General features: G+C 35.1%; 2 protein-coding genes across 2 annotated transcripts; one reads left to right on the top strand and one right to left on the bottom strand.

Annotated features, from left to right (window-relative positions):
- Window positions 1–22,243: 22,243 nt before the first annotated feature.
- On the top strand, window positions 22,244–109,635 carry LOC136037409 (prostaglandin E synthase 2-like). The gene is made up of 7 exons (XM_065720163.1): window positions 22,244–22,463; window positions 30,120–30,250; window positions 33,528–33,737; window positions 42,141–42,340; window positions 75,761–75,872; window positions 85,334–85,434; window positions 109,256–109,635. The coding sequence occupies exons 1-7, from the start codon at window positions 22,262–22,264 to the stop codon at window positions 109,518–109,520; spliced, it is 1,221 nt and encodes a 406-aa protein (XP_065576235.1). The 5' UTR covers window positions 22,244–22,261; the 3' UTR covers window positions 109,521–109,635.
- Window positions 109,636–110,310: 675 nt separating this feature from the next.
- On the bottom strand, window positions 110,311–110,832 carry LOC136036835 (ATP-dependent DNA helicase pif1-like). Its single transcript, XM_065719168.1, has one exon. The coding sequence runs from the start codon at window positions 110,830–110,832 to the stop codon at window positions 110,311–110,313; it is 522 nt and encodes a 173-aa protein (XP_065575240.1).
- Window positions 110,833–128,772: the final 17,940 nt, after the last annotated feature.

The raw sequence follows: 128,772 nt of genomic DNA, 5'->3' as shown, positions 1-128,772 counted from the left end.
AAGATTCTATCTATTCTCTTTGACAGCTTGAATACGCTTACGCTCTTCTTTTTTTAATTTAAATTGTAAGAGCAGAACTGGTGATAATAATAGCCCCAATAGTTTCAACTTAACACCCCCAGTTGTTCCCAAAATATTTCTAAATTGTCTTATTGGCAACCCTAAGCACAAATGCCTTTTGATTTAGTTTTAAGCAACATTTAGTTTTAAAGCATAATGGGCGGATTGCATAACTATGGATGGTTTATTTTCCGAACATCCCAAAAGACATAGCTACTAGACCGTTTTACTATGCTGAACAGAATGGCTGTCTCAGAATTTTGACTGGATGCGCTTGAAAAAATGAATGGGCTTGAGACAAATGCTGCTTGTCCTCCAATCTATTAACACTCTTAGAAATGGCACTAGAACTTTTAACTTTCAATCGAATTAGCTCCTTTAAAAATTTTAATGCTATTTCAACCTATTAGCCTATACAGTGGTGCTGCCTATAATATTGCTTATGTGCCCTTTTGAAAGCCAGCATGCATACAGTTTTTTATTTCATTGAATCTCCTCCTAAGCATTCCCTAAAAGTTTCACATTAATACCCTGAGCGTCATTAGTTACAATAACTGTAGTGGTAGTATTAAAAGTGTACACATAGTGCCTTCTGGCTAGTTCAAAATCCCCCACAACTTACCCTTAAAGGTCTAACCTAATAGTATAAGTTAATATTCAGGTACTGCTTTGTCATCTTTTTGAAAGTCTATATGCTCAGAGTTTTTTTTTTTATTTAGTTCAACATCCGCATCAATATTCTTTAAAAGCTTCACCTTAATAGCCTTAGCTTGCGCAGTAGCAATAGTTGTAGCAGTATTAGTAGCAGTATGCGCATAGCCCCTTTGGTTTCTTAACATCCCCTTCAAAAAATGCTGTAGCTTTCAGCTGAGTACCATCAACCGTCTTAAAGCGTTTGTGATGCGTCCGCTTGACAACCTGTGTGGGCACCTGTGTGTTTTGAATTATTTCCACACAGTTTTATGCATCCCACAATTTTCGCCTTAATATCCTTAGTTGTAATAGCAGTAATAGTAGTTGTAGGAGTAGAATTAATTGTAGTAGCATAAACTTTAGTGGCAGTACTAGTAATAGAAATAGCAATAATGGTAACAGTAGACGTAGTATGAATAGAAGCAGTAGCATTACGATACAAATATTTCTTTTGGTTAGTTCAACATCCCTCACAACAAGCCCTGTTAGTTTCAACTTCACACACCAAACTGTTCCTGAGATATTACTGTTTCGCCCTTTTCACAACCTGCAGACAGAAGACATGGTTTGACTCAGTTCACGTTCCCCCTCAAAATTTTTTGAAAATTTCACCTTCATACACTTAGGCAAAGCTGTAGGCATAGTAGTCAATTAATAGTAAGGATATTACTAGCAATAGCATTAAATAGCGGTAGTACTACTAGCAGTTATATTAACATGTTGCCTTTTGGTCAGTAGAACATAAATCTCATGAAGTCCTGGAAGTTTCAATTTAATACAATTAGCCATTGCTATGACATTGTTGATTGCTATGTCCATTCAATAGCCTATATCTTCATACACTTCTTGAAACTTACAAGTAGTTGCAATAGAAATAGTGGTAGTAGCAACAGTAGTACATGTAGCTGTAACAGCAGTACTAGCAGCAGCGTGAACATTTTCCCTTTTGGGGAGATGATCTCCCCCTTTAAGCATTCTTCGAAAATTCCAACTTAATACCCAAATTAATTTTTGGAGATACACTATTTTGATAGTGTGCATGCACATAGTGTGTTTTTTCAATTAGTTCATATTTCCCCTTACTACTGGAAATGGAGTAGCGTGGTAGTAGTAGAGGTGGTAGCTGAAGTAGCAGTATTGCAAATATTGCCTTTTGATAATCTCCCTTATCATTTCGAAAATTTTACAAATTAATATGCTCAGTTATTCCTGTGTTAGACCGTATTGACAATCCGTATACATATAACGTATTCACGCGTTCAACAATCCTCTCAATATTCTCTGGAAGGCTCACCTGAATACCCTTCATTTTCTTGGGAAGTAAAGTTCAAACATACAAGCATTTCTCAAAAACATATACTATTTGTAAATAATAACAAATTGCCTAACTTAAATAATCCTTTGACCTTTCAACAATACTGAACAAAGTACCTCTCTTAAAATTTTTATCGGATATGTTTTGGGAAATGATAGGCTCGGGGAGGGGGCTGATTATCCTCCATTCACTTTTGACTCTTGAAAGAGACACTAAAACATCCGACTTCCAATCAAATGAGCTCCATCCGATCTAAAGTTTATACGACCACCCGTTCAATAAAAACCTCAAAGGCCCCTAGGGGATAACTTACAACCCTTACCCCCAGACTCTGAGGGATTCTGTCAACCCCAAGGGCTTTATTAAATGATCTATGGATTATTTTTGAACAAATGGCTATCTCAAGATTTCTATCACATGCATTTGTGGAAAATACGACCAGGGGTGGGCTGTCCCTGATCAATTTAATTCTTAAATATTTGATTTCTTAGTAGAATTCAGAATTGAATTCTAATCCAAAGAGCCCCCTTTGGAGTTTATACGAACACCCTTTCCCTAAAAACCTTATATGACCACACTGCATAACTTACATCCCTTGCGCTGAGGGTTGTGGGGGGTTGTCATCGTCGAAGACATAATTTCCAGATTTTTCAACTACGCTGAACGAAACTGCTATCTCAAAATTTTGATTAGACGTGTTGTGAGAATTGATGGGGGATGGGCTTGTCCAATCACTTTTGACTATTGAAAAGGACAGTAGCCCTTTCAATATCGAATTGAATGCTCCTTTTTTGAAGTTATTACGACAACAAATTGCCATCTCAAAATTTCTATCAGATACATTTTGGAAAAATACGAGGTATGGGAGGGGGTTGGCAGCCCATCGATCACTTTGAATTTTGAAAAGTGCACTGTAACTTCTGCTCACCAATCCAATGAGCCCCTTCCGAAGCTTATAGGCCACCCTTTCTATAAAAACCTTATATGCCCCCATGGCATAACTTATGTACCTTTCCCTGTTTTTTTTGGGGGGGTTCGTTCTTAAGGACATAATTTCCTGACCTTTAAACTATGCTGAACTAAATGGCCTTCTTGAAATTTTTATTGTATGTTTTTGGGGAAATGGATGGCGTGGGAGGTAGTTACCCTCATATCAATTTCGACTATTAAAAAGGGCACTAGCCTTTTCAATTTCCAATCGAAAAAGCCCTTTTCGAAGTTTTTATGGTACACTGTTTCTAATCTAAAAAAACATAAATATAAATAATAATAAATTGTGCCTGCATCGCTCTTTACTTAGGAAACGCTATTGTGCTGGCATTGATTTTCATCTTTTCTTCATTTTAGCTGCTAGTTTCAGTTAAGGGAAACCAAGAGATGTTTTGTTCCAAAATGCACAATTTATAATAAAGTTCTGGTTTTTCAACTGTTTTTAACAAAACATTAGTTATTTAAAGTGGTTTTTGGGGCATCCCAGATGCGAAAAAAAAATTGATGCCAAAAGTTGAATTTTCTAGAAATTGATTTTAAAAAAATGCTTCACAAAACAAGTTTTTCAAAGAAAAATAAACAGCTCTGTAAAGCCAAGAATGAGCAAAATAAAGTCAAATAATATTCCAAAGGATAATATTTCAATTTCAATGACCTGACAGTCCACGGTCATTTGTTTTTTTTTTTCTGTTTTTTTCAGCAACTTTTTTCATGTTAATTCTTGCTCGTTATGAGTTTGACTCGGCTATCTATTGTAATTTCTGTACTTTAGTTTCATTTATTTATTGATAGTTATTTGTGGTAGTTTTACACTTGTAAGATTTTTGCTCACTCTTGGTTTAATGGAGCTCTATACTTTTCTTTGAATAATTGGTTTTGTTGAAAAAGTTTTCACATTAATTCCTGTTTGTTGTTTGTTTTCATAGTTTTTTTTCATTAAAAAAAAATAATGTTGTATATCTTTTCAGTTTTTTCTATAAGAATCTATAGTATGAGTTACTATTTGTATGTTGGAGGAACTTTTTTAATACTTTTTAATCCTGAAGCAAGCAGTATTTTTAATTTTATTTTATAGCTTCTGAAGATGACCTAAAAATAAAACTTAATATCATTCCCAAAACATTCTATATATGCTCTTTGACAACCTGGATACAATTACATCCTTTTTAATTATTTAAGTTTTAAGAGTTTTAATTAAGTTTTTAATTATTTAAGTTTTATCCCCAAAAGTTTCAAATTAATATCCTCAGTCATTCTCGATAAATTGCTGAGATGTCTAATTTGCAACCATAAACAAAATACTTTTTGGGTACTTTTTCAAATTTTTTACGACAAAAAATGACCACCTCAAAATTCCTATCAGATGTACTTCGGTAAAAATAAGGGGTGCAGAGGGGTTTCCACCCTCCTATCACTCTATATCTAAAAATGACACAAATACTTCTGATTAGCAACCCAATGAGTCCCCTCCCAAGTTTATAGGATCACTCTTTTAAATAAACCTTGTATGCCCCTAAGGCATAACTTAAGGCCCTTGCCCTGAGAGCTGTAAGAGGGTTGTTATCCTTAAATACATAATTTCGAGATCTTTTAACTATGTTGAACAAAATGGTAATCTCAAAATTTTGATTGGATAGGTTTGGGGAAACGGTGGGCTTGTGAGGGGAGTTAGTTACCCTCCAATCACTTTTGACTAATAAAAATGGCATTAGCCTTTTCAATTTCCAATCGAACGAGCCTTTATCGAAGTTTTTACAATAACAACTGGCCATTTCTAATTCTCTATCAAGTGTATTTTAGAAAAGTATAAGGCGTAGGGGGGAGGGGATATACACTCTCCGATCACTCTGAATCTCAAGAAGGACACTGGAAATTCTTACTACCGAACCAAGAAGCCCCTTCTGAAGCTAATAGAACCACCTTTTCTATATAAACTTTATATGCCCACAGGGCGTAACTTACAACCCTTGCCCTAAAGGCTGCAAACGGTAGGGGGTGGGGTGCCACCCTCAAATAAATGATTTCCTGACCTTTGAATTACGTTGAACAAAATGGCTATTTTAAAATGTTGATTGGATGGGAAATTTTTGTTTGGGGAAATGGTGGGCGTTGGAGGGGGTTATTTTCCCTCCAATCGCTTTTGACCATTAAAAAGGGCACTAGCCTTTTCAATATCCAATCGAATGAGCTGTTTTCGAAGTTTCTACAACAACAAATGGCCATCTCAAAATTTCTATCAGAGGCATTTCGAGAATATACGAGGTGTGGAGGAGGGGTATCCACCCTCCGATCACTCTAAATCTTAGAAAGGACACTAAAATTTCTGATCAGAAACCCAATAAGCCAACTCCGAGGCTTTTACGATTACCTTTTCTATATAAACCTCATATACCCCAAGGGTAGAACTTAAAACTCTTGCCTTGAGGGCTGTTGGGGGGTTGTCATCCTCAAAGGCATAGTTTCCAACCCTTTCAACTAAGTTGAACAAATGGCTATATCCAAACTTTGATGGGAGGTGTTGTTTTGAAAATGGTGGCGTAGGGGGGGGGTTAGATGCCCTCCACTCACTTTTGACTATTAAAAAGGGACCTAGCTTTTTCAATTTTCAATCAAATGAACACCTGTCGAAGTTTTGACGATAACTCCTTCGATAAAAAACTGCCCTGGTCTAAAACCGAAAAAAATAAATAAATAATTCATTGTGCCCATATTACTCTTTACTTAGGCAGCGCTATTGCGCTGCTTTTGATTTCTAAAGTAAAAAAAAGCGATTTAGTGCGCTTTGGAATAAAAAATCGACTATCTTAAAAACCAAATAGATATGAGAAGATGGATTGAACTAACTGCTAAGAATTAATAAAACTGAGAAATGAACCAAGAGCCCCGTTAGTAGTGACAGCAAAATGACTTTAAGAGGGCATTATACCTTCTAATCCCGGTCCCGACACTTTTTTTAAAACTTCTTTAAGATTCACGTGCTTATTACGTAATAGGGAATGTTTACTTTTGCTTGTTACATATTAGAGAATGTTTTTTTTAAAGATGTGGGTGTTAATTCGTAATCTGGAAGGTTTTTGAAGAGATGCGCGTGTTAATTACTTAAAACCTAAGGGTGTAGGGAAAAATATTTAGGGACCTGCCAAGTCATGATTTCTTTGGTTTTACGTCATAGGGTTTTAGTAGTACGTGATAGCGAGTGTTTTTTCTTTAAAAACTTACAAAGGCCAAGAAAAAACCTTCAGGGCCCGCTAGTGGGGTACCTTTAAGACTTCAGACCCTAGCAACCAATTCGAACAGGAGCCCCAAGTGAGTAATTCCGAAGCAAGCCCTATCAATCAATTCCAACGGGCAAACCTAGCGAGTAATTCCAGCGGAGTCACTAGCAACCAATCCCAACGGGTCCCTAGCATCCCATTCCATAGAAAGGCCTAGTGAACAATTCCACCCAACAGGTGCTCATTGTTATGCAATGAGTTTTGTTTACTTTTGGTTGTTACGTAATATCAAACAGTTCGTGGTGACCAACTGTAGTAGGGAGTGACCCGGCTCAATAGTAATCAAAACTCTAAAAAATGGAATTTTGATACCAATAGCTACATCAAAAGAATAGCATTTTAATGCTGACTCTAAATATATAAGTTTCATCAAGTTTAGTCTTACCCATCAAAATTTACGAGCCAGAGAAAATTTGCCTTATTTTAGAAACCCTGCTGTAGAAGTTACAAGCTCCTATTTACAAAAATGTGGAATTTTGTATGTTTTGCCAGAAGGCAGATCACGGATGCGTGTTTATTTGTTTGTTTGTTTGTTTTTTTCCCAGGGGTGATCGTATCGACCCAGTGGTCCTAGAATCTTGCGAGAGGGCTAATTCTAACGGAAATGAAAAGTTCTAGTGACCTTTTTAAGTGACCAAAAAAATTGGAGGGCACCTAGGCCCCCTCCCACGCTAATTATTTTCCCAAAGTCAACGGATCAAAATTCTGAGATAGCCATTTTATTCAGCGTAGTCGAAAAACCTTATAACTATGTCTTTGGGGACGACTTACTCCCTCACAGTCCCCGTGGGAGGGGCTACAAGTTACAAACTTCGACCAGGGGTTGAAAAGAGGGGGATATTTTGGGGGAACTTTCCATCGAGGAATTGGTCATGCGGGAAGAAAGTTTCCATGAAGGGAGCGCAGGATTTTCTAACATTATTTAAAAAAAAAACAATAAAAAATAAATATGCAAAGTTTTTTCAACTGGAAGTAAGGAGCAGCATTAAAACTTAAAACGAACAGAAATTATTACGCATATGAGGGGCTCACCTCCTCCTAATACCTCGGTCTTTACGCTAAAGTATTTTTAGTGATTTCAACTATTTATTCTACGGCTTTTGTGATTCAGGGGTCATTCTTAAGGAATTGGGACAAAATTAATCTTTTCTTTAGTGCAAAGAGCGAGGTACTAACGAGGGGTTGAACCCCTCATATGTGTACTAAAAACATGAGATTACAGAAGTTCGTTGCGTAAGCTAATTTATAAGTTACGTTTACCTTTTACTAATAAAAACATTCGTAAAAAATTGAAAGTTCTAGTTGCCTGTTTAAGTAACCAAAAAATCGCACGGCAACTAGGCTGCCTCCACCGTTCCTTTTTTCTCAAAATCATTCGATCAAAACTATGAGAAAGCCATTTAGCAAAAAAAAAATAAACTTGCTAATTTCGTGTTAATTATTCCTCTGCGGAGAACCAAAATCAAAACATGCATTGATTCAAAAACGTTCAGAAATTAAGTAAAAAAAACAAGTTTTTTAGCTGAAAGTAAGGAGCGACATTAAAAACTTAAAACGAAAAGAAACTACTTCGTATATGAAAGGGGCTGCTTCCTCATCAACGCCCCGCTCTTTACGCTAAAGTTTTTTAGTGATTTCAACTATTTATTCTACGGCTTTTGTGATTCAGGGGTCATTCTTAAGGAACTGGGACAAAATTAATCTTTTCTTTAGTGCAAAGAACGAGGTACTGAAGAGGGGTTGAACCCCTCATATGTGTAATAAAAACATGAGATTACAAAAGTTCGTTACGTAAGCTAATTTATAAGTTACGTTTACCTTTTACTAATAAAAACATTCGTAAAAAAATGAAAGTTCTAGCTGCCTGTTTAAGTAACCAAAAAATCGCAGGGCAACTAGGCTTCCTCCACCGTTCCTTTTTTTCTCAAAATCATTTGATCAAAACTATGAGAAAGCCATTTAGCAAAAAAAAATAAACTTGCAAATTTCGTGTTAATTATTCCTCTGCGGAGAACCAAAATCAAAACATGCATTGATTCAAAAACGTTGAGAAATTAAAAGTAAAAAAAACAAGTTTTTTAGCTGAAATTAAGGAGCGACATTAAAAACTTAGAACGAACAGAAATTACTTCGTATATGAAAGGGGCTGCTTCCTCATCAACGCCCAGCTCTTTACACTAAAGTTTTTTACTGTTTTAAAAAGCAGTGTTGAGAGAAAGAGTCAAACTTTAGCGTAAAGAGTGGGGCGTTGATGAGGAAGCAGCCCCTTTCATATACGAAGTAATTTCTGTTCGCTTTAAGTTTTAGTGTTTTTTTAAGGTGTATTTTTTTCTTCGGGATTTCATTTTCTTTCAAGGTTTTTTTTCTTTCAAGGCATTTTTTTCAGGGATCCTTTATAATCTGAAGTTTTTCTGTTCACATTAGGACTCGAAAGGGATTTCCCCTCAATGGAATGTAGCAGTTGACAGGTGGACTATGAAAGCCTTTCTAATATTATTATTCGAAGAGTACTTTCCACGTCATAACCTATTCCATGCACAGGGGAATCCTTTATACGGAATCCTGTCTCACTTTATAGAGCCATTAAAGATTCGCATTTCTCCAACCATTTTGACATGAGAGCACAAGCTTCGTAAAACTGTTGGTTTCTTGCTTTCTTAGATGCACCTCTTGGCTGCAGCGTCATTAATTTTCTAAGATAATCTCGAAAGGTTAACTTAATTATTGAATCAGTGACATTTTACGTAGCATTAGCCTTAGATATTTCATTGGGTGAATGATTGCGTATTACAAATTTGTCATGGAGCAAGAAATCTAAAGGATTTAAACTTTTTTACATACAAATTTTATTAATAAAAAAAGTTACAAAATCCTGAAATTAAGAAAAAAGCAATCAAACCTTAACAAACGGAAAAACAAAACTTGACATGGGCTTAGAACAGACAAAAATATAAGCAAAAAGAACCATGAATTATAGAAAGGTGGAAACCGTAGCAAGCAATTTTAAGGCGGTGGAGAGTTGTTATAAGAGGTAAATTTGAGCCATATTAAGAGATGCATCAAAATGTCAAAATGAAATAAAAACGAAATGAATAAAAACAAAATGCATCGTTTTATTGCTCTATTTGACGCACCTGTGTAAAAAAGAGACACATTTTTGCATTCAGTTATTTCTGACAGGTTTTAATGAAATTATCGCGTTTCTTTGAGCCAAGAATATGCATAATCCATGCCATCGTGACAATATCTGGCTGTAATTTGTGTCATTGGACTGGTAGATTGTGTCATGCTGGCTTCACATGACAGGAGTCATCAGAAGAAACGTTGTTGGGTGTTTTTCATTAAGTTTAAACGATGGATTCTAGTGTAAGGGGATATTTTGAAAGAAAAATGCCATAGGTATAGTGATCCTAGCCAAAGGGTGACGTGTGTTAACCATTGAGTGTCACAGGCTGGGAATCATTTTTAGTTTATAAAGTTATTCTCGTGGCAAAAGAGGTTGAAAAACACTTAGGTATTATAATATGGGCAAGATGGTGTCGTGTGTCATCTGTAGTTTGCCACGGTGGCTTGATTTGCCTTAGGGGGTATTACTTAAGGCTTGCTAAAACACGAACTATTGGACTAAGCATAATTTATCATGACAATTTCTTAAAGATACCTTCGAAATAATGAGGGTGCCAGAGAGTGCTGTGTGCCATATATAGTTTGTCCATGGCTGTGTGAATCGTCTTGGACTAATATGGTCTACTGCTTAAAGTTAAGCTAGGAGGTAATAAGAGAATTTTTTCTATGGAGGAGGATTGAAATTAACCAAAGCAGAAATAAAACGTGTGAACTTCAAAATTTAATACCTTGGATGGAAAAATCTCAATTTCAGGTATCAAAACAGTCGACTTATCTCGTTACGTTAGAAACTTAAATAGACTTGTAAAACGTAGACTAAATCGTAAACAAAACATATGAACTACAAAAGATTAATATCTTAGATGGAAAAAGCTGAATTTCAGGTATCAAAACAGTCGTCTTACAATGATACATTAAAACCGTAAATAAATTTGTAAAACATGAAATAAAGCGTAAATAAAACATGCTCACTTCAAAAGTTGAAAACATTAGATAGAAAAAGCGAAATTTCGGGTAAAAAAAACATTCATCTTACGTTGATGCATTAAAATCGTAAACAAAATTGTAAAATGTGAACTAAAGCATAAATAAAAATTTTTGATCTTCAAAAATTTATTATCTTAGAAGGAAAAGGCTGAATTTCGGGTATTAACACAGTTGTCTTACGTTGATACACTACAACCGTAAATAAACTTGTAGAACGTGAGGTAAAGCGTAAATAAAACGTGTCAACCTCAAGATTTTAATACCTTAGATGGAAAAAAGCTGAATTGTAGGTATAAAAACAGTCGTTTTATGTTGATATATTAAAACCGTAAAACAAACTTGTAAAACGCGAACTAAAACGTAAATGAAAGGCGTGAACTCCAAAAATTTCATACATTAGATGGAAAAAACTGACTTTCAGGTATCGAAACAGTCGTCTTACGCTAATACATAAAACCGTCAATAAACTTGTAAAGCATATACTGAAACGTACGTAAAATGTGTGAACTTAAAAACGTAATATCTTAGATGAAAAAAACTGAATTTCAGGTATCAAAACAGTCGTCTTAGGTTGATGCGTTAAAATCGCAAATAAACTTGTAAGACGTTAAGTAAAGCGTAAATGAAACGTGTGAACGTTGAAATTCCACCTGAGATGGAAAAAGCTGAATTTCAGGTATCAAAACATTCTGTCTTACATTGATACATTGAAACCATAAATAAAGTTGTAAAGCGTGAACTAAAGTGTAAATAAAATGTGTGAACTTGAAAAAATTAATACTTTAGATTGGAAAAGCTGAATTTCGATTATCAAACCCGTCACCTAACGGTGATACAACAAAACAGTAAATAAACTTGCAAAACGTAAACTAAAGCGTAAATGAAACGTGTGGACTTCAAAACTTAAGGCCTTAGGTGGAAAAGTTGAATTTCATGTATCAAGACAGTCGTCTCATGTTGTTACATTAAAACCGTAAATTAACTCTTAAAACGTAAACTAAAGCGTAAATAAAACGTTAAAAAAAGTATACGTTAAAGCGTTAATTTTTCCGATTTTTATTTGTTTGTTGTAAGGTTGTCCCTCCCATTATAAACTGCCTTATTTTTGCGACTATGATTGGTTAAATAAGGCCTAGTACAAACCCAGATCAAAGGGTCAAAGGAGGTTAGCCTCAGTTTTGTCTCTAATGATTTGCCAGAGGTGTTTTCTAGCCAAGTAATCAGATCGTTTGAATTTTTTACACTCCTCCGAAATTCGTCTTAAGGCATTATGTCACGAGGGCAACACTTTCATTCCTTCCCTGATTTACCTTAGTCTGCCGATTTTAGCTTAGTCTACCTTTACCTTAGTCTACCTTTTTTCCTAATTCTACCGATTTCGGTTTATTGCCAGAGAGTAGTAAGCATCTAACCTCTACGATTCTTCTTGAAAGCTTAACGTCTGGCAGGATTGATGTCACATTTTGGAAAGCTGTGTTTCGTCTGGGGCCAAAAAGTATAGTTTTCGCTAGTCCAGTTTTGAATCGAAGTTGGGCTAAGTTGGTAAAAGCTTAAGGTACGGGTTGGTCACCTGGCCCCATTACCAAACAAATAGAGCTTTTTCCTTTTGCTCATTTCTAAGTAGTGACATAAAAAGTTGCCCCACAGCGAGAAAAAAAAACTTTTGAACAAAAACGGGTAGGTTTTTGTCAACAGTGATAAATTATCCTTAATACAGCAACAGCTTTTTCGTGCAATAATTAGTTCATGCTATATACCATCTTTTCGTCTGCTACGGAGAGGGACATGCATGCATGAACAGGCTGGTAGAGTTAGGTCTTTTTTTATTAAAGGGCTTAGAACTTCTGCGAGCTAGTTTACCTTGTATTTCAGCAAAAGAATTAGGAAAATAGAATCCAAGCACAAAGGAGGGAACTTCCACTAAGAATCGGTTATTAGACCATGGTTGTCTTCATGGATAAGGGGCTGCGTACTTTAAATGACTGATGTACTTTTCTGACTTTATTTTTCTGTTAATCTTAGCAATTTCTATGGTATTATGATCATATCAACAGAATAGCACTGCCTTCAGTCAAGAGTGAAGTGGTCTCTATGTATTAAATAAAAAAACAACTTTTTTTAAAACTGAAAGTAAGGAGCAACATTAAAACTTAAAACGAACAGAAATTACTCCGTATATGAAAGGGGCTTTTCCTCCTCAACGCCCCGCTATTTATGCTAAAGTTTCTTACTGTTTTAAAAAAAGAGTTAAGAGAAAGAGTCAAGTTTCTTACTGTTTTAAAAATAGAGTTAAGAGAAAGAGTCAAACTTTAGCGTAAAGAGCGGGGCGTTGAGGAGGAAAAGCCCCTTTCATATACGGAGTAATTTCTGTTCGTTTTAAGTTTTAATGTTGCTCCTTACTTTCATTTAAAAAACTTGTTTTTTTTATTTAATTTCTGGTCGTTTTTGAATTAATACATGTTTTGATCTTGGCTCTCCGCACATAAATAATTAAAACGAAATTTGCATATTCATTAATTGCAATTAATCGGAATATTTTCAGAAAAAAGGAGCGAGGGAGGAGGCCTAGTTGCCCTCCAAGTTTTTGATTAATTAAAAAGCAACTAGAAATTTTAATTTTTTACAAACGTTTTCATTGGTAAAAAAATATACGTAACTTACGAATTAACTAACGTAACGACCTTCTATATTCGTATGTTTTTATTACGTACTAGCTGTTGGGGTGGCGCTTCGCGCCACCCCAACACCTAGTTGGTGGGGGCGCTTCGCGCCCCCCCCAAGCCCCCCCGCGCGCGTAAGTCGTTACGCGCCATAATAGTTACGCGCCATTGTAGTTGTGTCCCTATGTCCCACCTGTGAATATAGATATATATATATATATATGGTTTTAACTACGTAAAACTTGCGAATATACAATATTCTTTGCTGTCCCATTGTCTTTGCATATAAATAGATTGTCAGGTTATCCCCCTGTTTCCCCCGGTGTCCCCGTTGTAGTTGTGTCCCTGTGTCCCGGTCGTCATTTATATTCCCTGTGTCCCGGGTCCCGGTCATCATTTGTATCCCGGTGTCCCGGTCTGTATATACATTCGTTTTTTAGTTTTGTTTTTCTCCTTTATTTTTTTTCCTTTTTTTTTCTTTTTTAGCTTATTTAGATTTTTAGATTTTTTAGTTTTTTTTATTAGTTTTTAGTTTTTATTTCTTTTTAGTTTTTTTGTCCCGGTCGTCATTTATATCCCCCTGTTTCCCCCGGTGTCCCCGTTGTAGTTGTGTCCCTGTGTCCCGGTCGTTATTTATATTCCCTGTGTCCCGGTCGTCATTTGTATCCCGGTGTACCGGTCTGTATATACATTCGTTTTTTAGTTTTGTTTTTCTCCTTTATTTTTTTCCTTTTTTTTTCTTTTTTAGTTTATTTAGATTTTTAGATTTTTAGTTTTTTTATTAGTTTTTAGTTTTTTTTTTCTTTTTAGTTTTTTTGTAGTTTTTACCTTCTTTTTAGTTTTGTTAATTTTTTTTTTTACTTGTGTCCTGGTCGTCATTTATACTCCCTGTGTCCCGGTGCTTTGTTGATTGCTAATCGAACATTCCTTTTGTCCTGGTCGCTTTCTCTTTGAGTGTCGTCATTTATTTTTTTCTTTTTTAGTTCTTTTAGTTTTTACCTTTTTTAGTTTTTTTTTAGTTTTTAGTTTTTTTAGTTTTTTACCTTTTTTTAGTTTTTTTAGTTTTTTAGCTTTTTTATTTTTTTTATTAGTTTTTAGTTTTTTTGTAGTTTTTGCCTTTTTTTTTAGTTTTTTGTCCTGGTCGCTTTCTCTTTGAGTGTCGTCATTTATTAGTTTTTTCCTTTTTTTTTTTAGTTTTTTATTGGTTTTTACCTTTATTTTAGCTTATTTTTCAGTTTTTTCCTTTTTTTTAGTTTTTTTTTATTTTTTATTTTTTTTAGTTTTTTACCTTTTTTTAGTTTTTTTAGTTTTTTTAGTTTTTTAGCTTTTTTACTTTTTTTATTAGTTTTTAGTTTTTTTTTGTAGTTTTTGCCTTTTTTTAGTTTTTTCAGTTTTTTTTTTAGTTTTTTATTGGTTTTTACCTTTATAGTTTTTTTAGTTTTTTAGCTTTTTTATTTTTTTTATTAGTTTTTAGTTTTTTTTGTAGTTTTTGCCTTTTTTTAGTTTTTTCAGTTTTGACGTCACCTAATCCAGTTTTTTCAGGTGACGTCACCTGACACATCCATCCACACATCCATCCACACATCCACAGACAGACAACTTATTTTTATATATATAGATGTGAGGGGTTTCGACCCCTCGTCAATACCTCGCTCTTTACACTAAAGCTTAGATTTTGTCCCAATTCCTTAAGAATGACCTCTGAATCACAAAGGCCGTAGAATAAATAGTTGAAATTACTAAAAATACGGTAGCGTAAAGAGTGGGGTATAACGAGGAGGTAAACCCCTCATATCCGTAATAATTGTTGTTCGTTTTAAGTTTTAATGCTGCTCCTTACTTTCAGTAGAAAAAACTTTTAATAGTTATTTTTTCATTGCTTTTTATGACACTTGGTATTAACCAAGTGACATATAGCAATCGCAAATTCTGTCGGTCTGTCGGTCTAACGGTCTCGGTTTTGCTACTTTAGGCACTTCCAGGTAAGCTAGGACGATGAAATTTGGCAGGCGTATCAGGGACCGGACCAGATTAAATTAGAAATAGTCGTTTCCCCAATTTGACCATCTTGGGGGGGGGGGGTGGAGTGGGGGGCAAGTTAATTCGGAAAAATACAAAAATAGAAGTATTTTTAACTTACGAACGGTCGATCAGATCTCAATGAAATTTGATGCTTGGAAGTATATCACGTCTTAGAGCTGTTATTTTAAATCCCGGCCGGATCTGATGACATTGGGGGGGGAGTTGAGAGGGGGAAACCTAAAATCTTGGAAAACACTTAGAGTGGAGGGATCGGGATGAAACTTGGTGGGAAAATAAGCACAAGTCCTAGATACACGATTGACATAACCGGAATGAATCTGCTCTCTTTGGGGTAATTGGGGGGGGGTAATTCTGAAAAATTAAAAAAAAATGAGGTATTTTTAACTTACGAACGGGTGATCAGATCTCAATGAAATTTGATATTTAGAAGGATATCGTGTCTCAGAGCTCTTATTTTAAATCCCGACCGGAGCTGGTGACATGGGGGGAGTTGGGAGGGGGAAACCTAAAAACTTGGAAAACACTTAGAGTGGAGGGATCGGGATGAAACTTGGTGGGGAAAATAAGCACAAGTCCTAGATACATGATTGACATAACCGGAATGGATCCGCTCTCTTTGGGGTAGTGGGGGGGTTAATTCTGAAAAATTAGAAAAAATTAGTTATTTTTAACTTACGAACGGGTGATCGGATCTCAATGAAATTTGATATTTAGAAGGATATCGTGTCTCAGAGCTCTTATTTTAAATCCCGACCGGAGCTGGTGACATGGGGGGAGTTGGGAGGGGGAAACCTAAAAACTTGGAAAACACTTAGAGTGGAGGGATCGGGATGAAACTTGGTGAGAAAAATAAGCACAAGTCCTAGATACATGATTGACATAACTGGAACGGACCCGCTCTCTTTGGGGTAGTTGGGGGGGGGGGGGGGTTAATTCTGAAAAATTAGAAAAAATGAGGTATTTTTAGCTTACGAACGGGCTATTGGATCTCAATGAAATTTGATATTTAGAAGGATATCGTGTCTCAGAGCTCTTATTTTAAGTCCCGACCGGATCTGGTGACATTGGGGGGAATTTGGGGTGGGGAAACCTAAAATCATGGAAAACGCTTAGATTGGAGGGACCGGGATGAAACTTGGTGGGAACAATAAGCAGAAGTCTTAGATACGTGATTTACACAATTGGAACGGATCCGCTCTATTGGGGGGGGGGGGGGCGTTAATTCTGAAATATTAGAAAAAATGACGTATTTTTAACTTACAAAGAAGTGATCGGATCTTCATTAAACTTCATATTTAGAAGGACCTCGTGACTCAGATCTCTTATTATAAATCTCAGCCGGACCCAGCGTTATTGGGGGGGGGCAGTTGAGGGGAACCGGAAATCTTAGAAAATACTTAAAGCGGTGAGATCAGGATGAAACTGGATGGGAAGAATAAAAACCTGTCTAAGACACGTGACTGACATGACACGTGACGTGACTGACACGTGACGGACCGGATTTGCTCTCTTTGGTGGAGTTGGGGGGGGGGTGTAATTTTGAAAGTTGAGGTATTTGTAACTTACGAAAGGGTGACCAGATCTTAATCGACCATATCCTGTGACATTGGGGAGAGTTGGAGGGGGAAACCGGAATTCTTGGAAAACGTGAAAATTTGGGTATTTTTATTTTACGAATAGGTGATCGGATCTTAATGAAATTTGATATTTAGAAGAAATTCATGTCTCAGAGCTCTTATTTCAAATCCCGACCAGATCTTTTGACATTGGGGGGAGTTGGAGGGGGAAATCTTGGAAAACACTTGGAGTGGAGGAATAGGAATGAAGCTTGGGGGATAGAATAAGCAAATGTCCTTGATACGTGATTGAAGGAACCGTACTGGATTCGCTCTCTTTGGGAGAGTTGCGGGGAGGGGTTCAGTGATTTGGCAAGTTTGGTGCTTCTGGACGTGCTAGGACGATGAAAATTGGTAGGCGTGTCAGGGAGCTGCACAAATTGACTTGATAAAGTCGTTTTCCCAGATTCGACCATTTGGGGGGGCTAAAGGGAGAGGAAAAATTAGAAAAAATTAGGTATTTATAACATACGAGTGGGTGATCGGATCTTGATAAATTTTGATATTTAGAAGGACATCGTGACTCAGAGCTCTTATTTTAAATCCTGAACGGTATTAAGCCTCTTATTTCCTTTTAAATCAATCTATTGATTCATAGAATTTTTCTAGAGCTCATACCATATGATCTCTTGGCTCTTAGCTCTTCTTGACTCGTCACAAGTGCCATATGAGCTCTTAGCTCTTGTTCAAGTAATGCTAGAAAATCCTGCACCCCTTCATTAAAATTCTCTTCCCCCATGAGAAGTTTCTCCATGGAAATATCCTCCCACGTAACCCCCCCAACTCTCCCCCCTAAACCAAAAAAATCTTCCTGAAAACGCCTGTACACTTCCCAGTAACCATTGTAATATGTAAACACAGGTCAAAGTTTGTACCTTGCAACCCCTCCCACTGGGACTGCGGGGGAGTAAGTCGTCCCTAAAGACATAGTTATTAGGTTTTTCAACTATGGTGAACAAAATGGCTATCTCAGAATTTTGATTCGGTGACTTTTGGGAAAAATTGAGCGTGGGAGGGGGCCTAGGTGCCCTCCAATTTTTTGGTCACTTAAAAAGGGCACTAGAACTTTTAATTTCCGTTATAATGATCCCTCTCAAGACATTCACTCTCTATCTACTCAGTCGATAAGATCACCCCTGAAAAAAAAAAACAAAAAAACAAACAAATAAACACTCATCCGTGATCTGTCTTCTGGCAAAAAATGCGGAATTCCACATTTTTGTAGATAGGAACATGAAACTTCTACAATAAGGTTCTCTGATACGCTGAATCTGATGGCGTGATTGTCCTTAAGATTGTATGACTTTTAGGGGGTGTTTCTCCCTATTTTCTAAAATGAGGCAAATTTTCTCAGGCTCGTAACTTTTGATAACTGATCTTGATGAAACTTATATATTTGAAATCAGCATTAAAATGTGATTCTTTTGATGTAACTATTGGTATCAAAATTCCATTTTTTAGAGTTTCGGTTACTATTGAGCCGGGTCACTCCTTACTACAGTTCGTTACTACGAACTGTTTGATTTATTTATTCACTGAGGCGTTTCGCATAGGAGGAATTGTCGTAAAACCTCAGAGGAAGCTCTTTCGATTGGAAATTCAAAGTTATGATACCTTCATAATGCAAAATGTACTAATTATTTATCTATTGAGCACGCGACATTCATGTAACTTGATAAAACGAAGCAGAGGAAAAAGAAAAGAAGGAAAAAGCAAACAAACAAAACAAAAACACATGAACAAGGAACAAATTACTGCACTGTCTCTTGTCATAGCAACGAGAAGAGTGATCCGAGGATAACTAGCTCCCTTGCCCTTTTTAGATACCCATCCTCAACACAGATAGAAATTTTGAATTTAAAAAGTTTTCAAAATAGTCAAAGTGTCTGACAATTATGTCTCTGGGGATGTTATAGCTTTTACCGCCCTCGCGGCAAGTAATTTAAATTATGCCGTTGACCAAATTTTTTGCGATAAGGCTTCACTGTATTATTATTATTTATTCGTTGTTTCTTTCCAGAGATAATTCATAGGGAATGGTTAGTTGTATAAACTTTGAAGTTTTAGCGCCCATATTAAGAGGCAAAAGCGATTGGAGGGCAACCCGCCTACCTCCTTCGCTTTATTTCCCCTAATACATCTAATGAAATCAAGATAACTATTTTGTTCAAAATAGTGCATATATAAAATAATTGTGCCTCCAGGTTTGACAATACCCCAATATCCCTGGGTCAAGAACTGTAAGTTATACAAGTTGCCCAATGAAAATATTTTAGGTTTTTCATTGGGAAAAGAGGACATGTTTGATCCTGGGTCTCAGAAAAGGCAAGGGTATTAAGGTAAAACTTTAAGAAAATGTCGAGAAAACTGCCGAATATAATCAAAACACACTATGTGCTTGCTGGTTGTCAAAAGAGAATATTGCACTATCTAAGTTATTGAGTTGAAACTTTCAAGGCATGTTGAGGGGATGTTGAAGAAGGTTTGTAGGGAAACTAGCCCCCCTACCCCCTTCTCCTTGTCCTTTATACGTTCCCCTCTTCCAAACACCGATCAAATTTAGATATTGTATTTTTTTTTCCAACTTGTCAAGAGTCTAATAGCTATGCCTCCAGGGATTCCATACCCCTCACGGCCTCGGTTTACATACAAGATTTATCAATAAAAAAGTAAATATTTGATTCTAGATGTACCAAAAAAGGCCAAGGGAAAGAAGGCGAGAAGGAAAGAGTTAAAGGAAAATGGGTAGAAGATTTTGAGAATGTGCTAAACCGTGACAGAGTTACAGGAAAAGATATAAACGATTGAATTGTCTATGACACTTGGATGTGAAGGAAAATTTATTTTGCGAGGAAAAATTAATAACATTATCAAAAGGATTAAAAATAATAAGGCTCCAGATGCAGATAGTGGGGTAAATGAGTTTTTTAAATATGGTGGTTAAGAATTTAGAAATAAATTACTAGAGATTATAGCTATGGTTTTTGATCAAGGGGAAGTACCCAGCCAAATAAGGAAAACTATAATTAAAGCCCTCCATGAGAAACGTGATAGAGTGAGTGTGGTAATTATCGAGACATTAGCCTTGTTCCTGTACATAGCAAATTAATTAGTATTATGATAATTTTTAGACTTAGAGACACCATATACAAAGTTTTAAGATAAGAACAGTGCGGCCTTAGGATGGGTGAAGAATGCGTCGAACAAATTTGTTCTCTTAGGTATCACCTAAGTCATCAAACACCTTTAGTCTGTTGTATAAAGAGTGTAAGAAAGTGTTTAATTCAGCTGGTAGAAGAACTTTAGCGAAGGTATTATCCTTGCACGGTATACCTGACAGATGCATTAAGGTGATTAGTGCTATGTACCAGAATAAATTCACTGCGGTTAAGGTAGAAAATGGGGTAAGTAGCTTGTTTAGTATTTAATCAGGAGTTAAGCAGGGTTTTCTTTCTATCCCTATTTATATAGACCATTTTGATGGACTCTGTCCTATGAAGCACAGCAAAGATAATGGAAGGACATGGAATCAAATAGGGAAGTAAAACTTTCGTGGACGTGGACGCTGATGATTTTAGCCTCCTATGTGAAAGTGTTAGCAAAATGAATGAACTATTAGTCGTTTTGCGTGTTCAGGGTAGAAGAATAGGCTTAAGAATTAATGTTAAGATGCCTGAGTCGCTAAGGCTATGAATATGTGAAGATGAAAAGAGTTGGGTAACAAAAAGATTTATCAGAAGGAAATCTTTTTGGTAATATTAATAGTAAAGACGGTGAAAGCACTGAAGATGTTAAAAGTAGAATAACCAAGGCTCGGTGTGTTTTTTCACTGTTGAAATTGTTTTCGAAGAATAGGAGCATAAACAAAACCAGAATATTGGAAGCTACAGTGATGACAAGAGTCAAGTATATAGTTCTGATACCTGGGCTCTCCAAAAAACGAGGAAGTTTTGCTTGAGTTTTCTAGAGAAATTGCCTACGACTGTTTTGGGTACCCAACCGACTGGTCATACTTCAAACAGTAGACTCTGGGAAAATGGAAGTCTAATCCCGCTCTCTATGGCTATAATAAGAGAAAGGTTGAAATAGCTAGGGCGCTTTCTGCGGATAAACGATAAAAGATTTCGAAAGATTATCTATTTCGGCCAACGGTCGAGGGCCAAACAAAAACAGGTTGTCCCTAGTTGGGATGGAAGGATATCACAAGGTAAGGTTTAAGGGAAATGGAAACTTTCTGGGTGGCTGTAAAGAGATAGGCTCTGAATTGATTAGGATGGAGGAGGAGCCTGTGTAACTCTGCTGGCCTCAGGTGGCAAGGAGTTGTAGTGAGTTGTTCCCGAAAAAATTGTGAACAAAATTTTCGAATAGACATATAGTCCAAAGTAGTTGAAAAGTCAAATAGCAATGCGTCGTTAGTGTCTAAGCTATATAAGTTGCCCATTTTTGAAATAAAAGGTTTGTTATTGGGAAAAGGGGACATGTTTGATCCTTAATCTCCAAAAATCCCATGGATAAAAAGGTTTAAATTTTAGAAAATGCTGAAGGGGATGTCAAGTAAAATAAAAAAAAAATTATTCAGGAGGGTTGTTAAAAGGGCAAAACAGCACTATCCAAGCAACGGCTAAGGGGATTGAGTTAAAAATTAAAAAGTATATTTTTAGGAATATTGAAAATGGAACGGAGGGCAAACAGCCCCTCCTCTTGCTTTTTCAGATACCCCACTAAACACTGAAAAAAATCTTAAAAAGTCATTTTATTCAAAATAGTCACAATGTATAATAACCATGGATTTGGGGATGCCATGCCTCCACAGCCCCTGGGGCAAGTAATGTAAATTGTGCACCTTGTCCTTTTTTACATGCACGATTTGTCATTGGAGAGAAGGAAATATTTTATCATCAATGTTTCCAAAAAGATTAAGCGTTTTGAGATGAAGCTTCCGGGAATTTTAAGGAATATTAAGAGCTAAATGAAAATAAACTATTTGCATCCTAGTTATCAAAAAGGCGTCTCTCCGATATTTTAGGAACGGGTAAGTGTATTATTTTAAATGTTTAAGGGCCACTACTACTGCTATATTTTTGGCTGAGTTCGAGAAATATTGACTTGGGAGTTGAAAATCAAAACAGACTTATTGCATGTTGATTGTCAAAAGGATTAATCAGTATTTTCTCAGGAATAGTTAAGGGCATTTATTTTCACGGCATGTTGAACTTTTCTTTGAAGGCAAAGAGCCTTTGACCTTTTTAGAAGCTCTTAACACTCGTCAAATTATAAAATAGCCACTTTTTCAAATCAGTCAAATAGTTCAATAGCTATGCCTGTGGGAGGGATGTTTCTATCAAAACCTCTTTTTTTCATATTTTTTTAAAATCAATCAACTAAAAAGCTTGGTTTTTCGTCAATTATTTATCTTTGTAATATTGAAGGATATGACAACATGTGAAAAATTTATAATTTGAAGGTAGCGCTGTTTTAAAGCAAAATTTTCAAATCATGGTCAGTGCTTCCATTACGAGAAATTTTATTTCTGTACTAAACAGTGCCAGCCTCAGCTGTAATAAGCAAAAGCTAGTTGTTTATTCAGGCTTAAGAAAACAAAGCAATACTTGGTTTGATCAGAAAGCATACTCGACAAAGGATGGGGACCAAAAGAAGAGTAGCCCTTTGAAAATTGGTTTTGCAACTTTGCTTGGTGGTAAAAAGAAGTTACTTGTATTCCATCCTTAAAATTGAATGTATGCTAATAAAAAAAAAACAATTATGGTAAAATTCTAGCTCAGCTAGTTTTCACTATCTTGGAAAGAGGTTAGGTCAGAACAACAAAACTTTCAATAGGCCTAATGAATACAGGTCCAAAAACGTAGCCTACTCTGGGAGAATATTGCCAAGCTTCTATATTAGGCCCTAACCTTCTTCTGATTTTGTACCCAGAGATTCTCCCTTCATCTAGAAATTTCTCAAATTTTGTCAAAACAACATTTTACCTTAATTTTTAGTTATTAGGCTAGTTTTTTTTCTGATTTTAGGCTAGTTTTGAAAATATGATTACTTTTACTTGAATAAAATTTAAGCCATATCAATGTTATTTTTTTTTTTAATTCAGGAAATGTATTTGTATAGCCTAATTAAAACTTACGAATTGGGATTAAGCTAACCTGGACAAGCTAGCTGAAACAGCTCTGTTGTACTTTATTTAAGCAGAAGATCTATTTTGCAAGGTTTCACTTTTACAACAAAAAGGTTTTTAAAGTCATTAAAAGCCAGGACCCTCTAGAGAGAGAGAGCAGGAATAGAAGCTGGGACTTCAAAATAGGCTACCTTCCCAGTCCCTGCTTTGGTCTGTAGACCCTTCCCTGAAAGTTTCATTTTCCTTACTTAACCTTTATCCAAGATTATGAAAAGTTGTTAAACTAGAATTTCACTTAGAGTAGACTATAGCTAGAGAGTTAAAACTTCCCTTAAGGAAACTTGCTAATAAAATATGAGTAGTAAGCTAGCCTAAGAATATGTTCTGTATTTTATATACCTGCCAAATATCACAGTCACTTTTATGACAATGCATCACATCTCCTAGTAGGCCCAGGTACATTGTTGCTCTTTAGGGTTTGATGCAGTAGGCTATGCATTTGTATCACTCAGTTGTTCTGTGCCTTCTATAGTCACTAGCTTGCTTGGGTGTCACTTCAGTCAATATTCACTAGACCAGAACAGCATCACTTAGCTAGTTACTAGACAGGGGTTATTCACTTGCAGCAACTACCTGTGTCGAGAAACAGGAATCAAAATACTGCAACTATGCATTGTCAAACAGCAATTAAAATATACAACATAATTATAATAATTAATATGATTTTACACATTATAACCATTCTTATACAACCAAATATAAAAATTTAACCAGATAAAATATATCTTATATGATAAATTGGATAACTCTGAATTAGATAAATTGGATCACTGTTATATAGGTGAAAAATAACTTACAGGGAATGAACCAAATCTGCCTAAAAGGTTTGTGCTTAGTCATCTAACCCAATGAAGAGACATGTGGTGTTCTAGAACAGAATGCATTGTGAATAAATTAAATGCCTTCTCATAGCAAATTTTTAGCACTTCCCACTTTTTTTTCATATTTTCTACAGTTAAAGATAATGTGATGTATGTCTTCATACTCTCCACATGTGTTGCAGTTGGGGATGGGGCCATTTTCTACTGGAATAGTGTTAATTTTGTCTTTGCATGGCCATATCTAAGACAAAATATTTAAGTAGATATATAATAGGATGCAAGATGTGAGGTACATTTCTTTTGAAGGCTGCTTACAATCATAGAGATCAAGGAGCTGAGTGTGGGAAGAATGGAGCCAAGCCTCTTCTTCTTCCAAAATTTTTAAACTGATTGAAGATAGAAATTCAGGACCAGTAAAAGGGGTTTGAGAAATTAGGCCTAGTTGGGAGGTTTGTTTTGCAGCCTGATCTGCTAATTTGTTTCCTGTTATACCACAGTGTGTTGGAACCTATATGAATAGAACAGATATACCCTTTTTGCAAGTTGTGTAACCAAATTTTAAATCTCAATGGCAACATTTCTTGCTTGGTGTTGTTGGTGTGAGAGGTAATCCAGAGCTGACAGTAAATCAGTGCAAACAATGTACTTCTGATGTTTGATCTCTGTTTAGCTTGAAGTGAAAACTTAATTGCCATAAGCTCTGCAGAGAAACTTGTCAGGTTGCAGGGTAAACAATAGGAAAGAGATAGGCTCTGGGAGGGTATAACCACTGTACATTTGCATTTTGTTTCTGTCTTTGAGCCATCTGTGTAAACTTGGATGTAATCATGATATTCTGCCATCTTTCCCAGGAATATGATTTTCATCAGTGTTTGGGGGAGGTCCTCCTTTTTTCCAATGCTGATCTTAGGAATAATCAGTTCCTCAGATCGTCTGGAGGCACTAAGCAAATCATCATCCAAATCAACAGTCAGCCTACCATTCTCCATGAACTTTTCCATGCCAGGAAGGCAAAGGAATCTCTGGAAAGAGGTCATCTCTGTTAGCTTAAAGTGGATATCAGGGTTGTGGAGGCTAATGATTTCTTTGTAGATAACCTGGTTTCTGAGTCTTATTTTCTTTGCAAAATATCTTGCAAGGAGATATTTTCTTCTGGAGTGAAGAGACTAGATCCCCACTTCACAATACATAGCTGCAATAGGAGTAGATTTTAGGCCACCAAGGGCTTGCCCAGGTATAGCCATAGGATATACAAAAGTCAAAAGAAAACTCTTATTTGAAAATTTTTCTTTTAAAGGATAGTAAGTGTCTAGATTAGGCTATTAATCAGATTTTCTTATCATGTTTCCTCCCAGTAAAAAAAATTCTTTGTACAATTCAAGATGTGTAATGAGTAAGTAATGAATTCAGTTCAAAAATGGTAAAATTCTAGTATGACTTTTTGCTATCTTTAAGACAAGTGAAGTTAACCAAACACTTGGAAAACTGTAATTTCTGTAACTATCTTAGTTTTATGACTATCCATCTTAGTTCTGCCCTAGGAATGATGCATAGGCAAATGATAGATAGACCTATCTTTCAACAAATGAACTGACATCCTTTTTATATTCCTAATAAGGGCTTATGCTAGATTTGCCTCTCACTCAATCAGACTATCTGTCTAGTTTTTCTACAATTAGCCATAGCTTGATGCCAACAACTACTTGATTTTAATTCAAAATCAAAGGAAAATTAAACTGTCAGTAATGAACCCAGGACCAAAAACATACTCTTGAAGGTACTGCCAAGCTTCTATTTTAACCCTCTTCTGATTTTTAAGTCTTAGAAATCTGAATACTTGACAGGTCTATGCCATTGAGATTTTGAAAAACAATATTTTACCTTAATTTTTAGTTATCAGTTTCTTCTTCTCTGGTTTTAGGTTTTAAAATGCAATTCCTGTTATTTAAATAGAATTTTAAGGCATATCAATGATTTTTTTTCTTCTAAATTTAGGAAATGTATTTACAGATTTTTGAAACCTCATAAATTGGGGCTGAGCAAAGTTGTGAAGCTGAAAAGAGTTTTCTTCAACTTAATTTATGCAGGAGATCTATTTTGCAAGGTTTCACTTTTATAACACAAAAATTTTTAAAGGTCAGTGCCCTCCAGAGGGAGAAGGAGTAGAGTTAAGTACTTCAAAGTACCTTCCCAAGACATACTTTTGTCTGTTGTCCCATCCCTGAAAGTTTCATATTTTTACCCTAACCTCTTTCCAAGATAACAAGAAGTAGCTAAACTAGAATTTCACCAAAAAATACCTTGGGAAGTTATTGCCAAGCTACTATGTTAACCCTCGTTTGATTTGTAAGTCTTAGAAAATTGCATACCTCACAGGTTAGGTTTTGACAGCCTGTTGAAATTTTGACAATGCAACATTATACCTTGACTTTCAATTTAAAATTTTTTTTCTCTGGTTTTAGATTTGAAAGTGCAATCTTTATTGCTTGAGTAGAATTTAAGGCCATATCAATTTTTTCTTCTAAGTTTAGGAAACGTATTTGTAGATCTTTGAATCATCATAATTAGAATTAACCAAAGTTGTGAAGCTGAAAGCACTTTCCTTGCACTTCATTTGAGAAGGAGATCTATTTTGCAAGGTTTCAGCTTTGCAACATATTATTTTTAAGGTCATCAAAGGTCAGTGCCCTCTAGAGGAAGGAGGAGTGGAGGTAGGCACTTCAAAATAACTTCCCAGGACATACTTTAGTCTGTAAGCCCATCCCTGAAAGTTTCGTTTTTCTAACCTAACCCCTTTCCAAAATAGCAAAAGTAGCTAGTCTTTTGCAATTGGATATAGATCTCCAGGGCACAGGTCACACAGAGACCTAGGTCACACAATTATGCTCCATATAATCCAATTTTATCCTAATACTTGAGGCAAAATTTTCAGTTTTTGTGAATAGTGCTTTATACATACACATTTAAAAAGGTTATAAAGAAATTAATAACAGAATCCACCAGGATCCAAACACAAGCATGTGTTGAATCGGGTTATGTCAAAACAGGTAACTTTTTTCTTCTATCGAATTTGTAGGTGAAAATGGTCCAGTTTCAGAAGATTGGAGTTTTGTACCCTTCTCTGATAAAATTTCAAACTCCTAATAAAACAGAGATTTGTAGATATGTTTACTACATACTAAAACCCTTTCCAAACCACAAGTCTTTAAATTAAGCCTTCTTCTAGCAAAAGTTTTTTTTTTACAAAATTCATTGTTACCTTTACCCTAGTTCATGGTAAAATCTATATCATACAACCTAGAAAATAGATTATTTCACTGTTGGATTTTTCAGAATTTTCTTATGCAATTAGTTTGATTAGTGTTATTATTGTCCAATTAGTGTAATTAGCATGCATATTTGAATCATATACAACAGTAGATGATAGAGAACAGTAGAGTTTATCACACGCACTCAAAGCTTGAATCTGTGTCAGTTTTTGCTTATAAACCAGTGTAAATTTAACCTCTATTGAAATTAATCTTTTTGGTCAGCACCTAACCACCAAATTGCCTAGCAATGAATTTCATCCCTTGGACTCAACAAACAAAAAAATAAGCTTTTTAACAAGTATTTTGACTCCAAATAAGTCTTATAGTGTTGAACTTATTGCTTGTAAGCCATATTTTGAAGTCTGTATATTATAGTTAAGGCAAACCCAAATGTCATTTTTATTATGTAAAAATATCACTTATTTTTTGTGTTCCACTATCATATTTTTTTACTTTCAAAGTCTGTTGAGGTATAACATGAGCAAAATTTTTTACTCAATAATATGTTTCTTTTACTGAGAGTATGTTTTTTATATGTTCAAAATTATTTGTACCTGCATTATGATTATGCATACACCCAGGGGTGAGGACTCCCAAGATAGAAAAGCTCCCCCCCCCGAGAAAATTTGAACAATAATGACATGAATACAGGCCTATTGTAATGTTGGGGCTTGGGGTACCTGCTTGCACAGGTAATGGAGGTATATATGGAGATCTTTTTTGAAGACAGAACTGGCCAAGCATAAGGAATCACTAAGCTCTAAGATTTTAAAAGCTAAAAAAATTGATAAATTTAATAACCTTAAAAGAAATAGTCAGTGTTTTGGACCAGTACTCATGGTTCATATTAGTAAAAAAAAGGGAGAAAACTTTGGATCAATATAGAAAAAACTCCAGAAAAAAATTAAGGTGAAATACTAAATCATCAAGACTAAAATCCAGGTAACCAAAAAATTGAAAGCAAGGAAATTTGCAGTTACTTGTTTTTACAGTTGAGACTATTCACACCTTAATTTTTAATTATCCCTCCAGGGTTTCAGCTAATTTTAATTTTCTCATCCTGGAGGCAGGGGGCCTCCAGGATGTCCTGGAGGCCCCCTACCTCCAGGACATCCAAAAGAAAACAAGTGAATAAAAATTGATCAGGTTTATAATGTAAATCAGGTTTGGGTAGGTCACCTAATTTTTCTTGTGGTGTCAGACAAGTTCCAACTGTTGTTCAATGCTTTTAATTTTCTTTCTATTTTTGCTACGTGACAAACTAACACTATAATACATGATACAACAGACAATAAAAATATTTACAGAGGGTGCCTACAAATTAATTTATACTCGAAAACGGGCACACTTTAGAAAAACGGCAGAAAATTAATGAAAAAAGAAATGATAATAGAAATATTCAAGATGAAAAGCAAATGAATTGCCATGTTTATTTCATAACTCACATTCCACATCAAATATTAATATTGATGAAAAACCAGCATTGGTTCTTATCCATGGCTTCATATTAATTAACAATTATCCATTAAATGTAGTTTTGATTTATTTTTAGAAAGCAAAACAGGAGAACGTGAATCAACTTAACTTTCACATATGTTCCAAAAGTTTTCGGGGAAAATCTAGATTTTTCAAAATGAGTTCTTGGACAAAACAATTTTCCTGGCTGTCTTTGTAAACTGCACCTAATATGAAACAAAAAATTGTGAAAACTTAATAGAATCATGAGCAAATGGTAATAATCAAAGGAGTGTTTTTAATGTACAAGTGCTATTCCTTCCATTTCTCTATTGAGCACAGAATCTAAACAGCCAAATGTTTAATTTCTGTTATTTCTCTAAGTTTTTCAATTAATCAAATGTTTATAGAAATTGAATTACAGTGGTTGGTTTGAAGTGGTTTGAATATTCACTTTGGTTGAAGTGGTTAGCCAAAACAGATGTAATAAGGCTAAAAAAAGATGAGACAACGGTTTTTTTTTCATTCTCCTGTACTGTATTGTAATTGTATTGCCTATTTTAGTCTTTTTTTTAGATTAATTATTAATTAACTTTACTGAATAGCAACGGTAAAATACAATATTTGTAATAGGGTGATCTTGGGTAAGTTTGGGTAATCTGAAGCTCTCTTTTCATGTCTCTTTAAAATCGAAATTATGCTAAAAAATTACAGCTTTAAAAAAAACTATGTAATTTTTTTAATCTTATAGTTTAGCATTATTTCACAGCTTTAAAGTTTCAAAGGGAGCAGATAATCAACTTACCTCTGCTACTAGGATTATAATATCCTAGCATCATAGGTCTATCTCATAGAAAGATAATCCTATCCAGCTTTATAAAAGAATTCTATCCCAAATAGTTCAGGAAAAGGGTTTTATAAAACCATAAGTTGGTTGAAATATCATCTCGTCAATTTTTTTTATAGTTTTAGTAGAACTATTTAAAATTTTAGTTTTAGTGGTACTTTATAGTTTTAGGAGCACTTTCCTCCCAGTTTCAGTCGCACTCCCTCCCCCTTCTATTCTATCAGAAATTATTATAATTCCAGAAACTACTCCTGAATCTAGCACTTATTTCAAAATCAGGACATGTGGTGCACATTTAGGATGTCTCAAAAATCTTTCCATGTAACATCAAAGTGGCTTATAACCACAGAATAAAGTTTTGAAACTGGTGCCAAATTTTTGGATAAAGAAGGTCAGTTTTTCCGGCCGACTTCACTGATGTGGCTTGTCTAGTTTTATCTTAGTAAATCTGCGTGTTATCCAGCCAATCTCAAGCTTAAATTGTACATTACCATATCTTTGCACATGTGAAGGGGTCCCAAGCCTCCCTGAGATTTTTTCCTTGGGGGAGGGGGAGAATACTCTTCTTCAATTCCACCCCCTCTCCCCCACATACACACACACACATTTCACAATAATATATTTACTGGAGTGCAACATAAAACCATTGTGTATAGTTTCAATTTTATTATTTATAGTTCACTCTGCACATTTTATAAGTTTAATTCTATTAACAAACTTGCTTTTACAGGCACAGTAATTGGTGGCTTCTTTGCCTACAATGAAATACAGAAGAAGAACAAGATTAAGGTAGCCAATCCAGGAAGTGGACTGCAAAGTCTATTTGTAGATGAACCACCAAAGGATAAAGTTGCCAGAAAGGTAGTATAGCCTAAGGCTTATTCTAAAGAGTGTGGGAACTTAAAGAGTGTAAACTTGCACTAGTGTTGAAAAAAAAATCCTTGCCATCTAGAGCTTGTTGGTTGTGTTCTTCTTTCAGTCTACCCTAAACTGCTGCATATTTGTCTTTTAAGGTATTTTGATATGTAGTGGAGGGGAGAGTAAAAAAAGGCAGAATTCTTTAAGCCAACTAGCTTAAAGTCAACTAAACTACCTAACATGCCAAAAATCTTGAAGCCAAGATTCGAACTTTTTGCAGCCTCAATGTTGACTTAAAGTAATTATAATAATTATAGTTAATTATAATTATAATAATATTTTATATAATTTATATAATTAATTTTGTAATAATATTTTATAATAATAATATTTTATAATAAATATTTATTTTATAATAATTTATTATTATATAATAATGTGAATGAGCATAAATAATGTGAATGAGCATAAATAATGTGAAATGAGCATAACTTATTGTGAATGAGCAACATATGCAATTTAGCCATTAGAAGAATCAATTTAAGAAACTTGACCCGCTAATCACTCAAGTAGTCTAAATTGATAAATATAGTCACGACAAAGTAACTAAAAACAATGATAACCGCTTAGGAAAATGGTAAACAAGGAATTCAAACGAACGAACCTTAGAATGAACGTTAAGTCTCACAACCCTTGAGCTCCGAAGTTTAGAACTCCGGTTGGGCAGCCTTATCCCGAAGTTTGGCAAAATGCTTCTGTCTAACCCTGCTCACCGCGAAATTTTCCCCTAGAAGCCCAGTCAAACAGTTGTGCGAGACATAAACTAAAACTTGTTCGCTACCAGAACTCTTTCTTGCCTTTTTCATCATTATATTGACATATTCAAGGTTCAAGGTTGTTTATTACAATAGCAATAAAATACAGAATTTTTCGAATTTTTCCTGTTGTTGGGGAGCAGAGTTCGTATACCAACGAGAAAAAAAAAACAAGCCTTATATTGTGAGTTTGCCACTTGAACTAACAATTTCTATGTCGACACAGAAAACAAGGGACCTTATTGTTCTCGTCAAAAATAACAAAATGTCGACATGATGGTATTATTTTACAAATCAAAATTATATTAGTACATATTCTTGGCTTTTGACAGGTAACCAATTAATCAGATTAACGACGCATCCTGGCTACTATGGTCTCTGTGTCGGCCATGCAGTCTGTTAATACAGTGAGGTTTGATCCCTGGATCTCGTATTACCAAGCTGAGATCAAATCTTGACATCTCGAATTTTGGCAAAGGGGTTAACAGACGAGGCCCAGATCGAGTGGAATGGACATTTTGGAACATAAAGTTCATTTGATAAAAATATTTAGGAAGATCTCTGCGGTCAAATTTAATTTTAAATAAAAATATAGATAGATAGATTTATTCACACGAAAAGCCCAATTGGGCCATGGTGACATACACAAAACAAGCGAAAAAAATATATATATACAGCGACAAACATAGACTGAAAAGACATTAAACTAATTATTTAAGAAAACATCACGATATAGAAGACTGGACACTAAGACTCACTGGGAGAATTATCATAATATTAAATAACGACTTCGTCGTAGATTTATTTGGCTAAGAGAAAGGAGACAGTAGAAATGACTAACATTAGACTGAAACGTATTTAGGTAAACCAATCCTGCATTATTGCATAATTATGGATCAGTCACACACCCACAACTCATTATGTAACCATTAGGAAAATAGTAGTGAATACCGTCTTTTTGTTCATGATTATCAGGTTAACCCATCTTGAATGAAGGTCAATTGTGAACTAGTTTGGCGATTCGTTGGACTGAGAAATCTACAAGACCCAAAATTACTGTTTGAAGCAGTGATAACGGATAACGGAGGCGATATAACGGATAACGGAGGCGAGGCGGATAACGGATAACGGAGCAGTGATAACGGATAACTTTGATAACGGAGGAACTCTTTGAAGCAGTGATGAACACGAAGGGGAATTTTGGGAGACCAAATGGGCAGGTGGCGATGGGAGATTGTGTGATTTTTCAGTTGAATATTTGAGATCAAATTTTATGGTGACAAAGCTTGTGGTTGTTATGATGAACGGAAGAGAGGGTGATGCTGTTGGTGGAGATGAGGGTGGAGGAGAGGGTAATGCTGTTGGTGGAGATGAGGGAGATGGCGTTAAGCAAAGGGATTGTGTAAGGGAACTGAAATTATTCATTTGTGGGAAGTTTGAAAGGATACACCAAATTTTTGGCAAGAAGTAAATAACGATATTAAAGCTCAAAAAGAGCAGAAATTAAAAGGAATAAAAGGCCAAGAAAAGAGGCAGAAATTTCTGTGAATGAGGAAATCAAACTTGTAACAAATGGACCAGTGAAACAAATATTAATTGAAAGGAAAAGAACAAGTAGATTGTTATAACCAATTGATGCTTTCAAAGTTTTATTCGTGCGTGAGTTTCCTGATGATTTGAATTTAATTGATTTAAAAGTAAGTTATCGCGACTACGTAGAAGAACTAATTAGATGGCCGTCAATATCTTTATATCCAGGAAAGTCCCTTCACCCGAGGCAAAAGGGATACAGGCAAGGCTCCCAGGATTTATTTTATGAATTTCGTTTTTTTATTTCTTTTTTTTACTTTTTTTTTAATTTCTTTTTTTATTCTTTTCTTTTGAATTTTTCTTTAAATCTCTTTCTTTTATTTCTTTTTTTTATTTTTTTATGAATTCCGTTTTTATTTCTTTTTTTTTATGATTTTTTTTAATTCTTTTTTTTTTATTTCATTTAGTTTCTTTTTTTATTTAATTGTTTCTCTTCTGATTTCATTCTCGTCTTCATAATCAGAGATTGACAATTAACTTGCATGCATTTTTGTGAAAAGTTTGAAATCATTTAGGAAAAGCTGTTTTGAAAAGAAAACTGGGAAATATTGTTACATCATTCATATATCAGTCTTATCACTGAACATTATTTTTAAGCAATGATCTATATATATTTTTTTAATATGTTTGTCGATTGATAAAATCTGTTTGAAATTAATTTTATATCAGTACTAGTTTTGTCCCTTTTGCGCCAAGGTTTCTATATTTTCTTGACTAATCAATATTTAAATTTTACAAATGTGTTCGCTGATTGATAAAACGGGTTGAAGTTAGGTTTGTATCTGTACCAGCCTTTTCCCTTTAGTACCAAGGATCGTGTATTTATCGACTAATTCTTGAATTATTTCTTAACTACTAAATATTATACTTTTTAGATATGTTCGCCGATTGATAAAACCGGTTTGAAGTTAGTTTTATATCAGTACCAGCCTTGCCCCTTTTGCACCAAAGTTCGGGCATTTCTTGACTACTACGGATTTGCTTATGAAGTTGTTGAAGTTAACCCAGTCATGAGAACCGAAGTCAAATGGTCAAATTATAAAAAAGTTCCAATCGTTATTGCTAAGGTGGCTGATGGATATCAGGTAGTTTACCTTCTTGCCAACAATGACTGCCAAGAGCCGGTTATTGTTATCCTTAAGTCTAAATCTGTTAGCATCTGTTCAAGCCTTTGTCAAGTTAAATGTAATTTAAATGTTAACTTTAAAAACTTTAAATATTAACAGCTTTTTTTGGTTCTTTGATTGAGAAATTAATTTTTTGTAATTTCCATTGAAAAATTGATTAAAGCTACCCCCTAGATCCTGAACGATATATCCTTCCAACAGACATCTATATATATAAAAATAAGTTGTTTGTTTGTATGTTGGTCTGTCTGTCCGCATATGACGTCTGAATTATTTCATCATATACCAATTCAAAAACGAATGTATTCAAGCCGAAGTAGCTGAGTTGGTAAAGCGTTATGTTCCAGGTTCTAGGTCCGAGAGGTTCCAGGTTCGAACCTTGGCTTTAGCATTAATACAAAAAAAGAAAAAAACTAAAAAAGGTAAAAACTACAAAAAAAACTAAAAAGAAAATACTAAAAAAGCTAAAAAACTAAAAAAAAGATAATAATTAAAAAAGAAAAAAACTAAAAAAAACAAAAAAACTAAAAAAAAGGTAAAAACTATAAAAAACTAAAAAGAAAAAAAAAGAAAAAAAAAAGAAAAAAAAGAAAAAAAAGAAAAAAAGGATAAAAAACTGAAAAATAAAGGAGAAAAAGAAAACTAAAAAAGAAAAATAACTAAAAAAAACTAAAAAAAGATAAAAACCGAAAAAAAACGTAAACCTGACAATCTATTTATATGCACAGACAATAGGACAGCGAAGAATGTTGTATATTCGCATGTTTTATGTAGTTAAAAACATATATATATATATATATATATATATATATATATATATATATATATATATATATATATATATACTAGCTGTTGGGGTGGCATACCCCAACGTATGCCACCCAAGTCGTATATATATATATATATATATATATATATATATATATATATATATATATATATATATATATATATATATATATATATATATATATATATATATATATATATATACTAGCTGTTGGGGTGGCGCTTAGCGCCACCCCAACACCTAGTTGGTGGGGGCGCTTCGCGCCCCCCCAACCCCCCCCCCCCCCCGCGCGCGTAAGTCGTTACGCGCCATATTAGTTACGCGCCATTGTAGTTGTGTCCCTATGTCCCACCTGTGAATATAGATATATATATATATATATATATATATATATATATATATATATATGATATTCTTAAATACCTGTGTCCTGGTCGTCATTTATATTGCCTGTGTCCCGGTCGTCATTTGTGTCCTGGTATCCCAGTCTGTAATTTCTCCTTGAGTGTCCCGGTCGTTATTTATATTCCCTCTGTCCCGGTCGTCATTTGTGTCCCGGTCTGTAATTTCTCTTTGAGTGTTTTTTCTTTTTAGTATTTTTTAGTTTTTTACATTTTTTCTTTTTTCAGTTTTCTTTTTCTTCTTTATTTTTCAGCTTCACTATGAAATACATATCGCCGAACCTTTGTTTTTTTTAACTAAAATCTGGTAGGCATTGATGACCTTATCCAAGTCAAGATCCCAAACCCAATCATCATCGCTATCATTTTCAGTTTGATATGTTTTGACTCTCGCTGTCCAGGTGGATCTTCATCTAACTGCGCGGTTTTGCGTTCTTTAGCCTCAAGCCTGTTTCTTTGCTGTTCTTTTGATTCCTCGGCACGCTTTCTTTTCTGACTTTCTCTATCAGCAGCAAGTTTTTTGGCATAGACTCTTTGAGCATCTTCATCGGATATATATATATATATATATATATATATATATATATATATATATATATATATATATATATATATATATATATATATATATATATATATATATATATATATATATATATATATATATATATATATATATATATATATATATATATATATATTTATATATATATATATATGTTTTTAACTACGTAAAACTTGCGAATATACAACATTCTTTGCTGTCCCATCGTCTGTGCATATAAATAGATTGTCAGGTTTACCGACTCTTGAACATGCAACGCATAATGGTCCATGGGAAAACAATCCGTATTCAGATCTATACCTCATGATTCTATTGATTGCCCTTGAGCTTTGTTGATGGTGATTGCTAATCGACCATTCCCTGTGTTGCCGTCGTCATTTATATATTCCCCTGTGCCCCCCGGGGTCCCCGTTGTAGTTGTGTCCCTGTGTCCGGGTCGTCATTTATATTCCCTGTGTCCCTGTCGTCATTTGTGTCCCGGTGTCCCAGTCTGTGATTTCTATTTGAGTGTCCCGGGCGTCATTTATATTCGTCAGGATATTGTAGGGCATCGTAGCATCGATGAGTTTAAGCAATTCTTGTCAACTGATTGTTTCGCCTATAAAGAATATTATCTCGAGGTAAGAACTGATCACCGACCACAACGATTGCCACTTTGTTGATAGTTGCGTATCAGGAGGCATCAATTCGATTGCTTTTTTTAAGCAGAAGCACTAAATTATTATTTTTGTGGAAAAGATGATATATATAAATATATATATATATTTTCTTTTTAGTTTTTTTGTAGTTTTTACCTTTTTTAGTTTTTTTCTTCTTTTGTATTAATGCTAAAGTCAATGTTCAAACCTGGAGCCTCTCGGACCTAGAACCTGAAACATAACGCTTTACCAACTCAGCTACTTCGGCGTGAATACATTCGTTTTGAGCAGCTTCCTCGGGTGTTGCCATTGTAGGTTCTTCAGTCATTTTACAATTAGAAATTTCTCTTTCAACGGTCTTCTTACAATTAAAAATTTGTCTTTGAACGATATTCTTAAATACCTGTGTCCTGGTCGTCATTTATATTGCCTGTGTCCCGGTCGTCATTTGTGTTCCGGTATCCCAGTCTGTAATTTCTCCTTGAGTGTCCCGGTCGTTATTTATATTCCCTCTGTCTCGGTCGTCATTTGTGTCCCGGTCTGTAATTTTTCTTTGAGTGTTTTTTCTTTTTAGTATTTTTTAGTTTTTTACATTTTTTCTTTTTTCAGTTTTCTTTTTCTTCTTTATTTTTCAGCTTCACTATGAAATACATATCGCCGAACCTTTGTTTTTTTAACTAAAATCTGGTAGGCATTGATGACCTTATCCAAGTCAAGATCCCAAACTTAATCATCATCGCTATCATTTTCAGTTTTGATATGTTTTGACTCTCGCTGTCCAGGTGGATCTTCATCTAACTGCGCGGTTTTGCGTTCTTTAGCCTCAAGCCTGTTTCCTTGCTGTTCTTTTGATTCCTCGGCACGCTTTCTTTTCTGACTTTCTCTATCAGCAGCAAGTTTTTTGGCATAGACTCTTTGAGCATCTTCATCGGCTTTTGCCATTGTAAGTTCATCAATCATTTTAAACTTAAACATTAATAGATTTCTACGTGAACATATATGTCTTAAATATCTTTAATGACGTCACCGTCATAGCAAAAATGACGACAACTAACTTCATGACGCCAGTCGACACAGAAACATGACGTCACCTGATCCACAGACAGACAACTTATTTTTATATATATAGATAGATATAATTCTAAAATTGTCAGGTAATTTTCTATTTTGAAATAAAAACTAAAAATTATTGCTCAGACAACATAAATATTTTTGATATTTACATAATAGCTTTATTGGTTCTGGACTGAAAACTAAATATGCTAATCAAATTGGGAATTGCAATCTTTTAGGTTGAAAAGGCAGATCCATTGGAATCATGAGAATGCGTGGAATAAGAAAAGCCTCACCCTCAAAAGGCCCTGTCAAGATTGTTGCCTCTATTACGTTATAACAGACATAACACGTCATTTGTGTCCCGGTGTCCCGGTCTGTAGTTTCGTTAGTCGACAAACATGACGTCAGACGACAAACAACTTCATGACGACATACAGCTCAATCCTTATAATGACGTCAGTCGACAAACATGACGTCAGTCGACACACAAACATGACGTCAGTCGACAGACAGACAAACAACTTATTTTTATATATATAGTTATATATATATATATATATATATATATATATATTCACAGGTGGGACACAGGGACACAACTACAATGGCGCGTAACGACTTACGCGCTCGGGGGGTTTGGGGGGGCGCGAAGCCCCCCCACCAACTAGGTGTTGGGGTGGCGCGAAGCGCCATCCCAGCAGCTAGTATTATATAAATAACTGATGCCTTGGAAACTCAACAATCTTATTTATGCTATTTATGGCATCATGTAGGAAAATGCGTATATTGATGTCATAAGAAATGCTTATATGATGTCATAAGAAATGCTTATATGGTGTACTACCATATTGCATTAAGTCATTTGCAAAAACCAAACTTAAGGCTTTATCAAGCAAACTTACTTGATACATGATGCAAGTCCCATCCTCTGTTTAAACAAGGGAGACCTCAGTGAACTCCTCTACTGGTGACAGCATCTCTTGCAGTTTGTACCCAGATCGGAAGAAAACTGAAGTCTTGTTTTTAAAGTCTGGGCATTCAGTAGAGGTATTTCCTGGGAATGAAAGGACATTTTGAGGAAATAATATTCCCAGAAATAAAAAAAAAAATAAATTTCAGTTTCTACATCCATCCCCCCTTCCATTGACCTTTGATCGGATGAATTTGGGATAGAAAGGGCATGGGGAGGGGTGGTTTCCCCTGGATAATCTTAAAATGGCTACTGGAACTTTCGATTTCCAATTGAATGAGCCCCCTCCAAAGTTTATACGGTAATTTTACCTTCGTACTATTTTTTTAAAAGTGGCTATCTCAAAGTTTTGATAGGGTATGTTTGGGGAAATACGGCGCAGGTTAAGACTGGTTGCCCTCCAATCACATTTGACTCTGAAAAAAGGCACTAAAATTTTTTACTTTGCAGTCGAATGAGCACCCTCTGAAGCTTATGCGACCAACCCTTCCACATGAATTCTGTCCGGGAAAAGAAATAAATATGTAAAAGATAATACATTGAAGCATTATGCCTGTTTATTACAGGCAGTTCTGTAGTAGTAGTAGTAGTAGTAGAACAATTTTGTTGAAAATAATAATTTTTTATATAATAGCACAACAAAAGCGGAGCTTGCGAGGATGTGCTAAAATAAAAAAAAAGAAAAGAGTATGGAGCATGAGACCATTTACCATTGCTTCTGACTCAAACAGCTTAGTAGAAATTTCAATTTCCTTTCTAATGAACATTCATCATTATCCATTGGGAATATGAGGGGAATTTACCCGGGAGGTTTTTCTGGGGGGGGGGGGACGCCTAGTACCAGTGAAAACTATTGGATAAAATTAAGGGCTATGATGGATTCTGGGGAAGTTCTAAAGGTGGGAAATGAGACAAGGATTGATACATAACTATCTTTTTTACTGGTTTACGATGATTGTGTCTGTTGTACAATGCGCACGGTAAACAAATATCGTGTTTGTTGCTCAACGATGTCGATTTTTCTTCGTTTTGTGACGGGTCTTATTGTCTTTAGGGCCAAAAAGATTATTGTTATTTTTATTTGTCTAAAAAGTTCATTTGAAAAAGTTATACAGTTCCAATCTTTTTCGATTTAGAAATAAAAATATAAAATTTTCAATCAGAAGTTTATTTTGAAGTTTCTTAAATTTTTCTTTCGACTTGGTTGTCTCTTGGAGACAATAAAAAGATTCCCTGTTTATTATTTTTGTGCTTACCACTCCAATGGAATTTGCTGTACAAATAATTTTTGTCCTTTTTGCAAAAGGCACTCTCTAATCTAAATTATTTCTGATGCTAATAAAAGGTGTATATTCTGAATAAACAAGAAATTAGACTTTATTCAGCAATTACAAACCAAAAAAATTAATGGTTTAATTAATTTTTGGTTTTACAGTATATTGATAAAATCAAGCTAATGAATAATCAATCATTTGAAACATTTGACTAGATAGCTGCACGAATATCATGCACTTTATAATCTTTCTTTTTATTTTAATTAATCGAGTGGTTAGTTTATTCAAAAATCAGTCGAATAAAGAATAATCATTTACGATAATCACTTGAATAAAATGAATTTTTAGTATCTTCTATCATTTCAGCAATTGATAGATAGTTTATTGATAATGTCAGTCTAATAAATAAATAATTAATTGGAAGAACTAACTGGAGAGATAATTACTTGAGTGAAATGAATTTTAACCCAGTCGATTACTTCATAAATAGACGAATAATACTTTGGAAATAGAATGTCATTGATTAAAGGAATAATTGGTTGTAGCGATCGGCTGAATAATTACTTGGATGAAATAGATTCTTAGTTATTTTTTTTTTCAAGGATGGTTCACTTTGTTAATATTAGTTGAGTGAATAAATAATCAGCTGGAATATTTAACTGAAATAGCACTGAATGAAATGTTACTTGAACGTGTCGATAACTAATTATTAATATGAGTTGAATGAATGAAAAATCTGTTGAAATATTTAACTGAAATGGTACTTAAATGGCATTTATTTCTATTTAGTTATTTTGTTTCGTCCAAGGTGGATGATGTACTTATGATATCAGTAAAACAAAATGAATAATTATTCAAAACGATGAGGTTGAATAATTACTTAAACGGAATGAATTTCTAGTTCATTGTTTTTTCAAGCAATATTATGATAGTATGTGGCTAATAGCTGTAGATTGAATGGATTATCTGTTGAAATATCTAATTTTGTATTCACTTGAATGAAAGTTAATTCTTTTATTTTAGTTATGGGTATATCTTACAGTGATTACATCAGTTAAATAAAACTGTAATCAGTTGAAACGATCGATTGCCTGACCGTTCAGATGAAATGATCTTTTTTTTATTGCAGAAACTGATGAACACACTACATTAATAATGACAAAATATCAGTTAAGGCTAAAATAAATGGCTAAAATGGCTAAAAATATGACTAAAATAATAAATAATAAATAAGTAATTATGATTCTTTTCAGATTAACGTAGATTCCTAAGGCATTCGAGAATTTTTATGGAAAGGTCTATACAAAATATCAAAGTTAAACATCAAAATATCAAAAGTTAAATATCAGTTATGCTATTTGTTTTTATTGCAGCAGCTGAATAAATTGACGAGTCATTAACATCAGATGCATTTTTAATTCGTTGTTCATTCCAGCCGCTGGTTGATAGTACATTGATGATGTCAGTGCTTCAACCACTTCTTTTTGACAAAATATCGAATTTGTCAACAATCAGTTGAATTAATAAGTTAATTAATCATTGAAATGAAATAATTTCTTGATTCATTCTTTATTCCATTTATTGATTGTCTATATATTGATAATGTCAGAACCTCTACCATTCTTTTTGACGAAATATATTTGTCAACAATCAGTTGAATTGATCAGTTGATTAGTTATTCAAAGGGAATGCGTTTTTATTCATTCTTTATTCCAGCAATTGGTTGATAATGTCAATGCTTCAACCACTTCTTTATGATTAAATATGGGATTTTGTCAACAATCAGTTGAATTGATCAATTAATTAATCATTGAAATGAAATGAATTTTTACTTCATTTTTTATTTCAGCAATTGGTTGATAATGTCAATACTTCAACCACTTCTTTATGATTAAATATGGGATTTTGTCAACAATCAGTTGAATTGATCAATTAATTAATCATTGAAATGAAATGAATTTTTACTTCATTTTTTATTTCAGCAATTGGTTGATAATGTCTGGGATTTTGTCAACAATCAGTTGAATTGATCAATTGATTAATCATTGAAATTAAATGAATTTTTAATTTATTTTTTATTTCAGCAATTTGTTGATAACGTATTGATAATGTCAGTTTTTCAACCACTTCTTTTTGATAAAATATCCAGTTTTTTAAAAATCGGTTGATTAATTATTCAAATAAAATGCATTTTTGATTCATTCTGTGTTCCATCGATTGATTAAAAAAACATTGACAATTTCTGAACTTCAACCTTTTGTTTTTGACAAAAAAAATTTGTCGACAATCAGTTAAATTGATCAGTTGATTAATCATTCAAATGAAATGAATTTTCTGTTTATTCATCATTCCAGCAGTTGGTTGATGGTACATCGATGAAATTGAAAATCAGTCGATTTTTTATACCAATAAAACGGAAATTTTGATTCATTTACGACAAAATATCAAATTTGTCATAATCAACTGAATTGATCATTTGATTAATCATTTAAATAAAATGAATTTTTGATTTATTCTTTTATTCCAGCAATTGATGATATTGCATTGATAATGTTAGTCGCATCTTTATGGTGAAAATATCAAATTGATCAGTAATTAGTTTAATAAATCAGTTGACTTATTATTCCAATAAAATACAAATTTTGATTCAATTTTTTATTATTCCAGCAATTAGTGGATAGTTCATTGATAATATCAGTCCTTCAATCTCTTCTATATGACAAAAATATGAAATTGGAAGATTTATTAAAGTTTTATCCAATGGTGGAGTTTGTTGAAGATGGCACGAAAAATACGGAAATAATGAACAAATATTTCTTAATGCTACAGGACTCGCTACCAAAGGGTAAAACTAAGGAAGATATTGTGTAAGTATAAATAGAGTCATATTTTAGTATTTACCCTGATGTCATGGACTGAATCTCGTTTGTTATCTTTGTGTTTTTTGGCCCATCACCCCTTCCACAAGAAGGGGAAATTCTTCGAGTAATTAAGTTCCTAGGGTTCGTATAACCTTTGGACGATGCAGGTACAAGATTCTCAGATGAGTTTAGCTATGGAAATTCGAAATCTCATATTAATTAAATTTCATCTTCGTTTATTCTCGTGGAATTTCGAGCCCCATTTACAAGAACTGTGTTTTTTATTTGTGTTAATCTGTGTTTGCATGCATGGATTGAAAAGTAATATTTTCGGTTCATAAAAAGACAAATTAAAAAATGTTTTGTATACTTTAAAACAATTTTTATTTCATATTGCATACGAAAAGACACGTACTTTACGGCTACATTCGGTATTCTGGTGACATAGACTTTGGGGCAGTTAAAAATCAAATGAAGATATCGTTTACAGAGAACCGTAAATTTTCGAGATATTCTGTGCGTGTACTTTACTAAGGTATATACTTATGGAATAATTTATAAAAATATGGGTTAAGATCCTTTTGATCATTTAGAAATGTATTTGTTTTGATAAATCAGTTTGATCGCATATTTCTAATAATTTGTGCTACCATTTTTCTGGTTTCTGTTGACTTGTCTCGAAATGCTCTCTATACCAAGGTAATCACGAGAAATTATCCTATCAGTGTGCCCCCTACCACTACCACGATAAATATACTTTTTTTGTGATTTATCTGATTTACTTCTTCTGGTGGATTTTTTTTTATTAACAATCCCTCACTTCTACAGACTTAACCACCAAGGCTTAGAACTTTTTTTTTATTATTGCAACTGAATTCATTCTTGAAACGCCAAGGGCAAAATTCGTGTATATTTCCGCTCTAGTTGTGGATACAGTCAAAATTTTCCGACCGGGAATTGGGATTAGGGCTGTAATGAAGGTAGACCGAAATTGCAAAGGTTCGAGTCTTAAAGGGTAACTTTTATCGCTCTACGGCCATGCCAATCAAAATGAAAAATTTAACCATAAGTAATTCACACTACCTAACCTATAAACATTACACAAATTCCAAAAATCTATTTCTCCATTCTATTGATAGCCTGAGAAATTTTCCTAACCCCATAAGACTTGCGAAATGTTCCTTGGTCACTATACCTGGTAGCTATCGTTCATCAAACCTTGTCTCTCCAATACACTTGGTTTCACTAATCTGAATTCTTTACAATCATATATCATGCGACCCCCACTCCCATCACTCCACACATGGAGCAAAAGGACAATGCTACCCTTGCCTCCTTCTTAACTATCCTATTCTTGCCGTACAAAAGTAGGAGCGAAATGACAGAGGCCCGACCCGAAAGGGGTGTAATGCAAGTTTCTATGCGGAAATTTATCCAGGTTTTTTTTTTCATTTAACTTAAGTAAGTAAAGTCAGTAATCCGATTAACTACGCTTCTTGACAGCTAAGGTCACTGCGTCGGCCCTGCAGTGTTCGATCTCCTGGCTCTATTCGATATACATATTCGATATTCTCTATTCGATATAAATTCTGCATTGTTCGATCTCCTGGCGTCGGCCCTGCAGTGTTCGATCTCCTGGCTCTATTCGATCTCCTATTCGATATACATATTCGATATTCTCAATTCGATATACACTCTGCAGTGTTCTATCTCCTGGCGTTTTCACTGCAGTGTTCGATCTCCTGGCTAACGATTTTCCTGAATAATAGATTTGATTCAAAAGGGTTCTGCTATTACTACCTTTGGAAAAATGTTGCCTTACACTATACAACCCAAAATCAAAACTACAAAAGATGAAAAGGAGGGAGTTGCATGTAATTTTTGGCTTCAAATTCCCAGAACCATTGTTATTCCGTATTGCATTTACTTGCATCATTTATTGCATCCTGTTGTGTTTTTTAGCTTTGCAGTGGCATCCTACCCATACCTTCCCTAGCTATACCCTTGTGAACCAATCCTTTTTTCGACTTTAAAATTTTCCAAATTTAACCTTTAATAAAAGTAATCGGATTAACGACGTTTCTTGACCACGACGGTCCTGTGTCGGTTCTGCATTATGTTGCTTCGGTAACGTTTGATCTCTTCGTCTCATATTACCAAGGTCAAACCCAATGAAAGGGCTCATTACGGATGCATCGTATCGAACCAATGGTCCTAGAATGTCTCGAAACGGCTCATTTGAACAGAAATCACAAATTCTAGTGCCCTTTTTAAGTGACCAAAAATTTTGGAGGGCATCTCCGATCTCCCAGGCCCCTCCAAAGTCGTTCGATCAAAATTTGAAATAGCCATATTGTTCAGCATAGTTGGAAAGCCCAATATCTGTGTCTTAACCTGACCCCCAAAAGCACCTGGGGAAAGGTCTTTAAGTTATTGCTCATTGTTTGGTTGTATTAGTGGTGTCGATAGCTTAGTGTTCTTTTATTTTGTGTATTTTGTTTTCTCTACCTCCGTCTCGCACAAGCTTTGCTTTTTAGGGGAGGTAATAACCATTTTTTGTTTATTATCTGTCTTATGGATAAATCCTTCTCTCTCTCTCATAGGGAAGGAAGTTTTCGGGAGGTGAACTTTTCAGCGGAAGTTACTGAGGGAATTTGCTAGAATTCCTAAGCGACATTCGTTTTATTTGTCTTACGTTCTCTTTGCCGACTTTAAATTTTCACCGAGATTGAATTATCTAGAGGACATTTCCATGGAGGAGGAGCCAAATTTTCTGGTATTATTAGAAAATGATCATAAATAAAATAAAATAAACCATTTATCGGCTTCGCTAAGCAAATCGTTGTGGGAAAAACGCTTCGATCAAGAATCCGAGGAAGGGATTTAGAAGTAATATATTCATTTGCGGTTAGTCCCCCATTAAAAAAAAGTTCCAAAAAAAGCATAATTTTTTTTTTATTTATTTATTTATTTTTTTTATTTCCCTCAAAAAATGAGGAGTAGGCTACAATATAATATAAAGAAAAGACAAATGATAACGCTTACAATAAAAAAATATCAAATATTGATCAAACACTTAAAAAGAGAAAAAAAGATGCAAAAACACTTGCTAAATAATTTAGCCTATAAATCATCAAGAACCAGAACTGTTACTAAAAAACGGAAATAAATTGTGGCCTAAAAGGATAATTTTCGCCTTGTCTTCAAATGTTTTATATTTTTTCTTTAAACAGACTACAGGATCCTTCACCTTAAGCTTTAAAACAATCTCAGTGTTACTAAAAGAAAGGGGGAAACCAATTAAAAATTGCAAAATTTAAAATAAGAAACTTTAATGGGTGAAAGATCAGAAGGTGTGAAATTACGGAAGAGGAGGGACGGGAACAATACGTGAGGCAGAGCAACAGCGCTATACATACGACCAAGGACGTCCCGACGGTAAAGACCCCGAAAACGAATTAAAAGACCAATTGCCTTGCGTAGTTTCATCTGAAGAGGCTGAACCAGGACTGGTTTAAAATCTCCTTTCGAAGCAGCATAAGGTAATTCCAAATAAGTGACTATTGGCGACGATTGGAAAATAACACCATTGCCGCAATCGAGAGTCGCCCTGACATTATCCTCTAAACAATTTTCAACAAAAAATTGATATTTTTCAAAACTGATAGAAAGGCCCAAACCTTTCAAACAATTCATTAAAATATTAAAATTAGAAACAAGACTAGACTTTGACCGGCTTAGAAGGATAATGCCATCAGCATATGCAATGTAAGACAGATTTTGTGATAATGAAACGGAAGAACAGGGAAGAGAATTAAGGGCAGTAGCTAAACATGAATTGAATATATAAGGAGAAATAATTCCTCCTTGTCTTATTCCTCTGCCCACTTGAATTAATTTGGACTGAGATGAAGACGAACTCGGATAAATAAGGATCTTTAATCGAGAATAACAAGAGCAAAGGACTCGAATGACAGCTAGGGGCAGTTCAATCTGGATTAAGGCGAGCAGTGCAGATGCATGAGAAATGTTATCAAAGGCCCCTTTGGTATCAACCAAGAGGGCGTATAGCGGTTGACCAGAAATTTTCGCTTCTTCAATAACTTCGCTGAAAGATGCATGGGCGTGGTCACATCCCAAACCTCTCTTGAAACCAACTTGATTAGAACCAACTTCAAGAATTTCAAGAAGATCCTTCAAACACAACTCAAACACTTTCCCAATCATAGAACCCCTAGTAATTGGCCTCCAGGAACTACAAGATGACAAGTATTTCTTCCCACTCTTAGGAATAGGCGTAACTATGCCAATATAGAATGACGATTGTACTAAACCAGTAATAAGTAAAAGGTTGAAAATGCCAGTAGAGTAATAAGAAAAGAAGAAGGAGCAAGTTTGACTAGATTAGCTAATACGCCATCATGATCCTTAGCCGACTGCGCCTTTAATGTTTTGATTGCTTTACATAATATATCCTCAGATATCCTGTAATCAGTTGAAAAATTCTCCAACCTTTCATCTAATTGCAACACAACACTGTTCTATTATGCGAATCATGTGAAGTCGAAAACTTAGAAAAATAATTTTCCCACTCTTTTAGCGATGCTGCGGAATTAGTATCAGGCATGTTAGTCTGCCTATTGCCTCGGAGAACTTTCCAAAGGAGATTGTTGTTTCTGTCGTTATCAATATTTGAAGAAGCTTCTTCCATGATCAGGTTATTATGACGGCGGAGGTCCGCTTGGAATTCGGCCTTTCTCTTTTTCATTAGCAAAAAAGCTGGATGCGAGTCTCTAGCTTTACCAAGAGCCCGCCATTCCCAATACGCTTGTTTTGCCCCCTTATTAGAATTTACCAAAAATTGGATTGAGGCTCCAAAAAGGTTTCTGCGCGCCCAATCATATTCTATTAGTAGGAAAACCTGCCGCAGCACCATACCTTAAGCAATGGATTAATTCAAAATAAAGACAATTAATAGTCAAAGATGGATTACTGTCCATTGAATCCAAGCTATTAGGAATAAAAACTTTATCAATTAAAGTCCCAACTCTTTCTTGGTAAAGCAGTTTAAAATTTGGATTCCAGTCAACCTGATCAAAAAATTTAGGAAGTTTTTTTACCTGAAAAACGAACTGGGGAAGGACGAGAAGGCAAAGGGGGTAAAAGGAACTGAAATGGCATGTGGTCACTAACGGGGAAATCTTCGATTACAATAACCACAGGCAAAGGATCACTTGGGTTAGAAGAAAAAACATGATTAATATTAATTGTACTACCACTCCAGTGAATATAAGTAAAATCCTGGGACTTCGGTAAAACAGAAAAATTAGGAAGACAAGATGATAAAATTGTACCCCTTTCATTCGCTATGTTTGGATCACAGTTAAAATCACCTAAAATATAAGTACGCAAATTCGGCTGTAAACTAGAGACAAAACGACTAAGATTAAAACAGCATTGAGTAAACGCATCAAAAGAAATATCATCATGGTAATCAGTCGAAAAATAACAATTAGTTAAAACTACGTTTGAAAAACTAGAAGCTTAAAAAATTGGTATCGATTGCTAGAATTGTTGCATTAAGAAACTTGGGTAAAATAGTAGCTAAACCACCGGAGGGACGCCCACCAGTCGGCGTAGCGGGAACAGCAAAAATATCATGCTGAGTAGACAAACTAGAAAGCAGATTCAACGAATGATCAAGGAGGTGCTCTGGCTCTAGCTCTTTTACTTCTCTGGCTCTGGCGTCTACTGAAGGCCACGCAGATCTAAAACTAAGGCCACAAAGTGGTCCATGTTATACGCGACCTAATGTACTTTCATATATCAAGGTTAAAGTGTTGATTGCCAGTTTGTAATTTTTTGAGCTTCGGTTTTTGGTTTTTGTAATTTTTGAACTTTCGGTTTTTGGAAAAGTCTTCGGTTTTTGGCACTAGGTGTCGAACTAGATTACCGCTAAGGTCTAAACTCTGGAATGGTGGGTTCCTTAATTTATTTTTCAATAATTATTTGTTATTATATTTGTTTCAAGTGACATAACAACAAATTTAGTCACTGAAATGATCGTAATACATAAAACGAGCTAACATTGTAGTCTAGTGTGCACTTATAATAATCGAATGTTTTTAGTTTATTTTGTGTTATCTGTAGTCTTGGATAAAATAATTATATTAATCATTATCGGTAATTGGTTTTTGGAATACATTCAAAGTTTAACTTGCACATTTACTATGTTATTTTACTAAGGCCTAATATATTATGTTGTCCAGCTAATTCCCTGTGTATTTGTGTTGCTCGGGAAATAAAGATTAAATAAATTTGTTCAGCATCACACGTACTCACTTATGATTTGTCCGGAGGGGGGGATATGTTTTAGGAGGGAGGTAATTCGGCATTGTATAGTGAGTCTTAATCTGAGGTTTTTAGGTTCACTTAAACAAATTGGACCTTAATTCTAAAACGAAACCCTACAATTCTTTTTTTTTAGAGTTGTTGGAAAAAATTAATATCAGTAATGTTTTTAGACATTACGCAACTGTCATTTATTTCAACACAATTAAATAAAAAAACAAGTTTTTTTAACGGAAAGTAAGGAGCGACATTAAAACTTAGAACGAACAGAAATTACTTTGTATATGAAAGGGGCTGCTTCCTCATCAACGCCACGCTCTTTACGCTAAAGTTTGACTCTTTCTCTTAACTCTATTTTTTAAAACAGCGAGAAACTTTAGCGTAAAGAGCGGGGCGATGATGAGGAAGCAGCCCCTTTCATATACGAAGTAATTTCTGTTCGTTTTAAGTTTTAATGTCGCTCCTTACTTTCCGTTAAAAAACTTGTTTTTTTTATTTAATTTCTGAACGTTTTTGAATCAATGCATGTTTTGATTTTGGCTCTCCGCAGATTTATAATTAAAACGAAATTTGCATATTTTTGGGGGGCTAAATGGCTTTCTCATAGTTTTGATCGAATAATTTTGAGAAAAAAGAGCGGAGGAGAAGACCTAGTTGCCCTCCGTTTTTTGGTTACTTAAAAAGGCAACTAGAACTTTAAATTTTTTATGAATGTTTTTATTAGTAAAAGATATACGTAATTTACAAAATAGCTTACGTAACGAACTTCTGTATTCTCATGTTTTTATTACGTATATGAAAGGGTTCACCCCCTCGTCAGTGCCTCGCTCATTACACTAAAGCTTAAATTTTTTTTCCCAATTTCTTAAGAATGACCCCTGAATCACAAAAGCCGTAGAATAAATAGTTGAAATTACTAAAAATACTTTAGTGTACAGAGCTAGGTATTAGGAGGAGGTGAGCCCATCATATGCATAATAATTCCTGTTCGTTTTTTAGTTTTAATGCTGCTCCTTACTTTCTGTTGAAAAAACTTTTTCATATTTATTTTTTCATTGTTTTTTTTTAATAATACTAGAAAATCCTGCGCTCTCTTTATGAAAATTTTCTCCCCATGACAAATTCCTCCAAGGAAAGTTCCCCCAACATATCCCCCCATCCTCAACCCCCCCCCCACCTAAAATCCCCCTGAAAACGTCTGTACACTTCCAAATAACCATTACTATATATAAGCACTGGTCAAAGTTTGTAACTTGTAGCCCCTCCCACGGGGACTGTGGAGGAGTAAGTCGTCCCCAAAGACATAGTTATTAGTTTTTTGACTACGCTGAATAAAATGGCTATCTCAGAATTTTGATCCGCTTACTTTGGGAAAGATAATTAGCGTGGGTCACTTAAAAAGGGCACTAGAACTTTTTATTTCCGTTAGAATGAGTTCTCTCGCATGATTCTAGGACCACTGGGTCGATACGATCACCCCTGGGAAAAAAAAAAACAAATAAACACGCACCCGTGATCTGCCTTCTGGCAAAAGACATAGAACCTAGACATAGGACATAGACATAGATATAGTTAGACATTAAAACGAAATTTGCATATTAATTTTTTTAGGTTAATGGCTTTCTCATAGTTTTAATCAGAAGATTTAGAGAAGAAGGAGGCCTAGTTGCCCTCCAATTTTTCGATTTCTTTAAAAGGCAACTAGAACTTTTAATTTTTTACGAACGTTTTCATTAGTAAAAAATATACTTAACTTACGAATTAACTTACGTAACGAACTTCTATATTCGTATGTTTTTCTTGCGTATATGAGGGGGTTCACCCCTCGTCGATACCTCGCTCTTTACACTAAAGCTTAAATTTTGTCTTAATTCCTTAAGAATGACCTCTGAATCACAAAGGCCGTAGAATAAATAGTTGAAACTACTAAAAATACTTTAGCGTAAAGAGTGAGGTGTTACGAGGAGGTAAACCCCTCATACGCGTAATAATTTCTGTTTGTTTCAAGTTTTGATGCTTCTCCTGACTTTCAGTAGACAAACTTTTATCATATTAATTTTTTCATTACTTTTTCAAATAATGCTAGAAATCCCGTGTCTCCTTCATCGAAATTCTGTTCCCCCATGAGAAGTTCCTCCGCGGAAATATCCTACCACATAACCCCCCCCCCCCCTCCCCCCCACCTCTCTCCCCTAAACCCAAAAAATCCCCCTGAAAACGTCTGTACACTTCCCAGGAACCATTACTATATGTAAACACAGGTCAAAGTTTGTAACTTGCAGCCCCTCCCACGGGGATTGCAGGGGAGGAAGTCGTCCCCAAAGACATGGTTTTTGTTAATAGATAAGTCTGTTTATTACCCGTCCATGCGTCATTCCTAGGGCAGTAGAACTAAGGTAGATAATCATAGAGCTAAGATAGTCATATAATCGATAGTTTTCCAAGTGTTTGGTTAAATGGCACAGGTAAACGGTGGGAGCAAGTATGCCTCTCTTATTGGACCAATACTTGTTTGTTAACTTTTAGCAAGGCATGCCCGCCTAGAGTTTCGAACTAAATTACTAAATTCGAACTGAAGATGTCGAACTAAATTACCGCTAAGGAATAGAGCTAAACTTCTACCAGATCACGATTATTTTCACTATATTTTTCGCTCATAAGATTTTTCTTTCTTTGATGTAACGTAGCCTACTCATAAATTTTTCGAAAATTCAATATTGACCTTGCCACCAGTATGGCCTTAAATGCAGTGCGCCCTCAAATGTGTTGAAAAAAAAACAAAGAGAGATAAGATTCAGTGAAAAGACAACTAACCAGACAAAAGACGAAAAGAGAAAAGATGAGAAAAGACGAAACTCTTCGAAAGAAAAAAACTCTTTATGCTAATGTGTGACTCTTTCTCTTAACTCTACTTCTTAAAACAGTAAAGAACGTTAGCGTCAAGAGCGGGGCGTTGAAGAGGAAAAGCCCCTCCCATAAACGTAGTAATTTCTGTTCGTTTTGAGTTTTAATGCCGCTCCTTACTTTTATTTAAAAAACTTGTTTTTTTTATTTAATTTCTGGACGTTTTTTAATTAATGCATGTTTTGGTCTTGGCTCTCCACACATAAATAATTAAAACGAAATTCGCATATTAATTTTTTTTTGGCTAAATGGCTTTCTCATAGTTTTAATCAGAAGATTTTGAGAAAAAAACAGCGAGGGAGGAAGCCTAGTTGCCCTCCAATTTTTTGATTACTTGAAAAGGCAACTAGAACTTTTAATTTTTTACGAACATTTTCATTAGTAAAAAATATACGTAATTTACGAATTAACTTACGTAACGAACTTCTATGTTCGTATGTTTTTCTTGCGTATATGAGGGGGTTCACCCCTCGTCGATACCTCGCTCTTTACACTAAAGCTTGAATTTTGTCTCAATTCCTTAAGAATGACCTCTGAATCACAAAGGCCGTAGAATAAATAGTTGAAATTACTAAAAATACTTTAGCGTAAAGAGCGAGGTATTACGAGGAGGTAAACCCCTCATATGTGTAATAATTTCTGCTCGTTTGAAGTTTTAATGCTGCTCCTCGCTTTCAGTAGAAAAAAACTTTTCATATTTATTTTTTCATTGTTTTCTTAAATAATGCTAGAAAATTCTGTGCCCCCTTCATTGAAAGTAACTTCCCCCATGAGGTTTTTCTTTGGAAATTTTCTCCCACGTAGCCCCTCCCCCCACCTCAACTCTCCCTTCCCAAACCAAAAAAATCCCCTCGAAGACGTTCGTACACTTCCCAGTAACCATTACTATATGTAAACACAGGTCAAACTTTGTAACTTGCAACCCCTACCACGGGGACTGCGGGGGAGTAAGTTGTCCCCAAAGACATTTTTATTAAATTTTTCGACTATGGTGAATAAAATGGCTATCTCGGAATTTTGATCTGGTGACTTTGGGGAAAAAATGAGCGTGGGAGGGGGCCTAGGTGCCCTAAAATATTTTGCTGACTTAAAAAGGGCACTAGAACTTTTAATTTCCGTTAGAATGAGCCCTCTCGCGACATTCTAGTGCCACTGGGCCGATACGATCATCCCTGGGAAAAAAACAATAAAAAAAACAAAAAAAAACAAATAAACACGCATCCGTGATTTGTCTTCTGGCAAAAAATGCCATATTTTTTGCCAGAAAAATTTCTGGCAAATTTTCTCAGGCTCGTAACTTTTGATAGGGTTGACTAATCTTGATGAAAGCTATATATTTAAAATCAGCATTAAAATACGATTTTTTTTTTATGTAACTATGGGTATCAAAATTCCATTTTTTAGAGTTTCGGTTACTATTGAGCCGGGTCGCTCCTGACTACAGTTCGTTACCACGAACTGTTTAATACATTTGTCGCAACTGATCCACGTTGATCACAGAAGCTATCAGAGTTACTTCGATGGGAATATCAAAGCAACTTTTGTTATTGCTTGCCAGTTCGCCCTAAGAACTTCCATTAAATGTGTTGGAAATAGATAAAATATTGGCAGTTTGGCACAAGTAAGTTTGGGGTGTCAGTATTTGGCTTTGGTAATGGTTCTTCGCTATTGGTTAATATCCGTTAAAATTGCAGAGGAATCCGAGGAAAGGATTTGTAAATATTACATTGGCTTTACAGCCAGTTGACTCTGTATTTTTTAACAACTCCTCATCTTCGAAAATGACGACGGTATAAGAAGGGATTTTAATAATATATATATATATATATATATATATATATATATATATATATATATATATATATATATATATATATATACTGACTTTATCGGTTGAACCTTGTCCTTTCCAATAGTTGGCATCGTTACGGATTAAAGCTTACAATATCGTTTGATAGAGCCTGATTAGTACTATGTATATATGTAGTCACTACGAAACTATGTCATTGGGGTGCAATTTATTTAAAATCACAGAGTAACCGCAGAGAGACAAACTTCCTTACCCTCAAATTTATTAGAAACAAAGAAAGTATCGACTAATTGATTGTCATAGCCTAAAATGCAAATTAGGAACCAATATAGGTACATCAAATCAAAAACTATCGAACCCCTTATCGACAAATGTGATAGCAGCTGAATGATACTTTTAGTTTTCTAACGTATCTTAGACGTTTAGTCCAAATTCCCTCTTTCAGTGTGTACATTTACCCCTCTGAACCCCTCAAAACTTTAACTAGGATATTTCATGAAAGAGCTCCTTACTTGCAATATAATCTTACCGAACCTAGTTGCTTCTATAAAGCTACCCGTCACTTTTCCTAATTACACTAATATAGCTAGACGTTGCTAAAATTAAAAAAAAGGTACAGTAGTCAGTAAAAGTACAAAACCCCTCGTCTTTGAAGACGGCTGGGGCTAACAACCAGTCCTTACTTAATACTCCCTTAATTATCATTAAATTCTGTTTCCCGAATGAATTGGGTCAAATAAAAGGTAAACTAATTTGATAAGTTTCTAACCTCCTAACCTAGAGGGTAACTGTCTTTGAACAACCAGTTGCTATGTGCGTATCCCTCTCCGTAGCGGACAGGAAACTAGATTTTTCGTACCCCCAAATGTATCGGAAGTAAATAATAGGTGCACCAACTAGTAGAAGATCCTAACCCCTCTTCGCAAAGATAACTATGGTATAATAGCCAATTAATACTTACAAGTCAGTTTAAACCAAATTTTCAGAAAGTTCAAACCATTTTTTTCTTTTTCTTATGTGTACAGCAACTCTGAAGTAATCAATCCCTCAAAGTTTTTAATGTGTTGTATCGGATGAACGAATTTTATACGAAAAAAACTAATATCATATACTTTGATCAGTCAAGGACCATTAATCAGCGTTGAAAAAAAAAATCTGTCTGTCTTGGCTCCAGAATTGATTTTCTTGTCACGGCACAACTTTCTAATAGCACCACTTTAGGGGTAGCTCCAATTTGTTTCATTAATAAGGCGGGGTGTACTAGGTATATTCCCTCGGAAAATTCCCCGCCCCCGCAGAAAATTCCTCCCTGAAAGTTCACCCTTGGAAAGTTCTTTTTCCCTCTCAGAGAACCCCTCCTAGAAAAATTCATCTACGACCTAATTGGGCAGCCACTGAGAAAGCATGGCAGATAGAAATAATGAAGAAAGGAAGGAATTTTGGGATATTCTACTTATAGTCCAAAGCATAGGCAGAATATATGGTAAAGAATATCCTATAGTATATATTTTTACATTTTATTTTAATTCCTTTGTTGTAGGCCTACTTGGGGGGTTGAGGTATCATAGATAAATATGATAGGTGAGAAAAGGGTTAAAGAAAATTATTTGAAAATTTCAAATGAGTGACAATTGTAGAATAGTTGTCCTAAGGTGGAAGCTGATAGAGATAACAGGCTGGGAATAAGAAGTACGAGTAATTATTTCCTGTGAACTTGATCCGGTACTGAACAGAGACGTCACTTGCCAAAATGTGGGGGAGGGAGGTATTAATATATTTTAATAACTGACTTGTTATTTTTAACGAATGATTTGGATAATATTACTAGTAAAATTACTTCATTTTTTGTTCTTTATAGACTAAGACTGATCGTTTTTTTACTGATTTTACTTCGTGTATTTCCATTGGCCTATTTACCCTAATAAAAATAAATAACCAGATAAATACTGGTGCTCTGTGCAGCTATTTTACCGAGGGGAATCTTTATCCGACTGTCTGAGAACATTGTGGAGAGGGATCCTGATCCCCCTATACGTGATGTCCCTGCCAGTAACTATAGCATACGATACCAGTTTACCCCTTGTAACCGAGAAAGCGTCCACTGGAGTGTATCAGAAGCTAATCCTGTCTGAAGTACATTTAAGGTTTATATATATATATATATATATATATATATATATATATATATATATATATATATATATATATATATATATATATATATATATATATATATATATATATACTAGCTGTTGGGGTGGCGCTTCGCGCCGCCCCAACACCTAGTTGGTGGGGGCGCTTCGCGCCCCCCCCCCCAAGCCCCCCCGCGCGCGTAAGTCGTTACGCGCCATATTAGTTACGCGCCATTGTAGTTGTGTCCCTATGTCCCACCTGTGAATATAGATAGATATATATATATATATATATATATATATATATATATATATATATATATATATATATATATATATATATATACATATATATATATATGTTTTTAACTACGTAAAACTTGCGAATATACAACATTCTTTGCTGTCCCATTGTCTGTGCATATAAATAGATTGTCAGGTTTACCGACTCTTGAACATGCAACATATAATGGTCCATGGGAAAACAATCCGTATTCAGATCTATACCTCATGATTCTAATGATTGCCCTTGAGCTTTGTTGATGGTGATTGCTAATCGACCATTCCCTGAGTCGCCATCGTCATTTATATATCCCCCTGTGCACCCCGGCGTCCCCTTTGCAGTTATGTCCCTGTGTCCCGGTCGTCATTTATATTCCCTGTGTTCCGGTCGTCATTTGTGTCCCGGTGTTCCAGTCTGTGATTTCTCTTTGAGTGTCCCGGGCGTCATTTATATTCCTTGTGTCCCGGTGTCCCGGTCGTCATTTATATCCCCCTGTGCCCCCCGGCGTCCCCATTGTAGTTGTGTCCCTGTGTCCCGGTCGTCATTTATATTCCCTGTGTCCGGGTCGTCATTTGTATCCCGGTGTCCCGGTCTGTATATACATTCGTTTTTTAGTTTTGTTTTTCTCCTTTATTTTTTTCCTTTTTTCTTTTTTAGTTTATTTAGATTTTTAGATTTTTTAGTTTTTTTTATTAGTTTTTAGTTTTTTTGTAGTTTTTACCATTTTTTTAGTTTTTTTAGTTTTTTTTTTTACTTATGTCCTGGTCGTCATTTATACTCCCTGTGTCCCGGTCGTCATTTGTGTCTCGGTGCTTTGTTGATTGCTAATTTATATTATATTTATATTTATATTTTTTATATTTATTAATATTTTTTTAGTTTTCTTTTTCTCTTATTTTTCAGTTTTTTCCTTTTTTTTAGTTTTTTCTTTTTTAGTTTTTAGTTTTTTTTTGTTTTTTACCTTTTTTTAGTTTTTTTAGTTTTTTTAGTTTTTTAGCTTTTTTAGTTTTTTTATTAGTTTTTAGTTTTTTTTTAGTTTTTGCCTTTTTTTAGTTTTTTTAGTTTTTTTTTAGTTTTTAGTTTTTTACCTTTTTTTAGTTTTTTTTTAGTTTTTTAGCTTTTTTAGTTTTTTTTTCTTTTTAGTTTTTTTGTAGTTTTTACCTTTTTTAGTTTTTTTTCTTCTTTTGTATTAGTGTGAAATAATTCAGACGTCATATGCGGACAAACACGACGTCACTCGACAGACAGACAGACAGACATAACCCACAAACAACTTATTTTTATATATATTTATTCATATTTTTTTAGTTTTCTTTTTCTCTTTTATTTTTCAGTTTTTTCCTTTTTTTTAGTTTTTTTCTTTTTTAGTTTTTAGTTTTTTTTAGTTTTTACCTTTTTTTATTTTTTTTTAGTTTTTTTAGTTTTTTAGCTTTTTTAGTTTTTTTATTAGTTTTTATTTTTTTTTGTAGTTTTTGCCTTTTTTTATTTTTTTCAGTTTTTTTTAGTTATTAGATTTTTACCTTTTTTTTAGTTTTTTTTAGTTTTTTAGCTTTTTTAGTTTTTTTTTCTTTTTAGTTTTTTTTTGTAGTTTTTACCTTTTTTAGTTTTTTTCTTCTTTTGTATTAGTGTGAAATAATTCAGACGTCATATGCGAACAAACATGACGTCACCTGATCCACAGATCCACACACAGACAACTTATTTTTATATATATAGATATAATTAATTTAAGTTCAGTAACATGGAGTCAAGTTCCAAGTCAGAATCAGGAAAATGTAAGATGAATAGAACTATTTTCAATAAGCAAGCAGATTAATCTCTTTGATCTGAATATTACCCTGCTATGATCACTCAGCCCCCAGCCCCCCTTCCCTCTAAAAAACAAAAAAAAACACGAAAACAGGAATCAAAGACAATAAAATATGTAAATTAGACCTATAAGATCAATTTAAAATAAAAAAAACTTTTTAAAGTGAAAGTAAGGACCAGTATTAAAACTTAAAAATAAACAGAAATTACTTTATATACAAAGGAAGCTGCTCCCTCCTCAACACCTCGGTTGTTATGCTAAAGCTGTTTAGTTTTATCAAAAAGCTTTTTATTGCATCATATGTTTAAATATATTGCATATAAATAGGAAATAGGAAATATTGCCACGTAAAATTGCTGAAAACAAAGCTCCTGGTAGCACTTGCTACCCCGCCCAAGGAATTTCCTTGCGGACACATAATGCCTCGTCTTGTCTCTCTGTGCCAATAGACCCGTAAATTAATATTTTATGCTTTATAGAAAAATATTAGCGTAATAGGAGGAGCAGTAGTACCTCCTCCCACCCTAGCGCCAATAATAAAGGCGTAGACGAGAAAAATTCCCGATAATCAAGAGGAAATAGATGTTGATTTCCACCTCCTCTCCTTCCCTAGAACTCATTCTATATTTATCCGATACCTGGATGAGAGTTAGGATAATTGGACATTAGAATAAACTCTTTGAGGTACCTCCCCCTCATTTAGAAAATAGCCCACTGCCCTTCCTACATAATAGCTGGAGGAATTTCACTAGTATAGGGGCTTTGTATAGAATTTTATGGAATATGAAACAAATCAGTTCAGTTAAATAAAGCCTTAAAATAAGTGTCAGAAACATTTTCCTGCAATAAGAAGGGAGGTATCACCCCACATCACCCTTATTTATGCTTGGTATAAACAAATGGAGATGAGGGATTAATTTCTAAGTCACTATCCCCCATACCCTTTCCTGTATTTATCTGAAAGATAATGGAGATTTAGATAATTTTCCCATTGAAATGCGCTGTTTTAGGTATCTGGCACCCCCACCCTGCCTATACAATAACCCACCGCCCCTCCTTCATAATAGCTGATATGTAATCGTACTTTTTTTCTTCATCGTTCGCTTTATTTGTCTTATTTTGCCTTTGGCTACTCCATTTTACATTTGGCAAGGATTTTCCAAGGGTTTTTTAGGGGGAGTTTTCTGGAGGGGGGGATATGCTGGAACCTTGGCCAGGTAACCTCGCATATCTTAAGTGTTTCTCGATTTTTAGTTCAACTTTGGTTTTGGAACTGCTGCCAGCCTGCTTTCCACCCTCCCTAAACAATACCCACCACCTCTCCTTCATAATAGCTGATGTGTAATAGTACTCTTTTCTTCATCGTTCGTTTTATTTGTCTTATTTTGCCTTTGGCTACTCGATTTTACATTTGGCAATGTTTCTCCAGGGGGAATTTTTGGGGAGAATCTTCTGGGTGGGAATACGCTGGAACCTTAGCCAGGTAACCTCGTACATCTTGAGTATTTCCCGATTTTTAGCTCAACTTTGAATTGGGACTGTTGCCAGTCTGCTATAATGGAGCTTTCCACCCTTTCTAAACAATAACCCACCGCTCCTCCTTCATAATAGCTGATGTGCAATCATACTCTTTTCTTCATCATTCTTTTTATTTGTCTGATTTTTCCTTTGGCTACTCCATTTCACATTTGGTGATGATTTTCTAAAGGGAATTTTTTTGGGGGAATCTTCTGGGTGGGGAAACGCCGGAACCTTGGGTAGGCAACCTTGCACATCTTAGGTATTCCCCTGTTTTAGTTCTACTTTGGTTTTGGAACTGCTTCCAGCCTGCTATAACGGAGCTTTCCAGTCGAAAAGAGACGAATGGCTTGATTGGAATAAAGCTCGGCTGTATAACTTCAGATAGTCCTCTCCAGCAAGGACTATAAAACTCCAAGACTATAAAACTCGGCCTGAGGTCCAAGTTTTCGATAAAGAATCAGACTTTTAGACCCTTGCCACTTTCTAGTAATAAGCCACAACCCGCGAAAAAAAAGGACACAACCTAAGTGGGTCTCCCGCAACACAGTTAGAAGAAACTCTTGCCACGATAATATTGTAACAAAAAAACTATCTTGTAAGAGATATGAATTAGTCAACGCTATGATATTTCAAGCTGCTTTACAGTTAGTACATTTTACTTAACTGCAGCTGAAATTTTCATCTAATTCATCTTGTCTTGTAATGTATGAAGTCATTTTGATTTTTTAAAATCTTAATTTATTCCGTTTAGCTGCAAGTTTCTCTATTGCATCTCAAAATGTTGCTGATTTCAGTTTCCTTGCAAGACGACTCCCTTTCTCTCTTTTTTTTCTTTCCCTTTTTATTATGTCTGAGTGGGTGAGAGATGGGGTCTTAGGAAAAATTTTTCCAAAGCGGGAGCCCAATATCTTCTACCTTCGTGCAAGCTCGCCATCCATATTGATCTTGAGCACTTCCTTGGTATGACCTCGGGAAGTTCCTGAGTCAACCTAAAACTTAATCTGATTCCTCTTATGTATTTATAAAATCTTTTGTCTTTTTTCCCGGTTTTAATTCACTCTATTTTGATGCAAGTTCCTCGATGACAATTCTAACTGTTATAGATTTTGGCTCTTTCTCTCTTTTCTGTTTTTCATTCCCTCTTTTTTTGTTTATTAAGATTGAAGGTGGGGAATCTAAAAAAAAAATCAGAGAAGGTTTTCGGGCAAATTGCTCCTAAGGGAAGCCCTGCCTCATTCTCCCACTTTTACGCAAGCTCCCCGTCCATAATAATCTCGATCATCTCTCTTGGAATGACCTGGAAAGTCCCCGTATCAACTGAAAATTTCAACCAATTCTTCTAGTTGTGTATTTTCTGAAAGCTTTTCTGTTGCTGACTTCGGTTCCCTTGTAATTCTCTTTCACTCCCTTCCGTATCTATTTCCCTTTTTCACTAATTAATTCTGAAGGGGGACTAGGAAATACTGAGGGGGTCTTTGGACAAGCTTGTTTTAGGGGTACCGCTTCCTCCTACCTCAGTGAAAGCTCCCAGCCATATTAACCTCAAGCACCTCTCTTTGAATAACCTTGTAAGTTTCTCGGGTCAACTAGGACTTTCATGTGAGTCTTCTTATTTGGGTTTCTCTGAAATAATTTAGCTTTTTTAGAATCTTGGTTATCTCTCCTCTTTCAAGTTTCTCTATCAAACAGTTCGTGGTAACGAACTGTAGTAAGGAGCGATCCGGCTCAATAGTAACCAAAACTCTAAAAAAATTGAATTTTGATATCAATAGCTACATAAAAAGAATCACATTTTAATGCTGATTTTAAATATATAAGTTTCATCAAGTTTAGTCTTAGCCATCAAAAGTTACGAGCCTGAGAAAATTTGCCTTATTTAGGAAAATAGGGGGAAACACCCCCTAAAAGTCGTAGGATCTTAACGAAAATGACACCATCAGATTCAACGTATCAGAGAACTCTACTGTAGAAGTTTCAAGCTCCTATCTACAAAAATGTGGAATTTTGCATTTTTTGCCAGAAGACAAATTACGGGTGCGTGTTTTTTTTTGTGTTTTTTTTTTTTTTTTTCCAGGGGTCATCGTATCGACCAAGTAGTCCTAGAATGTCGCAAGAGGGCTCATTCTAACGGAAATGAAAAGTTCTAGTGCCCTTTTTAAGTGACCAAAAAAATTGGAGGGCATCTAGGCCCCCTCCCACGCTCATTTTTTTCCCAAAGTCAACGGATCAAAATTTTGAGATAGGCATTTTGTTTAGCATAGTCGAAAATCATAATAACTATGTATTTGGGGATGACGTACTCCCCCACAGTCCCTGGGGGAGGGGCTGCAAGTTACAAATTTCAAACAGTGTTTACATATAATAATGGTTATTGGGAAGTGTACAGACGTTTTCATGGGAATTTTTTTGGTTTTGGGGGTAGGGTTGAGGGAGGGGGCTATGTGGGAGGATCTTTCCTTGGAGAAATATGCCATGGGGGAAAAAAATTCAATGAAAAGGGCGCAGGACGAATCTGGTCACGTTAGAAAAAAACGTCAAATTAAGAGCTTAATATACAATGCTGGGTGTTCGGAGCCTCTCTATTATGGAGTATAATTTGAAAATAACACAACTATACGAGCGATAAAACATATATACCACAACCATAACTCAACTAACGAAAGAACTGCTAAGAGATAACACAACTATAAAGCGAAAACAGGTGAAAACTAACGGGAAAATAAACGAACTAAGAGGTGGAAGGGGCCCAGAGAAAAAATATAATCCTTTTTCAATTTTGAGCCTAACTTCCGCAAAGGAGTAATAATGTCAGAAGCCCCGAAATACCGAATTATTTTCTTTTCAAACAGTTCGTGGTAAGGAACTGTAGTAAGGGGCGACCCGGCTCAATAGTAAACGGAACTCTAAAAAACGGAATTTTGATGCTAAAAGATACATCAAAAGAATCGAATTTTTACGCTTATTCTAAATATATAAGTTTCAATTAATTTAGTCTTTGTCATCAAAAGTTACGAGCCTGAGAAAATTTGCCCTATTTTGGAAAAAAGGGGAAACATCCCCTAAAAGTCATAGAATCTTAACGAAAATCACACTATCGCATTCGGTATATCAGAGAACTCTATAGCAAAAATTTCAAGCTCCTATCTAAAAAAATGTGGAATTTTGTATTTTTTGCCAGAAGACAAATCATGGGTGCGTGTTTATTTGTTTGTTTGTGTTTTTTTGTTTTTTTCCCAGGGGTCATCTTATCGACCAAGTGGTCCTAGAATGTCGCGAGAGGGCTCATTATAACGGAAATGAAAAGTTCTAGTGCCCTTTTTAAGTTACCAAAAAAATTGAAGGGCAAATAGGCCCCCTCCCACGCTCATTTTTTCCAAAAGTCAACAGATTAAAATTTTAAGATAGCCATTTTGTTCAGCATAGTCGAAAACCATAATAACTATGTCTTTGGGAATGACTTACTCCCCCACAATCCCTGAGGGAGGGGCTGCAAGTTACAAATTTTGACCAGTGTTTACATATAGTAATGGTTATTGGGAAGTGTACAGACGTTTTCATGGGGATTTTTTGGTTTGGGGGGTGGGGTTGATGGGAGAGGGCTTTGTGGGAGGATCTTTCCTTTGAGGAATTTGTCATGGGGGAATAAAAATTCAATGAAAAGGGCGCAGGATTTTCTAGCATTACTATAAAAAAAAACTATGAAAAAATAAACATGAAAACGTTTTTTCAAATGAAAGTAAGGAATAGCTTTGAAATTTAAAACGAACAGAGATTATTACGCATATGAGGGGTTCTAAAAATACTTTAGCATAAAGAGCGAGGTATTTAGGAGGAGATAAATGCCTCGCTCTTTATGCTAAAATATTTTTTAGTGATTTCAACTATTTATTCTACGGCCTTTTTGATTCAGGGGTCATTCTTAAAGAATTGGGACAAAACTATAAAAATATAAGAATATAAAAGTTTGTTACGTAAGTTAATTCTTAATTTACGTATATTTTTTACTAATAAAAACGTTCGTTGAAAATTAAAAGTTCTAGTAGCCTTTTTAAGTAACCGAAAAATTGGAGGGCAGCTAGGCCTCCTTCCCCACCCCTTATTTCTCAAAATCGTCTGATCAAAACTAAGAGAAAGCCATTTAGCCAAAAAAAAAAAAAAAAAATTAATATACTAATTTCATTTCAAAAATTTATGTGCAGAGAGCCAAAATCAAACATGCATTAATTCAAAAACGTTCAGAAATTAAATAAAAAAAAACTAGTTTTTTTAACTGAAAGTAAGGAGCGACATTAAAACTTAAAACGAACAGAAATTACTCCGTATATGAAATGGGTTGTCCCCTCCGCAGTCCCTCGCTCTTTACGCTAAAGTTTGACTCTTTGCTACAATTCTACTTTTTAAAACAATTAAAAACTTTAGCGTAAAGAGCGAGGGATTGCGGAGTGGACAACCCATTTCATATACGGAGTAATTTCTGTTCGTTTTAAGTTTTAATGTCACTCCTTACTTTCGGTTAGAAAAACTAGTTTTTTTTTATGTAATTTCTGAACGTTTTTGAATTAATGCTCGAGGGTAATAGCTACGTCTCTGGAAAAAATGAAGATATTAGACTGTTTTATGATTGCTCATGGTAAAGAATGTGATTAAAGCCTCTTTTCCTATTTCAAAAGTAAACTAGTTAAAAGCTTACGCTCCTTACTTTCAGTTAAAAAAACTAGTTTTTTTTTATTTAATTACATCTAAAATCGTTGCTGACTTCGGTTCCCTTGTAAGGCAATTCCTTTTCTTTCGGTTCTATTTTTCTTTCTTTTGGGCTTATTAAATGTTTTTCTCTCTTTTTTGCTCATTAAAATACCTTAGCTTCACAAGGTTCGTTGGCCTCCATAAATCCCCCAAAAAGTGTTACCACATTACATTGCCAAAATAAATCAAATAATTTCAATAGCCCCAGTCGTTTATAAAAAAGTGTCTTGAGGTTATTATTCCGGTTTTTCATTAAGCTATATAAATGATGAGGACTATAAGATAATGTTAGCTTTCTGGGTGAATGACTTTTTTTTTGTCAATGACTTAGTTTTTGTTTTATCTTGGTTTAAAATTGCAATTTTTTACTTTGTATTGTTGCGGTTTTTAGCACATGATTAAATAAAAAGACAAGTTATTTTAACTGAAAGTAAGGAACGACGTTAAAACTTAAAACGAACAGTAATTATTCCGTATATGAAAGGGGCTGTCCCCTCCTCAATGTCCCCCTCTTGAGGCTAAAGTTTTTTATTGTTTTGAAAAGTAGAGTTGTAAGAAAGAGTCAAATTTTAGCGTGAAGAGCGCGGCGTTGAGGAGGGGACAGCCCCTTTCATATACGCAATAATTTCTGTTCGTTTTAAGTTTTAGTGTCGCTCCTTACTTTCAGTTGAAAAGCTTGTTTTTTTATTTAATTTCTGAAAGTTTTTGAATTAATGCAGAATTTGATTTTGGTTCACCGTACATGAATAATTAAAACGAATTTTGCTTTTTTTTTTGCTAAATGGCTTTCTCAAAATTTTGATCTTACGATCTGGAGAAAAAGGAGCGGGGGAGGGGGCCTAGTTGCCCTCCAATTTTTTGGCTACTTAAATAGGCCACTAGAACTTTTTAATTTTATTTACGAATGTTTTTATTAGTAATAAATATACGTAACTTACGAATTAAATTCCGTAACGAACTTCTGCATTCGTATATTTTTATTACATGTATGAGGGGGTTTGCCCCCTTTCAGTACCTCGATCTTTACGTTGAAGTTTGAATTTTGTTCAAATTCCTTAAGAATGACCCCCGAATCACAGAGGCCGTTTAATTAGAATAAATAGCCCTTTTGAAATTACTAATAATACTTTAGCGTAAAAAGCGAGGTATTGAGGACCCCCTCAAATACGTAACAATTCCTAATTTTTTTTAGTTTTATTGTTGCTCCTTACTTTCAGTTGTGAAAAACTTTTTTTTAATTTAATTTCTCATTGTTTTTTTAGGTAATGCTGGAAAATCCAGCCCCCCTTCATGAAAATTCTCTTCTCCTATGATAAATTTCTCCATGGAAAGATCCTCACACGAAACCCTCTCCCCCCGGCCCCCCAGAAAACGTCTATATGCTTCCCAATAATCAATACTCTATGTAAACAATGGGCAAAGTTCATAACTTGCAGCCCTTCCCCGGGGACTATGGGAGATTAAGTCGTCCTCAAAGACATATTAATTCGATTTTTCGACCATGCTGAACAGAATGGTTGTTTCAAAACTTTGATCTAGCGACTTTGGGAACAAAAATAGCGTGGGAGGGAGCCTAGCTGTCCTCCAATTTTCTTGGTCGCCTAAAAAGAGCACAAGAACTTTTAATTTCTGTTAGGATGAGCCCTCTCGTGACATTCTAGGACCACGGAGTTGATGCGATCACCCCTGAAAAAAAAAAATAAATAAAAACGCATCCATGATCTTTCTTCTGACGAAATTCCACATTTTCAAACAGTTCATGGTAATAGTGGCTCAATAGTAACCGAAACTCTAAAAAAAGGAATTTTGATACCAATAGTTACATCAAAAGAATCGCATTTTAATGCTGATTTTAAATATATAAGTTTCATCAAGATCAGTTATACCCATCAAAAGTTACGAGCATGAGAGAATTTGCCTCATTTTAGGAAATAGGGGGAAACACCCCCTAAAAGTCATACAATCTTAACGAAAATCACACCATCAGATTCAGCATATCAGAGAACCTTGTTGTAGAAGTTTCAAGCTCCTATCTACAAAAATGCGTAATTTTCGCCCCGCTCTTTACGCTATCTTACTGTTTTAAAAATAGAGTTAAGACAAAGAGTCAAACTTTAGCGTAAAGAGCGGGGCGTTGAGGTGAAAAGCTCCTTCCAAATACGGAGTAATTTCTGCTAGTTTTTAGTTTTAATGTTGCTTTTTACTTTCATTTAAAAAAACTTGTTTTTTTTTTAATTTATTCCTGATAGGAGTGAACTCCAATTATATGTCCATTCCTATTATATTCATTATATTCTTTTATATTCAATTTTCATTTTATTCAATTATATTCTTTAATTCCAATTATGTGCCACAAACATTTGCCTTAGTCACATTCGTGGCGTAAAAACCGAAATGACAAAACAAGTTCAGTTTTGAATAATTAAATAGCAAACTTGTTGATGTTCAGTTTAGCTGCAGTATTGCTGTTGCAACACTGCAGCCGGCCATAGAGCCTTTCAGGTGAATATGATAAAGCATTCATCTTTTATTGTTTAAATATATTTTTGAATGAATTATTGAGTAAATCTACCAATCTATATGTACGTAATATACAATTTATATGTAAAAGTATGTAACTTTAAACCTGTTCTCGGCAGAACTTTTTGATTATATTAATTATATGCTCCAATTACAGAATGAAAATTATGCGAACCCCTTTATATACGTAATAATTTCTGTTATTTTTAGGTTTTAATGCTGCTCCTTACTTCCAGCTAAAATTTTCTAATTATTTATTTTCTCATTGTTTTTTTTTTTTTAATAATGCTAGAAAATCCCACATGATTCTCTTCCCTCATGGATATTCTCTTCCCTCATGACAAATTCCTCCATAGAAAGATCCTCCCACATACCCCCTCGCCCGACACACCCCCCCAACACGAAAAAGTCCCCCTGAAGACGTCCGTACACTTTCCAATAGCCCCTACTATATGAAAACAATGGTCAAAGTTTGTAACTTGTAGCCCCTCCCCGGGGACTGTGGGGTATAAAGTCGTTCCGAAAGACATAATTATTAGGTTCTTCGACTGTGTTGAACAAAATGACTATCTCAGTATTATGATCTGTTGCCCTTGGGAAAAATGAGCATGGGAGGGGGCCTAGGTGCCCTCCAATTTCTTTGGTCACTTAAAGAGGGCACTAAAATTTTTAATTTCCGTTAGAATGAGCCCTATCGCGACATTTTAGGACCACTGGGTCGATACGATCACCCCTGGGAAAAACAACAAAAAAACAAACAAATAAACACGTATCCGTGATCTTTCTTCTGACAAAAGTGCAAAATTCCACATTTTGCAGATTGGAGCTTGAAACATCTACAGCAGGGTTCTCTTATCCGCTGAATCTTATGGTATGGTTTTCAAGTTTATATGACCTTTAGGGGGTGTTTTCCCCTTTTTTTCGAAAATAAGGCAATTTTCTCTGACTCGTAACTTTTGATGGGTAAGACTAAACTTGACGAAACTTATATATTTAAAATCAGCATAAAAATCCAATTCTTTGGGTGTATCTATTGGCATCAAAATCCTTTTTTAGAGTTTCGGTTACTATTGAGTGGGGTCGCTCCTTGCTTACAGTTCATTACCACAAACTGTTTGAAAGAGAACTGTTAGAATGGCGCTATCCAGGAGTGGTGCCAGTTCATGACAGAATAGGGGAAGGGGGAAGGATTTTTTAAAATGAAAATACAACTAAAGGTATGGATATGTACTACATCTCGCAAAAATAATAAACTTCCTCCCGAGTAATGCAGTGTTTAGCTTCGGGTATGTCTTCCCCCCTGCAAGAAATTTACTATCCCCAACAGAGCATATGCAACTAAGCCATACTTTTTAACTGTTGGTAATATACAGTCTATATGGTTAATTTTGATTAACCATATGGTTAATCATATATGGTTAATTATGGTTTATGGTGTAATTATATGGTTAATTTTGAGGAGCAGTAAGTAAGGAGTGAATCAAAATTTTTTGATAGCCATTTTGTTCAACGTTGTTGAAAAGTCCTGAAATGATGTCTTTGAGGATGACCCCCCCCCCAGATCCCCCAGGGCAAGGGTTGTAAACTATAACCTTGGGGCATATAAGGTATGTATAAAAAGGGAGATCATATAAACATCGGATGGTTCTCGTTGGATTTGTAATAAGTACCCTTGGTGCCCTTTTTTGAGATTCAGAGTGATCAGAGGGTACATAGCCTCCCCCCCCCGACCACTCGTATTATCCTGAAATACATCTAATAAAAATTCTCAGATGACCATTTGTTGTCGTAGAAACTTTAGAAAAGGCTCGTTCGGTTGGAAATTGAAAGGAAAATTTTAATAGTCGAAAGTGATTGGAGGCCAACGATTCTCCCTCCCACGAACACCATTTTACCAAACACATTAAATCAAAATTTTGAGGTAGCCATTTTGTTCAACGTAAATGAAAGGTCCAAAAATTATGTCTTTGAGGATGACATCCCCCCTCCAGACCTTTCAGGGCAAGGATTGTAACTTATGCCCTGGGGCATGTAAGGTATATATATAGAAAGTGTGATCGTATAAACTTCAGAGGGGGCTCATTGGATTGATAATCAGACGTTCTAGTGCCCTGTTTAAGATTCAGAGTGATCGGTGGGCGGAAACCCCCTACACCTCCTCGTATTTTACCGAAATACATCTGATAGAAATTTTGAGATGGTCAGTTGTTATCGGAGAAACTTCGAATAGAGCTCATTTGAATAGAAACTGAAAGAACTAGTGCCCTTTTTAATAGGCGAAAGTGATTGGAGAGGGAGACTAACCCCTCATCCTACGTCCACCATTTCCCCGAGCACATTCAATCAAAATTTTAAGATAGGTATTTTGTTCAACTTAATTTAAAGGTCCGGAAATTAATTCTTTAAGGATGACAACCCAACACAGCCCTCAGGGCAAGGGCTATAAGTTGTGCCCTGGGGTATATAATGTGTATATAGAAAGGGTGATCGTGTAAAATTTGGGGGGGGGGGGGCTTATTGGATTGGTAATCAGAAATTCTAGTGCCCTTTCTTAGATTGAGAGTGATCGGAGGGTGGATACCCCCCCCCCCTCACACACACACACACACACCTCGTACTTTGCTGAAATGCATCTGAATAGAAGTTGTGAGAAAATAAAACAGTTCAAAATAGGGATGATACCTTTTTATTGACAGTGAATAAATATAAAATTATTTAACTGGATATTTCGAACACCTATACAGTGTTCATCATCAGCAGTAAAACTAAAAGACATGAATAAAAATAAACAAAATTTATACCTAATAAACTAATAAACTTTCATTTCAACAGCGGAGGCAAATCTCTTTGACCTTTTCGGTTCCGGTTCATTAGATTTATTTGACACATTAGTTGGACAGAGGTCATAGCTCTTAGGTGAGGTGATATTTACTTTATTTGACCTCAGTAAATTATCATAAATTGAATTCAATCCAAATTCACCTGTATCTCTGTTTATGGAATTAGTCTTGAATAGAATTTTTTTAATTTCGATTGTTTCCCTGAAAATTTGCTTTAAACCTTGGTCCCTAGAAATCAAGAAACATTTTCAAACAAAATAAAATGATTTGGAAAATTAAAAATATGTTCCGAGAGGGCCGACGTGAAATCTTCAGGTTTGGTATTTTGCTTTAAAGACGATGAAATAGAATTATGATGTTGTAGCTATCTCGTTTTTAAATTCTGGTTAGTACGCTCCACATAAGAGCTTCCACAAGTACAAGTACCGAAAAGGTCAAAGAGATTTGCCTCCGCTGTTGCATTGAAAAAAATAAGAGCAATAAACTATATGTAATTAGTTAATTAGGTATAAATTTTGTCTATTTTTATTCATGTCTTTTAGTTTTACTGCTGATGATGAACACCGTATATGTGTTCGAAATATCCAGTTAAATAATTTTATATATATTCACTGTCAATAAAAAGGTATCATTCCTATTTTGAACTGTTTTACTTTTGTCATGGAAAGGCAGTGTGGTCTTCGAAGTTATCTACGTAGAAGTTGTGAGATGGCTATTTGTTGTCATAAAAACTTCGAAAAGAGCTCGTTTAATTGGAAATTGAAAGGGCCAATGCCCTTTTCAATAGTAGAAAATGTTTGGAGGGCAACTAACCCTTCTCCCGCGCTCATCATTTCTCCGAACATATCCAATCAAAATTTTGAGATAGCCATTTTTTCAGCTGTAATTGAAAGGTCCATAAATTGTCTTTAAGGATGACAACTTCCCCCCCCCCTCCATAGTCCCCAGGGCAAGAGTTGTAAGTTATGCTCTGGGACCATATAAGGTTTGTATAAAAAGGGTGGCCGTATAAACTTTGGAGGGAGGCTCATTGGATTGGTAATCAGTTCTAGTCTCCTTTTCAAGATTGATGGTGATCGAAGGGTGGATAACCCCCAAACCTCGTATTTTCCCGAAATGCATCTGACGGAAATTTTAAGTTGGCCATTTGTCGTCGCAGAAACTTCAAAAAAGGCTCATTCGATCGGAAGTTGAAAGGGCTAGTGCCCTTTTTATCAGTCAAAAGTGATTGGAGGGCAACAACAGCCCCCTACACCTATCAATTCCCAAAACACATCAAATCAAAATTTTGAGATAGCCATTGCGTTCAGCGTAGTTAAAACATATGGAAATTATGTCTTTGACATCCCCCCTACCTTCTCAAGACCAGAAAATAATTTGCACTTTACTGAAAGAAAATAGCAATGGATTGTCAGTTTAGTATGCACATACTGATACATATCTATTAAAGTTTTAATAATTTTTGTTTGTTAAATTTAAAATAGTTGAAACATTTTAAACGTATTTTTTCGTTCAATGCCTTTTGAGTTTTCAACGGGAGAGTGAACGTAAAACAGATATTTTGTTTAAAAAAACACAAGACAAAATAAGTTTGTTCTAAGATTAGTAACTGATAATTATATATTATAGCTATTAAGGTATTATATTAAGAAATTTATGTTTTCTGAAGTACAATATTACTGATATTTTTAAATAGCCATTTGTTCAAAAGCAGTTCAAAGATCAATAGCATGGCGTTTGGGATTGACACAACCCCCCAGAGTCTGGGGGCCAGGGTTGTAAGTTATATCTCCGGGGCATATAAGGTTTTATAGAAGGCGTGGTTGTTTGAACTTTAGGGGAAGCTCATTTGACTGGAAATGTATAGTTCTAGTTCTTTTTAAGAGCCAAAATTGTAGGTCAGCTAGCCCCCCTCCCTGGCAACCTGTTTTCACCCAAATACATCCAATCAACATGGCGAGATAGCCATTTTGTTCACAATAGTCCAAAGAGCATATAACAATGGCTTCAAGGTGGACACAGCCCTACAGAGCTCAGGTGCAAGTCAGGTTCCAATCGAAATTATGTTCTGGTCTTGAGAAGGTATGGGCGTTATCAGCCACTTATTTATTGATTGTGATTTGTGGTAGTTTTACGCTTGGAAGATTATTCGACTTTATTTTTCCTCATTCTTGGCTTAATGGAGCTCTTTACTTTTCTTCTAAAAACTTGTTTTATGAAAAAGTTTTTAAATCAATTACATGGAAAAGGGAGGTGGATTTTCCGGCATTATTGGAAAACCAATAAGAAATTAAATAAAAAAAAAGTTTTCTAAACTAAAAGTAAGAAGCAACATTAAAACTTAAAACGAACAGAAACTATTCCGTATATGACGGAGGATCCCCTCTCCTCCGTACCTCACTCTTTACAGCAAAGTTTAACTTTTTATCTCAATTCTTTAAGAACGGTTCTTGAAACACAAGGGCGGATTAATTAAGATAAGATTGGACCCCTTTTCTATAACTAAAAACTTTTGCGTGAAGCGCGAGGGATTGAGGAGAGGGTAGGCCCCCTCAATTTTTGAAAAAATTCTGTTCGTTTTAATTTTAATGCTGCTCCTTACTTTCAGTTTTTTTTTTCATTATTTAATATCTTTAGAGGTGCTTGCGCCAGGATTTCCTTTGATGCACCAGCACTTTATAATTTCTCAATATTTCTACACCAATTGGCTATGTCAAATCCCTCCCCCCCCTCTGCAAGAAATATACTGCTTTGCCATCCCCGATCGACGCTATGCCATTGAACCATACTATTGAATGCGTCAGGTTTTTATAATTTCTCGTTTTTCCTGCACCGAATGCCTCTATCAGATTTTAGCTCGATGACATTTTGGTCGATGACATCCCCGACCGACGCTATGCCATTGAGTCATACTGTTGAATGTGTCGAATTTTTATAAATTGTCATTTTTCCCACACCGAGTACCTATCTCATATTTTAGCTCGATGACATTTTGCCATAAAAGTTTGTCTTCCGTTTATATGTTAAAATCGTTTGAGACCAGAAAAAAATTGCACAGGAAAGAGGGCACTAGAAATTTGGATTTCCGTTTTGAGTGAGCCCTCTTTCGATATCTGACGATCACTTGTTTGATTGAGTCATCTCTGGGAAAAAGAATACAAACAGAGAAGCACACATTCGTGACCAACCTTCTCGACAAATCGAAAATTTCCTGTTGACTCGAATTTGTCATCGGGTATAGGGGCATGATGAATTTCATAGTGTAGTTTTCGTCAAGAGTGTCTTTTTTTAAAATAATTTTCCCCCTATTTGAAGATGTTTTTCTCATTTTTGTAGAATTATGCGAAAGGCTTTACGCTAAATGTTCGAGTCCTGGTTATTTAGTTTAGGACGAGATCAGTAGCGTGACTCTGTAAGCTTAGCCAGAGTCGACCCAGCTCTGAATGGGTACTTGAAGAATTATTAGGAAGGTTACCAGGAAGGGTGTGCGAAAGCACAGGATGGCTGGTCCCCAACCCCCTCAATTCCTGGCTGAGGGACCATGAAACGGAAATCATCCCGCCGGTAGGGACTGTAAGATCCAAGTGTGTTTTGTTTTTATTTACGCCAATAATTTATTTGGGGTAAGTATAAACTTAATGAATTAGACTTATTTGGAACAATCTCATGTACAGGGTGGCTCAAAAGTAGATTTATTAAAAAATAGCCGTTTGCATGGTTGAAGTTACTTACTTAGTAAACAATCCTCAGAGAATAAAAAAAGGTAAAGGATACGGCATTAGACTTTACAGTCCGTACCGGCGGTGCTGATCTCCGTTTCTTGGCCCTTCAGCCAGGAAGTGCAATGGGGAGTTGGGAGCCAGCCATCCTGTGCTTTCGCACACCCTTCCTGTTTACCTTCCCCAGATTTCTCCAGGTACCCATTTAGAGCTGGGTCGACTCTGGCTAAGCTTACAGAGTCACGCCACTGACCCCACGTCCCAAACTGAAGAATTGGGTACACTGGGATTCGAATCCGCGTCCTCTCAGACAAGGGATCCCGAATCCAGCGCACCAACCCACTCGGCCAGGACGGCTCTGGGGTATAAATCTAAAGTGAGGCTAACCGTAAAGCTAGCTTCAAGAAAAATCTGAACTAACTGAAATAGCTAAAAATCATTCTTAATTTTTATTTAGTTTTTCATAAACTGTACGAAACTCTGGAAGTACAATGGATTGATGCTTTGTTTGACAATACTGTTTCAGGGTTCGATTCCGGCTGCCCATCAGGCTGGGTAACAGACTTGCTGCCTTTCCCTGTTGGTTGGATATGTATCCTATCTTTAGCAAGTTCTAGGGATCTAATAAGTTGTTTTGTTTTGTTTTTTGTTTTTTAGGAAAAGGGATCAATTTGCAAGGTCCTTTTATCATCCCCAAATAACTAATTAATAAATTTAGAATTCTTAAAATTGTCAGTTATAATTTTAAGTCTACTTGATAACTGTAGACTGACTTTTGGACCACCCTGTATCTTGTAACCGTGGTACCTATTGTATAGTTTTAGCTACTATTGGCACGTATTGTTCATTACTTACAATTTATTATTACAAACTGTTTAAAAGTCCAGTCTGTCTTACGTTGGTAAACGTAGCATGTATTTTCGCCCCAGTAAATTATCGATTTTTGTTCGGGTAGGTTTTTGGATTTTGGTTCAAGCACTGAACGTTTAGACCTAATATTTTCCTGTATCTCTATTAAGGATCGAATTTGTAGGTAATCCAGACTTTCACACGGACGAGGAATCTCCTTATTTCCTCAAAAAAATAGTTTATCAAAAATTCCCTGAAAAACATCATAAATACAAAATGCTTGATAAAAAAAACTCCCAAATTAAAAAAAAAAAAATCCGTCGACTTCAGGCATGGCCAACTTAGCCTAGCTTTCAGATGTATGAGGTTTCGAATTACTATCATCGTGAAGTAACTTATTGATTCTGAAAATTTGTAGGCCCCTGCATCATCTATAGGGGGGGGGGTACATTTTTTTGTCTTCATTCCCTAGTTATACCTTGCTGTGGTAAATTGTTTTCGTTTGTAGTATGTTTCCTCTTTAGCAAAATTAAACTTCTTCCTTCTATTTTTCTCTTTATATTTTATTTTATCTTTTATTCTCTCCTCATTTTCATTTTTCATATTTTCCCTTCCTTTTTTAATCCTCAAAAAATTTATGGCTGGTCTTAGCCTACGTCAATTTCAGCCTGTTTAACGAGGTGAATATAATAAAAAAAAAAATCGTCCGTCTGAGAAAAAATGGGTTTTACAGTACTCTTTGTCGCGTGGTGGGGAGTTGCGAATGATTAATTTAGTTTTAATTTTTTATTGATTTATATTTACCCTGGAATGGCCTTTGCTCTTTTTTTCTCCGCTCTTTCTTTATTTTCGGCGTCTACTGCTTGTTCTTTCGTCTTATCTTATTTCTGTCTGAAGGTGTTTGTGCTGCTTTACTGTTACTTCTGAATTCAGCTAGCACATTGAGCTCTTCTCTTCGTTGGCCAGAATTGCGATTTTATTGTAATTATTTATCTGAAGAAAGATTTACCTTACCTTAAAGTTTTGAAAACCAAGTCTTTTTACGTGTTTGGGTTGTGCTGGAAAAAATATCGCACCGCCTCTCAGCTGACGAATTCCTAAACAGTATTAATCGCAACTGCTCAGAAGAGGTCAAGGGAAAGGCTGGGTTTAAAATTAACTCTTGCAAGGGTCCATTTAGAATTATATCTTTCGGAAACTTCGCGAAGCACGCTCGAAGATACGCACTAATCTGGAGGTTTCGGCTAAAAATATACAATTTTGTTAAAGTGCTAATGGTCCTTCTCTTTGACAAGTTATCAGATAGAAAATACGGACTGTACCTCCCTCCACAGCAAAAGGCTTTGAGTAACAATCTTGAATTTGACATAACAATCAAGATACAACTTAGATGAGGGTTTCTTTGCTGTCTTGGAAAATAGTTGAGCTAGGAGACTGAACCTTTGAAGGAAGAGTTCAGAGCATTATTCCCTGGAAAAATGCTTTCCCATTTCTAAGGCTTAGAAAATAGCTTAGAGGACTGGTCTAAAACTGTCATAACGCTGGAGAATAAAATGATTTGAGTTGGGTTTTAAGCTATACTAGTTTGTTTTTATCATTAAAGACACATTACTCTTAATTCTATAAAACCTTATCATTCAGTATTTAGTAAAGTTTCTCTGGACCTCCTTTGTGCTATAAATGTATTTATCGAAGATTCCCTTTTATACCACACAGTTTATCTAAGCTCATCAAAGGCTAATACTTTTTAGAGGGGAGAGGATAGTGGTAGATACTTCAAAAGATTTCTTCAGAGTATAAAAGAAGGTCTAGAGCTATACCTAAAAGTTCTCTCGCCTAACTTTATTATTTTCCAAATAGCTAAAAGCTCGGCATCTAGTACTCTATCATGATTAATTATCATTTATCACCCTTTTTAAAATTAATTTATATTTATGATTATAGGGAGGAGAGGAAGTGGCGACGGTGGGCAGACTCCACCTTAGTTCATCAATTGTCGCCAAATGTGTATCGCACTTGGGAAGAAGCACTTCAAGCATTTAAATATTTTTCTATGGTAAGTTGTTGACGATTTGCCTGCGTTGCTAACTTACTATAGACACTTCCTTTCAACATTAACAGTATATTTAAACACTAACAGTATTTTCTTTCCGCAGTAAAACATGTCAGCAATAACAATAACACTGTATTTCAACAGTAACAACAGTAACAGTATATCTCAACAGTAAGAGTAACAACAATAACATTATTTTCTTTCGACAGTGAATATATGTCGAAAATAACAGTTACAGTATTTTTCAAGAATAACTGTAATAACAGTAACAGTATATTTTAACAATAACAGTATTTCCTTTCAACAGTAAATATATGTCAACAGTAACAGTAGATCTCAACAGCAACAATAACAACCTTTTTTCAACAGTGACTACATGTCAGCAATAACAGTAACAGTATATTTCAACTGCAACAACATTAACAATATATTTCAACAGTAACAATATGTTTCAACAGTAACAACAGTAAAAGTAACAATAGTAAAAGCGTTTTCTTTCAACAGTAACAGTAACAGCATTTTCTTTAAACATTAACTATATGTCAGCAATCAGTAACAATATATTTTAACATTAACGATAACTGTAGTTACAGTCTGTTTCAGCAGTAACAGTATTTCTTTTCAACAGTAACAATAACAATTGTAACAGTATTTTCTTTAAACAGTAACTACATGTCAGCCATAACAGTAACAGTACATTTCATCAGTAGGAGTAACAACAGTAAAAAAGGTAAAGAAGAGAGAGGTAAAGAATACGGCATTGTGGCCGTATTGCGACTTTACAGTCGCGTGTGCTGTTAACTTACTATAGACACTTTCTTTCAACAGTAACAGTATATTTGAACAGTAACAGTATTTTCTTTCAACAGTAAAACATGTCATCAATAGCAGTAACATTATATTTCAACAGCAAAGGTAACAATTGTAACAGTATATCTCGGGAGTACCAGCAACAACGATAACATTATTATCTTTCAACATTGAATATATGTCGAAAATAACAGTTACAGTGTTTTTCAACACTAATTGTAGTAACAGTATGTTTATAATAGTAACAGTGTTTCCTTTCAACAGTAAATATATGTCAATAGTAACAGTAGGTTTCAACTGCAACAGTAACACTATTTTTTTTTCAACAGTAACTACATGTTAGGAATAAGGGTAGCAGTATATTTCAACAGCCACAACATTGACAGTATATTTCAACAGTTACAACAGTAACAGTATGTTTCAACAGTAACAACAGTAAAAGTAACAATAGTAATAGCGTTTTATTTCAACACTGACAGTAAGAACAGTAACAGTATTTTCTTTAATCATTCATTATACGTCAGTAATCAGTAACAATGTATTTTGACAGTAACGGTAACAGCAGTTACAGTATATTTCAACAGTAGCAGTGTTTTCTTTCAACAGTAAAGCATGTCATCAATATCAGTAACATTATATTTCAACAGCAAAGGTAACAATTGTAACAGTATATCTCAGGAGTACCAGCAACAACGATAACATTATTTTCTTTCAACATTGAATATATGTCGAAAATAACAGTTACAGTATTTTTCAACACTAATTGTAGTAACAGTATATTTATAATAGTAACAGTGTTTCCTTTCAACAGTAAATATATGTCAATAGTAACAGTAGATTTCAACTGCAACAGTAACACTATTTTTTTTTTTTTCAACAGTAACTACATGTTAGGAATAAGGGTAGCAGTATATTTCAACAGCCACAACATTAACAGTATATTTCAACAGTTACAACAGTAACAGTATGTTTCAACAGTAACAACAGTAAAAGCAACAATAGTAATAGCGTTTTATTTCAACACTGACAGTAAGAACAGTAACAGTATTTTCTTTAATCATTCATTATACGTCAGTAATCAGTAACAATGTATATTAACAGTAACGGTAACGGCAGTTACAGTATATTTCAACAGTAACAGTGTTTTCTTTCAACAGTAAAACATGTCATCAATAGCAGTAACATTATATTTCAACAGCAAAGGTAACAATTGTAACAGTATATCTCAGGAGTACCAGCAACAACGATAACATTATTTTCTTTCAACATTGAATATATGTCAAAAATAACAGTTACAGTATTTTTCAACACTAATTGTAGTAACAGTATGTTTATAATAGTAACAGTGTTTCCTTTCAACAGTAAATATATGTCAATAGTAACAGTAGATTTCAACTGCAACAGTAACACTATTTTTTTTTCAACAGTAACTACATGTTAGGAATAAGGGTAGCAGTATATTCCAACAGCCACAACATTAACAGTATATTTCAACAGTTACAACAGTAACAGTATGTTTCAACAGTAACAACAGTAAAAGCAACAATAGTAATAGCGTTTTATTTCAACACTGACAGTAAGAACAGTAACAGTATTTTCTTTAAACATTCATTATACGTCAGTAATCAGTAACAATGTATTTTAACAGTAACGGTAACAGCAGTTACAGTATATTTCAACAGTAACTGTATTTTCTTTCAACAGTAACAGTAACAACAGTAACAGTATTTTCTTTAAACAATAACTACATGTCAGCCATAACAGTAAAAGTATATTTCATCAGTAGTAGTAACAACAGTAACAGTACTTTCTTTCAACAGTAAATATTTGTCAGCAATGACAGTAACAGTATATTTCAACAGCAACAGAAACACAGTAACAACATTAACAGTGTTTTCTTTCAACAGTAACAGTAGCAGCATTTTCCTTAAACAATAACTACATGTCAGCCATAACAGTAACAGTATATTTCATCAGTAGTAGTAACAACAGTAACAGTACTTTCTTTCAACAGTAAATATTTGTCAGCAATAACAGCATCGATATATTTCAACTGCAACAGCAACAGCATTAACAGTAGTTTTTTTTCAATAGTAACAAACCACCACTGAAATTTGAAACATTGACGCCTTGAACGCTAGAATTGTATTTCAACCAATTCGTTTATGACATAGAACTTTGGTGTCTCACCTTGCTATCAGGTATCTAGTCCCCACACATACAGGCTTTAGATAAAACATTTATTCGCCCTGTTTTTTACGTTGTACCCAATTGTTTGTCAATAAATAAGAAAGATGTTTGATTTTCCCAAATTGGTAGAGGGCAAAGTGGTTATTTTTTCGCCTTTGAATAAAAAAAACAATCCATCAGTCATACTTTATCTGTAAATAAAGTTATGGTAACATTTAATTGAATAATTTCAAAACAATGAAGATAATAATTGAAAAAACAATATTTCCTCAAAGATTTGACCCTAATATCCCCATTTTGCTCCATTCGTCTCATTTTCAAGGTAAGAGCATGGTCGATGTCATCCTACCTGGATGAAATGGTAGGGACTTGTAAGGGTGATATTGATGGTAGGGGCCATGGTTGTATCGAGGAGTGGAGGGAGATCCATAGGGCGTAATAAGCTTTGAGGTGATAAGGGACTCAGCATGCATTTTTGCATAGAGAAGAGAGATTATGTATGTTATGAGTGTTATATTTTTATTAAACTCGAGCGAACTGAAATGCTTATGATCCTATGAAGAAGGATTTGGGTATCTCACCTCACTATCTGATGCATATACCTTGTAGGTACAGGCTACTAATAAGCCTTTTTTCGAGAAAAAGAAGATAAGAACAGACAAAATGGAAATATTATTTGTACTGAAGAGCGTAACCACCAAAAGCGTAACCTGCACGTAAAAGGTTTTTTTTTTAACGAGGGTCAAACTGTACAATTTACTTGTCAAAAATAGACGTTTGATTGGCCCAAATTGGTGAGGGAAGAGGGATTATTTTTTTAGTTTTTGAATTGAAAAGACAGTCCATAAATCACATTTTAACTGTAAACAAATTTGTGGTAAGGTATAATTAAATAATTTCAAAACGAGAAAAGAATTAACGAAATAGTGTTTCCTCAAAGATTTAACCTTGATGGCTCTATTTTGCTCCATTCGTCTCCTTTTCAAGGGCAAGACCCTGATCGCTTATGACCCTATGAAAAAGGATTTGGGTATCTCACCTTACCATCTGGTACATATACCCTGTACGTATAGCCTTCTAATAAAAAATTGTTTTTTCGTCCTCTTTATTAGGTTGTACCTTGTTATGCGATTTGTTGTAAAAAAAAATCAGTTTGGCCAAACTGGCAAAGGGACTATTTTTTCGCTTTTGAATTAAAAAACAGTCCGTTATTCATGCTTTAACTGTAAACAAAGTTATGGTTAGATGTAATTGAGTAATTTCAAAGAAATGAAGATAAAAATTTAAGAAACAATATTTCCTCAAAGATTTAACCTGAATGTCTCCATTTTGCTCCATTCGTCGTCTTTTCCAAGGGTAAGCCCTTGGTCGCTTGTGACCCTATGAAAAAGGATTTAGGTATCTCTCCTTACTGTATAATGTATATATCCTTTACGTACAGGTCTCTAATAAAACATTATTTGTTCTAGAAAAAGAAGATAAGAATGGATAAATAGTATTTTGTCTGTGTTTTAACTTTATTTTCATTTTTTTCCCATTCGTTCAATTTTGAACGGAATGTCGCTATGCTAAAATAACAATTTTAATTTAATTCAAGTTGTGGTTGTGGTTGCGGTTAGAACCAAATATGAATGGAGAGTGGACAGCAATTGCCTCAGTGCATTATTACACTTAACTAGAATGTCGTATATTATACTAAATCATTTCTTCAAAGTAAAGTGTATATTCGGTAAAGTGTATAGTGATGTACCCATAAACTTGATGTAGGCTGCTTGATGCTGCGTATTAAGTTATAAAAGATAAATAAAGTATTTTTTTGTGTTTTTTATTTGCTTCTCTCCTACCTGAGGTGCTGCAACCCCCACCCTGAAATGCTGCATTCCCCACCCTGAAATAAATTATTAGGCTTTATTGGGGTCTAATTACTTTGATTTTGAATACTTAAATTCAATTTTTTTTTCTTTTTACTGCTCTTGCGTCATAAATAAATTATTCCTAAGTTGTCGACAGTTGCACGTTTTGGCTCCAGAAATTCGACACCAGAATAAATAGAATTCAAGTTTTTAAAGCATCAGTTTTTGTTTTCATCTATAGCAGCAAGAAAGGGTTATTGGACCCTGGAACGTCGAATAAAAAAGAATGGTATTTTATTTCGCCGGAATAGTGACTAATACAATCAAGAAGAAATGTCAATATTTCCCTTAACATTTAGTCAAGTCTAATCTTCAGTCAATTCTTTCAACTCAAGTCTAATCCATGTGTATGTACATGTATAAATGAAGTGCCTAGAATTATGGGTCTCCCTCCCCCTTTTCATATATAGCATCTACAAATCTAAAAAAAATAGTTTTAAACAGGGGCGATTTTGCTATAAGGCAGGGAGCAACTACCCTCTCGGACATTGGTTTACCCCCCGCCTAGACCCCATTTTACCCCCAGCTGAAATTTAGTTGCTTCAAAAATCTTGTCAAAACTAAGATAGGCCTGCATAATTCAAGCATCCACAGAAACAGTTCAGTTTTCTTTAGTATGCCTTTACCTTTATGGTACTATATGGCTCATTTTCAGTTTCATGATAATTTTCATTTGATTTGGGAAAACCGGCTCCAACTTTCCCCCCTCCCCAGGACTTTGACAAAATTACGCCACTGGTTTTAAATAGAATATCTCTCCAAAATTCATTATTTTTTGTTCCTTGAAAAATAATACCGTTGATTTTTTCCACTCATCCATCTTCTCTGTACTAAGAAGGCTTAAAATAAATGGATAAAGAAGATAGAGAGAAAAAAATGAAATGAGAAGCATAAGTAAACAAATATAAGAAAAACTAAAAAGCCAATCTGTGGAGTTGAAAACCATAAGGAAACTTAGACCATTCTCCATTCTTTTGGGGTTTCAACAAAATTTCTATTTCAGTATATTTAGAACATATACGTTTCTTACACTTCTGTAGTCGCTTCCAGTTTAAATGCATCCCAGTAACCTTTTCTTAATACCTGGATATAACCCTAGTTTATATAAAAAATTTGCTGGTTTTTCAATTTGTTATTTGACATTATTTGATACTATGGCCCAACTGCTGATGAGAAATAATTATAAAAAATAATTCAAAATCAGAAAACTTTTTTAGGATTCTTTTCGAGTGCGGTGGCAAAATTTTAAGGGGACACAAGTTTTATTGAAAACAAAAAATGTTCAATTGATATGAAAAGTAAAAGATATAAGGGGGTCTTGGGGAGGGCTGGGGCTAAAAATCAAGAGATATCGATTGAAGCCGAAACTTGGGGTGGATACATGCAAATCATGGGTTTTATGTCTAGTTTCATGCCTAGCTTACATTTCCATGTCAATATTTCAAATTTTATTGCTTTTATTAGTGTAATTTTTTTTAAGCAAAATTAGAAGCCGTATTTAGTGATTTTTCAGACTCAGCGAGGTAAATCCCAATCTTGATTTGGGTGTTTACTTTCAATTATTTTCACATCATGCAAAAAAGCTTGCGATTATGTCAAAAAAAAATTCCTCTTAGGTCTCTGCCTGGGCCTTCACAGAACTCTCTTCCCTGTTTTTCGCCATCCCCCCTCTGTTAGCGGAATGGACACTTGGTCCATTTCCTGGATGCTGAGAATCACAATATTTAAGTTTTAAACAAAATTAAATAAAAAAAACAAGTTTTTTCAAGCTCAAGTCCAATGGGTCATTAACAAATCAAAACATAAATCTAAACAAAACCATAATAAATATAATCAAAAACATAAATAAAACATAACAAACATAATCAAAACCATAAATAAAAACATAATCAAAAACAGAAACATAAATAAACATAAACAAAAACATCATCAAAAATATAAATAAACATAAACAAAAACCTAGTGAAAACACTCGGTCCATTTCTGGAAGCTTAAACTTAATTAGACATAGTTTTAAACATAATTAAATAAGAAAAAGAAGTTTTTTTAACTCAAAGTAAGGAGCAACATTAAAACTTAAAACGAATAGAAATGATTCCATATAAAAGGGGGTTGCCCCTGGTAGGGGAGGGGGGCTGCTCTTTACGTTAAAGCCTGAGTTTTGGTCATAATTCTTTAAGAACTGCTGCTCAAACACAAAGGACGTTAAATTTGAATGGGAAGTATCTTTAAAGAACCTTAAGACTTAAGCGCAAAGAGCGAGGTTTTGACCGTTTTTCAAAACATACCCGGAAATCCCGTCACTCGCTGAAAAATTTTCCCCGAAATTTTCTCTCCCCACTGAAAAGTCTCCCAGGGAAAAATCCCCCCGCCCCCCGCAAAAAAATTATTCCCAAAAAATATCCGTATATTTGCCAACAGCAAGTATAATATGTGAGGAATGGACAAATTACGTAACTTACAGCCCTTTCTTCAGGGACTATTAGGGTCATGTACAGCCCTTACAGCCCTTCTTCAGGGACGTCACTTACAGCCCTTTCTTCAGGGACTATTGGGGTCATGTCATCCTCAAAGGCATATTTGTCGAACCTTTCCTCTATACTGAATCAATTGCGTATCCTTCCCCCTTCAATTGATGTCACAGATTATATCATTACCAAACAAAAAAGTACATTTTGTACTCTTTGTCCTCAAGACCTAGCTCGTTGCCGTACAGAACTTTAGCTCTGTAATATACAGTTATATTATTATAAATAATTATATTATATTTATATTATTATAATTATATTATATAATATATGTAATTATAATTATATTAATTTATTATATATAATTATAGTTATATTATTATAAATAAAATACAGTTATAGTAAACGTGCACTATAAAAAAAAATCACTACATTTCTCTTAATGCATAATTTTCTAAAATCAATCTTTAATCAATCACTCTTTAAAAATTAATTTCTCTCAATGCATGATAAAGCGGTGTTTCATAAATTTGAAAATTGGAGATCATGTCATCCCCTAAGGCATATTTGTCGAACGTTTCCACTATACTGAATCAATTGCATCTCTCAAAATTTGGTCGGAAATCTTTGCGGAAAAAAGGGGCATGGAAACGGGGCTAGCTATCCTCAAACTCTTATGGTCACTTAGAAAGGGAATTAGAGCTTTTGATTGCTTTTCAATTGATCCCTCTACAAATATTCTTGGACCATTGGTTCGATACGATCACCCCTGAGGAAAAAAAAATAGAAATGCATCCGTTATGTTTCTTCTGTCAAAAAGTGCAAAATTCCACTTCTTTGCAGGTATCAGCTTGAAACCTCTACAACAGGGTTCTCTGATATACTGAATTTTATGATGCTATTTTCATTACGATCGCATAACTTTTAGAGGTGTTTCCCGCTTTTTCTGAAAATCAAGCAAATTTTCTCAGATTCGTAGCTTTAGATGAGTAAACTTCAACATGATAAATGAATCTGATAAATTTCGGAATCAGCCTAAAATATCCATTCTTTTTTTGTATCTATTGTTATCAATTTCATTTTTTAGAGTTTTGGTTACTATTGGTCCGAGTCGTTCCTTGTTTACAGTTCGTTACCACGAACTATTTGATACGCAGATTGCTCACTAGTCCTACTCGCCGAGGAAACTTTAACTTTCATTTTCGAACAAAAACTAACCAAATACCTTCCTGCTCCTAGCCTGGGGGAAACCACCCAAATAAAAAGAATAATAAATTAATATAAACTAATTCAGTCTAATTTCAAATTGCACATAATTCTTTATAACTTAGTTATATTATTTAAATAGTGACGAAGACCACACTGCCTTTCCATCACAAACGAGGGATTAAAAGTAAAAACAATAAGGACATTTTTTCTAAAGAAGTGGAATTTCAAACTCTAAATAATATTTCAGTCCTAACTGTATTTAGTTTTAAAGTTCGTATTTTAATGTAAATTTATCTTTTATATTTTCGTTTGCTTTGTGCTGAGAACGGCCCTTGGGCCGAAATATTCATTTAGGGTTTGGAGTTCCACTGTATATAGAAGAAATCTCCCTATTCTTCTATTTGTAATTGGTTGTTTAGTTCTATTATTATTAAATTAATCTCAAACTAGTTGGAATTAAGAGTTAGAATTAATGTGCTTTCGTTTGGGACTTTTTACTTTTTAGGGGGGGGTGTCACATTTCGGATTGAACTGAAACAAAACGCTGAAAATGGATCTATTGTGAGAAAAGCATGGGAAATGAAAGAAAATTTTTAACGTCTCAAATTTTCAAAGTGGCAAGGGCCCAAAGCCGTCCTCCCACAATAACAACATCATTAACAAAGCAATACTTAACCATAATGCTCCCTTGGGTACACCATCTGCAATCAGATAATATTGAAAGCTGAGGAGAAATTTTCAATTAAGAATGTCATTTATGTGACTGTCATTCACAGAGAAATCGTTCAAATCTTCTTTCAATCTTTTCACCTTGCTGAGCCCCCCACGAGATTATCTTTTGAAGCGTTTGTAATAAGTAATTTTCGTTTTCTAGGCTGGAGATTGGGAAAATATTTTTCCGGATTGGCAGAGGCAAATAGTCATTTATGTGGGAGCATTGGCTATGTATTTTGTCGGTAAAAGACTTAAGAAAAGGTGAGACGTTTTTTCCTTTAAGAACATATCAGGTTATTTAAAAAGCACAATTTAAAAAGTAATTAAATGACTATAAGTAATTAAAATCAGGTAATTTAAAAAGGACATGCTGGGTTATATCCCTCCCAGTTGTTATGCCTCTTATAATCAAAAACGGCTCTTAAATCGGGGCTTATTCTAAATTCTTGTTTAGACCCACCTTGTCAGTTTTACTTAGTCACCATCGGACTCCACCAAATTCGCTATATCAAGGAAAAAATTAAAAATTATTGGTAATAACAATTCTATAATTAAACAACGGTTCTGTATTTAAAATTGAAGGAATCTAAAGTCACGAGAAAAATGAAAAATGAACCCAACAGTCAACCTTTTTATTATGTTATCTTTATTTTAAATTCTTTCTTTTTAATTATTATTGTTGAATATCTTTCGCTTTTTCGACGAAGAGAAGATATTGTTGTGATACTAAAAACAATAGTTAAATTTTTGGGTCATTAACAAATCAAAACATAAACCTAAACAAAAACATAATAAAAACATAATAAACATAATCAAAAACATAAATAAAACATAATAAACATAATCAAAACCTAATTAAAAACAGAAACATAAATAGACATAAACAAAAAAATCATCAAATATATAAATTAACATAAACCAAAGCCTAGTGAAAACACTCGACCCATTCCTGGATGCTGAGAAGCACAGCATTTAAGTTTTAAACATAATTAAATAAAAAAAACAATTTTCTTCAACTAAAAGTAAAAAGCAACATTAAAACTTAAATCGAACAGAAACTATGGCCAACCTGTTTATTATGTTTTCTTTATTTTAAATTCCTTCCATTTAATTATTATTGTTGAATTTCTTTTGATTTTTCGACGAAGAGAAGATATTGCTGTGATACTAAAATAAATAGTTTATTTTTTCTTTTTCTACTTTTTCTTCTTGCATACCATATATTCGCTGTTCTCGAAATTTATTTCTTTGGTCTTGTCACGGTAGATCTGTTGATCTTCAATAATCAAGTGTGGCCCTTATATTAAGAACGCTTCTAAATTATCATGCTTAGAATATGCACAGGCCTTTGCCTTGTGAGCGCTACTTGGTCGCCATTGGACTCCGCCCACTTCAACTAATCAAATCTATCATCTCTTCCAATTATCTCACTAAAGAACTGAAGAAAAGATGAACTTTTTTTCTTCAAGGAAATTTCAGCATTAATGCATTAAGGCAGAATTGGTTGACCTGTACTTCTTTGTTCAGTATTCTATCTCTTCAAATCAGCTATGGCCTTTATATTAGGGCCGCTCCTACATTCTCATGTTTTGAGTATCTATATGCCTCCCAGGTGGTACATAGCCACCATTGGACTCCACCCGTTTCAACTAATCTAATGGCTTGGAAATCTAGCATGCCTTACGATATTGTCGGTGAAGGATTTCAGAAAAGATGAGTGGTTTTCCCTTAAGGAAATATCGGTGTTGATGAATTAAAGAAGAATACCGTGGCCTGTATCTTCCATTTTAAGCACTGCGTCTCGAATCGTAAATTCTGGCTCTTATATTAGGACTACCTCCGCATTCTCATACCTGGAGTATGTATATGGATTGCGGGTTTGTTTAGTCATCATTGGACTCCGTCCGCTTTAACTAATCAAGTGGTTTGAAAGTCTAGCGTCTCTTGCAATTTTCAAACTATACTGCAGCGCCTGCACTTGATTTATTTGAGGGAGGAAAGATGAGATGGGCTGTATTTCTCCTGTTAAACATTTCATGTCTAATAATCAAGGGTAGCAGGGTCGTATCCAGAATTTTTTTTTGGGGGGAGAGGGGTTACAAAAGGATTTTTTCTAGGGGGGTTGCAAAAAAAAAAATTAAAAACGCTTCAACAATTTGTTTATATTCATTTTTCTTACGTCCTAATGAGTCGGACAAACATTTCGAGGGGGGACTTCAAACACTCTAACCCCCTTGGATATACCCTTGAATGCTGGTCCTTCTATTCGAACCTATTGTAGATTCTATAACCTATAACTTGCATTCCAAGCAGGGTTTACTGAGTCGCCATTGGACTCTGCTGGGTTTTACTCCCCCCCCATCAACTAATCATATTGTTTAGAAATCTAGCATCCGTTGGAATTTTCAAATTAAAGGCACCATTTGCGTTAAATTTATCAACATTGACAACACAACATAGACAATATTTCATTGATATCGTCAGGTCTGTGCCAGATTTACACTTTTATTTTTAAGTAAACCTTTTTCGCAGAAGGACTTTATTAATATTCCACGAAATATATAGGCTAAGTGAAAAGGATACCTTTTTTGGAACTAGTTCCAGAACTGACTTGGCTTCTGAGACTTGTTGGAAGAAGCTTGTTTCTGTCAGTTTAGTTTTTTAGATTTTCTAGAAACTAGATCTTAAAAATAGAAACAGACTAAAAAGGCTAGATGTCCCCAAGACAGCTCCTTAGATGTCAAGCTTTGTATCTCTGATTTTTCGAGAGATATTGGAACATGTTGTTAAGCTAGAATCCCTAGAATAAAACGGTTATGGAATCTTGAAACTGTCTTAAAACAAGTTTTGGAAAAGAGAAAAATTCATTGAACAAATGGCATTTAGAAGATATCCCCTTTTCATATCAAATGTGTAGTACATGAGCCAAGATAATATATAATGCGATGATCACCTGGAATCAACAATCTGAAATAATCCATCTGATCCCTTTTGAAATGTCTTCCACGACAGCTCCAAGGGTGTCCGGGGATCAAGGATCCCTGACGTCTCCAGGGATATTGAATCATATCTTTCAGCTAGTGTCTCTAAAAAATTTACAGTTCTTCAAACTTGAAAATTTCCTGGAACGAGTCGGGAAAAGACGCATTAAATGGATGGCGTTTAGAATATATCTTCTTTTCATATCAAATGCACAGTACTTGTCAAAATATTATATATAATAAAATGGTCAATTGAAATGGAAAATTCAATAACATCCTCCATGACAGGTCCTAAGGTGTCAAAAATTAGATTCTCGATTTTTCAAGGATATCGAGTCAAATCTTTAAGCTATTGTCTCGAAAACTCAGTCCAATATCTCGGAAGCTAACTCTAAAATATTCAAGCCGACACGGGGTAGACTTTATTTATCTTGATGCTCTAAGGAAAGTTCGACATAATTACTCAGGAGCTTCTCAAGGTTACGATCAAAAACCAGCCCTAATTTTACCAAGGAAATCTTTTCATCTTTCTTATAAGTTTTTCGGCCTTTTTTTAAACAATTGGCATATCTGTTTTTGCTTGACAATAATGGCCATCTTTTGACAGGTTGATCCAAACAAAATTATTATGCTAAACAGGAAGTTTATACTCTTGTGAAAGAATCCTAAAATGCTAAATTACCACTTGGCTGATTCTCAGTGTCAACGGAAACTGGAAAAATCAGACTTTTTTTTATAGTTTACATTAAAAATCAAGGCTTTAAAGGTTATACAGAAAGTCATCTTTGAGTAATGAACAAATAAAAGCCTCTAATTGTACAAGCCTCCATTGTTGTCAAAATCATCGTTGTAACTGCCAACAATGTAGATTGGGACTTCAAGAAATAGAAGAAAAAACAGGTAATCTACCTATATAATTGTCGGTTACTTTCAACCAATCATTGATCTTAAGTTCTGAAAACAATCGCGTGATGTTATGCAACAGGTGCATGAATCTGTGTGGGTATTTTTTTGGGAGGAACAATAAAATGGTGATAAATTTAGCCCATAGTTTTTACAGGTCTAGCCCGATTGCTTGTCCTATGATGGAAAAATGGGGGAATAGATGCGAGGGATCAAGTTCGCTGTTTTTAGAAGTTCTGAAAACAATCGTGTGATGTTATACAACAGGTACATGAATCTGTGTGGGTATTTTTTTGGGAGGAACAATAAAACGGTGACAAATTTAGCCCATAGTTTTTGCAGGTCTAGCCCGATTGCTTGTCCTATGATGGAAAAATGGGGGAACTGATGGGGGGGAGATAAGAAGACACTGGGTTTTGTGTTAGGGGAAAGGAGACAGAGTATACGCTGTGCACGCACATAGGTGAGGCCTACGCTCCCTCGAGAATATTTCTTATTTACGTGACTGACGCTATGGTTATCCTGTTAACCGGCAAATTCTGCTGGTTAGTCAATTATAAACAAAATGAACAGTTCGGCTGCAATAATTCAAAGGTGTACTTAAAAATTTTTTGAGTCATAAAATTTACCTGATTCCTCGGCACGCTTTCTTTTGGCATTATCTCTTTGAGCCGCAAGTCTGTTTTCACGTTGTTCTTGTGATTCCTCGGAATGGTTTTTTACGGTAATTTCTCTTTGAGCCGCAAGCCTGTTTTCACGCTGCTCTTGTGATTCCTCGACACGCTTTCTTTTGGTAATTTATCTTTGAGTCGCAAGCCTGTCTTCGCTTACTCTTGTGATTCCTCGGCACGATTTTTTTGGTAATTTCTCTTTGAGCCGCAAGCCTGTTTGCACGTTTTTCTTGTGATTCCTCGGCGCGCTTTCTTTTGTTACTTTCTCTTTTAGCCGCAAACCTTTTGGCATTAACTCTTTGAGCAGCTTCCTCGGCTGTTTCTTCTGCCATTGTAGGATTTATACTAAAATTTCTCTTTGAATCGCCCCCTTATATACTTATAATGACGTCATATATAAAGCCGTATATACTTATAATGACGTCATTTGCGTACAAACAAACATACAACTTATTTTTTTATATATAGATTTGGTTCCTAAAATTATTAGAGGTTTGTTTTTTCGCAAGTGTCTCATTTCTTATTCTCTTGCTTACAGAAATAGCTGCAAATTGAAATTTTGATACGCATGTAGTTTTTGCCATGAAAATTCTACAAAAAAGCATTTCGTAATGATAACAATGATAATAATGAAGAAAACAAAAACCACATATTTATGTTTTTATCATACCCGTTTTTCTGCTCCCATATGGAATTTGCGCTATGATCTTTCAACCATACAATTTTTTCAGCAAATAAATATCCAAAAAGGGATGATTGCCCTCCACATCCACCTGTCGAACCGAGGCATTGGTAATAAGATGTTAGGTTGCTTAGGGTATTCATACTACCCTCCCCTTGAGACGCGGAAAGCTGTATAAAAAAATGCACCTTCTGACTACCTAAACGAGTGATTTAATGTAAGCCATACGAGATCGTATAACATATAATTTGTAGTTGCAACGGCCCCTTGCCTGCGTATATTCTTAATTGGCTATAAGCCAAAAAATAAATTTCAAAAACACAACTTCCGAAAAAAAATCAAAAATATTAAAGGTTCATTTTAAAATATAAAATGGGCAGAAATAAAGCCATATAATGAATGATTTAAACTTAAACTACTAGGGATTACTAAGAAGGAATTAAAGTAACCCTTAGCAAGTAAGAAATTAAAGTGAATAATTACATCAACCATAAAGATAACAAATACAACTCTAAATGAGTACATGAATCCCAAAACGAACATAAATTAAAAGAAAAAAGCCAATAAGACTTAAAACAATTAGAAATTACCGCAAATAATAATAGGGTTGACGCCCCTCTTTACCCTATGAAGGCCAACATCTGCGCTTTTCTGAAAACGCTATTTATTTTGAATAGTGTGGTTTTGTTTGTCAAGACAACAACAACTTAAAAAAACATCGTGACAGTAACCAAGATTACAGAAAAAAAAAAATCCTAGAATAAAACTTGTGACATACAGTTTAATTTTACTGTTTTGAAAGGATGATTTATTTGTTTTTGTATTGTCGAAGTTTTTCCTTTGATCCTATTTTACTTAAACATATAAAAAACTAACGCCTAAATAGAACTTTTAAAACGAAAACCAATAATTTTTTAGGCCATACATTTAGTTTGTTGAGACAATAATTTTGAACTAACGATTCTGGAAAAGGTTTAATGATAGTACAGCTACCGCCCTCCCTACTTGATTTAAAGGCCAAAGTGTCATTTGCGCTTTAATGAAAACGTTATGGGCTTCAAAGTGTTCTGTAAGTATTCCCTGTAAGTTACGAACCGATGGAAGACCAAAAAATTATGAGCCCATTTTCAGGGTCCATGAGCTTTTACTGACAAAATTTAGTTTTAAATTTGTTTTCCATATAGGGGTTCACTGGGATAAAAAATATGTGTCTTTCATATCAGTTGGAGAGATGAAATTGAGTGTCCGTTTTGAGTGTCCCGATTGTTCTAATCTTCTGCTCTGGAATGATAAAAAACGCTCAAAGTCATGAAACTGGGCTGAGCAAAAATACTAGGTTTTTGGTCCCTTGTGGGGCGAAAAAAAGCTTTTTTAAATTATATTCTGTGTATATTAAAGCGCATAAGTATTAATAGAGATTCCTTCTTCAACACCTATTTGTCAGTTGGGCAATGAGTATTAACAGTAATTGATAACTTTGCTGTTTAACGATCGCCTTTGTTGCTTATTACTTAGAAGACCTAGACTTGTAAGTCTGACATATGTCTGACTTATGATCAGATTTATAAGTCTGATCACTGCTCGAACGACCCTTCTCCTGGTATTTAAATTTTATAGTGTAATTTCTTCTCTTTTTGGAGGTGTTTATCCCGACACAGAATGCTCTCATCAATGGGAGTATCTTTTCTTGAGATTTTCCAATTCTGCAGTAAGTCTTCAATTTCTTCAAAAATAGTAAAGCACGATAAATCATCTGATTCGACGCAAAATTTTCAAAAGCAACCCGGTACAGAACAGATATAGCCATGAGAACTAAGGTATGAGCAGCGAGGGCCTGATAGTATAGCTTTCCGCTAATCAGTGTCTTTGTGGTTCCTTCTAGTAGAATTCCAGCCTCGTAAGTCATCTCTTCTAAACCAGAGCACCTCATTATATGACTAGTTGTGCGTGCTATTTCATATTGTTTTGCAGTTGTTTTATTGTTTACTTTCTTTACGATAACTTCGATTACAGTAGCTTGAACCAGCTGAGATTCCATACCCCCCCCCCTCTTCCTTTCTTCTTCTGGAATGGTTTTTCGAACCATTATGCCCTAAAATAAGTAAGAATACTGAAAGCCAGAGAAGTTTTTTTAGTTTTATTTTTAACAGTGCTCTTTAAGGGCCTCCCCCAGGCATGGACCAATGGGAGACCTTGTCCTGGGGGTCCATAATAGAAACTGGGGGACCCTCGCCCTAGCCGTAAATACAGGTGGAGGGTTGAGAAGGACCCTCAAATGTACACTCAGCAGGGCCCACCGGCATGTCCACACATCCCATGAGTTACAAATTTTCGCCCAGTAATGGGTTAAATTGCATGGTGACGCAGAACACCATCGTGGGAGGATCCTCTATAGGAGGACAACTGCGGCAGGGCGTAAGATCCAGATCTATGGACAACAACCTCTACAAAGGGCTGCCTCGACCCTTTCGGGGTACCTGCAAGACTGGGGACCTCGCGGTCAACTCTATTCGCACTTGAGGAATGGTGCCCCTTGAGGACATTATAGCCTAGTAAAGGACACAGCATTCGCACGGGATTCCGATTAATGAATAATTCTTCTGAGCTTGGTCTGTTTTGGCGGGCATTTTCGGGCTGAAAAATCTATTCCTAGCAAATTTATCTACTATGGGTTGCCTTCCCGTAGTAGTATAATTTTTGTAGGCATGAATATATAATGAGTCGGAGGTATTAGGCTTGGGACTGTCTGTGCAGGATTTTGACTCTTGCTGATAGAAGAGCATCGCCAAGTACTGAAACCCATGTTCTGACCAAGATGGGCTTAGGATTGCACAAAGCCTCCATTCATACGGGAAATCCCAGGGACTTCTTGTTGTCCGGTTCTAAGCCGGCTTAAGCACTTCGGTGTAAACTTGGGAAGATATATTGATCCCCGTCCTGCACCGATATACGGGATCATTGCTTTTTCTGAGGCCAAAATAATTTTAATGATTTATAGAATATGAAAATCGGAACTTGGAATGTTACAACGTTAAAAAACAGACAGGGATACATAGACAGGGAGTAGGGCTGACGATGAATAAGGAAGCTGCTAAGTCTTGTTTAGGCTGGAAAGGTATTAATAATAGAATACTAACTGTCCATTTTATGACTAAAAAGCTCAGGGTATGAATTATAGCGGTATATGCTCCTGTTGAACCAACTGACGGAGATACTAGTAACTCAGATGAATTTTACTTATAGTTACAGGAGAAAATAGACAGGGTCCCATGTAGAAATATAATGGTTTTCCTAGGAAATTTTGACACCTGGTTTGGTAGAAATAGGGATAGATGGTATCCTAGCCTGGGGTCCTAGCAGCGTGGGGCCTGCCAGGGTCCTATCCTAGCAGTGTGGTCTCAGAAATTATTCACGGTAACCTGGCGAAACGTAGTGTCTTTGGCTTTACCTTGTTACTTAGCCTACCGTAAATAGATTCAAAGTTCGACAGCGGCTAATCCCTCGAAACATTTGGGTTGACCATAGACACCCCCCCCCCCCCCCCAAAAAAAGAACATACAAACTTTTAACTCAGCAATTGATTGACTTTTCAACGGTTCAACGTAAATTTACTATGCAGAGTTTGAGTTTATTTAGCACTGCATACCTTACGAAAAAATTCGCTCCGCAAGATGCCGTAACGGTACATGAAGTCTTAGATTGTGCCAATGTGAAAGGTTTTTCGGCGTGGTGTGAAACAACCATTAGTTACAATTTACGACAAAATTACTACAGTGATTAACTGATATTACATTTCCTTTTTTCTTCGTTCTTTTAGTACTGAATGTTAAGTGGTAAGTAATGGCTTGACAGAAGTCATCACCAAAATTCAGGTACTATTTCTCCCATTTTTTTCCAATTTCAATCAGCGAGTCTGGTCAATTAATTTCCTTTCTTAATGGCTTTAATTCTCTAGTCCTTTGTATCGTCTTGGATCGAGTCCAGTTTAGTCGTAATTTGTACTTTTTTAAATCAAGGTCTAATATACCTTTAGTTAACTGTCATTTGGCAGATGAACAATAATTGTTTGAATTAAGCCATTTGTTGTATTAAACATATACATGGTGCTATTAAAATGTATCTATTAATTTTATTGGGAGGGGTTAGAGAGAAAGCACTTTCTAATCGTTTTTTAGCTGTTATTCAGAGGGCTAAATGGTTATAATCAAAAACTAAACTGTTATCATGCAAACCAGATATGCATGGGAGGAGTTGGCATTTGACTACCTCTCTTTGAAACCTTAAGTTTTTTTTCCATTTCCTGATAATTCTGTACATTTTCCATTTTATTCATCGTTTTTTCAAGTACCCCACACCCTGACAAACAGCCAACTTCCCTCCTTGTCGCAAATTAAACCCCCTGTGCTGAGTAAATTTACCTTTTTTTTCTGTCTTAATTGGAAATTCTAATTTAAGTGGAGGGTTCTTATCGACCTTCTTGTGTCAACACTGATGTGTATAAAAATGAGGTCACTCACATAATTTTTTTCTTCTAAAATATACCGAATTTTCTTAAACTTTTGACCTATCTAGATCGTTTTTTAATGTGAGAATATCCCAAAATACCAAATTTCCCGAAAAATATGGAGCCGTTTTCGAGAAAAAATAAATAAATACATACACAAATACATACATAAATAATACACATATTACTCACTTATAAAGATATAATACGCAATTGATTGACCGAAAATTTAACGAGCCAAGTTTGATTGAAATAAACCTTATAAACATTAAACAGTTGTATTTTTTTTCAAAAAATTGCATAAAAGCTATAGATGCTAAGAAACCCCATTGTTAAAAATTAGTAGTTCTTAACCATTCCCTGCCTGAAAAAAGTTGCAGTTCAAAGTCAACTATTGATTCGTCCGAACTAAGGTTTGAGATGCCTAGCGGTATAACGGGCAATCCTGATGCTAGAAAATAGGGCCTTGGCCTTGAAAAATGTGCCGTATGAAAACAAAGAAAGGAAATAATAAATGAAAAGAGAAAAAACAAATAGGTGAAAAACGAGGATTTTATCAGCCAGTAGCAAAATATGAAAAACAAGCAAATATTTCGACAAGGACCTCCGCCAAGTCGTCCTCAGTGCTCAAAAAAAAAGAAAGAGAAAAAAAAGAAAAAAAGAAGAAACAACAGCAAAATCTAACCCTTTTAAGTGTATTGCACTAGAAGAAAAAAGAGGAAAAAGAGAACGTATTTATGAAAAATGTGTGAAGATATTGTTTTTTTTTACCACTCTGGTTTTATTTGGCCACTAGGCAAAAGACTGGATTCGCCGTCTTTTCGTTGCCATTCAACTTTTAGGACCTTTGGGCCTCGCATGCTTGCCATCTTTATCCAACATTATCTTTTGTTTTCTACCTTTTTTTTATGGTAATTTTCTTTTGACTTTGGCGCAAGTGGCTCAGACATGTCCTCAGAAAGGATAAAGGCAGTAGTTGTGTTACACTGTTACCACAGAGAAATTCAGAGATATTTTTTAAATGGTGTAACATTCGTTCTACTGGTTTAATATCGGGGTTGTAGCAATAGCTTCAATCTAATAAATAGCGAATTCAAGCCCATAGTAACCGAAAGTTCGAAAAAACGCGCTTGAAAAAAAAGTGTGAAGTTAGAAAAAAATTGTTATTTAAAGCTGATTTGGGAATGGTAACTATTACTTCAGTTTATAGTAAAAGTTTAGTGTGAAAACAAATTCGTGGCAATTTTGGAAAAGATATAATATATAGCGGTGAAATATCCCATCTTTTCTGCCTGATTAAACAAATTCTATATCACCTAACTTCATGCTTCCTACCCCTAGGATATGAGTTTCTGAAACTCCTAATAAGTTCAGTTCGAATCTTCGGAATTTTTCAGTCAAAATGTCAATACGGTACTCGTTTTTTAACGTTGTAACATTCCAAGTTCCGATTTTCATATTCTATAAATCATTAAAATTATTTTGGCCTCAGAAAAAGCAATGATCCCGTATATCGGTACAGGACGGGGATCAACATATCTTCCCAGGTCTACACCGAAGTGCTTAAGCCGGCTTGGAACCCAACAGCAAGAAGTTCCTGGGATTTCCCGTGTTAATGGAGGAATTGTGCAATCCTGGGCCCATCTTGGGTCAGAACATGGGTTTCAGTACTTGGCGATGCTGTTCTATCAGCAAGAGTCAAAATCCTGCACAGACAGCCCCAAGCCTAATACCCCCGACTCATTATATATTCATGCCTACAAAAATTATACTACTACGGGAAGGCAACCCATCGTAGATAAATTAGCTAGGAATATGTTTTTCAGCCCGAAAACGCCCACCAAAACAGACCAAGCTCAGAAGAATTATCCATTAATCGGAATCCCGTGCGAATGCTGTGTCCTTTACTAGGCTATAATGTCCTCAAGGGGCACCATTCCTCAAGTGCGAATAGAGTTGATCGCGAGGTCCCCAGTCTTGCAGGTACCCCGAAAGGGTCGAGGCAGCCCTTTGTAGAGGTTGTTGTCCATAGATCTGGATCTTACGCCCTGCCGCAGTTGTCCTCCTACAGAGGATCCTCCCACGATGGTGCTCTGCGTCACCATGCAATTTAACCCATTACTGGAAGAAAATTTGTAACTCATGGGATGTGTGGACATGCCGGTGGGCCCTGTTGAGTGTAAATTTGAGGGTAATTCTCAACCCTTCACCTGTATTTACGGCTAGGGCGAGGGTCCCCCAGTTTCTGTTATGGACCCCCAGGACAAGGTCTCCCCTTGGTCCATGCCTCCTATGGAGGTACCCTACAAATCTATAGGGTGTTCCCCTATCCCCACCTACGGACATGCTGAGTGGCCTGGGGGATGCCCTTAAAGAGCACTGTTAAAAATAAAACTAAAAAAACTTCTCTGGCTTTCAGTATTCTTACTTATTTTAGGGCATAATGGTTCGAAAACCATTCCAGCAGAAGAAAGGAAGAGGGGGGGTATGGAACCTCAGCTGGTCCAAGCTACTGTAATCGAAGTTATTGTAAAGAAAGAAAACAATAAAACAACTGCAAAACAATATGAAATATCACGTACAACTAGTCATATAATGAGGTGCTCTGGTTTAGAAGAGATGACTTATGAGGCTGGAATTCTACTAGAAGGAACCACAAAGACACTGATTAGTGGAAAGCTATACTATCAGGCCCTCGCTGCTCATACCTTACTTCTCATGGCTATATCTGTTCTGTACCGGGTTGCTTTTGAAAATTTTGCGTCGAATCAGATGATTTATCGTGCTTTACTATTTTTGAAGAAATTGAAGACTTACTGCAGAATTGGAAAATCTCAAGAAAAGATACTCCCATTGATGAGAGCATTCTGTGTCTAGGATAAAAAGGATAAACACCTCCAAAAAGAGAAGAAATTACACTATAAAATTTAAATACCAGGAGAAGGGTCGTTCGAGCAGCGATCAGACTTATAAATCTGATCATAAGTCAGATATATGTCAGACTTACAAGTCTAGGTCTTCTAAGTAATTAGATAAAAAAAAAATTATTTTTTTTTGCTGAAAGTAAGGAGCGACATTAGGACTTAAAACGAACAGAAATTACTCCGTATATGAAATGGGTTGTCCCCTCCGCAATCCCTCGCTCTTTACGCTAAAGCTTTTAATTGTTTTAAAAAGTAGAATTGTGGCAAAGAGTCAAACTTTAGCGTAAAGAGCGAGGGATTGCGGAGGGGACAACCCATTTCATATACGGAGTAATTTCTGTTCGTTTTAAGTTTTAATGTCGCTCCTTACTTTCAGCTAAAAAAATTAGTTTTTTTTTATTTAATTTCTGAACGTTTTTGAATTAATGCATGTTTGGTTTTGGCTCTCCGCACATAAATTATTAAAATGAAATTTGTATATTAATTCTTTTTTTGGCTAAATGGCTTTCTCTTAGTTTTGATCAGACAATTTTGAGAAATAAGGGGTGGAGAAGGAGGCCTAGTTGCCCTCCAACTTTTCGGTTACTTAAAAAGGCAACTAGAACTTTTAATTTTTAACGAACGTTTTTATTAGTAAAAAATATACGTAACTTAAGAATTAACTTACGTAACAAACTTTCATAATCTTATATTTTTATTATGTATACGAGGGGGTTTGTACCCTCGTTAATACCTCGCTCTTTACACTAAATCGTAAGTTTTGTCCCAATTCTTTAAGAATGACCCCTGAATCAGAAAGGCCGTAGAATAAAGAGAAATTACTAAAAATACTTTAGCATATAGAGCGAGGTATTTATCTCCTCCTAAATACCTCGCTCTTTATGCTAAAGTATTTTTAGAACCCCTCATATGCGTAATAATCTCTGTTCGTTTTAAGTTTCAATGCTACTCGTTCCTTTCATCTGAAAAAACGTTTTCATGTTTATTTTTCATTGTTTTCTTATAGTAATGCTAGAAAATCCTATGCCCTTTTCATTGAATTTTTCTTCCCCCATGACAGATTCCTCCAAGGAAAGATCCTCCAACATAGCCCCCTCCCCTCAGCCCCACCCCCAAACAAAATAAAATCCCCCTGAAAACGTCTGTACACTTCCCAATTACCATTACTATATGTAAACACTGGTAAAAGTTTGTAACATGCAGCCCCTCCCCCAGGGATTGTGGGGGAGTAAGTCATCCCCAAAGACATAGTTATTATGGTTTTCGACTATGCTGAACAAAATGACTATCTCAAAATTTTGATCCGTTGACTTTGGGAAAAAATGAGCGTGGGAGGGGGCCTAGATGCCCTCCAATTTTTTGGTCACTTAAAAAGGGCACTAGAACTTTTCATTTCCGTTAGAATGAGCCCTCTTGTGACATTCTAGGGCCACTTGGTCGATACGATGACCCCTGATGATGATGATGATTTTATTAAGTGATTAAACCTTTACAAGTATTTCACTGCTAAATGTCTACAAACTAACACTACATAGAAAAAAAAACAACAGACAATAGAATAAGAGAAACTAATAAACGCTACAATCAAAGGCAACAATCAGGTATAAATATCAAATATTAACATCAAACCAGTCTTCTAGTTGAGTACAAAAATCTATTCAAGCATGACCCCTGGGGAAAAAAAACAAAACAAAACAAATAAACACGCACCCGTGATTTGTCTTCTGGCAAAAAATACAAAATTCCTCATTTTTGTAGATAGGAGCTTGAAACTTCTACAGTAGGGTTCTCTGATACGCTGAATCTGATGGTGTCATTTTCGTTAAGATTCTAGCTCCTATCTACAAAACTTTTGATGGGTAAGACTAAACTTGATGAAACTTATATATTTAAAATCAGCATTAAAATGCGATTCTTTCGATGTAGCTATTGATATCAAAATTAAATTTTTTAGAGTTTTGGTACCATTGAGCCAGGTCGCTCCTTACTACAGTTCGTTACCACGAACTGTTTGATAAGCAACAAAGGCGATCGTTAAACAGCAAAGTTATCAATTACTGTTAATACTCATTGCCCAACTGACAAATAGGTGTTGAAGAAGGAATCTCTATTAATACTTATGTGCTTTAATATACACAGAAAAAAATTTAAAAAAGCTTTTTTTTCGCCCCACAAGGGACCAAAAACCTAGTACTTTTGCTCAGCCCAGTTTCATGACTTTGAACGTTTTTTATCATTCCAGAGCAGAAGATTAGAACAATCGGGACACTCATAAACGGACTCAAAAACGGACACTCAATTTCATCTCTCCAACTGATATGAAAGACACATATTTCTTGTCCCAGTGAACCCCTATATGGAAAACAAATTTAACACTAAATTTTGTCAGTAAAAGCTCATGGACCCTGAAAATGGGCTCAGAATTTTTTGGTCTTCCTTAGGTTCGTAACTTACAGGGAATACTTACAGAACACTTTGAAGCCCATAACGTTTTCAGTAAAGCGCAAATGACACTCTGGCCTTTAAATCAAGTAGGGAGGGCGGTAGCTGTACTATCATTAAACCTTTTCCAGAATCGTTAGTTCAAAATTATTGTCTCAACAAACTAAATGTATGGCCTAAAAAATTATTGGTTTTCGTTTTAAACGTTCTATTTAGGCGTTAGTTTTTTATATGTTTAAGTAAAATAGGATAAAAAGAAAAACTTCGACAATACAAAAACAAATAAACAATCCTTTCAAAACAGTAAAATTAAACTGTATGTCACAAGTTTTATTCTAGGATTTTTTTTTCGCTGATCTTGGTTACTGTCACGATTTTTTTTAAGTTGTCGTAGTCTTGACAAACAAAACCACACTATTCAAAATAAATAGCGTTTTCAGTAAAGCGCAGATGTTGGCTTTCATAGGGTAAAGAGGGGCGTCAACCCTATTATTATTTGCGGTAATTTCTAATTGTTTTAAGTCTTATTGGCTTTTGTCTTTTAATCTATGTTCATTTTGGGATTCATGTACTCATTCAGAGTTGTATTTGTTATCTTTATAGTTGATGTAATTATTCACTTTAATTTACTACTTGCTAAGGGTTACTTTAATTCCTTCTTAGTAATCCCTAGTAGTTTCAATTTAAGTCATTCATTATATGGCTTATTTCTGCCCATTTTATGTTTTAAAATGAACCTTTAGTATTTTTTTTTTTTTCGGAAGTTGTGTTTTTGAAATTTATTTTTGGCTTATAGCCAATTAAGAATATATGCAGGCAAGGGGTCGTTGCAAATATAAATTATATGTTATACGATCTCGTATGGCTTATATTAAATCACTCGTTTAGGTAGTCAGAAAGTGCATTTTTTTATACAGCTTTCCGCGTCTCAAGGGGAGGGTAGTATGAATACCCTAAGCAACCTAACATCTTATTACCATTGCCTCGGTTCGACAGGTGGATGTGGAGGGCAATCATCCCTTTTTGGATATTTATTTGCTGAAAAAATTGTATGGTTAAAAGATCATAGCGCAAATTCCATATGGGAGCAGAAAAACGGGTATGATAAAAACATAAATATGTGGTTTTTCTTTTCTTCATAATTATCATTGTTATCATTACGAAATGCTTGTTTTGTTGGATTTTCATGGCAAAAACTACATGCGTATCAAAATTTCAATTTGCAGCTATTTCTGTAAGCAAGAGAATAAGAAATGAGACACTTGCGAAAAAACAAACCTCTAATAATTTTAGGAACCAAATCTATATATAAAAAAATAAGTTGTATGTTTGTTTGTACGCAAATGACGTCATTATAAGTATATAAGGGGGCGATTCAAAAAGAAATTTTAGTATAAATCCTACAATGGCAGACGAAACAGCCGAGGAAGCTGCTCAAAGAGTTAATGTCAAAAGGTTTGCGGCTAAAAGAGAAAGTAACAAAAGAAAGCGCGCCGAGGAATCACAAGAAAAACGTGAAAACAGGCTTGCGGCTCAAAGAGAAATTACCAAAAAAATCGTGCCGAGGAATCACAAGAGCAACGCGAAAACAGGCTTGCGACTCAAAGATAAATTACCAAAAGAAAGCGTGTCGAGGAATCACAAGAGCAGCGTGAAAACAGGCTTGCGGCTCAAAGAGAAATTACCGTAAAAAACCATTCCGAGGAATCACAAGAACAACGTGAACATAGGCTTGCGGCTCAAAGAGATAATGCCAAAAGAAAGCGTGCCGAGGAATCAGGTAAATTTTATGATTCAAAAATTTTTTAAGTACACCTTTGAATTATTGCAGCCGAACTGTTCATTTTGTTTATAATTCACTAACCAGCATAATTTGCCGGTTAACAGGATAACCATAGCGTCAGTCACGTAAATAAGAAATCTTCCCGAGGGAGTGAAGGCCTCACCTATGTGCGTGCACAGCGTATACTCTGTCTCCTTTCCCCTAACACAAAACCCAGTGTCTTCTTATCTCTCCCCATCAGTTCCCCCATTTTTCCATCATAGGACAAGCAATCGGGCTAGACCTGCAAAAACTATGGGCTAAATTTGTCACCGTTTTATTGTTCCTCCCAAAAAAATACCCACACAGATTCATGTACCTGTTGTATAACATCACACGATTGTTTTCAGAACTTCTAAAAACTGCGAACTTGATCCCTCGCATCTATTCCCCCATTTTCCATCATAGGACAAGCAATCGGGCTAGACCTGCAAAAACTATGGGCTAAGTTTGTCACCGTTTTATTGTTCCTCCCAAAAAAATACCCACACAGATTTATGTACCTGTTGTATAACATCACACGATTGTTTTCAGAACTTCTAAAAACTGCGAACTTGATCCCTCGCATCTATTCCCCCATTTTCCATCATAGGACAAGCAATCGGGCTAGACCTGCAAAAACTATGGGCTAAATTTGTCACCATTTTATTGTTCCTCCCAAAAAAATACCCACACAGATTCATGTACATGTTGTATAACATCACACGATTGTTGTCAGAACTTCTAAAAACTGCGAACTTGATCCCTCGCATCTATTCCCCCATTTTCCATCATAGGACAAGCAATCGGGCTAGACCTGCAAAAACTATGGGCTAAATTTGTCACTATTTTATTGTTCCTCCCAAAAAAATACCCACACAGATTCATGTACCTGTTGCATAACATCACGCGATTGTTTTCAGAACTTAAGATCAATGATTGGTTGAAAGTAACTGACACTTATATAGGTAGATTACCTGTTTTTTCTTCTATTTCTTGAAGTCCCAATCTACATTGTTGGCAGTTACAACGATGATTTTGACAACAATGGAGGCTTGTACAATTAGAGGCTTTTATTTGTGCATTACTCAAAGAATAATTTGAATTCATGAATAAATTCGACAAACGAAACATGCACCAAATAATAAATAAATGAAATTATTAGTAAAGAATGAACTCTAGCAAATAGTATCCAAAAATTTTAAAATGTGTTAAAAACTGAGTAGTGAGTAATAGTCACCATTGGAAGTTGATTTAGAAACGGGAACAACTATTACTAATAAACTTAATGGTAAAGCTCGTTGCTAAAACACAATTTGTGGGAATATTTTTACTGTAACTAGCATAAGGTCATACAACACAGTATTTTTAGAACACATCATAATATCAAGTCACCAAAAAATCGCGTCTCTCTTCCCCCCTAAACAGCAACACAGAAAAAAAAAACTCAAATTACTCCCCTTTCTTTATCACCTCATTAGCATTTTATAAAACCTGAAAGATGGAAAGATATTTTTGAAAGTTGTGGAGCTCAAGGCTATCACCCTCAAAAAAAATTGATCTTTAAATGAGGATGCTACTAGCACCCAGCTAGAATGTGTTTCACATTCTAGATAATTTGCTTGAATACGAAACCAGTCCCCTAATATCTCGGACGTACAAATATCAGGACGGTACAGAGATAGTATGGGAAAGTAACTTTTCTTTTTCGCTTTGGATTTACTAAATAACTCACTGGGAGTAAGAGAAAGATATACCACTGAGATTAGGGTGAGATAACGTATAAAAAGTTAAAATACTTGTATAAAAAATACGTATAAAAATACGTATAACGTATAAAAAATACTAATATACCCCTCGAAAATAGCGGTGGATCTAAATAAAAAGAAAAGCATCGGAATCATCATGGTCGGCTACCCTCTACCCGGAGGTTTTTCAGCTTGTAAAAAGCCGGTGAACCGGCGATTACGCTAGTTGTCGAATACACATAAAATTTCCCATTCGCTCAGTAGCCAACACAGCCTATATGGACACCCATAAACAGACTTGCGCATAAAAGGATTTAAACATACATCATGTAGACTATGCCTTAACCTCCGGCGCTCCCACAGCCAATCAGCGCGGAAAGATCTTGGCTCTGTTCCGGGAGTGAAAACAGAAAGGTTTAAACTTTGTCCACCCCTCCCCCTGCGATCAAAAATTAATGCCTACGCTAAATATAAAAGTTTGCCAATTTTGTGGGTTTGCTATTATTTTTTGTGCTTGTTTCTCATTACAGTTGCTTCGTAATATAGAGAGAGAGATTCAGCAAACTATTATAAATAGCCTAAGGCTATATTTGGCATTATATGGAGGGGGACCTAGGACACAATTTTGAAGGTATTAATTATCAAATTTGAAAAGAGCATTGGACGGGGTATCGAATGATGTTTTTTTCCTACCAGATTGCTATAAGTAACATAAATCCTTTTTGATTGTTACATCCTCCTCTCCTTAAGGAGTTTGACCCTCCCAAAATGACAATCTGAATGCTACTGCTTCCATCTCCCGTATAAAGCTCAACTTAGCTTCGGGAATTAAATCAAGTCAACTGTAATTTTTTTCACAGAGCTAAATTAATTACCCAATAAAACAATGTTTTAACACTTTGCGAAAATCAGAAAAGTTAATTGGTAGCTATTTTCCTGTCTGAACTAGTCATTGCACCCATGTCTAAAGGCGCATAAAAACACCTTTTTCTTCTCGGATGGCTACGCTTTGAGGTAACCCACTTGTTTTGTCATTAAACACGTGGAATTTTGTGGTCATTTATCAAAATAATTCTATGCAAGGCTTTCACTAAGTTAATATTATAATCAATAATGTATCCATGATTTTTTTCGGGGGAGGGGGACAAAGAATTAAAAAAAATTCATGGTCATTTATCGGAATAATGATATGCAAGGCTTTCACTAAGTTAATAGAATAATGTATCCAGGATTTTTTTTCGGGGAGGACATAAAAAATGTTTTTTTGTATTCATTTTTGTTACCTTTAAGTCGGACAAACATTTCGGGGAAGGAGGGTTCAAACCTCCTAACCCTCCTCCCCCTGGATACGGCTTTGACAATTATTTATTTCATAATTTGATGCAAGTCAGTCGAACCGCATCACATTCGCACAAAAGACAAACTTCCACTCAGCCTTCCTAAAGCTTTCCGTCACATGAAGTCCCCAAGTATTTTAACTTTTTATACGTTATCTCACCCTAATCTCAGTGGTATATCTTTCTCTTACCCTCCTCCCAGTGGGTTATTTAGTAAATCCAAAGAGAAAAAGAAAAGTTACTTTCCCATACTATCTCTGTACCGTCCTCATATTTGTACGTCCGAGATATTAGGGGACTGGTTTCGTATTCAAGCAAATTATCTACCATTGAAATTAGAAATCAAGTGTCTGATAAAAAAAAAGCTCGTCTCGGTTACGGATAACCCCCCCCCCCTTGATCTTCTAGGAGTGGAGTGTGATCACTCCGAATCTAGGAGTGGAGAATGTGAAACACATTCTAGCTGGGTGGTAGCAGCTTCCTCATTTAAAGATCAAATTTTTTGAGGGTGAGGGTGAGGGTGATAGCCTTGAGCTCCACAACTTTAAAAAATACCATCTTTTAGGCTTTATAAAATGCTAATGAGGTGATAAAGAAAGGGGAGTAATTTGAGTTTTTTTTTCTGTGTTGCTGTTTAGGGGGGAAGAGAGACGCGATTTTTTCGTGACTTGATATTATGATGTGTGCTAAAAATACTGTGTTGTATGACCTTATGCTACTTACAGTAAAAATATTCCCACAAATTGTGTTTTAGCAACGAACTTTATCATTAAGTTTAGTAGTAATAGTTGTTCCCGTTTCTGAATCAACTTCCAATGGTGACTATTACTCACTACTCAGTTTTTAACACATTTAAAATTTTCGGATACTATTTGCTAGAGTTCATTCTTTACTAATAATTTCATTTATTTATTATTTGGTGCATGTTTCGTTTGTCGAATTTATTCATGAATTCAAATTATTATTAATAAGAAGATACACTCACCGTATCGCAAGCCACTGAAAAAACAGTGTTAAAACGCATAAATTAGCTTCCTTCCCATCCGGTTTTAAGCTGCGAAAATTTGATACTGAAAAAACAGTTTTAAAAGGCATAAAGTAGCTTCCTTCCCATCCGGTTTTAAGCTGCGAAAATTTGATACTGATAAAACAGTGTTAAACCGCATAAAGTAGCTTCCTTCCCATCCGGTTTAAAGCTGCGAAAATTTGATACTGATAAAACAGTGTTAAAACGCATAAAGTAGCTTCCTTTCCATCCGGTTTAAAGCTGCGAAAATTTGATACTGATAAAACAGTGTTAAAACGCATAAAGTAGCTTTCTTCCCATCCGGTTTAAAGCTGCGAAAATTTGATACTGATAAAACAGTGTTAAAACGCATAGAGTAGCTTCCTTTCCATCCGGTTTAAAGCTGCGAAAATTTGATACTGATAAAACAGTGTTAAAACGCATAAAGTAGCTTCCTTCCCATCCGGTTTTAAGCTGCGAAAATTTGATACTGAAAAAACAGTTTTAAAAGGCATAAAGTAGCTTCCTTCCCATCCGGTTTAAAGCTGCGAAAATTTGATACTGATAAAACAGTGTTAAAACGCATAAAGTAGCTTTCATCCCATTCGGTTTAAAGCTGCGAAAATTTGATACTGAAAAAACAGTGTTAAAACGCATAAAGTAGCTTCCTTCCCATCCGGTTTAAAGCTGCGAAAATTTGATACTGATAAAACAGTGTTAAAACGCATAAAGTAGCTTCCTTTCCATCCGGTTTAAAGCTGCGAAAATTTGATACTGATAAAACAGTGTTAAAACGCATAAAATAGCTTCCATCCCATTCGGTTTAAAGCTGCGAAAATTTGATACTGAAAAAACAGTGTTAAAACGCATAAAGTAGCTTCCTTCCCATCTGGTTTAAAGCTGCGAAAATTTGATACTGAAAAAAAAAGTTTTAAAACGCATAAAGTAGCTTCCTTCCCATCCGGTTTAAAGCTGCAAAAATTTGATACTGAAAAAACAGTTTTAAAACGCATAAAGTAGCTTCCTTCCCATCCGGTTTAAAGCTGCGAAAATTTGATACTGAAAAAACAGTGTTAAAACGCATAAAGTAGCTTCCTTCCCATCCGGTTTAAAGCTGCGAAAATTTGATTTTCCTCGCTATTCAAGATGAGGACAAAACTCTCAGTGTTTTGTGTTTGTGTTGTGTTTGTGTTGATTAGTGTTTTGATTATTGTGATTGTAACGATTGACTTTTGTTTTGGTGAGCTTCAGAGTTCTCTCTAGTCTCCATGATGGCATATGAACTAGTTGAAGTTTTAGTTAGCTAGATATAGGAAGAGGTTATATATGTGAGGTAAGGGGTTGATAAATGGCATGAGGGGAAGATGTATGAGAGCTTTTGTAACATGTTATGTCTAATATGAATTACCCGACTATCAATGATATCCTGATTATGATATCCTTATAAAAAAAAAGCTGGTTTATAAGAGAATTGTGAGGGAAGGGTGCTGTGTTTTCGGGATAGTAAAGGAAAATCTTTTAAATTTATAGCATTTCCTTGAAAATAGCAGGATCGCCAAAGAGGGGGCAGATATGGAGGCAATTGCATTCTAGATTTTGAAATATATAGTTTTGGGTGTTTTCACTGAAAAAAAAACAATCGGAAAAAATAGTTCATCATTCAGGTTTTGAAAGATACTTTTTTTACTATCTTCAATAAAAAATGGTAAAATTCCCCCCCCCCCCACTTTTACATTTCTGTGAATTGGCATACTCTAGAAACAGCATTAACATTCATCTTAATAGCCTACAAAATAAACTAAGAGTAAAGTTAATAGAAATGTCAGAATAGTGGTTAAGTAAGTTTGGGTAATTTCACACTGAAGCAATTCCTTTCAACCTAGGCTTATGTAAAAATTCATAAATCATCGTAATCATCACCTATAATCATCACAGTCATCATAAACAAACTGTTCAAAAACTAATACACTAAAACAAGTCTTTTCATGAAAAACCCTAAAAAAAAATCATAATCATCGTCTAAATCATCATAATCATCACAAGTAATCTATTTAAAAATTACAAATGTTGGCGGAGATTCAAGCTCTGATCCAGGGCGAAAGGCTTTTTAAGAAAAAGCTTATTAATTCATTTTCAAATTTATCAACTGCTTATCCATAAAATTCTTTTTTTTTGCAACTATGATGATTTTTGACTATTGAGTTTTCCATAGCGCAACATAAACTGACATAACGTAAAAATAAGTAGACCTAGAGTCTACTTGGCACGTTACCGACAAATTTGCTCAGTAAGATTACGTAAAGTACCATAAAGTCTCGAGTGATGCTGGATTGAAAGGCTTCATGGTATAGTGTGAAAGAACCATTAGAAGTGTAAAGTATTTCATTAAAAATTAGGGCATTGGATAATATATAACGTAGGATAACATATCCCACGGTCCCTACAATTACTGGCCCACAGTGTCCTTTCTTTTTCTGTAGCGAGCTATAAAGAAACTGTTATTAAACTAGGTGCTGTTTGGCTTTTTTTCACATCAAATTAAGATTTGTAGTACAACATGAGCGACTCAAAGAAGGGGTGAGGGGAGGCTATGGCCTTTCTTGAGAGTCAAAGAGATATAAAAAGAAGGGGTGAGGGGAGGCTATGGCCTTCCTTGAGAGCCAAAGAGATATAAAACACATAGAAGCGAGAATAAGAAATACCCCCCCCCCTTATATCCTTATAAAAACAAATACCCAGTTAGCACTTATTACCTTCTCCCAGGATAGCTTAGTGGTGGTGTTATTGTACTCCTTGCTTCAAAATTAGAAGAATAGATCGACTGATCAGTTTCAGTTTTATTTCAGTTTTAATTCAGTTTTATGTGGTTCTCAACATGATTAGAAGTTTTTTCTGTACAATAATGAAAAAAGACAATAGACTAGACTAGTTATTCCCACGAGTTGTCTTTAGGAGAAGAAAACCTGTTCACTTCGTGTCCTAATTTTGGCTTACCAAAAAATGTACAATTAATAATATGCCTAATTATCTTTAAATAGCTTTCACCATACTTGTAAGGATTGAAAAGAGATGTTTCATTATAGGCATAATCTACGTGACGATGTGCGTCAGAGCCTATACGAAGAAGTGAATATCTGGCTCAAAGCCTTACAAAAGAAAGGTACACCTTTCATGGGAGGCAATGCCCCTGATCTGGGTGACTTGGCTGTCTATGGCTGCCTAAATTCTATCGAAGGATGTAAAGCTTTTCAAGACCTGTTGGTGAACACAAAAATTAGGCATTGGTATGAAAATATGAGAAACGCAATAGGACACAGACAAGGTCAAGCTTTATTGGCTGAATATTGAGTTCAGGGTTCTAAATTGTTATATTTAGGAAGGGCCCTTCATTTAGAAGTTTTTATCCGTCTTGTTTGTGGAAAATTTGTTTTAATTCGGCCAAATAAAAGTATTTTCTTTTCTGTTCGTTATATCTTGTTACTAACACTGAAAGTTATAATACGGGTGAAGGAAATTTTAAATTTCATCACTACTTCTTTCCCTTAGACATTTTTATCCCTTAGTAAACCTTCATCTTGCTTCAGCCAAAATCTCCGTTTTTATCCCAACAAAATTTTCTACCGAAAGATGTAGAAGACTTTTTTCCTCTAAATAATTGATGTGTCAAATAAGTGAATCTCTCAACCCCCCACACCCTTTTACTACTCATTGTATAAGATTTATCTTTACTAATTTTAAACGTAACAGTAAAAACCAGGAGCATGCAACATATAATTGTCCATGGGAAAAACAATCCGTGTTAAGATCTATACGCATTTTTCTAACGTTGCTTGAGCTTTGTTGATGGTGATTGCAAATGCTAATCGAATTGGGAATTGCAATATTTTAAATTGAAAAGGCAGATCCGTTGGATGGGAATGCGAGGAATAAGAAAAGCCTCACCCTCGGAAGGCCCTGTCAAGATTGTTTTGTTGTTGTTTTTTTTTTTTTTTACGGCAAGTCTCGTGCCGTTGCAAAGCTTTGGTGGGTTAATATTTCGCAACATGATTATTGTTACGCCTATTTTTAGTTGTAGCACGTGTGGTGGAAACCCGGGGAGATCCAGCGAATTTAAAATTCTGCTGGATAGTTAACCGCTTCATTCATTTACAGTTAATTTTAATATTTTTACGTGTGCCCATAAATAACAATTTTTCAGGCAAGCATTCATTTCGTCAGCACGTGTCGATCTAGGAATAATAGGTAATGTTTGCCTGAAATCTCCCGCAAACAATATTAATGTGCTGCCAAAGGGTTTAGAATTTCCTTGGAAATCTTGCAATGATCGCTTGACAGCCTCGAGCGATTTTTTGTGCGCCATTGTGCACTCGTCCCAAGCAATAAGTTTGCATTGCTGCAATTCTTTACCCATCCCAGATGATTTGGAAATGTTGCACCTGGGAGTTTCTATAGGTTGAATATTCAGAGGCAATTTCAAAGCGGAATGAGCAGTTCTCCCACTAGGCGACAACGTTGCGGCTATTCCGGACGACGCAAGGGCCAACGCTATGTAATTTTTGGATCGAATTGCCAGAAGCAATCTTATTAGAAACGTTTTACCAGTACCTCCTGGCGCATCCAAGAAGAAGATTTCTCCAACTTGGTTATCGACACAATGCATTATCTGATCATAAATGCCTTTTTGTTCTAAGTTCAGACATGAACTTAGAAATATTTGTTTGTATATATGACAATAAATCAATCGTGTTGTAACTTTTTTCACAGCCCAATTCTACACATGTAGAAATAGCAGCAGTACGATTAGGTGAAGGCATTCCCAAATGCTTGAGAAGTTTGTTTTCCGTAGATAAGCACAAATCTTCAATCATAACTAAACTGCAGTTATAAATTTCTGTTGTAAAGTCCAAGGTTATATCTGACCTCTATAGCCGTATTCGGTGGAGTATATCCTCGGCCATTTGCGATTTGTATTTCTCCCATAACTCTATAGGAGATGATGGAGAGCAAGTTGTCAATATAATTCCAAACAATGCACGAATTTGACTTGGAGTTGACGTTTCGCACTCGTCATTGATGCAATTATCCCAGTGTTGGTCGTTCTCCAATAAATTCAGGGATTGGCATGCACTACGATAAGTGTCATGTGTAGTCCCGTTTACACTTTTCAAATGCTCAAAGGACGTCGGGCCGGGTACATTAACCAAAAGCAGGCAGAGAAAGAAGCATTCATGTTGATTGGGGTGAATGATGTAGATTCTTCCTATCGTGGTTTCTTTGATGATCTTAGGTTGGCCGTCGACTGACTCACCCCGTTTTCGACGTTCAAATGATTTTTTATTAGCATTCCATGTGTAATACGTAGGCACTTCAGAATACAGCAGTTTTTTTGCAAAAGAATAATTTTAACATAACGTGAAGAAAGCAGTTAACGTTGTATCCGGTGGATTCAGGGCTCTTTGTTGCACGTTGGATTCCGAAAAATAAACACGTTGACCATTCTGTAAATGTACCGCTAAGTGAACAACAGCTGGACTTCGTTCATGTATGGGAAATGAAAGAATTCGCCACACAGCTTCATTACTGCTTATGTATCTTCCAGCCTGATATTTTACGACTTCATCGATATCACTGATTTCGGACTGCAAGCCAAAAACTGCCATGTCACTGCCTTTGTTGACATATTTACATATGTATTTGATTGCCTTTACGGAATTACAATATTCCACGTTTATGTGTGCATTGTATGTTTTCGATAATAAAGGTGGATATGGAATGACCCACTGGTTATCTACTTTGATGTAACGGCTACGCGACTTTATGATTGCTGATTTTCCGCCATCTTCGGTAGACCTTCTTCTATATAAAGGGTATCCATCATTGCCGGTAATTGTGTTAGGTACTAAAAGTCGAGGATATTGCTTTGTGCACCTTCCTCTGTCCATGCATGGTGAATTTTCATTCATTTCACCGCGAGGGCCATGTATCATGTTTTTTACCGCAATGTCATGTAAGCCCCTATCGACATCTACATCAGGTATTTTAGCGGAAATCATATCGTCAATTTCATTAGAAGCGATTTTATTAAATAACCGTATTAGTATATGTATAATTTATCTTTGACATTAGTGATACTTTCTCTTTGAGCCACAATATAATGGTACTTTTCCTCTGAGCCACATATATTTATATTGAACTAGCTGTTGGGGTGGCGCTTCGTCGCCACCCCAACACCTAGTTGGTAGGGCGCTTCGCGCCCCCCACCAAGCCCCCCCCGCCCGCGCAAGTCGTTACGCGCCATATTAGTTACGCGTCATTGTAGTTGTGTCCCTGTGTCCCACCTGTGAATAGATATATATATATATATATATATATATAGATATATATATATATAATATATATATATATATATATATATATATATATTATATATATATATATATATAATATATATATATATATTTATATTTATATATGTATATTTATATATATATATTTTTTTTTTGATACTTGTTCTTATCTGTAATAGTTTATATTTTTGATTATAATGTAAATAAAAGTCAAGTCAAAATGTGGCAAATGATTTTCTATACTTTAAAAATATTATATTGTTACAAAGCCATGTGACAATGCAAACAGTATTTCAGATCAATTTGTGCCTTCAAATTAACTCAACCGTTTAAATATTGGATCAATATCTCGTTTGAATGCGTCACATTGATACTAGTTGATCAAATAGCAGCCATTACCATTAGCCTACTTCAGGGTTGCCACTGGCAGTATATTTGCTCTAATTTAGTAACTGTTTTCCAAATTAGTGACAGTAAATATTTCTGAAACAGCACTTTTTTGCCAGTAGTCACAAAGTGAGTGGCAATTCTGCATTAGGGGCATATACATACAATCAATTTGAGGTTTTGCAAAACTAAAAATTATTTACTGTTGAATAGTCTAAAAAACAAACAGTTTAAATCAAATCATTTCCACAATTATTTTCCAAATTTAAATTGAAATGAAATTGTAATAAATCTACTTGTTGTTATTCAATTGAAATGGGACACACTTGCCCATAGATAAGAGCGCATCCGGAATTTATTCTCGGTTAGGGGGGGTATTAGGTACAAAATTTTTCTAAACGCATTAACATTCGTTTGTTTGCATTTTTGTTACGTTTTTAAGTGCGGCAAAAAATTTAGGGTAAGGGTTCAAACCTGAACCCCTCCCCTCCCCACTTGGATGCGACCTTGTCCACAGATGACATACAGATTAAGTTTACTTACAAATCTGGATCTATAATTAGTGATCTAGGGAATTGGCCCCTTGATCTGGCATCGTGGATACCAGTCTGTTATGTATTCTGGAATCAACAGTTCTGAAAAATATACAATTTCAAGCTTTTTTTCGACGTGTAAGGTTCCTCTTTTCTTCGCTTAACTTTGCATGGCTTGTACCAGTGCTGCAACAAGTACTCCAAATTTTTACTTAAGTATCAAGTATTAAGCACTCATTGTTTTTTTACTTAAATATCAAGTAATAAGTAGCCTACTTTCCAAATTCTTACTTAAGTATCAAGTATCAAGTACTTGCCAAAATTGTACTTAAGTAGTACTTCAAGTATTTATTCAATGTATGTATATTCTATATATATATATTTATATATATATATATATATATATATATATATATATATATATATATATATATATATATATATATTGACTTGTTTTTTAGTCAACTAGAATATAAATATATGATGGATAAGAATAATCCAATTAATTTAAAACATGCTTTGTCAATAATAAAAGATATTTAGATGATATTTTGGTCTTAAATTGTAAGGATTTCATTGATATTTCTAAAAATATATATCCATCAGAGCTTATCTTGAGCCTAGTCATGACGCTGGTCATGAAGATCATTTATTAGATTTAAATATTAATATTTGTGATAAAATAAATTAAGTTTTAAAATGTATAATAAAACGATGATTTTGATTTTGTAAGTGATTAGTTTCCCATTCCCTGAAAGTATATACACTCCAATATCACTCACAGTTACTTCGTTATGCAAGGATTTGTAGTAATTATATTGAATTTAAAAATAGAAGTAAAATCTTAAGCCAAAAATTGATATCAAGATGTTTTTCTGCAAATAAATTAACTTGGCAATTTAAAAAATTTAGTTTTCATTATAACGAACTTTTAAATAAATATCAAAGAATTACTTCTTGAAATACTTAAAGAAATTTTAACTAATTTCGGAGGTTCGAGAAATGTTGTCACAGCGCCATTTATTTTGAATTGTGTTTCTAATTGAGCGGATTTTTTAAAAAATTAGCCACATGGGAAAGATGAATTCTATAATTGTTTAGTTCAATCAGGTTTTTTGCAATGGTGTTAATATTTGGGATTTGATAAAATTTATAATATTTAGTTTACCTATTGTTGCTAAAGGGAGGGAAATATTAACAAGATAAGCTTGTTTTGGTTTTACTTGGTTGTTTTACATTTGCTGTTTTTTTTTTCCATAGTCATGTATTTTGGGGGTGATACCTGGACGCGGGGATGCCATGGATATTCTGTGGTAGCCACAACACTGTGCTGGGTAGAGAATTTAGAGTGGCGAAACCCTATATAGGCCAGTGTATTCTCCTGATGAGCCCTTATGTTGGGTGTTGCCTCTGAATTATTTGTCTATATTATTTTTTTCTATTGATCGGTAAATGACGACTTATACTTATTGACGACATGACTGCCTGTCCATGGATTATTCTTTATGGTTGATTGTGTGTGGCTATGCTGTTTGACCTATGTGATTGTATGGATGAGTAGGGTTAAGGCTTCACATTCACGTGCTGGTCTATATTAAACACTAATTTAGGAAAACAGTCTTCCTTTTCTCCTTCTGTCTCTTTTTTTTTTTTTTTTTGTGTTTGTGCTGTAGCATTGGTGATTTCTCTTTTCATGATATATATTTATATATATTTATTTATATATATATATATTTATTTATATATATATACGTAAAACATGCGAATATACAACATTCTTCACTGTCCCATTGTCTGTGCATATAAATAGATTGTCAGGTTTACTGACTCTTGAACATGCAACATATAATTGTCCATGGGAAAAACAATCCGTATTCAGATCTATACCTCATAATTCTAATGATGTGTCCCTGTGTCCCGGTCGTCATTTGTGTCCCGTGGTCCCAGTTTGTAATTTCTCTTTGAGTGTCCCAGTCGTCATTTATATTCCCTGTGTCCGGTGTCCCGGTCGTCATTTGTGTCCCGGTCTGTCATTTCTATTCGAACAATCCCTGTGTCCCGGTCGTCATTTATATATCCCGCCTGTGCCCCCGGCGTCCCCGTTGTAGTTGTGTCCCTATGTCCCGGTCGTCATTTATATTCCCTGTGTCCCGGTATGTAATTTCATCAGTTGACAAACATGACGTCAGTCGACAAACAACTTCATGACGCATACAGCTCAATCCTTATAATGACGTCACTCGACACACACACACACACAGACAGCTTATTTTTATATGTATAAGATAAGACGTCATAATGAATATGATGTCATGTATTAAAATGAAAGCTTTCTTATATGCATATTGACGTCATATTGCAATAGATAACAGACTTAGTGATACTTTCTCTTTGAGTATATATAGGTGACGTCATATTGTAACAGATAGATAACTGATAACAGACAGTATATCTATATATATAAAAATGACCTAATATAATTCCTAATATAAGAAATTCATTTGGTTTAAAGTTAACCATCATTAGGATAACTTGCCTCTTGAAATTTGCCTCATTTCCAAAAATGTTGGAAACACTCTCTAAAAGGTAAATGACCTTAATGAAAGTCACATCATTGAATCAGATAGCCCTAGGGCAATGGTTCCAATCTCCAATTCTTGAGATTTAGGCTCCCAGTTCTTGGGGGCCCAATTCTCGAAAGTCAGGTGCAAGCTTAAAGGGTACCGAAATGCTGGGAAAAGTACTCATCGGGCCATCTTCAAGTTCAGGAAACAAAACAGGTTTAGGAACAAAAATACAAATTAGGTCCAGGGAACAGAAAATATTTTTGTTTTGATGTCCTTGAAACTTTAAGGCGTATTTGGTTGTGATAAAATAATCTGCATTATTATAATCCTGTCTCATATTTGATAAAGGAACTTGCACTTTCTTGGAAAGTGCAAGTGATAAATCAACGCCTAATCCAAGAAATCTGTGTTTACATAAATTATTTTATTAGGACTCTTGCCAAAGAGTATTAGAAACTGATTTAAATGGCGTTGCTGGTCCTTTTACATGGGCTAAATAGGAATTAAAAAGTACTAGTGCCACAGAAAGCATAGCGTTATGCAGTAGAGACTACAAATTTGAAACAAGCTTGTTTTAAATGTAATAATGTCTGGAATTCAGGGGCCCCTTGTCACAATGTTTAAGGAGGCACGGATTTTTCTTCAATTTTTAGTAAAAAAAATGTTTTTAAAAATCTTGGGGGAGGGTATGGCCCCCTTCGCTCCTCCAATTGGCACTCTTGATGGATTCAAATGGATTTTATAAGAGTTGTTTGATTCAGATTGGTGAAAGTGGTTCTTTAATCTTCGGTCCGTGGTTAAGCAAGGAATATTTAATTTGAAAACGCTGGTTTTTATTCTTTTGTTTTCTAGGAGGCAAGCTTGAGCTCAGGGACACCAATTTGGAGAATCTCCCCCCCCCCACTAGGTTCCCCCTTCCTAGATTTCGAAATTTTTGTTTTGCTATTATCATTGAAAATGCATTTCCCGTATTTTCAGTAAAAAAAAAAAACATAAAACTACCCCCCAAAATTTTAAATATATTTTGCCCTCCTCCTCCACGATTTTTCTTCAAAGTTTTTTAGTAATTCTAAAAAATCTTCTTATTGTTCTAATTAAACAACCCTTGTGTTTCAGGAGTCGCTCTTAAGGAACTGGGACAAAATTAAAAACTAGCGTAAAGAGTGAGATTTTGAGGAGGGGGCAATTCCTTTCATATACATAATAATGTCTGTTCGTTTTAAGTTTTACTGTTGCTCCTTACTTTTAATTGGAAAGACTTGTTTTTAAAAAATTAATTTCTGATCAGTTTTTAAATAATACCAGGAAATCTGGCCCCACCTACACGCAGAAATCCCCTTCCCAAGGGAAATATCCTCCAGACAATTCAATCCCAGATAATATTTACCCCTTAAAATCACCCTTAAAAACTCCACGCTTAAAAATGAGACGGAAAGAGAAAGCATGACACATAAAAATAATTTTTTTAGGAATTTTGGCAATTAAAAAACTCAAACTTTAAGACCTGTCATTTGACTATGAATTTATCTTGCAAGGGAGAAGGGCTTCAAACAGTTAATTTGTGAGCATTTATTAATCTATATATATAAAAATAAGTTGTCTGTCTGTGTGTCTGTCTGTCAGGTGACGTCATGTTTCTGTGTCGACTGACGTCATGAAGTTAGTTGTCGTCATTTTTGCTATGACGGTGACGTCATTAATGGTATTTAAGACATGCGTTCACGGAAAAATGTTTAATTGTAAAATGACCGAAGAACCTACAATGGCAACAGCCGAGGAAGCTGCTCAAAGAGTCTATGCCAAAAAACTTGCTGCTGATAGAGAAAGTAAGAAAAGAAAGCGTGCCGAGGAATCCCAAGAACAGCAAGAAAACAGGCTTGCAGCTGATAGAGAAAGTAAGAAAAGAAAGCGTGTCGAGGAATCACAAGAAAAGCAAGAAAACAGGCTTGCGGCTAAAGAACGCAAAACCGCGCAGTTAGATGAAAATCCACCTGGAAAGCGAGAGTCAAAACATATCAAAACTGAAAATGATAGCGATGATGATTGGGTTTGGGATTTTGACTTGGATAAGGTCATCAATGCCTACCAGATTTAAGTTAAAAAACAAAGGTTCGGCGATATGTACTTCATAGTGACGCTGAAAAATAAAGAAGAAAAAATAACTGAAAAAATGTAAAAAACTAAAAAAAACTAAAAAGAAAAAACACTCAAAGATAAATTACAGACCGGGACACAAATGACGACCGACACAGAGGGAATATAAATGACGACCAGGAACCTCAAAGAAAAATTACAGACTGGGACACCCGGACACAAATCACGACCGGGAATATAAATGACGACCGGGACGCAGGGACACAACTACAACGGGGACGCCGGGGGCACAGGCGGGATATATAATTGACGACTGAGACACAGGGATTGTTTGAATAGAAATTACAGACCGGGACACCGGGACACAAATGACGACCGGGACACTGGGACACAGGGAATATAAATGGCGACCGGGACACTCAAAGAGAAAATACAAACTGGGGCACCAGGACACAGGGAATATAAATGCTATTTATATGCACAGACAATGGGACAGCGAAGAATGTTGTATATTCGCATGTTTTACGTAGTTAAAAATATATATTTATATCTATCTCTATTCACAGGTGGGACACAGGGACACAGCTACAATGGCGCGTAACTAATATGGCGCGTAACGACTTACGCGCGCGGGGGGGCTTGGGGGGGCGCGAAGCGCCCCACCTACTAGGTGTTGGGGTGGCGCGAAGCGCCACCCCAACAGCTAGTTTAAAATACAAATTTTGAAGTCTCTACAGAACAGTTCGGTTTGAGACACATGAAAATTATTAACCTTTGATTTTCACTTAATATTTAAGGAAATTAAAATTATTTAAAATTAAATTAAAATTGAAGTTTAGTCCTACCCATCAAAAGTTACGAGCCTGAGAAAATGTGCCTTATTTTCGAAAAAAGGGAAACATTCCCTAAAAGTCATAGAATCTTAATGAAAATCACACCGTCAGATTAAGTGCATGAGAGAACCCTACTGTAGAGGTTTCAAGCTCTTATCTGCACAATTGTGGAATTCTGTATTTTTTGCCAGAAGAATGATGCGTGTTTGCCAATTGTTTACATATAGTATTTGTTATTGGTAAGTATAGCCTACACACGTTTCCAAAGGGTATTGTTTCTGGTGGGGGGCGGGCGAGGGGATTGGGTTACGATGAAGGATTTTTCCATGGAGAAATTTTTCATGGGGGAAGATAATTTTTATGAAGGCGGTGCTGGATATCCCAGCATTTTTTTAAAAACGATCAGAAATTAAATTTTAAAAAACAAGTATTTTCCAACTGAAAGTAAGGAACAACTTTAAAAATTCAAACAAACAGAAATTAATGCATCTATGAGGGAGGTTGCCTCCTTCTCGGTATCTTATTCTTTAAGCTAAGGTTCAACTTTTTGTTCCAATCAAACAGTTCGTGGTAACGAACTGTAGTAAGGAGCGACTCGGCTCAATAGTAAACAAAACTCTAAAAAACGGAATTTTGATGCTAAAAGATACATCAAAAGAATCGAATTTTCATGCTGATTTTAAATATATATCTTTCATCAAATTTAGTCTTTGTCATAAAGAGTTACGAGCCTGAGAAAATTTGCCTTATTTTGGAAAATAGGGGGGAAACACCCCCTAAAAGTCATAGAATCTTAATGAAAATCACACCATCGCATTTAGCGTATCAGAGAACCCTATAGAAAAAATTTAAAGCTCCTATCTACAAAAATGTGGAATTTCGTATTTTTTGCCAGAAGACAGATCACGGGTGCGTGTTTACTTGTTTTTTTGTTGTTGTTTTTTTTTCCCAGGGGTCATCGTATCGACCAAGTGGTCCTAGAATGTCGCAAGAGGGCTTATTTTAACGGAAATTAAAAGTTCTAGTGCCCTTTTTAAGTGACCAAAATATTGGAGGGCACCTAGGCCCCCTCCCACGCCCATTTTTCCCTAAGTCAACGGATCAAAATTTTGAAATAGTCATTTTGTTCCACATAGTCGAAAACCATAATAACTATGTCTTCGGGGATGAATTGCTCCCCCACAGTCCCTGGGGGAAGGGGTACAAGTTAGAAACTTTGACCAGTGTTTACATACATTAATGGTTATTGGGAAGTGTACAGACGTTTTCAAGGGGATTTTTTTGGTTTTGGGGTGGGGTTGAGGGGAGAGGGATATGTGGGAAAATCCTTCCTTGGAGGAATATGTCAGGGGGGACGAGAAATTCAGTGAAAAGGGCGCGGGATTTTCTAGCATTACTATAAAAAAACAATGAAAAAATAAACATAAAAAAGTTTTTTCAATTGAAAGTAAGGAGTAGCATTAAAACTTAAAACGAACAGAGATTATTAGTCATATGAGGGGAATACCTCGCTCTTTATGCTAAAGTATTTTTAGTAATTTCAACTATTTATTCTACGGCCTTTCTGATTCAGGGATTATTCTTAAAGAATTGGGACAAAACTTAAGATTTAGTGTAAGGAGCGAGATATTAACGAGGGGCAAACCCCCTCATATACATAATAAAAATATAAGAATATAGAGGTTTGTTACGTAAATTAATTCTTAAGTTACGTGTATTTTTTACTAATAAAAACGTTCGTCAAAAATTAAAACTTCTAGTTGCCTTTTTAAGTAACCGAAAAATTGAAGGGCAACTAGGCCTCCTTCCCCACCCCTTATTTCTCAAAATCGTCTGATCAAAACTTAGAGAAAGCCATTTAGCCAAAAAAAGAATTAATATCCAAATTTAATTTTAATAATTTATGTGCGGAGAGCCAAAATCAGACACGGAGAGCCAAAATCAGCATTAATTCAAAAACGTTCAGAAATTAAATAAAAAAGACTAGGTTTTTTTAACTGAAAGTAAGGAGCGACATTAAAACTTAAAACGAACAGAAATTATTCCGTGTATATAATTGGTTGTCCCCTCCGCAATCCCTCGCTCTTTACGCTAAAGTTTGACTCTTTGCCACAATTCTACTTTTTAAAACAATTAAAAACTTTAGCGTAAAGAGCGAGGGATTGCAGAGGGGACAACCAATTACATATACGGAATAATTTCTGTTCGTTTTAAGTTTTAATGTCGCTCCTTACTTTCAATTAAAAAAACCTAGCTTTTTTTAAATTTAATTATTTAAGAATGACTCCTGACACACAAAGAACTTTTAATTAGACTAACAAGCTTTTTACAAATTCACAAACACTTTAGTTTACGTTGCGAGGTACCGAGGAGGGGGCAACGCTAAGGTTTTGTTTAACTTTTAAAAGAGGTTATTATTCGAATTTAACAGCCTTGTAATTCAGGAGTCATTCTTAAATAACTAGAATAAAAATCAATTTTTAGGCTATTATAAGATTATTGTTAGTTAAAAAAAGTAAAATTAATATGCAAATATCGTTTTAATTATTTTTGTACGGTGAACCAAATTCAAAACGTACATTAATTAAAAATTTTCAGAAGTTAAACAACAAAAAACAGGTTTTTTAGCTGAAAGTATGGTGCGACATTAAAATTTAAACCGAAGAGAAATTATTCTGTATATGAAAGGGGCTGTCCCCTCCTCGACACCTCGCTCTTTATGCTAAAGTTTTTATTGTTTTAAAAAGTAGAGTTTTGACAAAGAGTCAAACTTTAGCGTAAAGAGCGGGGCGTTTAGCAGGGAACAGCCCCCTTCATTTACGGAGTAATTTCTGTTCGTTTTGTTTTAACGTCGCTCCTTACTTTCAGTTGAAAAAGCTTGTTTTTGTTTATTTAATCGTATACAGAATAATTTTTGTTCGCTTCAAGTTTTAATGTCGCTTCTTACTTTCAGTTAAAAAAACTTGTTTTTTTAAATTTAATTTTTGTAAGAACCTTGAGGTTTTTGCTTTACTTTTAAAAAGGCAAGTAAAGTAATAACCATTAAAGTGAAAATTTTTTTAAATTTTCAACCTTAAAGTTTTTAACTTGTTTAAGACCTTAAGAATTATTACGTATGAAGGAAGTTGCCTCCTCCTCAACACCTGCTCTTTACGCTAAAGTTTTTTAGTACTTTTGAAAAAAAGCTTCTTACTGTTCCAATTAAACGACCATTGTGTTCCAAGAGTCGTACTTAAAGAATTGGCACAAAATTCAAATTTTAGCGTAAACAGCGAGGTGTTGGCAAGGAGGCAACCTCCTTTATATACGTAATAGTTTCTGTTCGTTTTAAGTTTTGATTTTGCTCCTTACTTTCAGTTGAAAAAACTTGTTTTCTTTTCAATTTAATTGTTGATAGTCTTTTGAGTAATCCCAGGAAATCTGGCCCCCCTCACGGAGAAACACCCTCCCTATGGATATATCCCTTAGACAATTCAATACCAAGAAAGTTTACCCAGGGCAGTTACCCTTAACAACTCCACGTGTAAAATTGAGACGAAAAAGACAGCAAAATAAAAGAATTCTGTATATGAATTCTAATAAAATCCCCACGTGTATAATTTCTTCTGACAAGTTCGCCCCCTGGAAACTTCCCTTCTCGTGGAAAATTGCCTCGTAAGAAAAACCCCAGCGGGAAATTTGTCTTCCCACCCTAAAATGTTTGCATGCTTCCCAATAACAAATACTACGCGTAAATAATGGGAAATTTTTATAACTTAAAGAACCTACCCCTGGGGCTGCGGGGGTCATGTTATACCCAAAGGAATGGTTATTGGGCCTTACAACTATGATAAACAAAATGGCTATTTTAAATCTCATCGGACAATTTTGGGGGAAGGGGGAGGAGACCAATTTGCCCTCAATCTTTTGGTCACTTAAAAGGGTACTAGAACTTTTAATTCACGTTTTAATGAGCCTTCTCATGATATTCTAGGGCCACTGGGTCGATACGATCACCCATGGTAAAAAAAACAAAAACAAACGAACAAACCAAAATAAACACGCAACCATGAACTTTCTTTTGGCAAAAAAAATAAAAATTCTACATTTTTGTAGATAGAAGCTTGAAACCTCAACAATAGGGTTTTCTGATACGCTGATGATTTTCATTATGATTCTATTACTTTAGTGGGGTGTTTCATCCTTTTTTGGAAAATAAGACAATTTTTCTCAGGCTTTTAAACCTTTGATGGGTAGGACTACGCTTAATTAAACTTATATATTTGAAGTCAGAATAAAAATTCAATTCTTTTGATATATCTATTGGTATAAAAATTCCGTTTTTTAGAGTTTCGGTTACTATTGAGACAGGTCGCTCCTTACTTACAGTCCATTACCACAAACTGTTTGATCGAGTCTGAAACATGGTCGACGGTTCTTAGACGTTTAACGTCTAAGAGCCCAACGTCTCAATACCACTTGATACAAGGTTTAACAGCGTTAGTCCTTTACATGTTTGTGGCAATTTCTGTTCATCTTAAGTGTGCTTGATTAATCATCTTAATTTTTGTCCGTATTCAGATTTGTTTGTTTATAATTAGTGTCCCCCTTCCTACTCGCTACCAAATCTTTACCCAGAGAATATTCTCTGTGAGTTTTGAGCTAATCGGACACCAACGATCAGCCTTGCCCCACCTTTCAAAGGAACCTTATGAAATTTCCAAGGGCTTTACATGCTGATTAAGTTTTTTTTTTTTTTTTACTCTTACCTAGGTTGGAAATGTTTGTTGTTAGAGGTGTTTGGATAGTGCTCAGTATTTCTCGTGTATTGGTTTCAAATATGTAATCGGAAATAGTTTTAATTCTTGGGATAATCCTCTGCCTTTTTTTGGTCTTTTGTTTTTTTAGGGGAATTTTATTGTTATTTTTTTTCTTCTTTAAATTTTTTTGAGTCTCTTTTTTATTTTCTTTTTGATTTTAGAATTTTTTTTCTCTTGTTTTAAGTCTCTGAAAGGTGTAAATGTATTATGTTGAAAATATTTTTTTAATGTATTTTTTTTCTCCCCTGTTTTTTTCTGGGGGTGTCTAGGGTGAAGTGTTTATGATGTGAATTTATTGGTTGAATAAATTGATTGATTGATTGATTTACATCGGTATATGACAAACGAGCAACTAATACAATTTAAACCCCTCCCCCTACGTGCTATGGGGGGTCATGTGACCCCTAGAGGCATATTATTGAATCGTTTGCAAATTGGTGATCTCAAAATTATGATGTTACGTCTTGGGGTGCTGCGGTGGGGGCGGAGTAAAGACGACACAGGGGGGCTGATTCCCTCCCAACCGCTTTTATTCTTAAAAAGGGCAGTAGAAATTCAATTTAACACCCAACGACCCCCCTCTGAAGTTCCTTTGATAACTCCTTCGATAGGAAGGGGTGGAAAAAAGTAAACGATACATGCAAGTCGCATCGCTCTTTGCTTAGGCAGTTCCACTGCGTTGTTTATGACTTTTTTCGATTTCATATCTCCTAACTTAGCAATAAGTTTCTAAATGGTGGTAAATTTACATTCTCATAATCTTATAACTAAAGTCAAAAACCTTTAGTGTATCAGGAAATATGAACAATCCGTGCTTTTTCACAAGAAGAATGACACACATAAAAAAAAGACACATGATATTAATTATATTGCATTATCACTCCTCTTCAGTAGCTCTGCTTTTGACCAATATACCGCATTTGTTAGCTTTGGTAATTTTCAGACGCGGACGGCCTTGGCAATTCAGCATCTGATGATGGTGTAAAAACAGAGGTAAATTTACCGTGTATAGTTCAATGTTCTGGTGTAGACATAAAAAATATTGCAAACATGAGCTCACTACTGTAGTCATATCCGTTTTTTTTTGTTTTTTTTTTAGCTTTTTTTTTTTTTACAAAAGCCAAAAATAGAAGTTTGAACTGTTGAAGATTGCAAATATGTCCCCAAAAATTATTGAATTACGATTTAATAGATAAAAATATTACTGGATTATTATTCGATTATTATTTTATTATTTGCTTCATAAAAAAAATTATGGTGATCTTTATCCTGATCTGTAAACTACACATATTCTACATTCCTTATTCCCATTGATCCCACTCATACCCATTGATCTAGCGAATTGAAGCACTTAATGTATGTTTTAAACAGTTTTCAGTGAAATACCTCACACGGACCTTACTCGGTATTGAGGATGTCTACTCGTACATTTCTCCTTTTGGATTTTTCTCAATTTAAAATTACCCAATAAAGAAAAATAAAGTTTTTTTTTAAGAGAAAGTAATTTTTTTCAACAGGAGTAAAACCGAAACTTAAAACGAATAAAAATTACTCCGTACATGAGGAGGGCTGCTCCCTCCTCAACCCCTCGATCGCCACACTGAAGTTTTTGTGATTTAAAATAGCTAGTGATTTCAATCCACAAGCCCTTGTGTTTTAGCAGTTGTTCTTAAATAATCCTTTCAGCGATCACCTTTCAAAATCGCTGAAAGCAAAGCTCCGGGTAGGAAACGAAGGTCACGGAAACGTGTATATTTGTTTTTTTTTTAGAGGTGATCCTATCGAACCAATGGTCCTAGAGGGTCAGGAGAGGGCTCATTCGAAAAGAAATTTATAATTCAAGTCTTTGGTCTTATTTGAGACCAAAAAGACTGGAAGGCAACTAGTGCCCCTCCCACTCCCCCCATTTCCCTGGAGACATTCAACCAAACTATGAGATAGCTATTTGGTTAAAAATAGTTGAAAGGTCCAATAGCTATACATCTAACAATGACACAACCCCCCACAACTCCTTGGGAAAGGGATGTAAGTTATGCAATTTGCCGCGTTGTGTATATGTAGTATTTGTTGATGGGAAATAAACAGAGGTTTTTCGAGGTAAGGGAATTTTCTCTGGAGAGTATTTTCGATGGGGAGAACTTTCTTTGGGTTGTAAGTTCCAGGGGTAATCTTCCAGTGGAGATTTTACACAGAGGGAATTTTCTGGAATTCATATACGGAATTCTTCTTATTTGTCTCACTTTCTCTTTGGCTGCTCAAGCTTATGGGTGAAGAGAATGTTCCAGGGGAGTTGCCCAGGGAAATTCTCAGCGAAGAGGGTATTTTCTGTAGGATTTTTCCGTTGGGGGAATTTTGTCAAAGGAAATTTCTGTTGAGAGGTCCAATAGCTATACATCTGGGAATGACACAACCCCCCACAGCTCTTTGGGAAATTCCCGGAAATATATAGTTTTTTCTGCCAAATTTCCCCTACAGAAAATTCCTTTGGCAAAATTCGCCCAACGGAAAACAATCAGACAAATGTCCAATAGCTCCAAAATTATGGCAAACATCTTTTAAACTCAACAGCTGAACTGTTTGTGGAGGTCATGCAGCTGAGAACGACAAGTATTGGTTTTTCTCGTTGTGCAGCATTGTGACGCCTACGGGGAGCTAATCTAAACAAAAAAACAGGTGTGCTGACTTTTGGAATTGCTCTGATCCATAGTATGCCTGACCTCGCAGTGAAGCTGCAACCCAACAGCTCCTTGAGCAATGTAAGCGAAAGATTTTTTAACACCCATCATGGAATACTGACTTAGCGCTCAGTTTCTTCCAACCTTTTCATGAATTGAAGAGGTTGCGTGGGTGGCAGTGCTTCTGAACATAGAAGGAGCTCAAAGAATCCACCACAACTCTTTTCAAATCGTCGGCAGCGACATTCTATGAAAAGGGTGTGACAAAGCTTGTTTACAGATATGGCAAATACATCAATCTTCAAGGACATATATAGAGAAGCAACCTTAACTTTTCATTGCGTTTGGAAATAAAATGATTCCTATTTATTCTGGTAACTTTCCCTTATAGCCAATCGAAGGTTGAAAAAAAACAGCCTATGTCAAACAGTTCGTGGTAACGAACTGTAAGTAAGGAGCGACTCAGCTCAATAGTAGCTGAGTATCTAAAAAATGAAATTTTGATATCAATAGATATGCCAAAAGAATTGAAGTTTTTCCAATTCCAAATATATAAGATTCGTTAAGTTCACTAATACCCATCAAAAGCTACGAGCCCAAGAAAATTTGCCTGACTTTCGAAAAAAAAGAAAACATCCCAAAAAGTCAAGGAATCTTATTAAGAATCGTACCATAAGATTCAGCGTATCAGAAAACTCTTCTGTTCAGGTTTCAAGCCCCTAGAATTCATATATATACATATAGATATATCTATATATTCATATAGATAGGTTCGTATATATATATATATATATATATATATATATATATATATATATATATATATATATATATATATGTATATATATATATATATATATATATATATATATATATATATATATATATATATATATATATATATATATATATATATATATATATATATATATATATATATATATATATTATTTTTTGTCAGAAAAAGGATCACGGAAGCGTGTTTGTTGGTTTTTTGTTTTTTTCTCCCAGATACGATTGTATGAAACCAGTGGTTCTAAGATATTTGGAGAAGACTCATTCTAACCAAAATAAAAATTCTAGTGCTCTTTTTAAGAGACCGAAGAAATCGGTTGGTAAATAGCCCCCCTCCCACGTCCTTTTTTCCCCAAGGTCGTCCGATCAAAATTTTCTGATATTTATTTTGTTCAGCATATATTTTATTCAATAATTCTACCTTTGGGGATAACATGACCCCCACAGCCCCTGAAGGAAGGGCTGTAAGTAGTCAAATTTGCTCATAGTTTACATGTAGTATTTTTTTTTATTTGGTAGGGGGTACATGGGAGAGAAAATTCCGGGGCTGAAGTTCCCAGGGAATTTTATTTGCCTGGGGGAAATTGTCCGGAGGAAATTTCTAGTGGGGTTGAACTGTCCGGCGGATTCTTTCCATGGGAGGAAGGATTTTCCGCACGAGATAAATTCCTTGGGGGATTTTTCCGCGGAAGAGACTCTCTACAGGGTATTTTTGGCGGGAGCAACTTTCCACAGGGGTTGGGGCATTTCCGGGAGAAAAGTTTAACGGAGGGAAGATTTCCGGCATGATTTGAAAAATGATCAGAAATCAAAGTCTTTTCCAATAGGAAGTATGCAAGGGAGAAATTTTCAAGGAGAATCGTCCGCAAAAAATTTTCCGCGGAGAATTTTCAACGAGGATGGAATTGTACTGGATAATTTCCCGGGATGATTTTTTGTGGGACAAATCTCCATGAAAGTTTTTTTCTGCGGGAGATAATTTTCACGAAGGGAGATCCGGACTTCCTGGCATTATTTGAAAAAAATCAGACATCAAATTAAAAAACAACTAGTTTTTTCATCTGAAAGTAAGGAACAACATTAAAACTTGAAACGAACATAAGCTATTCCGTATATGTGGGGGGTTTCCCATTCCTGAATATCTTGCTCTTTATGGTAAAGTCTGACTTTTTGTCCCAATGACTCTTGCAGTATAATGGTCATGTAATTAGAATAAAATACTTTTCGAAGTACTAAAAACTTTAGCGTAAAGAGCGGAGTATTGAAAAGGGGATAATCCCCTTCATATAAAGAATAATTTCAGTTTGTTTTAAGTTTTAATGTTGCTCCTTACTTTCAGTTGAAAAAATTCATTGTTTGTTTTTTATTTAATACACATACCTAACGACAAATAATTAATTAATCTTTTAATCAATTAATAATTAATTGATAATTAAATTAATTATAATTAAATTATATGATTATAATCATATAATTAAATTTATTATATAATTATTTATATAATAAACATATATTATATTATATATAATATATATAATATATTATATATAATATATATAAAATATAATAT

The sequence above is a fragment of the Artemia franciscana genome, chromosome 16 (assembly GCF_032884065.1).
Source record: "Artemia franciscana chromosome 16, ASM3288406v1, whole genome shotgun sequence".
NCBI lineage: Eukaryota > Metazoa > Arthropoda > Branchiopoda > Anostraca > Artemiidae > Artemia > Artemia franciscana.
Note: the sequence above shows the minus strand (reverse complement) of the source record. Positions and strands in the feature narration are given on the sequence as shown.

What these genes read in the sequence shown, in the direction of transcription:
- LOC136037409 (XM_065720163.1), top strand. Translation starts at nt 22,262, where the DNA reads ATGGTCAGTGCTTCCATTACGAGAAATTTTATTTCTGTACTAAACAGT. An exon ending in AAAACTAAGGAAGATATTGT is followed by an intron (nt 42,341 to 75,760) that starts GTAAGTATAAAT and finishes TTATGATTATAG; the next exon opens with GGAGGAGAGGAAGTGGCGAC. An exon ending in CATTTAAATATTTTTCTATG is followed by an intron (nt 75,873 to 85,333) that starts GTAAGTTGTTGA and finishes TTCGTTTTCTAG; the next exon opens with GCTGGAGATTGGGAAAATAT.
- LOC136036835 (XM_065719168.1), bottom strand. Translation starts at nt 110,832, where the DNA reads ATGCATTGTGTCGATAACCAAGTTGGAGAAATCTTCTTCTTGGATGCG.